At 35.7% G+C, this 144179-nt stretch overlaps 3 protein-coding genes across 7 annotated transcripts; 2 read left to right on the forward strand and 1 right to left on the reverse strand.

Moving 5' to 3' along the window:
• Positions 1-3243: 3243 nt before the first annotated feature.
• On the reverse strand, positions 3244-9921 carry CGGBP1 (CGG triplet repeat binding protein 1). Of its 2 annotated transcripts, none has more exons than XM_035015170.1 (3): positions 9741-9921; positions 8930-9133; positions 3244-6875 (listed from the first exon to the last, which is right to left on the reverse strand). In XM_035015170.1, the coding sequence occupies exon 3, from the start codon at positions 6854-6856 to the stop codon at positions 6353-6355; it is 504 nt and encodes a 167-aa protein (XP_034871061.1). In that variant the 5' UTR covers positions 6857-6875; positions 8930-9133; positions 9741-9921; the 3' UTR covers positions 3244-6352. The 2 variants fall into 2 exon arrangements, with proteins under 2 accessions (XP_034871061.1, XP_034871062.1); XM_035015171.1 differs by lacking the exon at positions 9741-9921 and adding an exon at positions 9300-9733.
• A 210-nt stretch (positions 9922-10131) lies between these two features.
• On the forward strand, positions 10132-95049 carry ZNF654 (zinc finger protein 654). Of its 3 annotated transcripts, XM_035015165.1 has the most exons (9): positions 10135-10433; positions 35718-35863; positions 58344-58425; positions 72393-72528; positions 75139-75341; positions 76194-76333; positions 85749-85890; positions 89305-91651; positions 92249-95049. In XM_035015165.1, the coding sequence occupies exons 1-9, from the start codon at positions 10245-10247 to the stop codon at positions 92254-92256; spliced, it is 3393 nt and encodes a 1130-aa protein (XP_034871056.1). In that variant the 5' UTR covers positions 10135-10244; the 3' UTR covers positions 92257-95049. The 3 variants fall into 3 exon arrangements, with proteins under 3 accessions (XP_034871055.1, XP_034871056.1, XP_034871057.1); XM_035015164.1 differs by having other exon boundaries at positions 10132-10433; positions 89305-95049; XM_035015166.1 differs by lacking the exon at positions 72393-72528 and having other exon boundaries at positions 10180-10433.
• A 4822-nt stretch (positions 95050-99871) lies between these two features.
• Positions 99872-107656, forward strand: CUNH3orf38 (chromosome unknown C3orf38 homolog). 2 transcript variants are annotated; one of them, XM_035015168.1, is made up of 3 exons: positions 99872-100197; positions 103067-103305; positions 104795-107656. In XM_035015168.1, the coding sequence occupies exons 1-3, from the start codon at positions 100071-100073 to the stop codon at positions 105398-105400; spliced, it is 972 nt and encodes a 323-aa protein (XP_034871059.1). In that variant the 5' UTR covers positions 99872-100070; the 3' UTR covers positions 105401-107656. The 2 variants fall into 2 exon arrangements, with proteins under 2 accessions (XP_034871059.1, XP_034871060.1); XM_035015169.1 differs by having other exon boundaries at positions 104798-107656.
• Positions 107657-144179: the final 36523 nt, after the last annotated feature.

Consider the following 144179-nt stretch of genomic DNA (forward strand, 5'->3'; position numbering starts at 1 on the left):
TGTGAACAACAGAAAGTTTAGGCTATTTATAGAAGAAGAATACAGGGGTTTAAAGTTGTAGCTTTGAAATTAACTCCCCAGTACGTACTTAGTAATGAATAACTTGGGAAAAAGAAAGATGGCTTAACTTTGTAAATGTGCAACTAAATGTTATGAAAGTAAATTTTAAAGAATTAAACAAAAAAGATGTTTTAAAATATTTATTCAATATTCTCCTTAATAGTGTAAATGAATCATGTGATATTGCTATTCTCTACAGTTGGATGTAACTACTGTGTTTGCAGGTTTCAATAAAAGTCTACTTCATATTTCTACACACATATATGTGGGTGACAAAGATAACTTTGCTTGTTGTAAATAAGTCAATACACAGGGATGTACAAAAAGCAAGTATTCTCTCTCACTGCATTCAGTATCACCACGTCAGTAATCTCGGCATATGGTGCATGCCGATCAACTCATACATAGTGCACTTCTACAGCAGTGGTTTTTTTTTTCTCAGAAGTGAGAAAACACACTTTATAATTTTTAGTTAATATTGTGGATATCTCTTCTGATCCATACTTTTAGGTCACTTGAATAGCTCTGTAATATGGATGTGTCATGATTTTTGGACCATTCCCCTATTGCTGGACATTCGTAGTATTTGCAGTTGTTTACTATTATAATGTTAAAATTAACTTCCTTTTCATATACCTTTACATATGGATTATTTTGTTCCATAGGATATATTCATAAAAGTAGAATTTGCTTGATTAAAAAGGATACCTAAAATTATTATTATTGAATAGGTACTATATGAGCAACATAAGAAAAAATTCAGAGAGGAAAAATGAATATAAAAACAATGTCCTCCATTACACATTGATTCATTTGATGCTTAAAAAGAAAAGTTTGGAGAATCTGTCATCTAATATATATACCAGCCCAGGCAGGGCATTGGATTAACTAATTCCACTGATTATCGATATCCAATATTCAACGGACCTCTTAATTTACCATGCACATTGCATTACAATGTGTGGCAGGTTTGTATTTTACTGGTCTTTAAATTGGTCAATTCCATTGCTTAATAGATTTTAATCTGAAAATATGTATTTTGTGGATTACAAAAATTGCCAGATTTTCAAAGGATATGCAGACCATTTAGTACACAAATTTTCAGTTTTTACTGCTCTTCTTGTACAAAATAAGACTTTGAGAATCAAAACAAAACCAGTGATGACAGTTTGGCTAACTAGTCTTATGACAAATGCTTAAAGGAGCTGCTTAGAAAAGACAACAATATGTCCCCTCCGCCCCATCACAGTGTTATGACAATGAATTATGATACTGTATTATCACTAGAATGTATGCTGCTTGAAGGCATAAATTTATTTTCTCTGATGTGTCCCCAGTAGCTAGGGTAGTATTAGGTATAGGATAGGGACTCAATAAATACTAGTTGATTGCGTATTATTCAAATTTAACCAAGAACTTGAGGACATAGGCTTTTAAATGATCTGATTCCAACATTTAAACGAGAGAGGGGGCGCCTGGGTGGCTCAGTTGGTTAAGCGACTGCCTTCGGCTCAGGTCATGGTCCTGGAGTCCCGGGATCGAGTCCCGCATCGGGCTCCCTGCTCGGCGGGGAGTCTGCTTCTCCCTCTGACCCTCCTCCCTCTCATGCTCTCTGTCTCTCATTCTCTCTGTCTCAAATAAATAAATAAAATCTTAAAAAAAAAAATAAAAAAAATAAAAAAATAAACGAGAGAGGTAAGAGACATTGACTGTATGCATATAGTATGCATATAAAACAATTGAAATCAAGTAACATACTGAGAGGTAGTCAGATGGAAATCATGCCCTACATTATCAAATGCATCAGATCACAAGTAGTCCTATTCTACCACCTAGTTTTAGCTTTCACAGGGCTAGGTTAGTTACTCTGATCCCAGGAGCATCTTTGCGTGATGACATACTTTATTACAGGTACATAATACAACTCGACTTATACATAGACAGAAAAAAATATAGGAACTGTCATGAGACCCAGAGGCACATATATTCAATTGGTTTACATTTGATAAAAGTTTTGATAAGATTCTTTAGGAAAAGTGAAGACAGATCTTTCATGGTTTGTTGATATTAAACTGGAAGCAGAAGTATTGACTGATTTTTTAAGGTCCCTTCTACCATTTTGATCCCAGGAAATATACTTTATAAATTATTTTTTGTCAGACAGAAGTGAATAAGAGAAACATATGCCCTCAAAACTATGTGAAACTACTAAAAGGCAAGACAATTTTCAACTTTTTTGCATTTTTTTTTTACCCCCAGTGGTAAGAATATAGCAAATCTTTGAAAAACCCAATAAAACATATGAAGTGCAAATTAGGCCCTTGTCTTTCATAAATATTTCTAGAAGTAGAAAATTAAAATGTTTCCAATTAAAAGTGCTTGTTAGGTTATTTTAACTATTACCTATGTAATTTTTAAGGAAAAGAGCTATTTGTAGCCATGATGTGTATCTGATTTGACAAAAAATATATGCTTTTTACATTGGCCATAAGGGCTAATAATCCTATAGAGATATAAGTAGGAGAAAAATAAAACTCTAATTAGTAAAATTCTGTTGCTATTTTGGAACTACAAAATATGTTACTTAAAAAAATAAAATACAGGGTGCTTGGCTGGCTCAGTTGGTAGAGCATGTGACTCTTGATCTTGGGATCATGAGTTTGAGCCTCACGTTGGGTGCAGAGATTACTTAAAATAAATAAATAATTAAAAAATATATAGATGTTACTGACTCACAAAATGCTTTCAAAACTTCTGAAACAATTTCTTTTTGAAATTTATTTCTAAAAGTCACAGAGACAAAACTTTAAACGTGACACATTTTTACTAAGGATACATGCGTGAGCAAAAAAAAAGTAAGCACGGGAATACAAAAATAAACATAGTAAAATTTTAATGAATACAGTATTGTGGATACAAGTAGAATACCACTAGGTAAGAATTGTATTTACCTTAGAAGTCTAGGGTAGTATGGATTGAGATAAATGGTTTAGGACAGCCACTTCACTATTCACAAGTTAATCAGTGCTGACCAGAAACTAAAGCAATTTATATTTTAGGTTAAGATTTTCAGTGAAATTATAGGATGAATCTTCTATTTAATGAATATGTTTTAAGGTGATCTGGCAGCTGGGGCAAGTCAAACCACAGAGAGCCCTGACAAAGACTAAGCACCAAATGACAAAATGTTTGTGGCTTTCGTTTTGGGCCACTTTAAATTTTATTTTGTTTAAATGTGTTTTCCATTAACATTCACATACAAATTCTTTCAGGCAAAAGTTTTAACATGGAACTTTCTGCTTGGAGATCTTGCCAACTGTTACTTACAATAGTTTTTAAGCAATGAATACTTCAGAACAATCCCAAGCGGATACTTAATTGGTTACAATTGTAAGATGCAGAGCTTTTTCTTCAAAGTTTTCTGGTCCCCCAAAATTCAGTAGGGCCAAATGCATTAACTGGAAGTAGCATTTGTTTAAAAAAAAAAAAACGATGATAATGAGTAAAATAACTATTTAGGCTCTCATACACAATCTTTCTAAATTTTCACCCTGTAAGAAATGATTACAATGTCCTTCAGGTTTGCTATATGCCCCACAGAATAAAACAAAACAAAACAAAACAAGGAATTTAACATTTCAACAAGCTAGTAACTATTTACTGTAAGCATATAGTGAAGTTCTGGAAGACATACCACCATACTTCAAGAAAACACTATTAACAGGTAAGCATGTGTTGAAGAAGGCAGTTTATAAATGAAACATTACAAATCTTATGTTTATGCATACAACTTATAAAATAGAAAAAATTGCTATTTTTCCAATAGTATAGCATCACACTAACACTATATAGTTAAGATCGAAAGCTTCTGTACACACGTCCACTACACCTCCACAGCAGCATACGCCTTAGACATTTTCATTTGTTATCCAACATATGCTAACCATGGTTTCACGGATTTGTACCAGTTTGAGCAGGCTAAAACAATCATTCTGCCTTATCAATTGACTATGAGACAAAGTTAACCAGTTTCAGGGAACAAAAAGTTTCATAATCAGTAAACAAACATATTAAACCTCCACACAGGATGGAAAATGCTTCTAAGGACATGATATAATCCTAACAGGAGGATGGATTATGCCCCTAGATAAAGTGTATGTGGGAATAGTTAGGAGCCTGGAGAAATACATTAAGACATATGGGACCTAAATGATCATCAAATCAGTAATAAGTACTAGAAACACAAATGTGAATTATTGACTTTTCTTGTGCAACATCATCCAGTTTACTGCTTAGGACTACTCAAAGCTGTTCTGCCACTACATGTTTGCTGTTAGTGCAAATTAATATTGAAATAGGGAGCAGTCTGAATCACATGGAATTTTGAAAAATTAGAATGATTGTATATCTAACCTTATTTTTGTATTCTGAAAATGCTATAAAACTCAATTATTTTCCTAGCTTCTTAGATCTTCTACCATCTTAGGTAATTCAAATTAAACATGGTTGCCTGCAGATTCTTTACTAGGGGAAGTAAAAGCAAAGTACATTTTGGTTTTGCTGCTGTTCTCATGTATGTGCTTTAGCAATGACAGCACTACTCCAGGCATTTATTGTACTAGTTTACATAACTAAACATGAGAAAAACTCATAGTTCAAATTTTAACAAGAAATTTTTTTTTTTTGGTGGCAGGCTTATTTTAAAATGAAAACAAAACAAAAACCCACTTAAAATCTAAAAATCAGATGGGCATTTTAACAACCTGAACTAGGAACTTAAGTCTATGAAAGAAACTTAGACATGGGAAGCTGTTTCTGAAAAATAGAACCTTTTCTTATTCACTTTGGCTTTTTTTTTTTTTTTTTAATGAAGATTTGTGGTAAAATGACCTCAAAGAAAATTCCAAGTCACATAGGGCATTCATGTCAGTGCTTTGTAATAGAAATATATTTTATAAGTATTTTAAACTTGAATGTTTTCAAGGAATTTAAGATTCTTTTTTAAAGCTCTAGTCCAAGTCTTCAGCTGTTCAGTTTTTAAAAAATATAATTTGGGTCTCCAATGGAGAGGACATAACTGGGCTAAGCTACTTCGATGACATTACAGGATAGTGAGGTTCACATAGAGATCATTTCCTGAACATGGTTGACCTTTAACAGAACTGATTATTTCCTCACCCAAACAGTTATGCAGGATACTGCCACATCTCCACTACAAAAATCTTGCCAGTCTTTCTAGACAATTGTTTACCATCCATGTTTAAAAACCTTGTACCACCAGAGGCAAAGCACCTAAAAGTGAAAATAAGTAAACTTGTTTCTAGTCTATTTACCTAAAGTCTTACAAATCATATGGAAAAATTAATGTATATAATTTCCTTATTATCTGATCTGTCAGCCAAAAACTAATTACTAGTTTTCTGTAAAAACAGGAAACTCAATCATAAAACGTGTTTAAATTAAAATGCCAATCTTGAAATCTTTTAACATCAAGACATTAAAAAAAAAAAAAAAAGCTTGCAAATTCAAGGGGATGCTGGAAATGAAAGTTATGGTTCAAAAATTTGTTTATAGTAAGAGACTAAAATCATGTCACTGCAAAATTCCCCATGGCTTTTGGCACTGACACTGAAAGATTTTAGTCTTTTGGTCACTTGAAGCTGCTACTAAATACATTAAGCCTTTTTAAAAAGGGTGAAAAAAGTGAGGAACTGAATGATAGATAAGGTAACTACATCATATACACGCATAGTTTGAAATAAAGACAGTCATTTCTTTGAGGGATCTGAAGATATAAGAACAATTTCCCACCATCCCTTCCTTTTTGAAGAGGATCCTCTAATCAGAAATAATTCCTTTAAGTTACTGTGAGTGGTGTTGCCTGGCAGCAGCTTCAATTTCCTAGGCTAGTGTTCAATCCAAGTAATTAAGTAATCTCACAAGGAATAATCATATATGGCAACAGGGTAAAAAAGCAGGGCAGTTCTTCCATGCACAAACATTTCAGGAGAAAAACCATCAATTTTAAAGATAACCATCAGGTTTCAGGTATCCTAGCATACTCTAAACCCTAAGTTTTGCTTTACACCATTGGTGACTAAAATTAACAAGTTTTGCAGTGAGGTTTTTTTTTTTGTTTGTTTGTTTGTTTTGCCTGCAACTATATACACATTGCAAAACTATTCTGCATCACATGATTTTAAATGAAATAAATATAAAAATGAACCACACAATCAACACATAACTTTAATACTCCACATTTATCTTGATCACAATGGTGGTAACCTCCTTGTCAACAATCTTGTGAGTTGAGGAGTTGATTCTCATTTTCATATCCATCAGGAAGATAAGCTCTCCTCAGCTGGTCTGACTTAGGTATGGAGCCTCCATTCTTCACATGGCGAGACAGGAAAGCACGGACTGCTGGATGATCAGCCTTCTCAAGTGGGATGTTGGCTTCCAGGCACATTTTCACAAAGTCCTGGATAACACTGACTTTCTCTGTTTGCGCAGTACTGTTGCACTGAAGGGATGCAGTTAGGGGCCTCTGCTTCTTTCTCACATTCTGCTCTTCAAATTCTGCCTTCCTCTTGGTATGAGTCTTCGACTTAAGGTGGTCACTAATGGCAGACTTGCGAACATGATTCAGAACCACATTGCAAGAAGTGCAGAAGAGTTTTCCTCCATCTTCGTGCAGCTCACCTCCAAACTCAGTGACTCGATCCAGGGGAGTCACATACAAAGCAGTCTTAGAACGGTTTCGGGCAGGTGGTGCTGTCACTACAAATCTTTCCATTCTGACTCTGAATAAGGTTCTTTCAAGACAAGAGGAACAAAAATAACTGTTACAACAACAGCTCATTCGGGAAGTAATTAACAATAAAAAGCAGGTATAAACATTTCAAGACTTAAAGACTTCAAAAAACTTAATTTAAATTAACAGACTGTGTGTCCATTAAGTCTTACCTGAAACGTGTAAGGAAAGGCAAAACCAGAGCAAGTTACTAGTAACAACTGGGTCCATTCCTTGAATTTGATGAAATTCAAATAAATTAGAACTATGAAAAAAGAACTCCAACTAACCCAGATGTCACTATCTTTTAGGAAAACCTAATCTGATGTCAATATTTAGGGTATTAATTATGTTACTCTCATTCAATTTAGATGTGTACTGAAGTTTAAAAGAGCTTCTTTTACCTTCACAGTTCTGGGACAACTGATTTTAGGAACACAATTGTAGGCAATTGTGTACAAAGTTTGTTCAAACAGGTGGGCCACTAAACTGGCCTAATTCTATATGAATATTTGTTCTGAGAAGAAAAAAAGCAAAAACTGAAAAAGAACAGACCAACTGCAATTAACAGCAGCAACAATGACATTAAATGTTAAAGCCAAGATACAGAGCTCAAAGTTGGTCATTTTTTAATGCATATATTCCTCCACTGAGTTTTCTAGAGCGTGATAATCAAGATATGCAAAGTGCTTTTTTAATGCATACATTCCTCCACTGAGTTTTCTAGAGCGTGATAATCAAGATATGCAAAGTGCTTTTTCTAACACTTTCCCCCTCTTTTTTCCATTAAAGACTAATACGTTTGTTAATTATTTATTTCACTTATTAACTAGTAAGTTAGAACAAATCTAAGAAGTTAACACAGTGCCTAGTAAATATAAGTGCTCAATCACAATTTGTTGATGGAATAAGTAAATGATTATCTTTACTATTTTTCCAAGTATTTAACTCAGAAGCAGCTTAATAATTTCTCAATTTACCCTAGTAACAAATTTTTATGATCTTTGCCAAAATCATGACATTACATTATGGACACTAAAAACTGGAGATACTGAACAAATGTTGTCAGTGACAACCATTTGTTCTCTGGAGCCATGCCTTTGGGCCAAGCTCTGACATTAGCTTATATATAAGAAATTAAAATGAATTTGATACAATTCAAGATGGAATTCTGTTCTCTATAAATACGTTAGAGAAAAATTCCTAAGTACATTCTCAACAACAATGCTTTAGAAGTGTAATCAGCAATAATGGAGTATTCTCTTAACCCATACTAGAGAATTCATAATTGGGTTATAGAAAATCTTTCTCAAAAGAACTCTAAATTGCCAATGTGTTAGACACCTGTGGACATAAACTGAGAAACAGACTTAACGTTTCACAGAAATTGTGCAAAGTATGATAAAGTTTAGATTTTAATACATTTGATTCTATTTTCTTTCCATTAACAAACTGTTCAATGCTTGACTCTCATGTGCCAAATACTGTATTAGGCTATAGGTTTTCAATGGCAGACAAGACAGACAGGATTCCTGCCCCAAAACAGTTAGCAATGAATTCCATTACACATGTTGGTACTTTAAGTCAATGGTACGTATTTTTTACTCCTATAGAAAATCAGTCAAAACTGTGATTTTGTTCTAAGCTAGTTATGAAAAACATTAAATATCTGTGCCCAGGAATACCTAAATCTTTCGCTGTGAAAGTCTTCTGTCTTTAAATATTTGGATTTCAAGCTTTAAAACAATAAACATGTTCATTATTCCCTGAAGCGTAAAATGCTCAATCGTTTGTGCTAATGTGAAAGGCCTAAACATTCCAATGTCTTGTAACTTTCCAAAAAAAAAAAAAAAAAATCTGTTTGTGTTACTGTAGAGGCAAATATCCACCCAGTAGAGGATGCTCGACTTTACAGAGACCCGAATAACAAAAGTGTTTTCAACAGAAGGTAAAGATATTTTAAACGAGGAAGTTAAAAAGTTAAGAGCAGGAATTAGCCAACAAAAGCGAAGCAGCAATTTATCTACTAGATCTTACTGAAATAAAACTCAGAAGTTTTCAAGTTTAAGTGTTTACCCGATCACTTTCCAGTTTTTTTCGTCTTGATACTTAGTAGTGAAGGGTCTCCAGCGCAAAACCAAAGACGCTTGAAATCCTGGCACTTTCGTTTGTTCAAACCCGGAGATGCCTTCAAATCAGTTTTTCAACAAGTGGTGATGGGGAAATAGTTTCTGGGCTTGCACCCTATTTTCCCTGCGGTGCCGGGAAGTCATGCCTTTACTGTAAAACATGAAAAAAAAAAAATGGAAAGAAAAAATGGGGGAGGGGGAGGGAACGAAGGGAAGATAAAAAGACTAACAAGAACGACACAGCCACCACGGAGGTGTCTTTAAAACCGCTCCCTTTAGGTTAACTCCACACTGCAAATCCGGATCCCAACGTTTACCTCCACACTCCTCAACCCAGTCCTTTCTCAGTTGTCCGCCCCGCTTGGCACCTCCTCGCGCGCCCCAGGCCCCAGGGTTCGGGAGGGGGAGGGAAAGGCGGGGCGCGGGACGTTCCCGGCGTCTGGACTCCCTCCTCCCGCGTCAAGCTCAGCACGCTGGCGCCCCACAACCCCTGCCCCGCTAGCTGGGCAGGGCCGAGACCCAGCTGCCGGCCGTGGGCCCGGGAACTCGGCAGCAGAGTTGGCGGCAGTCTCAGGGGAGGAGGCGGCAGGCGCCTGGCGGAGGCGTCTGCTGTCAGGCTTCCCGTCTCCTCCCTCTTCCTCCCGCCGACAACGGCGCCCCGGCCCCGCCCCCGGCTCCCGCTTCAGGACGGAAGGCCCCGGGCCCAAAGCCCGCACCAACGGCCGGGCCCACCCTCGGCCTCCCTAGCTCCTCGGTACCGTAGGATCGGGGCCGCCGTTAGGGGAAGTGGACGAGACCCAGTCGGAAGGGAAAGGAGGAGGAAGAAAAAAAGAAGCAAGGGGATGAGGGAGGAGGAAGACCCGTCGCCGCCGCCGCCGTCGTCGCCGTTGCCCGATCGAGCCCCGCGGCGGCCGCCGTGTCCCCCGCCGCGCCCCGTCCTCTTGCGCCGCCTACGGCAAAGCTCGTAGGCGGTCCCCAGCAACCGCCGAGCAGCATTGACCAACAGACCGCGAGTCTATCAAACAGACGGCTGATTTGGCCAATTGGACTGGAAGGGTGGGCATGTGTCTGATTGGCGGCTAGGCTTCTCCAATGAAAACTGGGGGCGTGGGTGGGCGGAGCCGGAAGTAGAGCCAGCCGAGAGGCCCCTGTCCGGCTGGGGCGGAGGGAAGGGGGAGGGAACTAGAGGAGGAGGAGGTTAGCCGAGGCAGCTACAGCGGCGGCGGCGTAGGGGCTGGTACGCGCTGGGCGGCGAGAGCCTCATGGCGGAGGAGGAGAGCGATCAAGAGGCCGAACGCCTCGGAGAAGAGCTCGTGGCCATTGTGGAGTCCCCGCCAGGCCCTGTTGGGTTTAGAGCTGCGGGCGACGGCAGAGGTGGCGCTGGCGGCGGCAGCTGCGGTGTCGGCGGCTTTGGGATCAGCAGTCGGGATTACTGCCGACGCTTCTGTCAGGTGAGGCGTCCGTCGGCCTCCCGGACTTGTCACCCGGGTCTTGGGCCTCCCTGCGTCTCCTGGCCTTCTCGTTCTCGAATCAGGGCTGTGTCCGGTGTTCGCTCCCCCAGCCCAACAAGGAGAGAGAGTGAAGCTCCCTTCTCCACCTATCCCGCTTGGGGTGGGGGGCAGGGAGCGGGACTGGGATGACCCGCGGGTTTAGGGTTGCTGAGAAAGTGAGAGTTTGTCAGGGGTGGAGGGGCTGCAGGGAAGGAGGGTCAGCTGGCAGGAAGGCTGTGTACTGACATGCCTCCTCTCCTCCAAACAGACCCCTTTCTGCCCGAGGGTCCCGCCTTCTTGGGTTTCCTACCCTGTTTCTTCTCACCTCATTTGGAATCTCTGGCAACATTTCCTGCCTTCCCTTCTCCGCCCCTTGCTCCCCGGTATTCTCCCCCTTTTCGGAGATGGGTGGCATGCCCTCTCTCTACCGCCCCCTCTCCTGTCATCGCCACCCCTCCCCCTCTGCTAGGGTCTCCTGTCATCCCCTCATGAGATCCCAGTGGGCCAGTTCTCCAGTTACTTTTTTGGGAGGTGGGGTTAAGGCAGTGTGATTGTCATCTTTCCTTTTCATACCCTGGTTCCTCGACACACGTACTGTCTTTTCTAATGGACTGCTGATGGAGAAAGTAGTTTTCCTTAAACTATTGCTCTGTTACCTCACCACCCCCTTCCATGTTTTAAATTACAGTGTTTTATGTAGACTGTGAAATACAGTGTCCGAACGGTGACGGTAAATTATTTACTTGGTCGTCTGCCACTACGATTTGATGTAGTTTAAAGTGTTTGACCATAATCAATTAGGGCAACAAAGTACTTGTCTAGGGGTAAAATTTGTGTATTTACATTCACATCTACATGTATTTATAGTTTAAACATTTCGTTCTCATTCACAACACTCTTGTTTTGAGAACTGTTTTGGATTTTTTTTTTTTTTAACACTCCGTTTCTTTATTTGTTTGTTATCTTGGATGTATAGGGTTCAAATCATGGCTCCACCACTTGCTAGCTGTGTTACCTTGTAACCTAAGTAACCTACAAGTTACTTAATCTCTTTGTGCCTTTGTTTCCTCTTCTGCCAAATAGGGAGAGTAATTAAATGAGAGAATATGTAAAGGATTTGAATCTTTTACATATTAATTGAACTTAGCTATTAATTTCATTGTGGTAACAAGTAGGAATAAAGTTAACAAGAAGTGAGCATTGTGTTTCCTCAAATTTGATTTTATGCCTTTGCAAGCATTGAAAGAAAAAGGATGGAGTTGACATTTTCAGGTAAGTTTTTAACACTTTAGGTTAAATAAATTGTTTTTTAGCTCCCTCCTCCCACTTCCATAGATAAGTTGGTTTGAAGGTGGAAATTGTCCTGGTATAAAGTGTGTCAGTTTTCTTTGGCATTGCTCTCTGTTAAGTGACTTTCATGAAAAAAAAAATTTTTTTTTTTTTTGGTATTGGCATTCACTGGATTTAGTGATTCAGTGTCTTTATAGTACTTATCTTCTAACTATGTTTTATATGTAGAAACCATGTTATAGGTAGACTTTGTATCTACGGTAATTTTAAATTTCTGAAAATAAGGTTACAGTTGATTTCTTTAATATAGTCAATGGCAGAAAATGTTTTCATTTTTTCTATGTTTTGCTTTTTATATCATTAATGAGCAACTTGGTTTTGGTTACATTTAGCTTTGTTAATTTATTTGATCAGTAATCAAGTAATCAGTATAATTTCAGTTAACTGCTGTAGAATTTGAAATTTTGAGGGCCAGAACATTTTTGTAGAACTTTTAACTACTCTTCTATATCTTGAAATCAGTTTTAAGAACAAATGAGTAAATTTAGCTTGTGAAATACAGCATCTGAACAGTGACAGTAAATTATTTTAAGAACAAATGAAGTTGATGATTCTGTAAAACTCCACTACCTCCTAAATATCCAAGAAAATAAACTAAACAGGAAATACTTAACGAACTTTTATTTTATATTGCTAAGTTATGAGTTAAGTTATACTGACATACTTTCATGTTACCAACTTTTACCTGAAACCTCATTACATATTTTATAGTACTCTAGATTACCAGTAGATCTGTTCTTAGGGTTCCTGTCCTAGTTCTACCTTGCAGGTGAGCTTTGTGAAGTTCTTTTTTGTATTAAAACTTTAAGATGGAATAAAGGATTATCTTTATTAAGTTGAATTTTATCCATTGTTTAATATAATTCTAGTATAGTAGTTCTGTTTTATTTGCCAGTAAGGGAAGCATTGGCTCATAAACTAATTCCCAAAGATTGTTTCTTTTTAAGCATTTGGTTTCCTGATATTTACTAAGAATAATATTAAGTAATGTATATTCATTAGTAAATTACTTAATCATGGGTTATCTATAAAATGGATAATATACACTTGGGTGTGTGACAGTTAACCAAATATATGAATTATACACAGAGCCTTGTGGTGTTGAAAGACTCCTATTTATCTTCGTTTTAGAAAGAAATATGAATCAAAATTTCTTGGCAGTTAGTTGTGTGGGTGAAGGGAAAGAGGAAGGAACACTTGAAGAGAGCTTCTTGTGTCTTTTACCACAAGGAAAAGTAAAACAGAAGACAGTAGGTAATGTACGTAATAAATTATGCCTACACTCAATACTTTGATGATATACTTTTCTATTTGAGAAGCAATACCAGTAATTATAAAAATCTTAAACTAAGGGAATAGCCCCTGAGGTTTCAGCTAATTTTTGAGATGATGAATTTGAGAGATTGAAAGTGTTGGTTACATGGTCTAATGTTGGACTAACTGCTTCTGTTACATCCTCCCTTGGCTCTTATTAGTAGACTCTGAACAAATGCTTAAATAGAATTGGCCCTTAACTGACATTTCATTTGCTTCAAGGAGGAAAGGAGGGGGAAAAATAATTTTTATTGAGGGCCTACTTACTAACTATTAAGGCCTTCAAATTGGTCTTATTATGCAAGTTACATAATTGAAGTTGAGGCCTGAAAAAGTTAACTTGTCTTCAGTTTCAGTAGGTGGGCAAGCTGGGATTTGAACCCAGCCTTCAATTTCTACTGAAAGGCAGATTGAAATTACAAATAAATCCTCAAATAATTAGGGGAGCCTTGGTGGCTCAGTCGCTTAAGCGTCTGCTTTTGGCTCAGGTCATGACCGAGCCCCACATCAGGCTCCCTGCTCGGCTTCTCCCTCTGCCACTGCTGCTCCCCCTGCTTGTGCTCTCTCTCTGTCAAATAAGTAAATAAAATCTTAAAAAAAAAAATCCTCAAATAATTATAAAATGAACTTTTTCTGGCAAGTTGTGTAAAAGGGAAAAGTAGTTACTGGAAGTACTCAGGGAATCATGGATGAAAAATTTTAAAAGTACTCTTTCATTATGCCACAGTATAAAAAATATTTCAAGGAATAGATAATTATTATTTCTCTGACTTCTTTGGTACTGTGAACTATTTGTCCAATACTTCAAGGTTGTAATAATTCAACTTACCTTGCTGCTAGGTATATTGAAATGTTTTCATAATAAATTGTATGCTAGCAAGTTAAGGTACTTTGTCTTAGTTTAGTGTCAGAAAGAATATAGTGAGTGATAAGTATTTCTGGAAATATTTTGATATGTTGATTAAAATAGATTTTAAATTGTTTTTTACTACAATATAGTTAATAGCCATCCCATAAGGATGTCATGAGTAGAAAAGGAGAGAATGAACCTGAAGTGCTTAGTACTATACCTAGCACATAGGTAAGATTAAATAGATAGAAGCTATTAATATTTCTGTTGTGTGAAATCCTCTGAAGGTTTAAGACGCACACTAGAGATAATCTAATCTGTAGGTCACTTATAGTTTTTATCCCATAATAAAATTTAGAGAAAATTTAGGTATGTTACATTTCTAAAATTCTGTTATTTAGGGATGCCTGGGTGGCTCAGTTGGTTAAGCGTCTGCCTTTGGCTCAGGTCATGATCCCAGGGTCCTGGGATCGAGTCCTGCATTGGGCTCCCTGCTCCACAGGGAGCCTGCTTCTCCCTCTTCCTCTGCATCTCTCTCTCTGTCTCTCATGAATGGATAAATAAAATCTTTAAAAAAAAAATTTAAAAAAATAATAAAATTAATAAAATAAAAAAATAAAAAATAAATAAAATTCTGTTATTTAATAGAAGACCCTGATGAAGTACTAAATGATGTGCAAAAACAACTACATTTCTCAGAGATTTTGTTTCTTTCAGGGGACCTTCAGTAAGTCTGGAGATTTTTTTTTTTTTTTAAAGATTTTATTTATTTATTTGAGAGAATGAGATAGAGAGAGCATGAGAGGGGGGAGGGTCAGAGGGAGAAGCAGACTCCCCGCTGAGCAGGGAGCCCGATGCGGGACTCGATCCCGGAACTCCAGGATCATGACCTGAGCCGAAGGCAGTCGCTTAACCAACTGAGCCACCCAGGCGCCCCAGTCTGGAGATATTTTTGATTGTCTTCATTGGGGGGTTGCTATTGGCATATTGTGGGTAGAGGCCAGGAAGGCTGTTGAACATGCACAGGGCAGTCCCAACAACAAAGAATTATCTGGCCCAAAATACCAATAGTGCCAAAGTTGAGAAACCCCACTATACCCTTACTTTGGAACTCAGTGGATACTTTATGTCTGTAATACTGATACAAATGGCAAACATGTATTTTTTAAAATACATGCTAATGTCTCTTACTTGAGAGAAATTAAAATTTAAGCTTTTTTTTTTTTTTTGAGTTTTATTTATTTAAGTAATCTCTACACCCAACATGGGGCTTGAACTCATGACGCTGAGATCAAGGATTACATGCTCTTCCAACTGAGCCAGCCAGGTGCCCCTAGAGAAATTAAAATTTAATTGTTTTTGGAAAATATAGTCTTTATTTTATAGTCTTAATATAGAATTTACATAGTGTTTATAGTTCTTTGAGTAGTTTCTTAGGGTATAAGAGTACATTATTAACAATTCTTGCTATTAATTGGAATTATTTTTTAATTTATTTGAATTTTTATAAATGTTTCATATGTATTTCTTTTAAAATATCCTACAGGACTTAAATATCAGGAATTGCATTTTGCTTCTAATAGAGACCTGACTTAAAGAGCTTAAACAGTTGCATACATTTATTTTTATTGTGAAAAGTCTTGAATGAGTAGTATTGGAATGATATGGTGGCTTTATCATCATAGTACCATCATTTGCTTTTTCTTATCAGTCATCCTTGTCTTATCTCAAGTTTGCCTCATGACTCAAGATAGTTTCTGGAGTTCCAGCCATCACATCGGGAGTTGTAAGTAGCAGGAACAGGGTGTGTCTGGGGTAAGCCAAACATATATTGCCCAAATCCTACTCAGTGACTTCCATTTCCATCTTGTTAGCTATCCCCATCTGAAAAACAATGTTAGGACTTTTTTGTATTGGTTTTGTTTTTGTATTATTTTTCCTGATAAACACATGTCTGTGATTCTGCTAGTAAGGGAGAAGAAAGCAAGAAGAGATGTTAGAGAGGCAACCAGTTTTTTTCTTTTTATCCCCCCAACAGCTTATCATAAAAAGCAGCAGTCATGCTCTGTCCCATTCTTAACCGACATATTCCCTGGAGGCAATCACTTGCAACTCTTATAGCGCTTATGATTTTTACCTCTATGTTTATAATTTTTTTTTTCTCGTTATAGATATGATCAGTTAGCCTAGTTGATGGAGGAAGTAGGGAGTACCTTACTACTCACTGTTCAGTATGTACACTTTGATTTTACCACCCCTCCTTGCTTTCCTCTATATTGCTTCCCTTCCTTCTAACCCCTTCCTTCACTGCCCTGTCATTTCTGAGTCTCTTACAGTTCAGCCTCTTCAGAGAATCCAGAGTTTCCATTGATCTAGGAGTTGAAGGGATCTAGGGGAGACTTTGAACAGATCTGTTTCTCACTCTCACCTCCACTTTTGGAGATATGTGGTGTTTCAGATTCCTGAGATTTTCTGGTGTTCTTCAGTACAAATTAACTTGTTCCCAAATTCTCCCCCCTTTCTAACTAATAGCTATCTGAATGTTGTCATCTCTCTCTTTTCACTGTTTTCCTCCTTGTGGGTTTAGGTCTTTTAAAACAAAAATATTTTTACTGTTATTTCAGTGGCGTTTTCAAGTGGGAGCAGAAATAAATGTGTGTTCAGTCTGCCACATTTAACTAGAAGTCTTAGATTAGTTTTTCAGCTCAATAAAGAATAATAGACATGAAAGATGATGAAAAGGAAAAGAACTGAAACTAATTCAGAGTGATTTATTTACTTTTGATAAAGAATATCCTACTTCTTGATGTACTCTGTAGTGAATATTCAGAGCTAGAAATAATTTCATCACACAGATTTACTTTGTTCCTTCTGGCAAAATAATTTTTATTACTAAATTGCAAATTAAAATTTTAGCTTTTTAAAAATCGTTTTCAAAATTTGACACATTTGGCACATTTCCACTGTTCATAAAAGGTGATTTCCATGGAAAGACATTAATTTATTATAATTAGGAAAAACAAAATAAAATGAACCCTAGATCTTGATGGCTATATTTGGGGAGCTAAATGCTTTGTTGGTGTTGTTTAATGCATTTTAGGTTGACTTTCAGAATTAAATGGTACTGATTGTTCCTTATGACATTATTTGTGATAGCAAATCCTTGAAAACAACCTTAATGACCAAAGTTAGGGGAGTTGTTACATATAGTAGAATACTATGTTCTCCTAACAGTCATATTTTTAAATATTTGTTCATATGGAAAACTGTTCATGGTATAATATCTACTGAAAAGAAACAGGAAGCAGGTAATTTTTGTAAATAAAAAAGACTGAAAAGAAATATACCAAACTGTTAATAGTGGATAACTTCTTAGTGATAAGTTTATAGCTGAATTTGATTATTTTCTTTACACTTATTAATTTTTTTATATTTTCTGGATTAAACCAACTACCTTTCTAATCAGAGGAAAAATAAAGTATAAAAAACATTTTATTTTTTACTCTTCCTACCTTCCTATCTTATTTTCTGTGAATAAATGCAGTAAATGCCAGATTACTTGAGTATGATAAAATGTTAACTCCTTGTTTCCTAAGAATATGTAAATTTTTAAAAAATGAATTGGTTAAGTGAACTTATAAAGGTCATTTCAGTTTAACCAATGAAACCCTAAATTTAAATAACTTCTTTATACACAATCTTGCATTAAAAATATGTCCATATTGCTTTCTAATAACCACCCATCGTACTAGCTTAAAAAAAAATCAATCTCAATTTTAATTTTGTAGATAAAATTGTAGCAGAAAATATTTTTAAGTGAAGTTCATTGCTTTTAAGTATTTTAATGATACCATCATTTTGCAGTTCTGCCAAACAGAAGTGAGGCACCAGTTGTACTATTATTGTTGGCACTGAATCTTGATTTTTCTGCCAAAAAGTACTAAACTATACCTTAGCAATTACAAACAAAAGCAGAAAAAAGAACTTTAAATGAAATTTAAGAAAGCTATGGTAAAATCGGTGTCTGGTAAGTTATTTGAAAACTTAAATAAGATCAGTTAAATATGGTTAATTGGTATACCATTTTAAATGTATATTAATATCTAATGGTAAGGATAGTGGAACATTTAAAATCTAAGGTAATTTACTTAGCTAAATATTAATTCTCATTACATTGTAAATCATTTATAGTAGTACCTAGTCTAAATTAGAGATTATTTTTAAGTTTCATAATTTCCAATAAATCTAATTCTAGATAGGTAACCTTTAGCTTACATATAGTATATCTCACATTGATTTCTTAGCTCCCTATTTCTCTGACAGGTCAGCTCATTATTTCAGCAGTATACTGTATTCACTATGGGTCTGTTCCTAGTATGAGGCCCAATCAGTGTCACCTGGTTAGAGTCATGGTGGAATACTGGTGGCGAACTCAACATGAGAGGAGTTCTGTCTGTATAATTTGTTACATAAGATCCTAAAGTCTAGTACACTGACACTCTGTACCAAGCACTGGGTACACTCAACTCTTCAAAGCAGAAGTGAATATGAAAATAGCTGAAAGGCTTTCCATCTAGGCAGTAGGAAAAAAAGACATTGATATTATAGTTGAAGCTTGTCAGTTATATAAGGCACTGGGTATTTAGTAGTAAGCAAACATTGTCCTTGTTTTTGTGTACAGTTATAACTTTGATAAGTTCTATGAAGAATAGGTATACAATACTGTAAAAATAGGGCCTAATAAGAGGCTTGCCTATTTTTGGATTCTTGGGCAAGTTGAAGTCTGCTGAGATTTTTTGGTTTAGTTTGAACATGTTAAATTTAAGATGCCTTTCCTCGGCCAAGGAGAGATCTTGAAGATAGCTGGATTTACAGAATCCAGAGTGTAGAAGTGAGGTCTGGTCATCCTAGCCGTGTGGATGGATGGTATTTGAAGCCGTGTGTATGAATAAGCTAACATAGGGAGATAATATGGAATGGGAAAAGAAGCAGGACTTAGAAATGAAACTTTAGCAACTCCATAGTTAAATTTCCTGGTAGAAAAGATTGAGTCTTCAAATGAAATCTGAGAAGGATTAGTTAAAGAGGTTGGAGAATACCAAGTAACTATGGTGTCATAGAAGTCAATGGAAGAGAATGTTTCAGGATGGAGTGAATGATACTTGACATTGAAAACTATTGAGATCCAACCATTGAATTAACATGGAGAGGTCTTTGGTGACTTTAAGCAGAGCTGTTTTGATGTAGTGATGGGAGCAGGAGTCAGACTGGAGTAGTTTGAGGAGTGAGAGGCAAAGAAAGAGAGACAGTAAGTATAGATAACTTATAAAGGAGAGGAAATGATATGGGTAGAAGCTGGAGAGCTTGTGGATTAAAGGTGAGTATTTAAAAAAATAGAGCGGTGAGAATTTGGCATGTTTAAAATCTGATGAAAATGATTCATTTGAACGGATGACGTAAATCTACAAAAGAAAGAAGGGATAATCTATAATATAGGATGCCAAAAAAGGAAGGAAGGTTAAGATTCAAAGCGCAAATGTAGGGGTTGCTTTATATAGGAGCTTTGGGGTAACAGGAAAGTTCATCTGTTGAGAGTACATGACGCTGGTTGGAGATTGAAGGTAAATGGAGATCTAAAATGGTAGCTTCTTAGAGAGGTTGATTGAATTGACCTACAGAACCATTTGAATTTGCTGATAATGAATGTAGAGTGACCGCTAGTCTGTACTTTTGTTCAGGAGTGTTTATCTGCATAGGTAAAGACATGATTAGTTATATGATTAGATAATTAATTATGTTATGTTGTAATTGATCAGTTAATTAACTTTGAGAAAGAAGGGCACAAGCTTATTTTTTGGCTCCATTTGTGGTAAAACATGGTACAGAGAAGTGAAAGGAGGAAAGAGAGAAGGTAAGAGAAGCGGTTATGTCAGTACAGTAGCCCCTTTGTCCACGGTTTCGTTTTCTGCGATTTCAGTTACCTGAGGTCATCTGTGGTCCAGAAGCAGATGATCCTCCTTTTGACATACTGTCAAAAGGTCAGTAGTGGCCTAACACTATGTCACATTGCCTATGTCATTCATCTCACTTCATTTCATGATGTAGGCATTTTATCGTCTCACATCATCATTAGAAGAAGGGTGAGCACAGTACAATAAGGTATTTTTGAGAGAGAGAGATACCACATTCTCATAACTTTTGTTTTAGGAAATTGTTATAATTGTTCTGTGTTATAATTAGCTATTATTGTTAACCCCTTTTTGTGCCTGGCTTATAAAATAAACTTCATTATAGATATGTATAGGAAGAAACATAGTATATATAGGGTTTGGTACTATCTGTGGTTTCAGGTATCCACTGGAGGACTTGGATGTATCCCCTGAAGATAAGGGGGGACTACTATAGATATTAATAGGTGCACAACATTGCTCTATATACAATGAGAATATGTATATGTATATAAGTGGGTATATATAATGTTTCAATAAAATGTATACCCAGTTTATTAATATATATTTCTGTAACTGGAGTTTACTAAAACTAACCATTGTCTATTTTGAAATTGAAATGTTCTAAATACTCACTAATCACTATTGTAACTGATTAGATGTGTGTATTTTATATTTTTAATATCTGAAAGGTTTATTTTTTTGGAATGTTCTATATATGTATATATAAGTCATATTTTGAGTGTTTTCCAAGTATCAGGTGCTGCAATAAGTTCTTTCATGTGTTTTATCACTTAATCCATTACCCTACAGGTTATGTGCCACTGTTTCTGTTTTATAGATCAGGAAACTAAGACCAAGAGAGTAAATGGCTTGACTGAGGCTCTGTAGCTAGTATGTGATTGTTGGATTGGAATCTGGCCAGCCTGACTGTCAAGAGCCTTTGTGTGTACTTAGCCATTTCAGTATACACATACATTATACTGTACCTAGGAATATAAATTTGGTATCTATTGTAGCATTTGTGAATATGTATTTGATAAAGCAGTTGTGGACGGAGTAGAAATAGTGATTAAAAAAGACTCAAGGCAGCAGAAACTAAAGATGTTCATGAATGTAAAAGAGAGAAAAAAAATCAAACTTAAGCTATCAGAAATTCCCTCTTATTTTTTTTTCTATCAACCCACCTAAATGGGATATACTTCTCTCAGAAGCAGTGGCTCATTGTAGTGTTTATTTTTAAAATGCAAGAGTTGTGATGATTGCAAACTAGTAGAAGTTATTTTATGTTACTGTGTTTTGAAGGCAGGAGAGTATGGGATATGTTTTAGATATTTATCTTAAATGATTAATTTTTAAAGTTTCTTTCCATATTACTTAGATAGAACCTTGCATAGATGTGGAATTCTTACTAATCCAGGGTATAGTGGATATGCGTTTTTCGACTTAATTATCCTTTTACCATGCTTTGAAAAACTCTTGCCTAAAGATCTCTCAGGTAAAAGAAAAGTCTAAATTTATATTCCATGCTCAGGAGGGTGTAGTGAAATGGATAGCTCATTTTCAGCTGGTGAGAGTAAAAATCACCACAACCTTTCTGGACCACTATTCATCAAAATATATGACAAACATTAAAAATAGTTTTTACTTTTTGGTTTAGTAATTTTCCTTAAAGCATTAACTTTTGAGGAAGTGTAAATTTGGATAGAAAGCTATTCATCATAACATTAATTTTAATTAATGAAAGGAATAAGTTGAAAATGGAAAAGCAACCAGAACATCTAAAATAGTTGAAAACTTCTCAACCCTCATAAACTATTACTTAGCCTTAAGAAATGATGTGTTCAATGACTATGTAATGACTTAGGAAAATCTAATAATACAAAAAAATTGAGGTGGAAAATTGGTAGCAGGATTATATAGTTTGAATGTAGGCTGGTGTAGTCTAACTGTGCTCACATGTGGATTTTAGAGAAGGAAAGTGTGAAGATAAGTCACATGAGCCACTTTATTAGAAATCGGATTTTTTGATGGTATAATATAGGAGCCATTCGTATGCTTCAGAGTCTGTGAACTCTCTGAAATTATTTGCAAAAAGTTGTATTTGCCATTTCCTTGTTGAGTAGGTCTGAGGTTTTTTTGGTCTGTTTTTGTTTTTGTCAGATTCTCTTTAAGAATTTCAAAACTTAGGCACCTGGGTGGCTCAGATGGTTAAGCATCTCTGCCTTCGGCTCAAGTCATGATCCCGGAGTCCTGAGATCGAGTTCCACATCGGGCTCCCTGCTCAGTGGGGCGCCTGCTTCTCCCTCTGCCTCTGCCTCTGCCTCTCTCTCTGGCTCTCATGAATAAATAAATAAAATCTTAAAAAAAAAGAGGAAGAATTTCAAAACTTGCTAAAAAAACACAACCCAACAACATTCCAAACACACCAAAAGTTATGAACCTTTACTGTAAGCCATTGTGACATAAGCAGTATTGCCTGTTTTTATAAATAAAACTTTATTGGAGTATGCACATTCATTTTTACATTTTCTGTGGCTGCTTTCATGATACAAAGTCAGGGTTGAGTAGTTGGGATAAAGGATGTAATGGTCCATAAGCTGCTTTTTGGCTCTTTAAGAAAAAGTATGTCAGCCCCTGTCCTAGATTCTCATTTATTCTTTGCAACAACCCTGTGAGATAGATACTATTTTTATCTTCATTTTATGAATAGTGCAGCTGAGACTCAGAGAGGTTAAGCAACTAACCCCAAGTCACACAGCTTGAAAAAGGAAATATAGCAAGATGTTAACAGTGGTTATATTTGGGCAAGTACAATGATGGATGATTTTGTTTTCATATATAATCCAAATTTACTACAGTGAGCATATATAACTTCTGATCTAGAGAGGAGAAAGTTGTAAAAAAAATAGGTAGAAATAAGTTGTGAGAATCTTAAAATTCATTTATCCTTTTATTATTTTGATTTCCTATGTGTCATCCTGTGTTTATATACTTAGAGTGGATATGGACTTCCCTTGGCACTTAACTCTTAATACGCAACTCCTTAACTTCTTGATTTTATGAAAAAAATTATTGTATTTATAGTTTCTTTTTTTTTTTTTTAAGATTTTATTTATTTATTTATTAGAGAGCAAGCGAGAGAGAAACAGCATGAGAGAGGAGAGGGTCAGAGGGAGAAGCTCCCCACTGAGCCAGGAGCCCGATGTGGGACTCAATCCCAGGACCCTGGGATCATGACCTGAGCCGAAGGCAGTCGCTTAACCAACTGAGCCACCCAGGCGCCCATATTTATAGTTTCTTAATTTGCTATATTAACTGAAGTCATTTTGTTCTTAAGCTCTTGAGATTCTTTGTTCTCTCTTTTATACTTTGAAGTTACCTTCAAGTATTAAATGCTCATAACTTAATAGGTGCTCTTAAAATGCTACATATGTCTGTCCAACAGTATATAACTTAACTTTTTCTTAATATCACTTGAATTATCCTTAATTATTTTAGGCATAGCTCTAGATACATAAAGTACCATAAAAGTGTTGTAGAAAGTATTCCTAAAAGAAAAAAAATTGGCTGTAAACTATGTGAAAAGCTTCATTTTAATGATTATAGAGGATTTAAGGAGGAAAAAGTCACAATTTCTGTCTTCAAGGAACTGAATCATCTGGTAAGAGAGAAAAGACGTAACTGACTACTGCATGCACTGTTATGACCTTGATCCAAACCACAGTTATCTTTTCCCTGGATTATTTTATCTCTCTGCTTTCAGTTTTTCTGTTTATTCTCCATACAGCCAAAGTGATCCTTTTAAAGACATGTGAGATCTCTTCTAAACCTTCCATGCTTTTCTTTCTCAGAATCAAAGCCAGAATTCTTACAGTGGACTATAGTGCTTCATGATAAGGCTCTTGTCTATCTCTTTGATTAGTCTTATAATACTCTTTGCCTCCACTAATTACCTTCAGCTGCACTAGCATTTTTGCCCTTCCTTCAACTTCTGTGCCCCTGCCCTTAGCCTTTGCACTTGGCTTTTGTTTTGTCTGCCAGAAACACTTTTCATTTGGATTTCTATATGGTTTGCTCTAGGACCCGGCTCAAATATCCTTTTATAAGAGAGATGGAAGCCTTCCTTGAACATCCCACATAAAGTATAAAGTAGCATCACATCTCTAGCATTCTCTTTTCTGTTTACCTTGTGTTTTGTTTTTCAAGGTACTTAACACTATCTAACATATATTTGTGTACCAATTTTCCTTCCACTAAAAATGAAAGCATTAGGGTACTTTGGTACACAGTAAGCACTCAATAAGCTTAGAATAAATGAATGAGTAAATATAAACGTAAAACAGTGAAATAGTGGCTAGTCCCACTAACACAATGTATACTGGAGAGACTATTTCTAATAGTCGTAATTTGAGAAAGTTTTAGTGGACGAGATAACATTTAAATTGAGTCTTAAAAAATTGTTAGTATTAAAATGTAGACATGAGAAAGGAAGTGGTATGAGTAGGAGGAAATTATAAATAGAGCAGATAATTTGTGAAAGGTAAATGATATGATGTATTTATGAATGGGGGTAGTTAATTGTGTAGGGCTGTGGTTCTTAAAAGTGTGATTCCCCAGACCTGCAATAGAATGTGAACACTATTAGCAATGCAAATTCTCGGCCGCACCCCAGACCTATGGAATCTTGAAACTTGGGCTGGGGCCCAGCAGTCTGTGTTTTTCACAAGCCTCCAGATGATTCTGATGCATACTAAAGTTTGAGAACCACTGGACTAGAACATATATTCAGAAAAGTATTGGTACATATTAAGATTGGAAAACATGGGTTGGTCTAGATCTTTGCTTAGGAATTTGAATTTTAGGTTTAAAGGCACAACAGTACCATTATCAATCTTAAAATATTGTTTTAAAACAGACTTGATAAGTAATGAATGAAAGCCTAGTCAAAAGGAAGCTATTGGAGTATTTTGGAAAAGGAGTGATTGAAGGACTGACTGGATAGTGGCAATGAAAATGGAGAGACAGGAACAATTTCAGGAAATATGGAAATAAAGTATTTAGCATCTGGTTAAATGTGGAGACAGGAACAAAGAATTTTATGAATTTGCATTGGGTTTCTAGTTGAAATGTCTAGGAATATGGTGGTAGCATTAATGGTAAATGGTAGAAGGAAAAATTAAGGGATCTGAATGAACAGTACAGTTTGACTACTGGGTTTGAAGAGAGTGCATTCTAAAAAAAAAAGGAAAAGAAATTGTTAATCGCTAGGCAGAATGGACTTTTTTTAATGTTGAGGATATGCATTTCCATTTAAGAACAAGGCATTTTCAGGTAACCGATGATAAAGTTTATTGAAATACAGAACTCATAATTTCTTTTCTCTTTTTAGTAATACTTTAGTATTTGGAGTAAAGGCTTTTTAAAAGAAGAGCCTTCTGTGTTTGAGAGTTAACTTACCTGTGATTGTTTTCAAGTTTAACATTTCCTTTCAGGTTTTAATTTGGGGACAGGGGACCAAATGTCAACACATCTAATAAATTAGATGAAATGATTTGTCTCCCATCATCAGGTTCACAAAGAATCCAAAGAGGGTAAGATCCCAAATTCTTCCTTCCAGAATTTTGCTTAATTGGAGCCAGTGGGTCTTTCAGGTGCCCCTATGGTTAGAGGTGGGGATTTTTTAAGAGCTGTAGCTTGGGTTGTCTTTCTCTGATTGGGGGTAGCTCTTTTCACTTCTCCAAAAGAGAATTATTTAACTCCCAATTTCTTTTGTGTCTTAACTTTTTAAAGAATCCAGAAGGTCAGTAGGGCAAAAATTTATTACTTTACCCAGTCCAATACCCATTAAAATTAGAACAGTAATTCCTTCAACTTAGTACATAGTCCAGTTGATTCGCATTACTTTTGCCAGTAGACTTTAGTGATATCACAGGGAAGATGGGTGCACATAAAACAGGATATCAAGTCATTTTTGGTTTCAACCTCACTAGGGTGCCAGTCAGTTGTGCCAACTGCCAGAGTCTAGAACGTGTACCTAAGTTTTACTGGGAAAATTCATCAAGTGATTGATTGTGCCACTGTATGTTTACCATATCTTAGGGGGCAGTGGGAGCACTTAATCTGAACATTTCTACTTCCTTGAAAGTGTATCTGAATTTCTGACTTGCAGATTTCTGTGGAAGGCAGCCCAGGGCACTAGAATGTGTTTGATGTTTTCTCCTTTAGATTTTTTTCATATTAAAAACTTTTAATTTCCATTTCTTCTGTGTAGTCCTGGTATTCCTGTGCTGTAATAAGTGTGCATTCTGTTTAGTGGCACAGCTTCTATACCATCTCTTGAAAATAGTGTATCACTTACTTATAGTGTGTAAAGTTCAAGGCACGATCTCCACAAGACTCCAGCCCTGCAGTTTCCAAAGCCCCAGTGTCCTATCCTTATCTCTGGATTTCTTTGTCCCCAACCTTGTGCCAGGACATTTTTAGTCCTGTGCTACCTTGGCTATTGCCATCTTTCCTGAAATTCTTAGGCCTGTTGAGCTAAAACCATAAAAGAACTCCTGTTGTGCCCCTATTTGTATTATTTGGATAATAACCATAAACAGGTACCAGAAATGAAGCTGCTTTGATGTTTCTGATGTCTGTGCTTGAAGGAGCCCAGTGAAGACAATATCTCTTTTGCCACTTGTTCCTCTAGACCTTTTCTTTACTCTGCTTTAACTGTTCTGGGCCATGCATCATTTGTTCTACTTCATTGGTAGTGTAAACATTCCTTTTTGTCACATTCCTTTCAGCAATAGTAGGTTATGCTACTTCAGATAAACATAGCTGGTTTTTGTTTTTGTTTACATTTTAGCCTGTTTTTAAGTTGGCTTCTCTTGTCTTTCTTTTCCTTTCTCTTTGCCTTTGGGCCCAGGTTTGAATGTTCTACAATTTACCTCTTGTAAGATTTCCCATAATGTCATAGATGAAAGTCAAGGAATTCTGAGCTCATTAAAAAGCATTCATTATTAAACAGATTTTGCCCACTCTCATCTCCCTGACTTAAAGAAAATTTTATCAGCTTAACCTCAGACTTTCTCTGATTGGGGGTAGCTCTTTTCACTTCTCCGAAAGAGAATTATTTAACTCCCAATTTCTTTTGTGTCTTAACTTTTTAAAGAATTCAGAAGATCAGTAGGGCAAAAATTTATTACTCTACCCAGTCCAATAAGACTGACCTCTTATTTTTTCTTCAGTGTTGTTTTACTTATTCACTCTCTGGTGCCTAACTTTGAGTTCCTCGTGCACTTTCCATTGTGGCACCATGCCATACCATACATTACCCTCCATAATAATGAGTAATTTGAAATGTCCATGAAATGCTTCTGGTATTTTAAGGTAATCTCTCAGCTTTTTTTTTTTTTTTTTTTTTAAGCTTCAAATCTGTACAGATTTTATGTTACCTTATATAATGGTCTTCAAGATGTGGTTTTTCACTTGCTCTTATTATGGACTTTCTATTTCTTTAAAAGAACATCTTACCATAGTTGGATTTCTAGTCTGGTTCATTCTGAGATTTCCATCCAGGGTTACCTACCATTCCTCTGTTACGTACCTTTGGAACTAGTCACCCTTCCTTTCTAATGAGGAACAACTAAAATACCTTTTCCCCTTAATTCCACTTTTAAGAGCACGTAGTTCTGATATATATGTATTTCCTTTTTCCTTTTTCCAATCTGTCTAGTCTTCTTTTTTTTTTTTTAAAGTTTTATTTATTTGAGAAAGAGAGGGGGGGAGCAGGGGGAGGGGCAGAGGGACAAGGGGAGGGAGAGAATCTCAAACAGACTCTCCACTGACCACAGAGCCTAACGCGGGGCTCAGTCTCATAACTCTGAGATCATGACCTGAGCAGAAATCAAGAGTCAGACTGCTTACCCAACTGAGCCACCCAGGTGCCCCTATCTGTCCTTAATTCTAAGGGTAAACTTATTCTTAAGGTAGTACCTCTCTTCCATCTTTATCAACATGACCTCCTTTTATTTTTTAACTCTCCCACTGTTATTTTAATTATAAGTGTATCATTTTTAAACAAATTTAGTTCTTGAGACTGAGCAAACCTGGTACCTAAAGTTAGTGTTTAATGCATGGACCTTTTAAGTTTCTCTTTTGGCCTCTGAATTTGTAATAATTCCATTGAATTTTTTTTTCTGTCCCAGCCTAAAAAAGTGATTTATGTCCTATATAATAAGGAATCTTACTCTTCTTCATCTGTTCACTTGATAAAATCTACTGGCCATCTTTGTTGAACTCAGATAAAATCTTCACATCTACAGCCTTGATGAGATTTATGAGCTTATAAATTCCAGAAGCTACTCGAGACCATGTTGTAACACTGAGTTTAGAAGCCTTTGGACAAGTCACATGAATCTAAGAGCCGTTCTTTGAGAACAAAATTAAGAGGGAGAGGGACAGAGTTTAGTTCAGCTGATCTAGGACTAACTATTTATTTTTCAGTTTTTATCAAATTAAGAATTTTCCATTTTTTTAACATACAGTGTTACATTAGTTATTTTAGTTTCAGATGTACAATATATGTGATTTGACAGTTCCATACCTCACCTGGTGCTCATCACAGCAAGTGCATGCTTTAATCCCCATCGCCTATTTAACCCATCCTTCCAGCCCTTTGGTAACCATCAGTTTGTTCTTTATAATAGTCTGTTCCTTGATTTTTTTTCTCTCTCTCTTTTTTCCCTTTGTGCATTTTTTTTGTTTCTTAAATTCTACATATGAATGAAATCATATGGTATTTATCTTTCTCTGACTGATTTTGCTTGGCATTATACTCTCTAGCTCCATCCATGTCATTGCAGATAGTAAGATTTCATTCTTTTTCATTTTCACCTATTAATGTCTAAAACCCCTATATGACTAAAGGACATTTAAAAAAAAGCAATAATAAAATCAGGGCCTTAGCCATACCTGCAATACTGTCTCTGGCTAGGTCATGCTGAATTGAAGTCAGATGCAGAGCTCTGCTTAGCCCAAGCTAGTTAAGTCATTATGTGCACACACATCTGTGTATACCACTGGCATCCTACATTCTGTTTGATATTCATATACATTTGTGTGTGCGTATATTTTGGGGTTCACTTGTTTATTTGACAGTTTTAATGTTTATGAGGGAGCATTCAGTATATTATTCTTCCTAGTGAGTTTGGAATCAAATGAAAAATTGACAGGGATCAAAATTTGTCTAGAATATTTAAAATGAGCCTATTTCTTCTTTGGGTCAACATAAAAGTTGGGTCTTATTTTTTTTTTTTTTGGAAAGTTGGGTCTTTAAGCAGATATTCAGGCAACCACATGGAGGACTCTGGCTTGTCTCATATGATATGGAAGCGGAAAACTCAAGAAGGAGATGAGAGCCTTCTGGGAGTGATATTGTAATGGAATATTCTTGCTTTGGTTTGTAGCTTTGACTAGCTAATCATGAAGATTCCTTTTAATAGTAAGATTGTGTGGAATATTAAGGGGTGCTCAGTTGGTTGAGCATCTGACTCTTGATTTCAGTTCAGGTCATGATCTCTGGGTTCTGAGATTGGGCCCCACATTGGGCTCAGTGCTCAGCGTGGAGTCTGCTTGAGATTCTCTCTCCCCCTTTCCCTCTGCCCCTATCTCCCATATGCACGTACACACACACACACACACACACACTCTCTCTCTCTCTCTCTCTCTCTCTCAAATAAATCTTAAAAAAAAGATTGTATGGGACATTAAGATTTAGAGGTGCTTACTCCATTTTCCGTTTTGTAAACAGTTGATTCTTAATCACATTTCACTATTTAAGATCTTAATGTTGCAGAAATACCTATTTAAGGAGTGGTGAGCTGAATAAACAGTGTGCTTAATTGAGCACCCAAAAGAACTGGGTTTTAGGTTGTCTGTTACTGAAGATTATGTCCTTTGTAGATTCCAAACAACTTTTAACTTATTAGGATCTATTTCTAAACCATTTTGGTGGGTTTTTAAAATATGACGTTAATTTTAGATTTTCTTTACGGGATTATCCTGATAGAAAAAGTCAAATGACAGTTTTGTTTAGAATAGAACTTTTTGAATAGAACTTTTCTTTATCTTTTTTATTCTCAATGGAAAACTGGTAAAAAATAAAAAAGAATCCTCAGGTATCTGTTCAGGAATGAAGCATTTTATTTGTATTGCTATATCTAGGATATGCATCTCTTTGTCAATGAGTATTGAACTAAATAGTTGAAACTCAGCAGTAGCTTTTGACTAGATTTTATTTGGGAGTGGCCTGTCTGCTTGCTTAAAGTGCATAAAATTTGTTGTAATTCATCATACTTGGAAACCTATAATTAATCAGTTAACATTGATGCAATGAAATAGTCGAAAAGTTAGCTTAGCTTTGCTATTTTCTTAGAGTGTACTGGTATGTGCCAGGAATTATCCTAAATTTTAATACATTATCTGACTTCTCTCATCACCCTGTGATTAAGGTGATACTAAATTCATTTTATAGGAAACTTAGACTGAGAAGTATAATAATTTTACTAAGTTTACACAGCTAATAAATGACAAAGCCAGGTCTATGTGATTCTAAAACCTATACTCTTTCTACAGTGCTGCCAATCTACCTATTTTTCCATCTGACCCTAAAAAAATACCCATAGGCAAGGGTAAATCTTGATGTGTAGTTAGGTAACAAAGTAGGGAAAGTAAATGTATAATTGTACTTATGTTATAAAATAGCCTCTAGAAAATAAATTAGAATATTGAAATTTGAGGGAAAAGGTGAAAACAGAAAAAACTTTTTAAAGTTTTAAAAGCTGAACTTATTTTATACTTATTGAAAATATAGTGTAATTATCAGGAACAGAAAAGTAATATTGGTGTAATAATCACTAAGTTACAGACCTTATTAGAAATTTAACCATTTTTCCACTGATAATTTTTCTATTCCAGGATGTTATTTCTGGATCTCACATTGTGTTTAGTTGTTATTTACCCTTAGTCTCTTCCAGTGTGTAACAGTTCTTCAGTTTTTTCTTATCTTTCATGACCTTGACACATTTGAAGAATACTGATTAGTTTTTTTGTAAAACATCCCTCAGTTTGTGTTTGTCTGATGATTTTTCATGATTGGAATGAGGTTAGACATTTTTGGCAAAAGTACCACAAAAATGCCATTGTTTCTTTCTTGGTATGCTAATATGAAGAGATTTATGATAATGATATGTTGTATTACTGGTGATATTTACTTTGATGATTTGGTTAAGTTTGTGTCTGTGGGGTTTCTACACTCTCTTAAGTTACTATCTTTTTATTTTTAGTTGATAAATGTCTTGGGGGAGATAATTTGAGACTGCAAATCCTGCATTGCCTCAAACTTTTTTTTAAGATTTTATTTATTATAGAGAGTGAGCGAGAACGAGAGAGCACATGAGCCTGGGGGAGGAGCAGAGGGAGAGGGAGAAGCAGGGAGCCCCATGTGGGGCTCCATCCCAAGACTCTGGGATCATGACCTGAGCCAAAGGCAGCTGCTTAACCGACTGAGCCGCCCAATGCCCTTGCCTCAAACTTTTACCCACAAATACTAGCATTGATCTATGGATCTTGTCTGCAGCATTCATTACTGTGTATTTGCCTAATGCTGATTCTCTATTATCTCTCTTTTCTTCTGTGTTTAATTGGGATTTTACTGTGAGGAAGTGCTATCTCATCTCTAACATTTATTTATTTATTTATTTTTAGAGAATCTTTTTTTTTTTTTTTTTTTAAGATTTTATTTATTTATTTGAGACAGAGAGAATGAGAGAGACAGAGAGCACATGAGAGGGGGGAGGGTCAGAGGGAGAAGCAGGCTCCCCGCCGAGCAGGGAGCCCGATGCGGGACTCGATCCGGGGACTCCAGGATCATGACCTGAGCCGAAGGCAGTCGCTTAACCAACTGAGCCACCCAGGCGCCCTCATCTCTAACATTTATTTATCTGATTATTTGTATCACTGTGGACTCCTGGATATGTATCTTGTTCTATGGATTAAAGTCTAATACTATCGTTTATTTTGTTGCTTAAATTGTTCCAACTTTAGCACTTAGGCGCTCCTTCAGGTTGGCTCCTGTGTTTTTATACCCCATCATTTTTTCAGCATTTCATTACTTTCTGGCACCACAAAATGTTCTAGTCTCATCTTGTGTTTTCCCTGCTTTAGGCCTGCTGGAGGAGGCCTTGAGGAGTCCACGTTTCTTTTTTGGAGAACAGTGTTTAGAAACCAAGATTTGGTCCCTAAGTGTATATATTGCTACTGGGGTGTTACTGCTCTTACGCCCTCTCAGTAGACAGAGCTAGGGGATTATTTATATATATATAGTAGCTATGTTACAAATGAATAACATAATCATACTGAAGGCAGTGGGGAAAATTTAGGTATTTAGAAAGTTAGCAAATTCATTCAGAGCATCGATTGCATATGAATTATAGGGGGACACTTTTTCGTCCATAGTGATTGGATGATGTATCTTAATGTTCTTAAATAATGAATGTAATTTTAACTGAATGGGTTTACAATAAGTCTGTCTTTTGACAATTTTGCCAGAGAATGAATCTGTGCTCATTCTCAAAATAATTTGCCTTGGTAAATTAAGATATGGCAGTATATGGCATATACTAAATCCCTTTTAGATCAGGATATATGCTCCTGTAAATGGGAGTGCTGAGAAAGTGCTGCAGGATCATTGCACAATTCCAGCATCTTTCTTTGGCAGTAGCTCTGCCCTTCTTTTGAACTCCCCTTATATCACGGCATGCTTTGGCTTTAGCTTTAACTTCTTTCAGCAGTATTCATATAGTTTCTATAAATTACAGTAAATTGCACTGCAGTATTTTTGTTATGCTCTTCAAAATGAAAAAAAAAGTTTTTACCAGTCTCTAATGGACTATTGATCTTGATCCTGTTTCTTAGACCACTTTCTTGAAGAATTTAGAAGTGTAGCAATGGTTGATTTTAAAGATTCAGGTAAATACTTTTCCTTTGTTTGCAGCAGCTTCAACATTATTCTGGCCATTATGTTGAGACTGTGACTTATTAGAATGCAAAAGAAAAAGAAAAATGGAAGAGGTGTTGCTTGCTGTACTTTGGTCTGGTAGAGCACTTTCAGATTATGATGTTATGTTGTCCACTTTCATTAGCTGAGTGCTTATGATAGCACAGGAGAAAAATTTCCAATAAAAGGGAAATGTAATGTACAATTTCACATGTTTTAAGGAAAATATTTAAAAGAGAAATAGTGTGATAGTAAGTCTTAAAGTGTTAGGTTAATGTTACATTGCATTAGCAGTGTCTCACATGATATTGAACAGTATAAGAATGATAGTAAATTTCAGTAATTTTGTTTCTGTCCCTTCATAAGTATTCTAACAAACCTATTGGAGGTGTTGCCCACAAGGACTTTTATTGTGTTAGGTTTGGGCTCATCTAGATCAGGCAGTATATTAGTAGCAGAATCTTGCTGAATGAGGGAAGCTATAATAAGAATAGAAGCCGAGAAAATAGAAAGTTTCTCTTTTAAGGAGATAAACTCATCCCATAAATAGGAAGTGAATAAGGTTATAAGTAGATAAGGATTAGGGCAAACTGTTTGGGATGGAGGACAGGAAAATATGAGACGCTCAGGTACCTATATTTAATGTGGCATCGGAATGGGTTATGGTGGCCAAAAAGAGGTTAATAAAACTGGTCAAACACTCTTGTGAAGAGAAAATTTAAAGGCGGGTAACCACAGTTTATCCAACTTTTTTTTTTTTTTTTTTTTTTTTTGCCTTTGGTAGTTTAGAAAAGTGTGTCCTATTTGGGGTCATCATAGTAGTAATTTTTACTTCCCAGTTAACTTTCTGGTAGTGCAATTTGGAATTGTCAGAGAACCATGAAGGGTGTAAGATTTTATCTAAGTTAGCCTGCCACAGTTTCATGGATACTGGCAGAAAACATGAAACTCCTGGGTCAGAGATAATGGACTTTATTACTCATGGCACAGCAAGCAGCATGAGCTTCATGCTCATGGTGGTTCCCCTTGCCCCTCAATGCTCATAAAGGTGATGTAAGTGGCATAGGTGGATCCTGCACTCGCAGTGAGTTTTCATCATAGCTGAGGAGCCCCAAGCTTAGGAAACCCTAATCTTTTATAATGGTCTACAAGTGTGTCTGCCTGGCTCTTGCTCCAGAGAGAGATGACATTGTAATTATGCTAAATAGTAAACAGGCTCACTGCTGTGGAGGGAGACATCATCTCTATTTTTCAAGGCTGTTGCCTATGAATATCTTTGAAAAGATGAAGGCAGTTGGGCCCTTTTTTGAAAAACTGTAGAAATACAAGAGACCCATGGAAAATTGTCTCCTAAGAGGAAGTGATGAGTGTGAAAAGTCCTTGAGCTCTGAGTGTTCTTGGCTTTTGTACTCTGTTCTGTTTTTTCCAGCTTTTAAAACAGAGTTGGCAAACTTTCTCTGTAGTGGGGCAGATATTAAATATTCTAGGCTTTGTGGGGCGCCTGGGTGGCTCAGTCGTTAAGCGTCTGCCTTCGGCTCAGGTCATGATTCCAGGTCCTGGGATCGAGCCCCGCATCAGGCTCCCTGCTCCGCGGGAAGCCTGCTTCTCCCTCTCCCACTCCCCCTGCTTGTGTTCCCTCTCTCTCTGTGTCTCTCTCTGTCAAATAAATAAATAAAATCTTAAAAAAAAAATATTTTAGGCTTTGTGAGCCATATGATTTCTGTCGTAACTGTATAACTGGTTGTTTTAGCAGGAAAGTAGCCATAGAGAGTATGTAAATGGATGAATCTGGTTATGTTCCAGTAAAGCTCTATGGACATTGAAATTTGAATTTCATATGATTTTTAGACATCACAAAGTATTTTTTTCAACCATTTAAAAATGTAACATCCATTCTTAGCTTGTGGGTCATACAAAAACAGGTGGCAGGCCACATTTGGCCTGCAGGCCATAGTTTGCCAACCTGTATTATCTGATGTATTTTAAAAATATAATACATTGTTTTAGTATAGCAGTCTTATATATGAGAAATCATAATTAACATTATATAGCAATTGATAGTTCTTAAAATGCTTTCTCATAAATTATCCTAATTTAGCTTCACAGTAAACCTGCAAGATAAGTGTTATTATCTCTACTTTATAATGAGCAAACTAATGCATAGAGAAGGAAGATGACCTATCCAAATTCATAAAGCTAGTAAAGTGACAGAGCCAAGACTAAATATATTCTGGACTCTTCTCCATCTTATTGTACAGCTTAAACTTTTATAATCGGAGCATCATGCCACTATATCTTTTTAATACCCATTGGTGCCAGAATGCTTAGAATTTAGTCTTTAATAAATAGTAATAGTAATGATCATGTTCATTTCTAATTTTCTTTATTACTACATTCTACTGTCTAGCTATTTTAATCTTTGATAATTGATGTTTTGACAAAGGCTGGATATGGGAGGTGAAGGACATTTGTTAGAGTTTATTAAAGATTTGGCAGTTGGACAGTATAATTATTCGTATACTATATTTCTTTTCCACATTTTCAAAGATAATTAGTTAATTTTATTTTCAGATGTACACTATGAAAATAAACAATAATCTTTTTCCCCCTAAATCATTTGTATTCATGCTGAACTAATGCTTTAATTTATCTAGTAGTTTCATCATAATTTTTAAACTCAAGATGTTGAGAATATTTTCTATAATAATGTACTTTCTGGATTATTTCTCTATCAGGTGGTTGAAGATTATGCTGGAAGATGGCAGGTCCCTTTGCCACAGCTTCAGGTTCTTCAGACTGCACTTTGCTGTTTTACATCAGCCAGTGCATCATTCCCAGATGAATGTGAGCACGTACAGTATGTTTTGAGTAGCCTTGCTTTGTAAGTACGCTTTACTTCTTATAAAAGTATTATTTTTCTTGACATATCTGAGAATTGGGTTTTGATTATTTTCTCTGTGGAAGTAGCCTTTCCTAAAGTCTTCCCTCAAAAAGAAATTTCCAAAACCCTGCACTGTAAAAAAAAAAAAGAAAGAAAGAAAAGAAAAGAAATTTCCATTTCTTCAATAAGTATTTAGGTTTAACTTTGAACATATAGCCATAATTTTACTCTTAGTTTTAGAGTTAATTGGAATTTTTGCATAGATTCTTATGGTCACTGCCATCACTTTGCTTTTTTAATTCCCTAGCACTAATGGTAAGTCCCCAAATACAGCAATTGAGGCCATCATAGTTAGCAGAGGGACCTTAAATCAGGCCAGAAAGAGCTTAGGAAACTCCTGGTTTTTAAAAATACTTGTAGAGGAATTCAAGTTAAAGATCACAAACCTGAGCACTTGTGTTTATTCTTTTTGCTCCGGTAGATCCTACTAAAGTGATAGTAAAGATGTAAAAGAGAGAAATACAGTGAAAAGAAAGTAGAGATGAGCCATCAGTGAATGAAAGATTTCAAAAATTTTCTAGGGGAGAGAACAGAGAAGAGTGTTCATGACAGAAACAAGTCACAACTTCATTTTCTGTTTTGCGCATGTGTGCACCTCAGATCACACATCACAGTAACACGTTGTAAAATCATTTATCAACATTAGAAAATACAAGAGAAAATACCAGAGAATGTCTTGTAGGATCAGTACTATTTAGTGACATTCTTGTTTCATATATTTATTTTTATGTATGTGTGTATACTTGATTATTGGTAAAACATTTTAAAAAACTGTAGCAGTTAAAACAGAATTACCTTCTGCCTTATAGAAGGTCTAGCTTGTCTTGCCCCCCTCCCCCAGAATCCTAGAGAGGTGTAGAATTTGAATATGCAAGGTGTGAAATAGAGAGTAGGGAATGAGATACTTTGGGAGAATGCAGATAAAGGAGTTAATTGCAGTTTTTCCATTCCGGCCAGTCACCAAACCTTAGGGCCAAGTTGGGGTAGGGAAACAGAGTTGCTACTTTTTTTCCCCTCCTCTAAAGAATTAAATGACTTTGGAGTAATGACCTTTGCATTCTGGAAGTTAAAGTTTCCTCTTTGAGACAACTAGGTAATCACTTAATTACCCTAAAGAAAAACTTGTCAGTCACCAAAGTCTAGACATGCTCATAGAGCTCCCAATTAATCTGTTTATGGCCTTATTCTTAAATATTAATGAGGATTCAGGAATCCTCAGACAGTTGAGGAATGCCTTCAACATGAAAAGAATACAGTGAAAAACAAAAACTTCGAAAGAAAATAAAAAATAAAGAAAAATATAAAATCTATAATGTATATTTTCAGAGAGAGTTAAGATGATATGTGTAACATCAAAACATCAACATATCATGCTGTGTGAATGGAATAATGAGATACCAAAAATGAGTCTGTTTAAATTAAGGAAATCTAATGATGGTTAAAATTTAAAGTTCTGTAGGAGGAAATTTGGAGGGTAAAGTTGGAGAAATAATCCAGGATGTAAAACAGTACCAAAGAGAAGGAATGTGTCAGAGGAAAAAAAAAATGATATGGTGCCTTTATGCAGGAGGTTCATTATCTAAGTAGTTGGAGTTCCAGAAAAAGAACTTAAAGAAAATATATTGGAGGAAAATTTTAAAGAAAAAATAAAAGAATTTTCCAGAACTGAAAGTCATGAACTTCCAGACTGAAAGAACTCAAGAAGTGCTTAGGACAGTAAATATAAGAGATACTCTGTTAATTACACCATTTGTGATTTCAAAATACCAAGAATGAAAAAACAGATTTGAACATCTTGTAGAGAGGAAAAACTAGGTTACCTACAAAGGAACAAACATCAAGTTGGTATCAGTCTTCATACAACTCATACAACTAACAATGGGTGGTAGACTATAATGAATCATTGTCTTGAAAAATTTGAGGAGAAATTATTTTCAATGTAGGATTTTATACTCATCCAAACTGTAAGTGAAGTGTGAGAGTTAGAAAGAACATTTCCATGTATATAAGGATGTAGAAGATTGACTTGTCGACATACCCTTTCTTTTAGGAAGTTATTAGAGAATGTATTCCAGAAAATGACAGTGGATCTAGAAAATAGTGGTTTTTTTACTTGAGATAGAGGAAAGAGAAGTCCTAGGATCACTGTTGAGTAGTAGGTCTCATAGATCACCTTGAATAGGTAATATTCAGTAAAACTGGAGATTTGAGAGTAATCTTGAGAATTTAGAACCATTTAAGGTAGTGATAAAAAAAAAAAAGGCAAGAAAATAAAAAGGGAATTAGATACTCCAGGAAAATTAAAAATAATCTGAACAGGAAAAAACACAGAATTATAGCAGACTACTTCAATATGTACTGAGTGTTATTTACATAGTTTTCTTTTTTTTTTTTTTTTTAAAGATTTTATTTGTTTAACAGAGAAAGACACAGCAAGAGAGGGAACACAAGCAGAGGGAGTGGGAGAGGGAGAAGCAGGCTTCCCGCTGAGCAGGGAGCCCGATGCGGGGCTCGATCCTAGGATCCTGGGATCATGACCTGAGCTAAAGGCAGACGCTTAATGACTTAGTTTTCTTAATGTAAATGATGTTTACTGACTTTAAACTTTATAGAGTACAAAAATAATTACAGTTACAGAACAGAAGGAAATTATTAACCATTCAATATAAGATTATTTGATGGAAGTTACAAGTTGAAAGTGAAGAATAAGGGCACTAAAAAATATCCTTCGATTCTTACTTTACAAAATGGAGTATCAGTAGTACATGAAACCATAAATAAATGTGTAAGTAAAGTTATAAAGATCAATAATAGAAGAACTAATAACTAATGGGAATGTGGAATTGGTTGTGTGAGGAATTAAATTCTCTTCTCCCACAGCAGAAAATCAAGAGGTAATATTTAAAATTGGTAAATAAAGAAATACTGACAAAGCTTATTATCAACAGCTATTAAAAATTTTGAAAGTTGTTAATTCTAGAGCATTGGACTAGTGAGAGAGAAGACTGAATTCTTTCTGTACAGTTAGCATTTTTAAATCTTGAAGGTGTATTAATTTCATATATATGAAGTATATGGTTTTTTTGCTTTATGTATGTATATAAAATTTAAAAGAGTACATGTACATTGTGTTTCTTTAAAAGTTTATTTGTAGATATTTAAAATTATATGAGAACTGTGTGAGGTGATGGATATGTTAACTAGCTTGATTATGGTGATAATTTCACTGTGTATATGTATTTCAAAACATCAAGTTGTATACCTTAAATATATATAATTTCTGTTTGTCAATTATACCCCAGTGAAGCTGAAAAAAAAATTGTAGGAGGAAAGAGTTTAGAATATAACCTTATAGATTTGTAAGAGCAATGCAGTGTAAAGAAAATTATATTATTTAAAAATGTATATTTCTTTTATTTATTTTTTTTTATGATGCCCAAATGAATATGGAAGATGTATTAGGACTTTCTGATTATAATTGACAAACATACTCAAGCTAGCTTAAGCAAAAAAAGAAGGGTGTAGGGGGATTTATTAGATGACTACACCATGGAAAAGCAAGGACTAGAACTAGTTTCAGGATTTTCTGAATCCAGAGAATAAAATATCATCTAGAACTGTTCTCCCCCTTTCTGTCTTCCCTTTTTTGTCTTCATTCACTCAGGGCTCCTGACAGTTCTGCAATTAAGCTTAGTTTATTAACCAAGGGAGAAGAACCTCCCCCCACCCATTTGTAATCCTCAAAATATTTTTGGGAACTTGAGCCCAGCCAACTTATGTGCCTCCTGCTTTGACTAATAGCTGTGTTTAGGAGAGTATAGTAAGAATTTTGGCTCAGTCTGATGATCAGCTCACCCCATGGCTGGGGGAACGAGGATACTACATTTACAGGCCAATCAGAACCATAGAAATGTTGGAGGGGTAAGCAAGTTCCCTCAAGAAGCAAATGAGGGAGTGTGAAAGAGAGCTGCTAGGTAAACAAACATAACAGATGTCCACTACAAAGAATAATTTTATGTGTCATTTTGAAAACTACTGAAACAGTTTTAGTTATTTTCTACTGATTTCTGAGGAAAAGAAAATAAGTATCAAAAGAAATAACATTATTTGTAAGCAAAAAGTATTATTCTTGTTTCAGTGCCTGTTTGGATTTTTCCCCCACCTTTCACCTATATAATCTTTGTTAACATTCGTGTTATAATGGGAAATACTTTTAAGGTTTTCAGAAGTACTTTTTTTTTTTTTAATTTAACTCATTTGTTAGTTTCCGTTTCATTGCTTGCTATCTTTTTTACTACTGCTAATGAAAAAAATAATGTATTAAGCAGAAGCAAATTTTTGCACAGTGTTAGGCAAAAGAAAGTAAACTATCTTAGTGGTTTGTCAAAGAGTAATGTTTCTTATAAGGAAAACTTCCTGCATTATTTGAGTTTACTTTAACAGAAAAGTTAATTGTATTTTTAATACCAGAAGAAAAATGAGGAAATAGCAACATGGTGATACTATTAAAAGACTAAAGAGTCTTTAACAGTGTTCAGTTTATTTTAATAAAAATATAAACCAGAAAATTCTTCTAATTCCATAATCATTCATTCATTCATTCATTCAGTGAATCTCTTGTGCTTGGTTCTAGGCTAAAATAGAAAATAAGAGAGATAAGTCCTTGTTCTCAAAGATCTTACAAAGCTAAAACATATTAAATAAGCAGTCACAGTATTATGTAATTATAATTATGAAAGAATTACAGGGTACCATGAGAGAGTATAACAGGGGACTTGGTCTGGGAGGTCAGGGAAAATTTGCTGGTGAGCTAACACTTGAGCTGAGCTCTGAATGAATGATAACAGTTATTTAGATGAAGGAGCAGAAGAGCCTCCCAGGGATGGCAAATAGAATGTGCAAGGTGACTGGATAGGATGTCAGGATATTAATGGATTTCATTATAATTCATATCTGTTTGTTGAATTCTTGTTTGTGGTCCATATCATGTACTTAACGTTTCTTACTCACTTGACATACTAAAAAATTATAGGTGAGCTAAAGAGTTAAGTAATATCTATGAGATTTTGTTTTATATAAATATATATATAAGTATGTATATATATATATATATAAAATATATGTTAAACATATAAGTTACTTTATTCTGTGGCAGTATTATCTGGTCCATATGTCCACCTTCATAAAAGCCTGTTCCATCTTGTAAATTATACATATGTGAAGATGTGCCTTCTATAGACTGGGAGACTACAAAAACTACAGTTTTGTGAAAGTCTTCTTTACAGGGAAGGAAGGTGGATTCTGTTTTTATTCATACTTGAGTTTGTTTGTTTTTTTTTTAATTTTGTGGCAGTGAATATAGTCATGTAGAGAATTGTCTTAAATTGACTAATTATGATTTTACCTAGGTTGACTCGTTTAGTAAGTGTATTTTCTAAAGAAATGAAGATTTAGCTGTGTGTATATGTATGTATGTATTTTCACTAAAAAGGACTTCAGGTTAAATCTCTTCTATAGATAAGAAAACTTAGGCCTAAGAAGTGTAGGGGACTTTTGCAAGTCTGAGTTAAGTGTTTTTTGTTTTGTTTTGTTTTGTTTCCTATTGTTTTCTTGTTTTAGATTGGTTAAACACTGATTTCTGTTTTACAGAGCCAAACACCCTGAAATTAAGTGGATCTTTAGGCAGAGAACTTAGACTTCACCAGTTTTATATAAAATAAAAGCAAACTTTAATGTTGCCTTTCCAGCCACCTTTAGCCCAACAGAAAGTAAATGTTCATAGATTTTAGCATTCCACACAGGGTTCCATGATGGACAGTACCTATTTGCCTGGCAGCCGTTTAAGGTCCACAAAGATCTATATGATCCACTGGGGAGGGAACTAGTTCAGCTAGTAGTATTTATTATGTGTAGTGGCAAATACTAAAAATGTATACCCTAATATGCCAAATTGCCTAGAAGAAAAGACCAAAAGGCCGTCTCTTTCATGGAATTAAATGGGTATAATCAGTGTCTTATTTAGATTGGTTAGACATTCATGTGTTAGGCCACACATGTAATGATAGATCAGTAACCCTTTCTGACTATGTTGCTAAATGGAATTACATTTTAAACATATTTTGTACCTAACTTCTATTCAACCAAGTTTTATTTGGTTGTATTTATAACTTAGGTCTAGGCTTCAACTAACTTAGGAAATAGCTTACAAATTAAAGGAAGAAAGGATAATTATAAAGGGCTGTTTTGGGGGTGGGGCCAGGCCCCACTAAAGGTGTATGTCTTATGGCCCCAATCTGTATGTCCTTTCTCTGCAACATGTAGCACTTACTGCTTCTTGATTTTTTAATTTTTTGACCAACACTTATTCAAAACCTTCTCCAATTTTATATCTATTATCTTTACTAATCATTTGTGGCAGGTGATCTCATTTATTTTACAGAGAAATCTAGGCTGTCTAGCCTGCTATTTCTTTGTTTTCTCTCTTTAAAGAAATGATTTCTGGAGCGCCTGGCTGGCTCAGTTGGTAGAGGATGTGACTCAGTCTCAGGGTCATGAGTTCAAGCCCCACATTGGGCATGGAGCCTACTTAAACCTTAATTAATTAATTTAAAAAAAGAAATGATTTCCTTTTTGAGGCAATTGGTGATCTTAATTTAATTCCCATATTAAATTCTCTCCGCATTGCTTTGTTTTTCTTTACCATTAAATTAGAATATTTTGTTTTCAGGATTTGTTGTAGCTAAAGTCAACATTAGACAAACCTGCATGCATTTGTTTATACTGGCTATGTTTAGAAACTCAGCATTTCATTTGGTGCTAGTAATGCTTAGAATTTTTTTCCTTATAATTTTGGCCTTTATTGTTCCATTTGTTAATTTTGGGGTGAAGCAATTGAGACTTCATTTTATTGGCATTTAATAGTCATTTTATTGGCAAAGAGATAGAGAGGGATTATTAAGTGGTATATTTGTGTTGACAGAGATGAAAAGTGATCAGGTGATGACATACTCTATTCCCATCCATGTTGATATATATCAGAACCTAGAGGTATATACATGCATAGTTTTATAAAATGGTATTTACTGCTTTTCTAATATAATTGAAGGAAGGCTTGATAATTCTTGGTCAGTGGAGATACACAAAAACTAGAGTGAAAAAGCAGTAGACTAAAAGCTATTACTATTTTCACTGCTTTTAGGAAGATTATTCTTTAGAAGATGTATAGAGTCATTATGAATTGTGTAAATACATGTTTGAATTTTTCTGAATTTGAATGTCTTTATTTTGGGCTAAGCCAGATTCCTGAAAAACTACAGATTTGAACCTTTTAACTTTTCCTCCCTTCCTCCTAATAGCTTTGGTTTGTAGAACTGGACCACAACATCATACTGTCAGCTTTCACTGTGGAATAAAACAAGAAGAAGAAAGAAAAAGAAATGCTTCTGAATTGTTGAAAAGATGACAGAGTTTTGCCCATTGCTCCTTATACAGAAATCTTAAAAACATTCTCTTAGATGCACCTAAATTACATAAAAGCAAATATTAAGAGATCTAAAGGGACAAATAGACAGTAATATAATAATGGTAGGAAACTTTAATATCCCACTTTCATCAATGGTTAGATCATGCAGATAAAAAATAAGGAAACATTGGCTTTAAACAACACATTAGACCTGACGGACTAAACAGACATATACAGAATATTCTATCCAAAAGAAACAGAATATACCTTCTTTTCATGTGCACAGGATAGATCATTTATTAGGCCACAAAAAGGTCTTAATATGTTTAAGAAGAATGAAATTGTATTAAGCATCTTTTCTGACCACAGAGGTATAAAAACAAATCAATTACAAGAAGAAAACTGGAAAAACTACCAATATGTGAAGATTAAACAGCAATCTATTGAACAAATGGGTCAAAAAAGAAGTCAAAGAGAAACCAAAAAATACCTTGAGACAAATGAAAATAGATATATGTACAACATACCAAACTTACAGGATGCAGCAAAAGCAGTGCTAAAAGGGAAGTTCATAAAGATAAATGCCTACTTTAGGAAGCAAGAAAGAGCTCAAATAAATAACCTAACTGTACATTGCAAGGAACTAGGAAAAAAAGAACAAATGAAGCCCAAAGTTGATAGAAGGAAATAAATAACAAAGATCAGAATGGAAATGAGAGACTAACCAAAAGAAAAGATCGATGAAACTAAGAGCTGATTCTTTGAAAAGAGAAGCAAAATTGAGAAGCCTTTATCTAGATTCATCAACAAAAAAAGAAGACTCAAAATCAGAAATGAAAGAGAAGATAGACAAGTAATACCAGAAATACAAAGGATAAGAGACTACTGTGAACAGTTACACACCAACAAATTTGACAACCTAGAAGAAACGGATAAATTCCTAGAAGCGCATGATCTACCAGACTGCATCATGAAGAAATAGAAATCTGAACAGACTAATTACTAGAAAGGAGATTGAATCAGTAATCAGAAACCTCCCAACAAACAAAAGTCCAGGACCAGACGACTTCACTGGTGAATTCCATCCAATATTCAAAAAAGAATTAATATCAAACTCCTTCAAAAAACTGAAGAGGTGGGAACACTTCCAAACTCATTTTACAAGGCCAGCATTACCTGGATACCAAAACCAGAAAGGGATACCACAATAAAAGAAAAATTACAGGTCAGTATCCCTGAGGAGCATAGTTACAAAAATAGTCAACAAAATATCAGCAAACTGAATACAGCAGCCTATTAAAAGGATCACACACCATGATTAAGTGGGGTTTTTTCCCCCAGGGGATGCAAGGATGGTTCAAGCATTCACAAATCAATGTGATATAGTGCATTAATAAAATAAAGGGTAAAAATCATTATGATTCTCTCAATAGATGCAGAAAATCATTTAAGAAAATTGAATATCCATTTATGATAAAAACTCTCAACGAAGTGGGTATAAGGGAACATACATCAACATCATAAAGGCCACATATATCACAAGCCCATAGCTAACTCATACTCAGTGGTGAAAAGCTGAACGTTTTCCCTTTAATAAGACAAGGATGCCCATTCTTGCCACTTTCATTCACATAGTAGTGGAAGTCTTTGCCAAAGCAATCATGCAAAAAAAAAAAAAAAGTCATCCAAATCAGAAAAGAAGTAAAACTGTCTCTGTTGGCAGATGATGTGATATTATGCATAGGAAACTATGAAGAAAACTGTTAGAACTAATAAAAAAAAGTTAATAAATTTGCAAGATGCAAAATCAGTGTACAAAAATGTTGCATTTCTGTGTACTAATAGTGAACTGACAGAGAAATGAAGAAAACAGTCCTATTTACAACTGTATCAAAAAATAAAATATCTAGAAATAAATTTCATCAAGGAAATGAAAGACCTGTACACTGAAAACTATGTGGCACTAATGAAAAGAAATTGAAGAAGACACAAATAAATGGAAAGATATTCCATACTCATGGATTGGAAGAATTAATGTTGTTAAAATGTTCGTACCACCCAAAGCAATCTACAGATTCAGTGGAGTCTCTATCAAAAATCCATTGGCATTTTTCACAGAAATAGAACAAATAATTCCTACGATTTGAATGTAACAAAGGAAGAACAAAGCTGGAGGCATCATATGACCTGAATTCAAACTATGTTACAAGGTTGTAGGAATCAAAACAGTATGGTATTAGCATAGAAACAGACACATAGATTAACATAACAGAACAGAGAGCCCAAAAATAAATTCACGCATATGTGGTCAGTTAATTTATATCAAAGGAGTCAAGAATATATATTGGGGAATGGACCGTCTCTTTAGTAAATGGTGCTGGGAAAACTGGATAGCCACATGCAAAGGAATGGAACTAGACCATGTCTTACACCATACACAAAAATCAACTCAAAATGGGTTGAAGACTTGAACTTAAGACTTGAAACCATAAAACTCCCAGAAGAAAACATAGGTGATAAGGTCCTTGACGTTAGTCTTGGCAGTGAAATTTTTGGATTTGACACCCAAAGCAAAGGCATCAAAAGCACAATAAACAAGGGGGCTTACATCAAACTAAAAAGCTTGTGCACAGCAAAGGAAACCATCAACAAAATGAAAAGCAGCCTACTAGATGGGAGAAAATGTTTGCAAATCATACATCTGATGAGGTGGTTAATATCCCAAAGATACAAAGAACTCCTGTAACTCAATAGTAAAAACCCAATCTAATTAAAAAATGGTCAGAAGATCTGAATGGACATTTTCCCAAATAAGATATGCATTTGGCCAACAGGTATATGAAGAGGTGCTCATCACTAATAATCAGGGAAATGCAAATCAAATCACAGTGAGTTACCACCTCACACCTGTTAGAATGGCTAGTATCAAAAATACAGGAAAAAATGTGTTGGCAAGGATGTGAGAAAATGGAAACCTTGTGCCCTGTTGGTGGGAATGTAAATTGTTGCAGCCACTATGAAAAAAGGTGTGGAGTACCCTCAAAGAATTGAAAGTAGAACTATTATACAATCCAATAATTCTTCTGGGTATTTATCCAAAGAAAACAAAACCATTATCTTGCAAAGATACTGTTACTCCTATGTTTATTATAGTATTATTTACAATAGCTAAGACATGGAAAGAACCTCAGCACCCATCGATGGATAAATGGGTAAAGAAAATATGATACATCCCTCTCACATAAAATGTGTATATATCTCATATATATATATCACAAAAAAGAAGGTATCACGTTATTTGTGACAACATGGTGGACCTTGAAGGCATTTTCCTAAGTGAAAGAAGTTAGAGAAAGGGTGTTGAGTTTAATAAGTTCTTTCTAGATTTTGGATACTAGCCCTCTATCTGATAAGACATTTGTAAATATCTTCTCCCATTCTGTAGGCTGTCTTTTGGTTTTGTCAACTGTTTCATTTGCTGCCAGCAGTGTAAGAGTACCTGTTTCCCTATACCTTTGTCAATACTTGTGTTTAAAAATTTTTTTAATTATGACAGTTGTCAAACCTATTCAAAAGTAGAAGGAATATTATAATGAACTGCCCTATCCATCACCAGCTTCAACATTTATCAGCATATCAATTTTGTTTTCTCTGTACATCCCCACTCCTTACCCACTTCTAGGTTTGTTTTTTTTTTAATTTACAGCTTTATTGAGGTAAAAATTTTGTATTATTTGTGCTTTGCAGGTGTATACTTTGATAATTTTTAGTAAGTGTGTAGAGTTGTGCAGCTATCATCACAATCCAGTTTACATTTTCATCACACTGAAAAGCTCCCTCATGCTCATTTACAGCCAATCCCCAGTCCCTCCTCAGCCCAAGGCAACCCCTGATCTATTTTCTGTCTCAATAGAGTTGTTATTTCTGGACATTCCATACAAACAATATATAACACAATATATAGGCTTTTAGATATGATTTCTTTTAATTAAAATAATGTTTTTGAGGTTCATCCATGTTGTAACACTTACCAGGAGCTCATTCCTTTTTGTTCTGAATAGTATTCCATTATATGGATATAGTACATTTTGTTTATGCATTCAGCAATTAATGGATATTTGGATTGTTTCCAATTTTTGGCTTTGAACGTTTGTGTATTATTTTTTTTTTTTAAGATTTTATTTATTTATTTGACAGAGAGAGACACAGTGAGAGCAGGATCACAAGCAGGGGGAGAGGGAGAAACAGGCTTCCCGCGGAGCAGGGAGCCCGATGTGGGGCTCGATCCCAGGACCCCGGGATCATGACCTGAGCCGAAGGCAGACGCTTAACGACTGAGCCACCCAGGCGCCCCGAACGTTTGTGTATTATTAAGTCTTGTATGGACAAATGTTTTTATTTCTCTTGAGTAGCTACCTAGGAATGGATGTTATATGTTATGTTTAACATTTGTTCAACACAGAACTGCCAAACTGTGTCCAAAGTAACTATACCATTTGAAGTTCTAACCAGCTGTCGGGGGGGGGTGTTAGTTTCTCCACATCACTAACATTTTTTATATTATTTGTCTTTTTTATAATAGCCATTCTAGTAGTTATGTGGTGGTATCTCATTTTGGCTTTAATATGCATTTCCTCAGTGCTGTTGATGGCAACCATCTTTTTGTATACTTGCTATAGCATGTCTTCTTTTTTTTTTTTTTTTTTGCATGTCTTCTTTTGGTAATGTATCTATTCAAATCTTCTGCTCATTGTTGGATTGTTTGCGTTATTGAATTGTAGGACTTTTTTTTATATATTCTGTTTATACATTCAGTATCAGATAAGTGATTAGTAAATACTTCCACTCTAGCCTCTCTTCATTTTCTTATTGGTATCTTTTGAAGTTTATTCCTGGTTTTAAGAAATTTGATTGTAATTTGCCTTGTGTAGTTTCCTTTATGTTTCTTGATCTTAAGCTTCTTGGGTCTTTGGACTTACAATTTTAACCAAATTTGGGAAATTTTATAAAAATAAAAAGATTTTTATTTTTGAGTAATCTTTATATCCAATGTGGGGCTCAAACCACAATCCTAAGATCAAGAATTGCATGCTCTATTGACTGAGCCAGCCAAGCACCCTCAAAAATTATTTTAGAAAGCATCATTATGTTTTCTTAAGGGATGACACTTGAAGAGAATCCACAAATGACCCACAGTTTACTGATGGTTCTGTTCATTTTTATCAGTTCCTTTCTTTTCTTTTGGTGTGTTTTATTTTAATAATGCTCTCTCTTGTTTTCATTGATGTTATCTTCTGCAGTATCTGATTTGACATTAATCCCATGTAATGTATTTTTCATCTCAGATATTGTATTTTTTGATGTATAAAAGTTTTATTTGGGTCGTTTATATCTTTCTTAACGTGGTTATTCTTAGGAGTTGGCAAACTATGGCCCATGGGTCAAATGCTGCCCATGCCCCCCCCCTCCTTTAATATGGTTTCCAAGCTAAGAATAGTCTTTGTATTTTTAAAGATTTATTTATTTTATTATTTATTTAATTTATTTTTAAAGATTTTATTTATTTATTTGGCAAAGAGAGAACAGGGAGCACAAGCAGTGGGAGAGGGAGAAACAGGCCCCCTGTCGAGCAGGGAGCCCGATGTGGGACTCCATCCCAGGGCCCTGGGATCATGACCTGAGCTGAAGGCAGTCGCTTAACCAACTGAGCCACCCAGGTGCCCTAAGATTTATTTGAGAGAGAGAGAGAGAGCAAGCACGCAGAGGGAGGGGCAGAAGGAGAGGGAGAAAAAGAATCTAAAGCAGACTCTCTGTCAACCATGGAGCCAGACTCGGGGCTTGATCTCATGACCTCCCAAACCTAAAATATCTGGCAACCCAGCCTCCACCCTAAATATAACAGTAGAGGAGGGGCACCTTGGTGGCTCAGTCAGTTAAGCGTCTGCCTTCAGCTCAGGTCATGATCCCAGGGTCCTGGGATCAAGCCCTGTGTCAGGCTCCCTGCTCAGTGGAGAGCCAGCTTCTCCCTCTCTGCTGCTCCCTCCCTGCTTGTGCTCTCTCTCTCTCTCTGTCAAATAAATAAAATCTTTAAAAAAACAGTAAAGGAATTTGAAACTGGTGGTACACTGAAGGTCATGATAGCAACAACATAACTCAAACCCACTTAATTCATGACTAGATTTACTTAAATTTCCATAATAAAGGTCTAATGGAAGAAAAGGCATGTCTATCCCCTGGTATAAATACTATTAACATCAGTCTATGCTGTTGTATATCATGAAATCCAGCTTTCAGCTAAAAATTATTGACACTATCAAGAGAAAATCAATTAGAAGAACTAAATTCAGGTATAAATGCTTTAGTGGAAAAGGTTGATAACATGGTTAAACATTGGGGATTTTAGCAGAGAGATGGGACACTTTAAGAAAGAATTCAAATGGAAATGCTGGAAATGGAAAACACAGTAATAGATGATGAATGCCTTTGGTGGGCATATCAGTAGAGTTGACACAGTTGAAGAAAGAATGAACGAACTTGAATATAAGTCAATAGAAATTACCCAGACTAAAAGTAAAAAGAGAAAAAGAGAAGAAAAAACAGAGCACTTAAAAAAGAGCTTTAGGGAAATATGAAACTGTATAATATACGTCTACTAGAATCCTAGAAGGAGAAGAAAAATGAGGCTGAAGAAATACTGCTAAAGTGATGGCCATGAGTTTTCCAACTATAAAGAAAGACATCCAACCACAGATCCAGGAAACTCAGGAGCAGGATAATTTCAAACATATACACCCTGACCTACCACCTAGATCACCTAGATCCATCACATTCAAACTCTGAAAATCAGAGAGGAAATCTTAAAGGCCACCAGAGTAAGGCATTACCTAATTTAGAAGATTACAGAAATACAGCAGACATCTCAGAAACTATGCCAGTCAGAACACAGTGAAGTGACATCTTTAAAGTGCTGAAAGAAAAAAAAATAATAATAACTCTCCAACCGGAAGGAAATTAAAGATGTTTTCAGGGAATCAGAAGCTGAAATTACTCATTCCCAGAAGATGTGGACTACAAAAGATACCATTCTAATATGATGCCAGACAGAAAATCTACTCAAAGAAATGAAGAGAGCTGGTAATGATAAAAACTGAAGATAAATATAAAATAGAATTTTCTTGTTTTTAATCACTGTGAAACATAACTGCCTAAAGCAGAAGTTGGCAAATACTGTTTTAAAGGGCCAGGTTTTTTTAGACCTGCAGACTGTAGGGTGTTGTAACTACTCAACTCTGCTCTTGTAGCACCAAGGCAGCCATAGACAATACACAAATGAATGCATGTAGCTGTGTCTCAATAAAACTTTTACAAAAACTGGCAAGCCAGCCTATGGGTCATATTTTCTAAATGCCGAGATTACAACAAGAATTGTAGTGAAGCACTGTTGGTTTATACCATATTTAAAATGAAAATGAATGACAAGAATAGCACAAAGATTCTTATACCTAAAGCAGCATAGTATTTGAAGGCATGCTGGGATTTGTTAAAGATATATATTGTAAATTCTAGGGTAATCACTAAAAACATTGAATACAGAGGTGGATATATTAAGCCCAAGTGGAGATAAAATGGAATTATAAAGTTACTTAATCCAAAAATAGGTGGAAGAAGAGGTCAAATGCAATAGTGAACAAGATAGAACAAATAGAAAACAGCTATTAAGAGAATAGGTTTTAATCTAAGCACATCAAAAATTATATTACATGTAAATGGTCTAAACCTATTAAAAAAGACAAAAGTTGGTTAGTTGGATAGAAAAACAAGATCCACTAACATATATAACCATACCCCTATGCCCTTTTTATGTAAACAGATACACACTTTTTTTTTTCTTAATATTATATCTTAGAGAGTACTCTTTGGAGATAAAGATTTAGTCCAAGTCCCTGTTTATACCTCATAGTATTCTATTGTGTAGATGTGCCAATTTATTCCGTCATATCTGCTAATGATATATATTTGGATTGTTTCTATTATTTTCCTATTATAAATAGTGCTATGATTAATATCCTTTTGCATGCATTTTTTTGTTTTTGCCAGTAGATTTTTAGGGTGGGTTCCTAGAATCAAAGAATGAATAGATATGTAATTTTGCTAAGTAGGCCAAAGTTTTCTTTATAACAGCTCATACCATCTTGCATTCTCACCCACAAAATTAGTCCTTGTTTACATTCAACTTTACCAATTTTGTGTTATCAGACTTTTGATTTTTTTGCTAATCTAACAGAGGAGTAATGGCATTTTAGTGTATTTTTTAAAAAAAGATTTATTTATTTATTTTAGAGAGAAAGAGAGAGAGCACAAGCAGGAGGGGCAGAGAGGGAGGGAGAGAGAATTCTTAGCAAACTCCATGCTGAGCGCAGAGCCCGATGCAGGGCCCCATCTTATGACCCTGAGATCAGGACCTGAGCCAAAATCAAGAGTTGGATGCTCAACCAACTGTACCACCCAGACACCCTTCAATGTAGTTTTAATTTGTATTTTTAATATGTATTTTCCTTTCTTTTTTTTTTTTTTAAGATTTTTTATTTATTTGAGAGAGCAAGAGAGCAAGAATGGAGGGAGGAACAGAGGGAGAGGGACAAGCAGACTCCACGCTGAGCAGAGCCTGACATGGGGCTCCATCTCACAACCCTGAGATCATGAGCTGAGCCAAAACCAAGAGTCGGATGCTTAACCAACTGAGCCATCCGGGCGCCCCTTAATTTATATTTTTCTTATTGTGAGTGAAGTTGAACATCTTTTTGCATATCCTTACAAACCATTATTTTTTCATTCATCTTTTGATTTTGCTTATTTTGTTCGTATTTTTAGACATTTTAAAATGTAATTAAAATTTGTCAGTATTCCTCTATTGCTCTTGCATCTTGAATCATAGTTAAGAATGATTTAAAGAAAAATGATTTGTCTATAACCAGGTTATATGGGATTTTTTTCTGATATTTGTAATGTCTAATTTTTTATATTTAAGTTTTTGATACACTTTGAATTTTTTCTTGTTTGGAACCTAGAGTGAATCAGTTTTGTCTTATAACATTTGACTATCCAATACAAAGAAGTCAACTTTTTCCCTACTGATTTGAGATGCTGCTTTTGTCATATATGCACTTTTCACATCAGTTGGTCTATTTTTGGATTTTTCATTTCATTAGGCTATTTTTTCATCTGCCAATACAATGGTGGTTCAATTATAGAGGCTTTACAAAATGTTTTAATATTGGCTTGCTCCTTTTCATTACTCTGTTTCATGGTTTTTCTAGATATTCAGCTTTCTAGATAATCAACTCTCCTACCTCCACAAAAACTTGCAAGTACTTTTATTTGTATGTAAATTTTAAATTACCTTCCTCCAGTCTAAGGACACTGGAATAATAATCCTAAAATTTCTCCTTCCAACTTAAATGCTATTTATGTCATGTGTTTTTGCTGTATTTTAAAGCCCAGATGAGATTATTTCTTCATGAAGGGTGTCAAAATTTGTAGCCTATATATTCACTAATTTGCATCTTAGATCCTTCTTGCTAATTTAATTTCCTATCTATTTGAAAACAGTTTCTATTTTTCTGTGGTTGTTTATACATTGTTTTTTTTTTTTTTGTATTTGATGTTTTATAGTTTACTGTGATTAGCTAGGTTTAGACTTATTTTTATTAATCCTTAATGGGGTTTCCTGGGCTTCCTAGATCTGAGGGTTGGTATTTTTCATCAATTATGAAAAAGTCTTACCTTGTTTTTGTCTTTACCTCATCTCTCTCTCTCTCTCTCTTTTTTTTTTTGTGCAAGTATAATTAGACATCTTAGACATGTACACTCCATTCCCTGTATCTCCAGTTCTTGCTTGTGTTTTCTGTTTGTCTTTCTCTGTTGTATTCTATATTAGTAAGTGGATTTCTTGCATTTGGATAGTTAATAAGCATCATACTTCAGTGGAATTTTCCTATGGTGGATAAATACACAAATTCACATTCTTGTATTTCAGGGTGAAAATTACCTATATGCTACAGAGACCCCAAAAAAGAATAGTAATTCTCGTTGTAACTACCAAACAATCTACTATGTGTGTCTTATTTTAAGGAAGTCTGATACTTTATTACCATTTGTAATAGATGAGAAAATATAGTCTGACTTCCAAGAATCCTGATGGTGGTGTGTAGTTTGTTTCATAAATAGGGACTGTACCAGTACTCTACTTATTTAAACTTGCATAACTCATAGCAATATACTGATTGATGCAAGTCAAGTAAGTATGATTATATAATGTATAATTTTTTAAATTCAAAGGCATGCTATTTATCATGTATATGTCCCACTATAAATAATTTGTTTTTATAGAAGTCATTTTAAGTAATTCTATTTTGAATAAATATTTCAATTTATGTAAATGAACTTTAGTTAACTCATAACTTGGACTAAGGTTAATTATAAATTGATTAGTATATCGACTGGTAATATTAAATATTGTATTAAATATACATTATACAAACATTAAACATTATATTAAACATATTCAAAATTAAAAACTGATATAAACATACACTAATAAATTTTTAGAAACCCTTTGATGAATTTAGTCAGATATCTTAAAAAGCTTCATAATGTAAGTGAAGAAAAATTGATGTCTTATGTTTCAACAAAATTGACAGTACACAGCAGAGAAAAACAAATCTATGAAGATCTGTGTTTCCTCTTAGATTATTGAAGGAGGAACTTTGATGGCAATGTTAATAATAAAAATTAACAGTACTTTTATTATTAGCAAGCATCAGTAGCACAACCAGGGATTGATTGTTCTAAGTGCTTTACAAAAGGTAGTTATTATTTCTGTTTTATAAACAAATAAACTGAGGCATAGAGCTATTAAGTGACTTGCCCAGGGTTACATATCAAGAAAGTGGTGGAGCTGAGATTGAAACCCAAACACTGTGGCTGTAGACCATGGGTGAGTAAAGGGCCAGACAGTAAATATTTCAGGCTTAGCTCTTAAGGTTTCTGTTACCACTACTCAGTTCTGTCATTGTAGTGTGCAAGCAGCCATAGCCAATATGTAAATGGATGGGTATGGTTGTTTTCTTATAATACCTCATTTATTGACAGGATATTTGAATTTCAGATCATTTTTACCTGTCACGAAAAGTTATTCCAGGTTTTTCTTCTCTTCTTCTTCTTCTTTTAACAATTTAAATATGGCTAACTATTCTTATCATGCATTATTCAACAGGCTATCATTGGGTCAGATTTAGCCTGTGGATAGTAGTCTGCCAGCCCTGCTCTAGATTGCTACATATATTTTGGGGGTCCTACTTTGTTCTAGTCTGGACTCACCCTCCATCATAGAGTTTTCTTCCATGAGGGCTAGGTAACTTGATCTCTAAACATTTAGTTGATCCTTTATACCAGTCAATAGGAAATACAACAGGTTTGGAGCCTGAAGTTTCTACTTCTATAAATAATCTAGATTTTTCCCCTAGTGATTTCACTACCACATAAATACTTGTTTACTTCCCTGAAACCCTAAGACAGAGCTAGCTAGATTTGTTTTTATTTACTCTTTTGTTTTTATTTACTCTTACTTTGCATGTAGTTTTAACATTTTAATGTCATTATCATGGAGTTGGGCCTTGTTATTGAGGTAGCCGATAGTGGGGTCTGCACAGATCTCTATCTTTTGTTATGTTGGCTCCCCTTTCATTTTCACATAATTCAGACATTATATAATTCTGCATATTTTGTTGGATTTTTTTGTACAGGGTCACATGCGTCTGCATACTCAGATCTAAATATACTCCATAGAACATTTTATTTCCACTAAAAACCTTTGCTATCTCTCTCCCTCTTTTAATACAGTTAATTGCCCTACCAGTCAATACTATCTACTCAACATAATGATGCAATCCCTTTCCCTTCTACTTAGTGCAAACTTAATGCCGCTGTTTCAATAGGTTATAATATATACGTAAAGTACAATATTATGATAGTACAGAATCAGCTATATATTTGGAGAGAAGGAAGGGAATTTTAGACCAGATTCCTATGTAAAATTGTGTAAATAGGTCTTGAGGAAGCAAAATAGATCCAAAGACCATAAGAGCATATGAGTTAAGGAAATGGGGAGAAGCTGTGATTGGAGAGCATAAAATTTCTGATAAAAGTTATGTGTGTAAATATAGTTTTGAATCAGACATAAAAGTTTTTATATCAAGATAAGGAATTTGTATTTCCTGCTATAGATTAATGATCTCAAATATCTACATAGAATGGGAAGGGAATGTTAGTAAAAAAATCAGTTAAGCAGCTAGTATGTTGGAGAGGTGGACAGAGACTGGCAAATTGGAAAGGAGGTTCATGTTCTGTCTAAAGGTAGTAGCTGCTCAGCTTATTTTGTCATAGAGAGATGCAAACCCTGTGTTATAGGGGTTCCTGTTTCATAGGAGCTCAGGGAAATCTAGATTTAGTCTGAAGTAGCAAAGTTTTTAAGTATTAGCAACTAAAATATTTTTAAAAAATATTTTATCCATACAAAATAAGTGTGTCCTCTGAATGTCTTTGCTTTTAGATGGTACAATCCAAACAGCAGTTTGTAAAGTCTGTTAAGTCAAATCATTCTGTGTTTTAGGATGATAACAATGGCGGCAGCTATATCAAACATGTACTTATGAGTGAGTGAGTGTGGAATAGCATAGGAAAGGTCTATTAGAAATTTAAAGATGATGTAGATGTGAATTAATGGTATAGGGATAGAGAAGATTCCAGGGGTACATTGATGGGGCTTTTTTCATATTCATCAATAGTAAAATAAATAATTGCAAAAGGGTTAATAATGACAATTCTTTACATTTCTGGCCCCCAAATTCTGTTTTACTTACGTGGAGTCGACTGCTTTTACCAGTTTGTTGCATATCCCTCTAGATACTTTGACAATATGCATTGGTATTCATGTGCCCTCTATCCCCTCCCTCCCTTCACACAAATGATAATGTAGTTAATATATTTCTGCATCTTTTCTTAACAGTATATCTTGGAATTTTCCCCTCTTCTATTCATATAGATTTAAGTGTATTCTAATATTCTCATTAACATTTGTATTATATTTCATTGTATAGGTGTATTGTAATTCATTTTCCCAGCCCCCTGTGGTAGACATTTAGTATGTTTCTGTTCTTTTGCTGTTACAAATCATTTGTGGATGCATATCCCTATATAGTCTTTGAGCTAATGTGTGTATATTTGGCTGATTTAGTTCTATAAGTGGAATTGCTAAGTCAAATGATTATGTGCATATTGTAAATTTTCTGATGACTATTACTGTGTTGCCCTTTAAAAGAGGTAGTACCTCTTACCATACCTCCAACAAGATACCAGAGCTTATTTCTCTACATCAGAGCCGTCAGCATTTTCATTCCTATCATAAATATGATAGGAAAGGTATTTCATCTTCATAAATTTTTACTTCTTTGAGTAAAGTAGAACATCTTTTCATATTTGAAAAAAAATTCACTTGTGTTTCTTTTCTGTGGGATAGTCCTCTTCCAGTGTTTTACCAGGTTGTTAACTTTTTCTTCAGGGGTGTCTGGGTGGCTCATTGGGTTGTGTATGACTCTTGATCTTAGCTCAGGTCTTGATCTCAGGGTCATGAGTTCAAGCCCTGCATTGGGCTCCACGCCCAGGGTGGATCCTACTTTAAAAAAAAAAAAAATTGTTTAAGCTTTTTAATTAAGGAAATCAACAAAGATTCTTTATGTATCATTTTCTTTGATTACTTTTATATATTTTGGTCTGTTGACATTTAAAAATTGTTTTTAACTACTTTAAGTAATTAAAGTTTTATAAAATACGTTATGGGGCATGGTTATTTAGAAGTATTTAATTATTGTGTAATACTTGGGTCTTTTATATAATTTTTTTTAAACTACATAGTCTCATAGTTATGTTTGCATTCTAAAAACTTCATTCTTAGAGATTAATTTGGATTAAAGGCAAAAAATGATTAAAAAATACAACTTTGGGTATTCCTAGTTGAGGATCTTGTAGGTGAATTAAAATCTAAAGATTCTGTGGTATTTGTCATTTGCTCTACTTTAGGACTGCTAAGTAATATTAAATAATTTTCATAGTTTTTCATGCTCATGATTAGGAAATAAGTCCTATTTCTTCCTATATGAAATTATGAATTTATAAAGACACATAAAGTATTTAGTTACAATATTTTCCAAAAACAATTATTTAAAAAGGAACCACAGACTTTTGGGCTGTCTGTCATGAGTGGGAAAATCAAGGTAAGCCCAGAGTTTGAGAACCCATGTATCGTTTATTAGATACCTAATTGGTGATACTACTATAACATAAATGTTGGCTGAGAGTTTCACAGTGACTCTCTAATTTTCTTATACTTTTATGTTAATTTTATCCATCCTTTATATCCATCTGAAGAAAATTAGTTATTGAATTTTCTAAGGGGCCCATTTTACAAGGGTGAAGCTGGACCCATTTTAAATCATCTTGACACATGTAACAAAATTTTTGCCACCTGGTATACCACTGCATTTTTTTTTTTTGTTTGCTTGTTTGTTTGGGTTTTTTTTGCATTGTGAACACTGGTAGGCATGAGTAATGTAATTGTTCATTCTATAGTTCTAGAACTTCAGATGAGATCGGGCGCTTCAGGGTGGTATGGCCGTAGACTAGAACTTCAGTATATTTCTTTGTATTTTCTTTGAAGACACTTCTATTAAAATTTTACTGAAAACGTAACATGAATCTTAAATGATCAATGTAATGATTAAAATCTGGCCATTTTAAAACTAAATATCTGATATTACATAGTTTTTATCTCTTGAGAATATTTTAAATTGGGGCAAAAAAAAATTAAAGAAGCAATGAAAGTTATTCACTTATTCTTTCTAGGAGCTTCTTTGAGTTGCTGCTGTTCTTTGGAAGAGATGAGTTTTATGAAGAGCCCTTAAAGGATATTCTTGGATCATTCCAGGTAAACAGTTTACTCCTTCACATTTTGTCTACATTTAACACATGCCTTATTCTCCCCCTAAAAATGATATATTGATTGTTTATTGCTTTTAGGTTTTTATATTTACTAAGATGGCAATGGTTAGGATCCTATATATTTTACTAGCAGAAAAATAAGGTTCTTAAAATTAACTTTTAGCTATATTACTAAAAGCAGTTCAAATTAACATTCCAGTTCCACATTTGCTAGACCAGAGCTTGCTGCTACCACCCTTGTAGATTCCTAAGCACATCTTGCACATATACTCACACTTTTTATTGCGATAGGCTTTGGTTTCAAAGCCCCATGTAGAACTCAAGAAGGACTCTTCTTGCCTAGCCCAAAAGCAGGCTGTCTGTCCCATGTCACTTTTTCCCCTTGGCTATATCCTGATTTTCTCATTTATTTTCTCAATAGCCTTCCCAAGATAGGAAGCAATTTTTTTTTTTTTTTTTTTGGCACGTGCTATATATGAGAGGAGAAAGTAAATCCAGAAGGGAATGACAAAGATCCAAAGATCTGTAGACGCAAGAACATTTGATCATTTGATCTTTTTACCATTTGCTTGGGAAGCAGTACCTAGTACTATGGCTCACTAATATGTCCTTGTCATCTCATCATTATTCTCTAGGGTGGAATAAAGGAAGATGTACTTTGAGCTCCCTCTAGGGGTAAAGTGTTCAGACATCTTACATTTATTCCTATTATGTGTTATTAAGAGAGGCTTATGGTCAACCAGGAGTGTTGCTGTCCATCTTAAGGAAGGAGATCAGCATAGTAACAGAAACGTCATGCATTGCTCTCTCTCATCTGGAATTTTTATTTTGTATTTATTGAAAGAGATCTTTTAGACTGAATTAAAATACATTTTTATGATTTCTCACTCTGGTGCATACATAGACATAGGAAAATTAGAAGCAGACTTAATTGGCTAAGATATATCTAGAACTTGTTCACATTTAGAATCTGACTCTAGATTTGTTTTTCCACTCAGTCACTGTCTGTTTTTCTATACCATTTTGTCTTCAGTGGCATCAAAAGGTAGCATTTCCTAAAATAGTTGATAAAAGAACTAAAAGCCATTGGCACTGGGCTTTTAAAAGCTTAAGCTTTTTTTTTTTTTCTTTAAAGATTTATTTATTTGACAGAGACAGAGATAGCGAGAGCAGGAACACAAGCAGGGGGAGTGGGAGAGGGAGAAACAGGCTTCCTGCTTCCTCCCAGGAAACAGGGAGCCTAATGTGGGACTCGATCCCAGGACCCTGGGATCATGACCTGAGCCGAAGGCAGACGTTTAACGACTGAGCCACCCAGGCGCCCAAAGCTTAAACTGGTTTTATGGTTCTGTTTAACCCACCAGCTTTTGACTCCTGCTTCAGAGTATTGTTAAATTACATTAATTGCCCTGTGCCCTCCCCATACCATTTGCCTCCCACAAGTTAAAAGAGTGCTCTGCTAGTCTCTTGGATTTTATTCGGAGTCACCAATATACCTTTGTGCAAGTTTTCATGCTGTCTCTTCGAATGTCCATGGATACAGAATGACAACTACATTGTGATCATTACCAGGCTGGCTTGGATTCTAAGATAGCGTTGACTATAAAACATACTCTGATTTTAGAGTTGTAAAAATAGGAAAAAAATGCCTTAGAATCAGTAAAACTAGGTATATTATATTAAACATTCTACTTGCTTACATTTTTTTTTAAGTTTATTTATTTATTTATTTATTAGTAATCTCTACACCCTTTGTGGGGCTTGAACTCATGACCCCGAGATCAAGAGTCCTATGCTTTTCCAACTGAACCAGCCAGGTGCCCCATTATGGAGCTTACACTCTAATTAAAATCTATATTCAGAAAACTTTGTAATTTTCCATTACATTTTTCTTTGACACTTGTGTTCCTGGCATTCCATTTTTGAATTTTTACTAGGCAAATATTTATTAAGTCTCCAGTATATGCTAGGCACTAAGCTCTGGCAAAAACAGTAGTAAGCAAAACCAAAAGAACCCTCCTATTGTGGAGTTTAATTCTAGTAAAAAGACAGAAAGACAATAAATCAAATCTTTGTAAATTTAAGAGTATTTTAGAAAGTGACAAATGACTCACAGGAAAATGAAGCAGGCCAAGGAGCTAGGGAGTGCTGGCCTGGTGGTATTGGGGAAAGAAATTTCAGTTTTAAATGAGATAGTCAGGAAATGCCTCATGAAGATGTTAACTGAGCACTGATAATGGGAACCGCTGAAGTGTTTGTAGAGTAGATGAGAGACGATATTTGAATTATGTTTTAAATGTGTGAAATCATAACATCTGTGAAGGGATAAAAATTTCTTTTTTCTTTTTTTTTTTTTTTTTTGAGCAGGGTTTCCATTCAGTTTTCAAAATAATTCCTCAGGGAAGAGTTCTTGGTTTTGTACCCTTTACTATCTTCTGCTCAATTTCTAAAGCCCAACCCTCCTTTTGTTCTCTTTTGTTTTTAAAATCTCTCTGCCACTTCTGCCACTTTTGTTGCTATGGCTTCTTCCTACTTCCAACTTCTTTCTTCCTACTCTGAATTTTCTCAAGCCTCTAACTCCTGCCTCCTAGGAGAGATTTCACCACCTTTCATCCTCCATTTTCTGAACTGAGCTGCTGCTATTTGGTGCTTTCAGGCCTGTGCCCTTAGGGACCCACAAAGGGCCAACATGTAGTCCATCATGTACACTTCCCTAAACTCTTGCATTTGCTAAGCTTTGTAAATTCCCCAGGCTTTTGACTTATCTTTGATAGTCCAGTGATAATCCCAATGTCACTTTTTGGAATGTTTTTATATTTTCTAATGCAAACCCTGTTTCCCCAAGTGGTTCATTACTATTCATCTTTCATAAAGATTTGTACCAGCTTAAGATCTTGCCCTTTCTCCTCTACCATAAGTAGGATGAAATTAATGTTGCTCATACTTTAATGTACCTGGAAATCTTGTTAAAATGCAGATATTGATTCAGTAGTTCTGGGGTGGGGGCCTGAGAGTCTACATTTCTATCAAGCTCAGAAGTGATGGCTATGGTGCTTGTCCCTGGACCACAATTTGAGTTAACAAGGGATTAACTTTCTTTGCTGGATTTGAGTTAATTATCCCTCCTTTCGGCGTGTGGGCTCTGAAGTTCTCCTACCTGGATTTCTGTTTTCACAGTAAGACCAAAACCTGGCCCTTAAGTTTATTCTTAAGTTACTCTTTTCTTCAATGAATTTCTGATCTCCTAAAATCTGAACTGCTCAAGTAGAAATTTTAAATCTTGTTATTGACTGTAATTTTTCCTCTACCTTATTCTGAGAGGAAATTTCATTCTTCGAGCCAGATGTTCTGTTTGCTGGCTTCTAAAAGCTTGCTTTCTTAATTTTTGTCTTTCGATAATTTTTCTTTACCTCAAAAAAGATGACGACACATTTCTTATATGATGGGCCTACCTCATTATTATTTTTAATCTGTTCATTGGTAAGCTTTCCATAGCCTTGTGATTGAATTCATACACTGGGTCTCCAAAACCCATTAATGTAATTAAATTTAGATTCCCAATGAAATGATAAAAATAACAAGAGAACAAAATTCCTTATGAATGTTGGAAACTAGGATCAGGATCTATATCACGCCCTCAGGGATGAATCCATCTCAAGTGATAGGCCAAACAATACTTGATTAACGGAATGTGATTAAATAGGGGAAAGAGAGGGAAGGCCTTCCAAATGCTATCCAGTAATGCCCCCTACCCCTATCAGCTTGTAACGGTGGGGACTGGAAAAAATTCCAGATGGTGGGGCATTAGGTGTATGGCCAATCTCATTCTTGTTGGTGTTTCTTGAAAATGCACCAGGTGTGCCTCCAAGCCCACAGAACAGGAATACTGATATGACTAAGCTATCAGTATTAAAAATGGGATGTATGGCTCTTCATGAAAGCATTCCTTCCATTGAGAAAATGAGAGTATGACCCAAACTAAATGCAGCCTGCCCCAATACCCAGAGGTTAGAAAGTTTTGCAAAGAGGTGTGGCTGTCTCCCACTGTAGCTTCCTCTTTACTGCCTCATGGGCCATTGATCTAACAAAGTACACTTAGAACCTTTTCCCTTCTGTCTTGGTTGAGCTTAAAGGAGTCAGAGAGACTTATTTATCCATTAGTAAAACAGCTTTCTTTCTAGATATTCTAGGTAAAGATGAATAAAGAGATTAATGCCAGTTACCATCAGTTACATGGTTAAGGTAAGACAGTTAAAAAAAAAAAAAAAAGGATCAGTTTTGTTCTTTCTGTGGTTGAGTTCAGGGTATCCTCCATGAAATTGGAAGTGAAATTGTAAAGAAGGGACCATCCCAGAGAATGTATGGAGTTAAAATATTGTATAGAGATGAAACTACTAAATTAAAAGTAGGTGATCAATAGCAGATTAGCTCCAGAAAAAAATCAGTGAAGGAAACAGATCTCTAAAAATGTATTTTCAATAGTTACATGCAGCCATATCTTATTGTTACATAGTATTTTCATAGTTAATATGCCGCCATATCTTATTGTAGTCTTCAATTTTCAGGATAAAGGAAAGTTCCTACCAATGCAGGACTCATGTAAAACAGGATTCTCACAAAGGTAAAAATAAAATCAGGCTGGAAGTGAACTTCTCCACTGTAACAAATACCAGAATAAATAAATAATGTCTGTGGGGTTTTTTAAGGGAAAAAAATGTTATTTCATAATATAGCTGCCAAGCCCTATAGTTTATGAGAGAGGGCAACAGAAAGAAATAGTCCAAATACTAGAAAAACAAAGCAACTATAAGTCTTTTATCAGAAAAAAAAACCAGAAGTATGCCAGCTGATTTAGAAATGGTCAAAACAAAGAATTTGCAAATAGAGTTGTTATAGAATTAAAAAATAGGACTGATATGAGGAAACAAGTAAAAATTAGACTGTTATTAATATGGCTGTAATGAAAATTCTTTAATGTTAGAAATGATTCTGGGAAAAGAAAATACAAGCCCACACATAATAATATGGAACTAAAATCTCAGATTATGGTATTGATTGGATGGAGGTAAGGAAGATAGGGAAGAATCAGGTATATTTGGGGGGCATTTAAGCTGATGTAACCATATACAGTAGTGCCATTCACTAAGTGAGCAGTGATTATAGGGTGAAGAGCAGTGATTATAGGGGGAAGAACAGGATATAGAAAGAAGATAACTTCCATTCTAGACAGAGTTTTAAATATCTTTGGAACATCCAAGTACTAATGCCCAGGGATGGTTAGATTGATGGGTCTATATTTGTATCTTTCTTGCCTTTTTTTTTTTTTTTAAACCAAGAACATGTATTACTTTTATAAATCAAGAGAAAAATAGATGTTATAAAGCCTCCCCAGCCCCAATTTAGGGGGGGAAAAAAAGACCCTGGAGTAGTCAGCAAAATGCTAATCAATAATCTAAAAGCCTTACTGCTAGAGCTCTGCAGTTGTTTTAGTAAGCCTGCCCTGACCTCAGTGAAAATTCTGTCTTCATCCCTTGGGGTCAATGTATAAGTCACAAAGATCTTTTTTGTTCAGAATAGAAGTAGGTCTTAGTTAAACTACTTTCTTTCCTGAGACTCTACCCTATTTTTCAATCTGCTTGTCCTTCTTTAGATAATTGGGAGAAGCAGATGGGAGAAGATAGGGGATACAACCTCCCAAACAGGAGGAGGCCCAACACTATTTTATTGCGATAGCATCGTAAAAGAAGAGCAAAAAGAATCAAAAGTAAAAGAACCAGCCACAAGAGAGGAATTTAAATTGTTATGCCCATCCTATTTCACTGGGGCAAATGTTGATTTTCCCTAATGGAAGTTAGTGGCATTATAACCCAGCATACCTCCCAGATTTTATTTTTAGCTAATATGATTTAAAAGATTTATTTATTTTATTTGAGAGAGAGAGTGCGTGTGTGAGAGAGAGTGCACATGGGGGAGAGGAACAGAGGGAGAGGGAGAGAGAGAATCTCAAGCAGACTCCCCGCTGAACACTGAGCGTGGAGCCCAGTGGCGGGGCTCGATCTCACTACTCTGAGATCATGACCTGAGCTAAAATAAAGAGTTGGACACTTAACCGACTGAGCCACCCAGGCACCCCTAATATGAAGAACCTACTTTCTACTAAAACCTTCTGGACTGTGTTCCCTTCCTAGACTACTTGCAGTAAGCTGCCTAAAGACTTAATTTGGTAAAATCCTAATCTTGGTATTCAAACCACCTTTGTAGTACTGGTTAAAATGCTTTTAGAGAATATGATAATACCAACTTAATAATAATAAGAAATTTTGAGGAGCAGTTTCAAAATTTGTGTTCACATATTCTTTTTTTCTCTAATAGAAGTTCGCTCTTGTCTCTGCTTAATTCCATTTTGACTGCATATGATGCCACCCCACTCGCCCCACCACAAGCTTTTCTACTGTTACTGAAACACTAATCCCTCTGTGTTCTGTCTGTGGCTTGATAAGCCTCTCCAGCTATGCTGTTAGAGCTCATGGGCAGAAGCTACTTTCATCCCTGTGTCTCCAGCACTTAGTAGTCTTAGCCCCTAGTATTGGTATGTTTGCCAACACAAATGAAGGATAAATAAGTACATAGGCATTTCTTTCTTTAAAAAAAAAAATCTCTCTTAGAGATGTATAATCATTGCTGAACTCTAAAAAACAAGAAACAGTGAGGTACATTTTCTGAAATTTACTTCATGGACCACTCGTTACTACTGTACAGTGAGATGGGGGACAGATCAACAAATGCATTCAGGGGATAAAACCACTGAATATTTATTTGTGGATTCTACTTTGGCAGCGTGTAGAAAAAAGAGAAATTGAAGTCTGCTTAATTGTGAAAAAGGTATAAGGGAAGAGATTTCACTTTCTATGAAAGAAACATGCTCAACAAGTATGCCACATATTTAGCATTGGGAATGAAAAAGACTGATGTTAAAATTAAAATTTCAGATTCTGAAATCATTTTATAAAAATTGTATTCCTTAGATAAATCTTAGGTTGAAATGGGTAAAGCTTTGATATTTTTTCACTGTCATTTATATGTCTGAACTTGTTACTCCTATTAATAATTCTTGTATATTACCACCTCAGGAATGTTTTCACTTTCTCTATTACTTTTTTTAAAAATCTGAGAAGGAAATATTTTACCTCAACTGTTGAAGTTCTGTAATCACTTTGAAGAGATTTAAGAGCCAGAGTTATTTCAAGCATAATATAATTAATAAACTTGAGACAGTTAAGCTCAAGGGACCAAGACGAGCCTCCAAAAGATAAGGCTGTCAGCATCAATAAGTTGTGTATCTCAGGAAAGGCCAGTATACCCTGACACATGGAATGGCAGTCATCTCAAAAGCAGGTACTAAACATTGTGCATTGATAGTTATTCATACCACAGTATCCAATATAAACAAAGATCTTATATTCTGAGCATCTTACAATTTTGTGTTGTCAGGAGCAGGCATGGAAGTGCCTTCAGAATCAATGGTAAGATTAATACTTTGCAAATAGCTCTGAAAGCGCATCAGGGTCATTGAGGCATTCGTTGATCACTGAAAGATGATTCTATAGTGTCCTAATAACTAGAATTATGAGCATATTAGTGCTTGAAGTAGTTTATGTTTTCCCAGATAATATACTAGATCATAGAAAATTTAGCTGTAAAGCACTGTAAAGGTCATTAAATCCAGTCTAACTTTAATACATGATGAAACCGAGGACATGGAAATTCATTCATTCGTCCATTCAATAATATTTATTGGAGATTAACTTGCCCAATTTGTAGCATTGCCAGTACTGTGACCTGTTGTCTTGACTAACTCTATTGCTCCTTGCGCTGAATCAGATTTTATATTTATTTCTTTGTATGGGAACCTGTATTCAAGTAAATCTAGCACACACCTTAATTCTGCGTCAGGGTCTGTCTTATAGGTTAGAATCATAACAATAGCACTTCTCTGTTGGCCATGTTATTTCCTTACCAATTTAAAAATGTTACTGGTAGGGTTGTGCTTTCATTAGCATGGTGGTCACCGATTCTGAAATTTGGTTATGCTCTCAGTTGAAGGTTTTGCTGTACTTATGATTGACTTCCCCTTCAGATAAAACTCCAATTGCTAATTTAAGTAACATTTACATTTACTACTTAAGATTTTTAAAATGTATAAAAATATAGTCATGTTTATTAAACAGGGAACAATTGCTTACATTTAAATAGCCATTTTTTTCTAAAGTCCCCAAATGAGGCATCTTAAATAGCTCAATAAGTACATGATACTAGTTATTTTTAAAAATCAAATTTATGTAATTAATAGGCATTCATGGATTTTTATAATTTTGAGATAATTGTTTAATCCAATAATCCCTTATTTTACAGATCAGAAAATTAAGCTCCGATGGAGTTGAGGTTTATAGAAGTAGGACAAGGGCCTAAGTCTTACCTTCAACCAGTATTACACTTAATCTGTTCTATGAATTGATATAATCACGTGTTTGCAGTAATGTAGATGTCAAAACAATAGGTTTAAAGAAATTTTTTTTTAAGTTTTATTTAAGTAATCTCTAGACCCAAGAAGGGCTTGAACTCATGACCCTGAGATCAAGGGTTACATGCTCTTCCAGCTGAGCCAGCCATGGGCCCCTAAAGAAATGTTTTATTTATACTGCTATTAATAAAATGCTTTGTGATCTAACATTTTGAGGCCTTCCAAAGACTTACTGGGAGAGAGAGGAAGAAGAAATTAATGTGGTTATCTAAATGATAGCAGATGAAGGCCTACACTAGAGTGTAAACAGTAGAAATAACAGGAAGAAGCACGTCAAATAATAAAGTTGACGTAATATTGGGATCAATAGAAGACGGTGAGTTTTATATTTGATTCCAAACCCAGTGTAAAAACAAATAATACCTAAAAACAGGAATCTCTACTTCTGATAGGACAACCATTCATGTTTTAAAAAAATACATACATATCAATACACATATATTTGTTATTTATGTGCATGTACTAATATATACATTATAAAACATAAAAAAATTTTAAAAAGATAAAAGTAAAATGTTTTAACAGTGTAAGGACTAATGACAGCAGTGTGACTGAGTATGTTTTATTTTGAAAAATTTTAACACTTGGTCATATAGTAATTCATAGTCTGATTTTAGGTTCAGGTTACTTTGATACTTGGTTTTAATAGCTGTCATAGGTGAAAAAGACACCTTTGGTAGATCCAAATGAAAAATCTTCTAAACTGTGATACTCAGTTTTAAATTCCTTCCACCAAATTTAGAGTTGCTGAAATTTGACCACTAAATTTCTATTGTTACTGAAAGCAGTGTTTTCTTGATACTAACCATTTTTAACATATGAATTGAAAACCTATTAAAATGCTGCAGTTGAAAGGTTTTTCAATAAAAAAGTTCTAATTTAATTTTTTTAAGGGCACAGATACAAACATTATAGGTGACATGCTGATTTTTGGCAACAGCAAACATGTAAAAATGCAAACACTTCCAAACATTCATTTTAAATCATTTTCTCCATAAGAACTTTCTTTTGAAAAGCAGTAACCTTTTCACTGTTATACTGTTTTCTTTATATGGACAAACTCAGAATGCTTATTTTTTAAAAAACATTAGGTAAATATTCTTTAGGAACTTACCATAGAAAAGAACAGCAAATGTGTGATGTTGTCTTTTTTTAAAAGAAAACTATGTAACATCTTTATATTTTACAACTTTTTGAAATGCTTTGCCATAAGATAACCAATGAGAAAGTGTGATAAATAAAAGATATGATCATATCTTCTTTCAAAGTATTGTTAAGAAGATTTTACTGTATTTTAAAAGCTCTGTTTCTAGACATTGACCACATTGAAGACCTTTTTAAAATATTTTTAATTTGATTTGCTATAATAGCTTGTTTTATGAATGAATTTGACATGGTATTCTATAATTTTACTGTGGAACCTGCATTTCATTCAAAATAAGACAGACACTGCATAGTGCTTCTGATTACATGGATTTCCATAAAACCCTATTTTAATTAAAAAGTTAATTATTGAGAATTTATCTTCTCTGGTATACCTTTCCTTTCTTGGCTCTGTTTGAAGAAGCTTTTAATTACCTAAGAAGTAAGATGTCAACCCTTAATACAAGGCCTCCTCTTATATGATAAATACCAGAAGAGTAGACTGGTACTCATTTTCAGTACTGCAGGAGAAGGAATTAAGTTTATTATGGATTGAGGTAGCTAGTAGAGGTTTCTCAGGGAAAAGTAGGACTATGAAAAGATAGGAAAGGATTTAGAATGGTTTATGGGAAGGTTTAGATAGGTTTATAGGAAGTTGAAGGAGAAAGAGAGTAATAATGAGAAAAGCGTAAGCAAGACAGTACATGATGAATCTAAGAGACATGGAAGAGATGAGGTTGGAGGAAAGGATTCCTGTACAATAGGTGAATGAGTTAGGAAGGTACATCCAGAGGTCCTTAAATATGAAGTTGGGGCATTAAGAATTTTATGCTATTAAAAATAAAAAAATATGGGGCGCCTGGGTGGCTCAGTTGTTAAGTGTCTGTCTTTGGCTCAGGTCATGGTCCCAGGGTCCTGGGATTGAGCCCCACATTGGGCTCCCTGCTCGGTGGGAAGCCTGCTTCTTCTCCTTCTCCCACTGCCCCTGCTTGTGTTCCCTCTCTCGCTGTGTCTCTCTCTGTCAAATAAATAAATAAAATCTTAAAAAAAAAAAATTTCATTCTATAAGCTGCCAAAGAAGTATATAGAATGGCCAGAAAACTGGTCTGCAGTTTTGCAGACATGTTATAGGTGCCAGTTCTAAAGAGGCAACAGGTTCAGGGAAGAAAATTCTTCTGAACAAAACATTAAGCCCATACCACAATAGATTCTGAAAGAAGAGTGAGGGAAGGAGTTGTGTTTTCTCTCTACCTTTGCCAAAAACACAAGGTTGAATGGAAATTTCTGAGGGAATTATGTTTAGCACAGTGTGGTGGGTATCAACTATAGTAGACAGATGACTTAATAAAAGATTAAGTTAATATATAGGTCCAAGTTTTTAATTAAGTAAACATTCTAAAAAATATATAATATGTATATATAGGAAAGATAAGTTGTGAATTCTACAGTGGTTTAAGTGCTTCCTTTTTCACTTTCAAGGCTTTTAAATTGCATATCATCCATAGGAGTGGGGAGCCAAAAGATATTTACAGACAGATTTGTTCTCTTTCATCCCTTGTGTTTTTAAATAGACCAAAATGAAATCTTCATTTCATCTCTATTTCCTGTCCAGAGCTATTTCCCATAAAAGTGGTCTCCAAAATATGGTGCACTTGATTCAAGAAGTGCACATACACAAAAAAACAAAACTCTACCTTATAATCTTTATCTTAGAAAAATGAACTTAAGCTAATTGACTAATTTTTAATAGAAGGGTTGATAGGAGTACAGGTATATAATTTCTAGTATTAGCATTTATGAAAGTACACTCTAAATGTAGAAGGTACAATTAAAAAGTATGCCAAAGTTGACTGTGGGGTGGGGGTTATTAAATACACAGTTTATCAGGGCTTTCCTCTAGAAATTTTGATTTAGTATGTTTGAATTGGTGCCTGCGAATCTGTTTTTTAACAAGACCTCCAAGTATTTTTTACTTTTCAGCCATATTTAGGAAATTAGCAATAGACCTATTGCACCATATCTTGACTTAGGCCTAAGTCCAGTTATAGGTCCCACAATGCTAATGGCTGTATGATTGGTACCTTACCTACTGTAAGACAGCTAGAAAGATGGGTTGTCCAAGAGCTCAGAAGCAAAGCTAAAGCTCACCAGTGATTCAGGGGCTAGCAACCAGCTCACCTTATCTTTTGTGCTTTTATTGGACCAAAAGCCAGCTTACAGTAGTTGAATTTTAGGGGTAGCGGTATGTGTGTCTAGAGTAATTTAGAAGTTTGTTTACCTTTAGGTTTGAAATTGATGATTGTTTTAAATCATAATTTGTTACCACAGATTGTTACTATGTTCCATGTGTTTAAAACATATCATGGCTGATCAAAAACTTTATACCTTATTTTTATGAATGCTATAACATGCTGACACATGGAAATGTAGAAATTAATTTTATGCTAAGGCATTTGGGTATGCTAAGATAAACTTATTTATCCAAATTGTTAAAAAATACTAGAAGAAATATTAAGTGCTTACTATGTGCCAGGCACTGTACTAAGCACTTTTCAATACTGTATATTTAAACCTCACAACAATCCTGTGAAGTAGGTGTTTTTAGTATCTATTCTGCAGATGAGTTAACTGAAGGAGCACAGAGAGGTTAAGTAACTTGCCCATTACTTATATAGTTTTTGTTTGTTTGCTTGCTTGCTCATTTTAATTTGGGAATACTCTAACTTTTAGAAGATATTATTTTCATGTTATGACTTAATGATCCTTTGACTTCTTTGACTAAATGATTCTTTATCTTAAAACTTGATACTTCTACTGCCTTGTTCTCTTACAAAACAAATAAAACCGCTTTTTATGTAGTTTAAACAAGGAATAAAAAGTGGCATACCGATAACCACTTTTAACATTCAGATGATGAAAGAACATGACATATAAAAGCAAAGTTTTTATTGCCACTTTGAATATGTAGCCTGATGATTTATGTCATAAGTAAGGTTTGTAATAATGTATTGTTTTATACTGACGCTTTGCTTTGCAACTGTTACTATGTTTTTAATGTCTGAGGGATTTTTTGAGCACAAAAATTTTGGCAGTTGTTTTTAATTGATGTGCAATTTATTCAAATTTTTAAGATTGACAATTTCAATATCTTATTTTTTTCTTAAGGCTGTAAGCTCAGTGTATGCATTTAAAAAAATATATCTAGTCATACTCTTCACTAGGCCTTCAGTTAATCTTTTAAAATTATTGAATTAAATTCATGGAATCATTTTCAAAACAACAACCAAGGTGTATAATGAATTAAAAAAGCATAATCAAACAATTAAATTTTATAAATCTAAATCGAATAAATAATATTTTTAAATTCAGCCGGCCAAGTTCTCCTGAATATTAAGATTTGTTTACAAACAACTTGTTACATAATTCATATTACTATCACGAGTCTAATATAACAGATTCTCTAAAAAACATTTCAAACATTTAAAAAAAAAAATCCCAGAAAATGCATAGACAAATTATCAGTTAATGCCCAACTTATCAGTACATCTTTATCTTAAAACGAATGCAAAGTTTTCGTATTATAGGTTGGATTCATTCCTTCAGTCTGCCATTTCTTCATCCCAAGACTACAAATCTGCTAACACAATAAAATGTAATAGAATTTCCATCTTCCAGCCTTCCAGCATAACCCAAGAGTATACATTTGGGATCAGAGCAAGGGACCTGTGTCTATCTGCCAACCACTGTCTGTATTGCACAGGGACCCCCTCTACCTCCTTTTTATAGTCAGGCTCTTGCTTGCCATTGTTAACAGAAGTTTTATGAGCCCTCAAATAAATTTAACTCAACATTTAAGTTTTACATTTTTGCAACCTGGTTCTTTTCCTAGAAATGATGCATCCTGTAAGTTTTTCCTTTAGGTTTTGCAACCTGGTTCTTTTCCTAGAAATGATGCATCCCTTAAGTTTTTCCCTTGGGTTACACTTCATCCCTATTATAATTGGATTTTCTAAGTCCAATTATGTAAAAACTCTGTAACCTTTGGCATTAAAGCCTATTTGTGTACTGATGGGGTTTTGACACCCTACTTAGGTTACTGTAGCAACCCTTTCTCTTTTATAATTTAATAGCTGCCTCATTGACCACCAGTCATTTTATTGACAAGGATGATCAAGTTTAGTTTTTAACCCCTTTAAATTCACAAAGCCAAAATGATTTTTCTCTCCTAGGAATGCCAGAATCACCTCCGCAGATATGGAAATGTGAATCTGGAACTGGTGACTCGAATCATTAGAGATGGTGGCCCATGGGAAGATCCAGTGTTGCAAGCTGTCCTTAAAGCCCAGCCAGCATCTCAGGAGATAGGTACTTCAGGAGACTCAAAATCAAAACCAACATTTGTGAGAAGCAAGCGCAATTTCATTTCTAATTAGAGCAGTAATAGTGATTTTTCTTTATCTTCTAATACTGAATAAGAGTAATGTATTTTCACATGAAGTGTGTTTAAATTGTTATACTAACCTGGCCCAAGAATGACTTTTGACATCAGACTAGGTACATTTATTTCCAGTAATTTCCCATTTATTCTAATGGGAATTCAGAGTGTTAACACTTTTACTATCCAGACGTTACTTACAGAGAGTTTGTTTTCGCCACTTGTTATGTTTTAAAAATCTATTTAAGTAGGAACAAACACCCTTAAAAAAAATGCCCTGCTTAAGCACATGGAATCTCCCTTATACAGGAAACTCTGTGAGGGCTGGAACTCTGCCAGTTTTTATCACCACTACTGCATATCCTATACCCAGCCCAGTGCCTAGGACAGAGTAGGTGCTCAATATAAGTATTTGTTAACTGAATGAATGACCACATGATGAATGTGTTAAATGAATGAGTGACTAGTCGAATGAATAAGTAAATTTCAATTCCAAATACTCTGGAGCAGTATTTCCCAAACTTCATCCATTAATAGACGTTCCCCTTAATGCCCTGTGTACTTCTTTGACATTACTTCCTCTTCAACCTAGATCCACAGTGTTTCCTGTGGGCCAAAATTTCCTTTTGAGGCAAAAGGCTCTGTCAATTACTTCTAGTTAATTCTTTTTAAAAATATTTGCCCTATTATTCCTGAGCCCCAGAACATTTTGGATCATTAAACTTAGAATGTAAATTCAGCAGTAGTATAAGCAAAAAAGTATGAAAAACATTTGAAAGCATGGAGAGCCCATGAAGTGCAATTATAAGATGGCCAGAGGGAAAAGACAAGACTTCTAGCCTTGGAACCATTCAGACCTTGGTCTGGTGAGGATACTTCATACCACGTATTATGCTGAGCAGATTAGGATCTTTCCATTTGTCTCAGGTTAAGGGTTGCGGGTGGGCTTTGGTTAGAGCTGAGTGGAGAAGGGGCTGTGCTTCTCCACCTTAAGAGTAAGCCAACCCCAGATACAAATGTGGAGGACTGTGACAGAGATGTGAGAGAAGATGAAGAAATAGAGAAGACCAGGAGAAGTAGTGCAAAGTGATAGGATGAGAAGGCTACGGTATATATCACAGTGGTTTAGTGGTAAACACCCAGGGGATACAAAGGAGACTGGAAATTGATGTGAGGGTTTCAGAAAGGAATAAAAACTGAAGAGGGAGGAAGTTGGAACTGAAGAGAAAGAGTTGGATCATTGAGGAAAAGTATTAAGAGTCCATATAGGGAAGGCAAGGGTGACAAACTGAAGAAAACTATGAGGAGACTGGGGAGTGTGGCCAGAGCAGACAGGAGTGAGACAAAGAGTTTCAAAAGGAGTGAGAACAGAGGAGAAGAAAGTTTGGACTTTTTTAGGGGAGCTTTGAAGCTTCTCTGACTAGGAGCTAGAACAAATCTGTTGTTGGTTGGTATGAGGGCTGATGGCATCTCTCTCTCTCTCTCTCTTTCTAGTCCTTATGTACATACTCCTTTCGTATTCCACTAGCATACCTCACTTTGGGAAAAGCTGCTCTAGAGTCTGATTAATATGGATGACTCTCCTCTAGTTGGTGACTTTTAGGGTAAAGACCAGTCTGAAGTTTATCTTTGTATTAACTATACAAATCACTGTCTGCTTATCGTATACAGTAAACAGAACTGCAAGGCAAATGTTGAAGCCCAAATAAAACATCACTCGTAGGCATTTTAGGAGCTACTGATTAAACATACACAACTAATAAAAACAATTTGGATTTGAAATATGGGTCCCTGTTCGTGTTCTACCACTTACTCCTCTTTGTCCTTGGGCAAGTCATTTGACCTCTCTGAGACTCAGTTTTGTGATCTGTGAAAGAAGTACTATGATACCTGTCATAGGTTGTTGTTAGGTCTAAATAAACTTATGTAGATAAAAGGTATTTATATATTTTTAAATTGTGTAAAAACATGTATTAATTAGTAATTATTCTTAGTGACACATGAGCATATATTAATAAGCAATCCTATTTGGCACTACTTTCAACTTAATTTTTTGTTAAAAAGTAATAAAATATATTATGTTTTCATTAATTCATATTACTTTTCTCTATAATTTAAATCAGTGTGGTTTTAATGACAAATTAGGAGTCAGCTTTTTTAATCCTATAGTAATGAAAAGATTGGGCAGTAAAGAAATAAAGTACATAGAAATTCCAGACCCCATGTTATCTGAAACATTTTACCATATTAGTGAACTGAAAAGAGAATATTTCATTTTATTTTCTTTTTAAATTATTTTTCACTTTTTAGACTGAAAAGAAATCAATAATTCTTGAGCACTGTCTTGGTGTTGCTCTTATTTCCATTTTTCCAATCATATAACTGAGTATTCTTTGCACAAATAAACTCCTACTAAAGAAAATGCTATTTAATAACTACTTAATCTCTTTAGGTGTACCACATGTTTAGTGGTAAAGTTTCAAACAACTTTGAGAATCTTTTCTTAAGAGTAATAAGAGTCTGTTTTCTTTTTAATATAGTGAACAAATATTTAAGTTCTGAAAATCCACTGTTCTTTGAACTGCGTGCCAGATACCTAATTGCTTGTGAACGCATACCTGAAGCAATGGCTCTTATTAAATCTTGTATAAATCACCCAGAAATCAGCAAGGACTTGTACTTCCATCAAGCGCTCTTCACATGTCTGTTTATGTCACCTGTAGAAGATCAGCTATTCCGGGAGGTATTGTTTAAGATTATGTTTGCCTATTACTATTTTAACCTTACCAAAAATAAAAAAAAGTTGCCCATTCTTGTAAAATTCCTTTTACTGTAACACCAAAAGTTTTAAGATTACATTATCTAGATGTGTTCTCATTGGCATCATTCTTTAAGCTCCTGTTCAATTAGACAATCTGATACTAACAAATGATGAAATTAACAAAACAGTCATCAATAGCATTATTCATCTTGAGCTTCTTGTGACAGATAAGAGGTTAAATAAAAACTGAGAAGCATTTTAAATAAAAATTTCAATTAATTATTCAGCACTTTTTAAAATACATTTGTATAAAGTATTTTGCCTTTTAAATAAAATACTAAGAAATTAAATGCTCATGTTTGTTATTTTGCTTTTTTTTTAAGATGAAAGAATTAATCTTTTCCTAATAGAACCTATTTATCTACAAGGTGTGGACATTAATGAGATTAAAAGTAGTCATAAAACTGTAGGTTTTATATAGTGAAACTATGGAAATATTTCTGTATAATTCATCATTGTCTTTGTAGAAGAAAACCAGAAATCTAATTTTTTTCCTGAATGTTAACTCTACACATTTAATGGAATTAGCTTTTTTTTTTTTTTTTTTTAAAGATTTTATTTATTTATTCATGAGAGACAGAGAGAGAGAGGCAGAGGGAGAAGCAGGCTCCCAAGGAGCAGAGAGCCCGATGCGGGACTCGATCCCAGGACCCTGGGATCATGACCTGAGCTGAAGGCAGACGCTTAACCATCTGAGCCACCCAGGTGCCCTAATGGAATTAGCTTTTTAGGTATTTTTAATGATATGGACTGATTTTTCTTTTCCTTTTATAGCATTTATTGAAAACTGATTGTAAGAGTGGAATTGATATCATCTGTAACACTGAAAAAGAAGGCAAGACTATGTTAGCCCTGCAACTCTGTGAATCCTTTCTTATTCCACAGCTCCAGAATGGAGATATGTACTGTATCTGGTAAGTGTTCCCAATACAGAAACTGAAATGATAAGATGGGGAACAGAAGGAGAATTGGTCAGCAGAGTCTGGACTTTGTTTTTCAAAAAGTTATGTGAAAATGTTAAATCGCTTTTTAAAAATTTATTGTGCAAGAAACAACAGTAAGTTGTAAGATGTAAGAAAGTCAATGACCATGTACCAGTAATTGACAGTGTAAATGTTTAAAGTATGTATTATAATGAAACAATTGTATTTTAAATTAAATGTGGAGTGTTAGTTTTTTAAGACTTTATTTTTTAGAGCCGTTTTAGGTTTACAGCAAGATTGAGAGGGAAGTACAGACATTTCCCATTATATCCCCATCCCCATACATGCATAGCTTCCCCCATTATCAGCAGTACTCAAAAACAAAACAAAAAACATTACTCAACAGAATGGTAATTTTTTTTTTTTTTTTTAAACCAAGGATGAACCTAAGTGGTATATCATAACCACCCAAAGTCCATAGTTTATCCTAGGGTTCACCATTGGTGTTATATAATCTATGGGTTTGGATAAATGTATAATGAAATACATCCTTGTAATTATACAGAGTATTTTCACTACCCCAAAAGTCCTCTGTGCTCCACCTATTCATTTCTTATCTCCCTCTCCTCTCCCTCACCTCTGGAAACTACTGACCTTTTTACTATTGTCATTGTTTTGCCTTTTCCACAATATTATATAGTTGGAATTATACAATATTGTATATTGTATATATACAGTATGTTGTATATATACAATATTGTATATTGTATATACAGTGTATAGCCTTTTCAAATTGGCTTTTTTTCACTTAGTAATATACATTTAAGGTTCCACCATGTCTTTTTGTAGCTTGATAGCTCATTTCTTTTTAGTGTTGAATAATATTCCATTGTCTGGATGTACCAGTTTATACATTCAACTACTGAAGGACATCTTGGTTGCTTCCAAGTTTTGGCAACTACGAATAACGCTGCTATGAACATCCTTGTGCAGGTTTTTGGGTGGACATAAGTTTTCAGATCCTTTGGGTAAATACCAAGGAGCACGATTACTGAAATGTATGGTAAGAGTAGGTTTAGTTTTGTAAGAAACTGCCAAACTTGTCTTCCAAAGTGGCTGTACCGTTTTTTATTCCCACCAGCAATGTATGAGAGTTCTTGTTGTTCATCCTCACCAGCATTTGCTGTTGTCAGTGTTCATAATTTGGCCATTCTAATAGGTGTGTAGTGGTATCCTGTTCTAATTTGCATTTCCCTGACAACGTATGATGTGGAGCATCTTTTCATATGCTTGTTTTTATATCTTCTTTGGTGAGGTGTTGGTTAAGTTTTTTGGCCCATTTTAAATCAGATTATTAGTTTTCTTTTTGAGTTTTGAAAGGTCTTTGTATATTATGTATAGTAGCCCTTTATCAGATGTGTCTTTTACAAATATTTTCTCCCAATCTGTGGTTTGTCTTTTAATTCTCTTGATACTGTCTTTCACAGAGCAGAGTTTTTAATTTTTAAACAAAGTCTAGCTTATCAATTATTTCTTTCATGGATCATGATTATGGTGTTCTAAAAAGACATCACCATATCCAGGATCATCTAGGTGTTCTCCTATGTTATCTTCTAGGAGTTTTATAGTTTTGCATTTTATGATTAGGTCTGTGATCCATTTTGAGTTAATCTTTGTGAAAGGTATAAAGTGTGTATCTAGATTCAATTTTTTTTTTTTGCATGCGGATGTCCAGTTGTTCCAGCACCATTTGTTGATGAGACTGTCTTTACTCCATTGTATTGCCTTGGCTCCTTTATCAAAGATCAGTTGACTATATTTATGTGGGTCTATTTCTGGGCTCTCTGTTCTGTCCTCTTGATATATTTGTCTTTTCACCAATACAACATTGTCTTTATTACTTTAGCTTTATAAATATGTTTCAAAGTGGGGTCTCATCAGTCTTCCAACTTTGTTCTTCAATATTCTGTTGGCTATTCTGGGTCTTTTGCCTCAATATAAACCTTAGAATCAGTTTGTTGATATCCATAAAATAACCTCGTGGGGTTTTGATTGGGATTGCATTGAATTTGTAGATCAAGTTGGGAAGAACTGACGTCATGACACCATTGTTTTCCTATCCATGGAAACATGGAATATTTCTCCATTTATTTCTCCATCAATAGTTCTTTGATTTCATTCATTAGTTTTGTAGTTTTCTTCCCACAACCCCTGAGATCATGACCTGAGCCAAAATCAAGAGTCAGACCCTTACTGAGCCACCCAGGCACCCCAGGTATAGGCATTTTTTAATCAATACTTTTGAATTTTAAATTCTGAAATATGTATTTTTCACAAACTTTCTCTTTAATAGATAAACTTAACATCAGTGGGAAGTTTTAATAGAGTAGAAAGCCTTCACTATATATTGTCTATATTTAAAGTTTATTTTTCTGAAGAGAGAAATTCCACGACTAATGTCCCTGAAGATAAGAAATATAAGAAATAAAATAAACTGCTAGTTTTTTAAAATTGTTTAACCTGGTGGTTACAGCTTAAGTTAAAGTTATATGTTGGTTTGAGTGATTGGTAGTGATAAAAATTATCCAGAATAGTGAGTCAAGATATATTTGGGCTTTAAAAGGATACCACACTACTAAAAACAGCAATTTTTATCCTTTAGGAATCAGTCAAATTTAAACACGTTTTACATTATATGCTTCAGTCTAGTTTATTTCTGGTAATAGTTTTTGAAAACTATCACCATAACAGGGTTTATTTCCCAGGGGGACTTAAGTAGTGAACCACAGCCACCAAGCACCATAAAAAAGACATTTCAGTCACCAGTGCTTGTTCATATATCTTCTCTGTACTGTCCTGATAGCCACACTCTCTACCTCAAGAAAACTGTCATTTTCATAACTAGTTCCCAGACTGTTAGGTCTGTCATACTTTAGCACTCTTCTAACCCCATCCATCGCTCCTCAACCCCGCCATTTACACACACAATTATAAATTGTTACATGCATTAAGCAACCTTAAGGAATTTTAAATCTGTCATTCTAGTATCAAGTAGCTCTTTAAAAACTTTAGTAAGCATTAATTCAGTCACACACAGGGCTTGTTAATGCAGGTTTTCATGCCTACTCTCAGAGCTTTTAATTGCATAGTTCTGGGTAAGGAACTGTACTTTTTTATCTTTCCTCTTCGACATTTTAATTATTATGTGTAGTGGTGTGGACCTCTGTGGGTTCATCTTGTTTCAAACTCTCTGTGCCTCCTAAACCTGGATGTTGTCAGCTATTATTTCTTCATGTAAGTTCTCTGCCCCTTTCTCTCTCTCTCTCCACCTTCTAGGACCCCTATAATGTAAATGTTTGTTTGCTTGGTGTTATCTAAGAAATCCCTTAACCCATCCTCATTTTTTACAATTCTTTTTTCTTTTTGCTGTTCAGCTTGGGTGCTTTCCATTACCCTTTCAGACCGCTGATCAGTTCTGCATTCACTCATCTGTTGGTTCCCTTTAATGTATTTTTCACTTCAGTTTTTGCACTTGTCAACTCTGGTGGTTCTTTTTTATATTTTCTATATCTTTAATGAAATTCTCACTGAGTTCATCCACTTTGAACTTTTTATCAGGTGGATCACTTACCTGTTTCATTTAGTTCTTTTTCTGAGGTTTTTTCCTTGTTCTTTCATTTGGAGCATATTCCTCTGTCTCCTCATTTGCTTGACTTTCTGTTTTTGTTTCTATGAATTAGGTGGAACAGCTGCTTCCGCACCTGAAGGAATGATCTTGTGTATGGTCATCTCCTGTGTAAACTGTGTGTGCCTGGTGACTTTGGCTAGCTGGCTCAAGCTGTGGCTGGCCCACTGTGTACTGGGGCCACGCTGGTGGGAAGGCCGGAGCTGAAGTGGATGTAGGCTAGGGTGGTGCTGGGGTTCTCTGCACAGAAGGTACACTGGCACAGAACAGCTGAAGCTGAAGTGGGTGCAGGGTGGTCCCAGGGCTCTCCTGTGTTGAGGGTGACAGCAGATGGTAAAGTGGGTACAGGCTGGGGTGTCCTGGGATACGCTGTGTAGGGGGTTGCCCTCATGGGGCAGGCGGAGCAGAAGCAGGTATGGACTATGGTGCCCTGGGATGCTCTGCTCCAGGGGTACTCTGGCAAGTTGTCTGGAGCTGAAGCGGTGTGGGCCTGGAGTATTTCAGGGTGCTTTGTGCCTGTGTTACCTTGTCAGGTAGTCTGGAGCTATAGTGAACACTGACTACAGGTGTCCTGGTGGGCACTACACAGGGGCTGCCAGTGGGACAGTTGGGGCTGGTATGGGTAGAGGACCAGGGATCACTGAGGCAGTACAGTGCCCGGACCATGCTCCTGTCCATGCTGTCAAGGTGGATGGGGAATGTAAACTGTGGTGCTTGACAGCCCCACTGACTTAGAATGAGAGTTCCAGCAGTGTCCCTGACATTTGGCAGAGTTCTAGGGCCAGATTCCTTATATTCTAGTTGCCCTTTTAAACTGCAGCTTTGTGTGTGTGTGTGTGTGTGTGTGTATGTCCGCGCGTGGGTGTGTGTGTGGGTGTGTGTGCATGCCTCAGGACAGATGAATCTGCTTGCAGACCCTCAGTACTACCCCTCCCACTGCAGTGCACAGTGTTGGGAGTGGGGGTTCCCTTCATTACCGTGTCTCCATCTTTCTTGCTGTTCTCTATGTGGTCTTCCTATCTTTTGTTGTGTAGAAGTTGTTCAGTCAGTCCTTAGTTCTTCAGGAGGAACTACTCTATAAATGGTTATAGATTTGGTGTATCCCTGGAGAAGCTGAGTTCAGGGCCTCCCTATGTTGCCATCTTGGACCTAAATTCTTAAATATTTAAAACAGCAGCTTGAAGATGGATTTAATGATTTTTAAGAGATTAAAATCTTCAGATTTTAGAGATTAAAATCTTCAGACTCAGAGATATAGTCAAATAGCTAAATTAGTAGCAGAGCTGGGTCTAGAAACTAGTGGGCTTCTAAGGGAGTATACTTTTAGTTAGATTATGCAAATCTGTATTAAAAAGTTTACCGTGTAAATTGGAATTTCAAATAGAGGGGATCAGGAAACAGTGGTAAGACATACAAGTTTAAATAGTTTTTAAAATATTATCATTTCTTTCTTTCTTTTTTTTTTTTTTTTTTTAAGAGTGGGGGGACGTGGGAGGGGCAGAAGGAGAGGGAGAGAGAGAATCTCAAGCAGGCTCCACACCAACCCATGCCTCAATCTCACAACCCTGAAATCATGACCTGGGCCAAAATCAAGAGTTGGGTGCTTAACCGACTGAGCCACCCAGGTGCCCCTAAAGTATTACCATTTCTTGATATGTAGTTAGGATATAGTCATGACTATTATAGTAGATCTTTTCCTATGGGGAAAGGAGGAAAGGAATGTTCTGACTTCAGCTATATTAAGCTATTTAAACAGGATATCTTAGCCTTTTCATTTTAATATACTCATAAGTAAATTGGAATCTCAAGTATAAACAAACAAACAAAAAGACCAAGAAGACATTCTATTTTCTTCTTTTGGCTAACCATTTAACTCTTTAGGGAGGGACCTTAAAAATAGAAGAGTGCCTATCTTTCCTGCCCCCAGCTACTGGCACCCTCTAAGAATAGAAGCTGGGTATGCAACTCCCAGCTGCCTAACTGTTCTTTGTCCTTCCTTCTGGGTAGGCGGAGTTCTGATTGCCTGCTCTTTTATTTCTTCTAACTCTCTATATTTCTGAATTGCTGGGATCCTTTTTTCTTGCTTCTCAATATTGATTTTCACCGTAACTGAAGAGCAGGATTCTTTCCAGCCTATATGGTCTGTGTTGTCTATTTCATTTTGGCCTTCCTTATGAACCAGCTTAACCTCGTCTCCCCTCTCTGTGGACAGAACCTGATCCACAGTTCAGTTTTGCTCTATCTGAAGCCAGTGGAGCAAGTTACCAACCCCATTTCTCTCAACCATTGCTAACAACAACTACTAGTAATAATAATAGCAGCTACTCATATCTACTGAGTGCTTTCTACAGTCTATACTTTGTATATGCATTCTCTTATTTATTCCAATAATCTTATGGGATAGATACTATTATGCCTAAACCATGCAACTAGTAAATAATGAAGCCAGGATTCATACCCAGGCAGCCTGACTCAGAGCCTCTGCTGTTAAATACTACTTATTATACATAGACCTGCACTCTCTGCAACTTGATGATTTTATTAGTCGTTAGCTACCTGGGAAATGTGTTTGTACACCATATAGGTGCTGTGTTTTCTGAAGGACCCTCTGTTTGAAAAGAAAATGTAAGCTTCATAAACAGTGCTTGCACATAAGCAAAGACGACTATCACTGGTTTTCAGGGTGTTTATACAATCAAAATCCATTGTGTAAGTAAAACCTTAGAACCCTTTGTAAATTCAGTCAAAATGGAGCTTCATAACCATATCCTGAGATTTCTGCTTTGCTTGCTAGAAAGCTAAAATCCATATTGGTAGCCCTTTTCTGGTAAATTTATCAGGATCTTGAGATTACATTTTGTTCACCAAGTTTCATCCTGAATTAAGAGAAACAAAGGGAAATAAGATCTTGCTCTTCAAAAAAGAATAATAATAATAATATTGTATTCTAAGGAGTCTTAAGAGTCTCAACTTTTTTTTGGAGCAAGTTGGAGAATAAATATATACATTTCTAATATGTTAAACGTTCATCTGTGTAAAATTAAATGCAATGAAATACTCTCCCATAACTTCCAACTATCATTTTTTACTTTTTTCTCTTTAAATCTGTTGCAGAGATATGGCATGTCTTCTTAAGCAGTTAATCTGCTTGCCTTCTACCTCATCCCTTTGTTCATAAAATAACCCTTATTTAGAATGTCCACCATCATCTTTATATCATTCTGTCTACAATTTCCCTTAATATATTTCCTCAAGAGACTCCTCCTAAATGTCTTTGCATTTAGGAATACATTTTTTTTTTCTTTTACCAATTTATTAACTACCAAATATTTATTGAATAAATCTCACTGCTTGGTACTATTAAGACTGTAAAGATAAGGAAAGAATATAGGAAATTAGTGATTTATTAAACATTGGTATATACTGGACATTTCACCTAGGTGTTTTCACTTACCTCTCTCAATTCTTTTTATGTATAAGAAAACTGGATAAGAGAAAAGCCACATAGGTAGTAACAAAATGGAGTTGGGATTTATACTAGTCAGTTTGCAAGTGGTAGCACCCTATGTCTAATTAGTTTAGGGAAAAGGTATTGGGCATGGAAAAAATACTGGGGTATGACAAAAAAAAGGGGGGCAGGGATATAGTAGGTACCCAAATACAACTGCTACCAGGGACACTGATTTGTCTTTTCTGCCAGTTGACTTCATTCTCTCCTGTTGCAGATCAGAAGGATGTGAACAGTCTCCAGCCTTCATAGTTTAGAGTTGAGAACATTCCAGGGACTCTGGCCTAACTGGGGTCAGTTTTATACCCCTGACTTAATATTTTAAGGATGGTGAGGAGGTTCATATAGGAAACATGGCCATTGGTGTTCCAACCTTGTGTAGTAGGGCTACTTCCAGAGAAAGGTGGCTCAGTGTGAACTGGGTAATATCACACCTATTGAGAAATCTCTTATTCCCAATCTCATGTTCTTCTTGCCACTACTTTGCCTATATAATGTGCCACTGAGATTTACAATGTAGTAATAGTTGGGGGGACAGAACCTACAAAATTAGAAAATATCAACAAGGAAATACATGAAAGGCATGAAATCAACAAGAGGGATAAGATCTGTTCTAAAGTAGTTATCACTTTAGTTTGGGGTATTCATGAAGGCATTCATGAAGAAGGTACTTGATAATAAGCTCATCTTAGAAATGAGGTACTTTCCCAGTACAGTAAATTAGCATAAACAAAATGAGAATAAACAAAGCACATTAACTGATTAGCCTTGAAGAGTGCACAGGATTAAAATCCTATCCTTCTGACCCCAAAACCCATGTTTTTGTTGCTATTAATACTATGTGACATATGAAATACACTGAATGAAATGATTTGAAAGTCTGGAAACAGATCAGCTTAGCAACCCCTGTAGAAGTACATATGTAAGATTAGAAGACTTAACGTAGTAGTACTGAGAAAGCATGGTATGGTTGTGGGCAAAAATATAATTGAAATACATAGGCTGTGGGAAATAAACGGATTAGAACCAAACAGGTTTGAGGTATGTTTAGTGTCACTGACTGACCTAGGAAAAGATAGTCAGTTTTGCAAGAGTATTATTTATTCTAAGTGGATTCTGGTGGTAGACAGCAATCTAAATTGAAATATCCAGGCATAGAAATTGGAAAGAAGTCAGAGCTAGAGATTTGGGAGCAAGGTGTGAAACCTGGTGAGCTTTTATGTATGCAAAAAAAGTGGGGTTGTGGATTGAAACTTATGAACACCCACACACAGCTAGAAGGAGATGGAAGTAGAATTTTGGTTTTATTTCTTCTATGTTGCTTGCTATCATTTTCTCTTTTGTGTTTTCTGTATTGTCTCTCTAAGTAGACTATGTGCACCTTCATGATAGTAGTCAAGCTGTCCTTAGACTTAATAGCTGTATGTGTTGGGCTCAAAGTACATACTCAGTCACTTAAAAAAAAAATGCATCAATTATTTTAATACTTTTTAGATTATGGTGCTTTATGTCACTTGACACATTTTAAAGAGTTATAATTTACTAGCATATGATATCTAAATATATCATTTATATCTTATGATTTCCTTTGTCTCAAAAGCCCCTGCTCCTCCCTTGTCTAATAACGTTAGCCATATTTTAGAAGAGAATCTACCTGTGAAATACTTTAAATGGTCTATAGCTTGTCTGTTTAAAAGTACTCCATCCTAATGAATGAGCAGATGATCTTAAATATAAAATTTTAGAATCCATACTATATCTTACACTTTTAATCTATAGTACTTTGGGTATCTTAATAGATTGAAAATGAAAAAATAATAAATGTTTCTTTGCAGAAAGTATACAAAACTGATTTCTAAATTTACAAGTAGGTATTAAAGACCACAGTTTATTTTTTTTAAAGTAATATCATTAATATTGGTACATAGGGATTAGAATTTGTTATCATGTACTAGAGGTGCCTAGGTTTGTCAGCATATGATTGGAATTCATTCCTTACCACTGTAAGATTAGTTTCTGATCTCTCTTTTCTCTCCAGCTTCTGTCAGTCCCACACAGGTAGCAGAAGTAGCTTGGAGGTTAACATAATATCCATTTACGCCCACTTTGTATACACCCCAGCCAGGGTACTTAAAGAATCAGCAAAAGACAGCTAATACCTGTATTTGAATAAACTGTATTTTTGATATTTCTCTTTTTTTTCTCATTTACAGGGAGTTGATTTTCATATGGAGTAAACTTCAGCTTAAGTCTAATCCTTCAAAACAAGTTTTTGTAGATCAATGCTACCAGCTCTTAAGAACAGCAACTAATGTGAGAGTCATATTTCCTTTCATGAAAATCATTAAAGATGAGGTAAATAGGATATCTTTATCCCTTAATTTTAAATGAAGTTTAAATGACAGTTCACCAAAACTTGAACCTTTTATGATAAAATTTATTTGAAGGGAAGGAGGATTTTAAGGCCACATTCTCCATATATTATCTTTCCCTCCCCACCAACCTCAAACTCCCAACATGGTACTAAGGGTATACGTAAGTGAAAATTACTGAAAAAAGACAGAAAAACTGCCAGTTTGGTGTTACTTAAAATTTAATAAGCTTGTCACATTTAACACTATCCTAACTCCTGTTTGTAGAATCTTATTTGCAAATGAATTTTGTATATCCATAGGTAATACTGCTCACTTTCACAGAAAAATATAGTTCATAGTTTTAAGTCTGGTGTTCAGGTAAAAAGGAACAATGAATTTTGAGGCATTTTTGAAACTGGACAAATTTTTAGAGTATTTATTTAAAGTAATAGTGAAATCCATTACCTGTTTTTAAAAATAGTTCTGAAGTAAGTTTTTCATGGGTCACTTAAAAGTGGGTACAGTTCTACATAAGTGTCTTACATAGACATGAGATGGGATCCTGCAGATCCTTTAACGTTTTCCCCTCAAATATTAACAGAACTTTGAATACAAAGATAAGAAAGATAAAGCTACCCTACACTTTAGGTAGCTCCATTTAGCTGAATCTTTATGTGGGTTACTTTTAAATATACAGGAGGCATCCATTAAATAATATATTTTAATTTTTCTTATATATTTATGCATTTATCACATCATGTCACTCATCAGATATATGACCATGTAGTGATTATATCCCTATAATATAAAGTTAGCAGCATTGTATTCAGAGAGTTTTATAAATTTCTTATTTATTTTACTAACTGCATTCATACCTTCATTATTAAATAGTGAAATGTATTCAAATGCATTGTCAAAGTTAACCTCTACCCCCCTCAAAAAGGGAAAAAAAAACAAACTATGCTGTAGAATCCTTTTCAACATTTGAAGTGCATCAGAATCACCTGTAAAACTTAAAAAGAAAAAAAAAAGTATCCATATGTACTTTTTACATAGGATTCTTATTTGCACCACAAGTTGAAGGATTTTTGTTATAAAAAGTTTACAGTATAGGTGAAGTTCACACAGTTAACATAAAGCTTTCTTATTTTCACATCTAGTCAACCTGAGAGTATATGAGGAAAATTCAAAGATGAAATAAATATTAAAAATGTACTTAACTAAGAAAAAAAAAATGTGCTTAACTATTTATACTCTACTAAAAACATCTTTACTGATGGAGTAGATCATTTATGTGCCCCAGTACTGTGAAAAGCTGCACAAACAATGCTGTTCAGAAGAATGAGACATTACAGATGGCATATCTGAAAAAGTTTCACAGAGGAAGATGCTTTAAGCTAGGTTTGAATGATAGAGGAGGATAATACTAACCTAGAGGGTTTTGTAGTTTACAGAGCATTTTTGCCTCACAATATATATTACTTGTTTTTCTCACAACTGTCCGTTGGCATTAATAGGGTAGGAGAAATATGGGGAGGTATGTGGGAGATGAAGCTAACTGAAGAGACTGCAGGAAGTTACAGAGTGGGGGGTGGTTGTTGGAAATCCTTAAGGGGCTTGCATGCTGCACTGAAAATTAGAACTTCACTATAAATATACTGGAATTATTGAAGGATTTCAGTTAAGAAAGTAGCTTTTGTGATGATCTTAAAATTTTTAGACTTGGACAACTGGGTACATGATAATTTCATGAGTTAACACAGAGGATGTAGATAGAACTTAGGAGAAAGAGAAGGAATTCTGTTTTGAAGCAGTGGATTTTGAATTCACTATATCTGGAAAATCTAGGTGGAAATACTAATTGTAACAGATAATCAGAAATAAGAAATAGGAATTCAGAAAAGGATTCCAAGCTGAAATGATGGATTTACAGGAGGAAGTTAAAGTCAGTAGAATAGATCTGATCCCATTCACATTTGCAAAGGCCACTATATGCCAACTTCTCTGCTTATGATAGGAGGATACAAAAAATGAGATACTGTCCCTGTGATTTAAGAATTCAAAGTCAGGGGGTAGGGGCATACACAGTTACAAAACAATTATGTATGTGCTTTTTATAATAAGTATAAACTATTCTCAGTGGAAAGAATAGGGAGTGTTTATCTCTGCCCCAGGGCTAGGGCCAGAATGAATGGGGAGAAAAACTTTCAGAGTAAAACTGATTCTCAAAGAATGAATAGGAAATAGATAGGAGTTTACTAGCTAGATAAAGTGGGATTATGATGTGCAAAATTAAGGTCTGCTTGTAGAACTGTAAGTAATTAAGTAGGGTTAGACAGCATGTAAGGGACGATGAAGCCATGAGGCTGGCAAGGTAGTGATCCTTCCTGTCATCTACAGTATACGAGATGCAGGCAGTACACACACACACACACACACATACACACGCACGCACGCACACTTTTAAAGACATATTATTATTGTGTCTTTTTCTATTCAAACAAGCATTTATATCATTCCAAATCTATTTATCATTTGAGTTTAGGTGGGTGGACAATAAATTCCCAACTGCAGTTATCTTTGAGTCATCAGTACAAGTTTCAAAGCTTGAATAATTTTCAAGTAGTTTCATTATTCTGATTTTTATTAGATTTGGAAAGATTGTAATCACCTTCTTCATGTGGGCCACACTTTTCCTCTTACTTGGATAAATAATATTACTTAATAAGTAATATTTTTAGTGCAGATTTATGAGTTTCTGTAAGCAGTTTTTTAAAAAATATATAGTTCTTTTTTAACATTGATAAATGTTAAAATTGATAAATGCTTTAAATACATTTACTCTAACCTTCTGCCTCAGAATGTGAGATTGGTACCTAAAATAAATGGGGCTGGATTTGTAAGAAACCTTAATCACCATAAGGTTATGAGGCATTTTGTATTATGGTTACTAGGAATTGTCAAGTTTGAAAATTAAATAAATTGGAAGCTAAAATGCTATCTCTTCCAGATTATTCTCAAGTTAAAAAAGAAAGATTTACTTATTATTAAAAAAGAGTTAAGGCTACCTGTTGAAGAAAACTGCACATTTGGAATACTGTGTTTATTCAGCTTTCATTTCAGAGTTTATTTTATTTTATTTATGTTTTAAAGATTTTATGTATGTATTTGTCAGAGAGAAAGAGAGAGAGCACAAGCAGGGGGAGCGGCAGGCAGAGGGAGAAGCAGGCTCCCCTCTGAGCAAGGAGCCTGATGTGGGACTCAATCCCAAGACCCTGAGAACATGACCTGAGCCAAAGGCAGACGCTTAACTGACTGAGCCACCCAGACGTCCCAGAGTTGTATTTTAAAACGATAAAAGTATAATAGTATTTTTTTTAAAAGGTATTTAGTAATAATATTTTTCCTTTTCCAGGTTGAAGAAGACGGCCTACAAATTTGTGTTGAAATATGTGGTTGTGCTCTACAACTCGATCTTCATGATGATCCCAAAACTAAATGTTTAATTTATAAAACAATTGCACATTTTTTGCCAAATGATTTGGAGATCCTCAGGATTTGTGCACTCTCAATATTTTTTCTTGAGCGCTCCTTGGAAGCTTATCATACTGTTGAAGAGCTTTACAAACGTCCAGATGAGGAATATAACGAAGGCACAAGTAGTGTTCAAAATCGTGTTCGTTTTGAATTACTTCCAATTCTGAAAAAGGGATTGTTTTTTGATCCCGAATTCTGGAACTTTGTAATGATTAAGAAAAACTGTGTAGCATTATTGAGTGATAAATCAGCAGTCAGATTTCTAAATGAAAGTACACTGGAAAATTCTACAGGTAATCTAAAAAAGGCAGTGGAACAGCAAGGTTTAGATGAAGGGCTGGACTCTCTTACAGATCAGAGCACTGGAGAGCTTGATCCTGATGATATATCTAGAGTGCAGCCTAAGGGTCACATTAATACAAAGAAAAATCTTATGGCTCTTAATGTTTCCAGAGTAGATCACAATGTCCCAAGGCATCGGTGTATGTTATGTAACAAGGAATTTCTAGGTGGTCACATTGTAAGGCACGCCCAGGCTCATCAGAAAAAGGGTAGTTTTTCATGTGTAATATGTGGTAGGAAATTTAGAAACAGAGGACTTATGCAGAAGCATTTAAAGAATCATGTTAAGAAAATACAAAGACAGCAAATTGCTGCAGCTCAACAAGAGGATCAGGAAATCCCTGCTTTGGAAGAAATAAATTGTTCTGATACTTTCATTTCATTTGAAAATGGGAATTCTGGTAATAAAGATTTGGAAATAGAGACAATTACTGCTTCCAGTGATGGAAACAAAGAAGTCATCCCTGCACATGTGGCTGAATTCATTGAAATTCCCGTAAGTGTATCGGAAGATGTTATTGAAAACATGATTGAAAATGGAAGTCCTGATACTTCTTTAAATAATGTCTCAGAGCCTTTGCCTGTATGTGAGGATGACTACGAGGAGGAAGAGGATGAAGAAGGTGATTACGAAGACGACGATTATGACCTGAATCAAGAAACTTCAGTACTTCATAAAATCAATGGAACTGTGTGCCATCCAAAAGACATATATGCTACAGATCAAGAAGGAAACTTTAAGTGCCCTGCTCTTGGTTGTGTCAGGATATTTAAAAGAATTGGATTTCTAAATAAACACGCAAGGACTGTACATCCAACTGACTTAAACGTGCGGCAAACAGTAATGAAGTGGAGCAAAGGAAAATGCAAATTCTGTCAGAGGCAATTTGAAGATTCTCAACATTTTATAGATCACCTTAATAGACACAGCTATCCAAATGTGTACTTTTGTTTGCATTTTAATTGCAATGAGTCGTTTAAGTTGCCATTCCAGCTTGCTCAGCACACAAAAAGTCACAGGATATTTCAAGCTCAGTGTAGTTTTCCAGAATGCCATGAGCTTTTTGAAGATCTTCCTCTGCTATATGAACATGAGGCTCAGCACTATTTAAGTAAAACACCAGAATCATCTGCCCAACCAAGTGAAACAATTCTTTGGGATGTTCTTACAGACTCAAATCCTAATCATCAGGAGAAAGACTCATCTAGTAATGAGAAACAAACTATTAGTCTGCCAGTTTCTACTAGCAAATCAAGGAAAGATTCCACAGAACCAAAGACATGTACAGAAAGTATGGAAAAGAAAACAGATGGTTTAGTTCAGAATGGAAATGAACATTCTGATGACACTGTTTCTGATATAAGCTTGACAGACCAAAAGATGCCTGACATAGAGCCAAATTCTGAAAATAATTGTAGTATTAGTGATTTAGTCAATGGACACAGTGGAATAGAGCAGACACCTTTAGTTTCGTCAGATCCTGCTTTGAAAACTGATGCAAATAGAATCAGGACAGAAAACGGTTCCATTTTACCTAGTGTTGTACCACAAGAACATAATACCCTGCCAGTATCTCAGGCACCTTCCAAACCAAATCTGACGAGTGAACATACTTCATATGGCTTAATTTTAACAAAGCCATATGTCAGACCACTGCCTCCCAGTTACCTTGATGAACGGTACCTTAGTATGCCAAAACGTAGAAAATTTCTGACTGATAGAGTAGATGCCTGTTCTGATCAAGATAACGTTTGTAAAAAATCCGTGAAAAGATTAAGATGTGGCAAATGCCTGACCACCTACTGTAATGCAGAAGCACTTGAGGCTCACCTTGCACAAAAGAAATGTCAGACACTCTTTGGATTTGATTCAGATGATGAAAGTAAGTCTTCTATCTTCTCAATAGGTCTGTCTGTAGAAACAGAAAATGCCACAGATCTTTATGAGGTTAAGAAAGTTAACATTTGTATAGCACAGATAATAAAGCACCACCCCATACATTATTTCTTTTAATCCATATAGACACTATTTAAGGTGATGTTACTACTCCTGTTTTATAGGTCAAGCAGCTGAAATTTCACAAAGTTAAGTAATTTGTATAGGTATAGCCTATGAACTTGTGGAAGTCAGAACTTGGACACAGTTTTTCATACTCTTTGATCATACTCATTCACTGTGTCTGAGGCATTTCTTCATTACAAGTTTTATGTAATAAAAGTTTCAGAAACAAAGTAATTGTGATGGACATGTTTTTCATTTGCATGCCAGAATATAAATCAAGTGAAGTTGAGCTGCTTTTACAGAAACAGAAGTGAAAAAGAACCAGAAAATAATTGAAAGACAAAATTGAGCAAAAGAAGATCTTGCCTTTCTACTAATATCAATATTTTTTGAATGAGTAAGAGTATAAACAGGAATCTGACTTAGAATTTCAGTTGAACTATAAAATTTGAATTAACAGACATGTTCTGTTTTACAGGTGCCTGATAAAAATGTTTCAGAAAGATCTGTCGATCAAGCAGTAGTGCGAAAAAAGCACTGCAAGAAATTACATCATCAGTTTGCTATTTTCCTGATGGCCTTAATTTTCAAGCGGTCTTGGATTACTAAAGATAAAGACAAAGCACATTTTCTAGAATGAACTCAGAGAGGAGATGTGCTGGTTTAGACTCCAAAAGGGTTATTACAAAACTCCCAAAGTACCAGTTATCCAGAAAACCACATTTCTTTAAAAAGTTGATGACTTAATGCAGCATGTTCAGTTTCACTTATGTGAGAAACATGTTCAGGCAACCAGTCAGAAAGAAAAACCAGCTATGGCCTTACAGAAAGGGAAAAGTTAATCCATTATTAAAAAAAGGGGAGGGGTTTATTGTTTACAATAAACAACTTGAAGTATTCTACAAATGAGATTTGTTTTCTTGTCATGCATAATCAGATTATGTCCTCCCTTCTCTTCAAACATGGTTTAAAGAACTATTGCTATTTGGTTTATTATAATTTAGAAACTGATACGTGAAAATAAAACTTGATTTATCACCATGCTATCCATAAAAGATTGTAACTTGTTTCCAAGATGATGGATTAGACAGGACAGAGTTCAATGAATGTTATGCCAGCATTGGAAATTAAAAAACAAAACAAAACAATACTTTGCTAATAAGCTCTTAATAGAACTTTACACTTTCCATTTTTGTAATATGAGTGAATTGTATTTAAAGGCAGCAGTGTCCATTGAATAGAAGAAGTACCATCAGTAACTTTGGAGAGAGATGGGAGGAATCTAAGACCATAAAGGCTATCTAATGGAAGGAAAACACTGAATTGCAAATAACTCAATGTGAATAATGGTATAAGCACACTGGGATATTTCTATTTGTATATAGAGTAGTGTTAGGACATTGCTTGATGATTCATGGTAAGGTCCTTTTAGACATTAATGTGAGTTATCTAAGTACAGTCCTATAAAAATAACTGGCTGTAAAAAAAAAAAAATGTCAGCTAAAATCAGGTCAAGAATTCATTGGTTTTATTCAGTTAGGAGAGTTAATTCTAAAATAAGCCATACTACTACTCATGCTTTCTTATTTATTAGTTATGAATTTGGTCTGAATAGTAATTTTTATATATAAAAGGAAATATTTACACAAAAATTTGCACAGCAGGAACACAAGATATATTGATGCTTTTATTTTCCTTGTTAACCAGTAATTTTCCTAAGGAAGATTTTAACTTATTAGGCAATGGATTGTTAAAACACAAAATGCATTTTAAAATAACCCCTCAGATATGTTCCACTTGTACATTCTCCAAAAGAGGAAGCTTAAAGACCTTCTTTTACCTGTTAGTGTGTTAATCTATAGCAGGGATAAAATGAACAAAAATGCAAAGGCAAATTCTTAAAAGGTGGAGCTACTAATGTACCATGGTCAACCAAATATTCCAGTTATTCCAACTGATACATTTTTGTTCAAAGCAGATAATCTTACTGGATTCTACTATTAGAAATTTTTGGATATTAAGCTTCTTGAAAAGTCACTAAGGAAGGGGACATTCCTTCCAAGGTAGCATCCAGACTTTACTAAATCGGGATTTCTAGGTCATGAAAGATCTCAAAAAAAAAAAAGCCCAATTTTATTAGTTTATTTATTCATTCACTACTATGCAATTGATAGTCACAAGCCCGTTTCAATCAAATTAAGGTTTTTGTTTTGTTTGTGTAGCCTACATTAGGCTGTGGAATTTACATTTAAATAACAAGTAAACAATCAGATTTTTAAATCCCTTAGGGTCAACTAAAAAAAAACAAACAGAAAAAAACACCTTCTGTACTTCCTGATACTGAAAATATAATACCTGAGTTCTATTTCAGTTCAGTATAAAATACATCATGTAATAAAGAGTCTGTTTGGAAACTAGTTCATTTGGACAATGAAGTTTTTTTGAAATATAATTTCTGCTTTGTACATTTTCCAGAAGTTTAAAATTACAACTTAACATTTTATCACATTTTTTAACTTTTTATTTTTTTATAAGTTGTATCTATTGACAAATCCATCTCTGCAAATTATTTTCATTCATTCTGCGGTTCGTACCAAGATGTTTTAAGCATATTCCACTTGTTAATTTTGTCTTTGAGGTTTTATTTCTACTTTTGTGTTGCTAAGGGAAAACTTTCTGAAACACTTAGATCAAATCGGTTTATACATAATTAAATCAAGGAATGTTTTATAAAAATCTACTTGGCCATGCTGTTCTAAACCTCTTTATATACTTCTCAAATAATTGCTATTGAAAGTATGTATACATTTCATTATTTATGTCTTATAAAGCATAACCTTCTATCATTTTGCTTCAGTGGGGTGCATAAACTTCCAACAGTTCTAATTTAGGATTCAGAAGAAAAGGAAGCTTTCTTATTCTTCAGATTCTTCTCTTTTACTTTCTATTCCTTCTGTTTTGAGGATATGCTTATCTTACATGGACCAAGTTTCAGTTCTTACTTTTTAATAAAAATTTCCTTCAAAACATTAACTATAAACTTTCTGCTATTTCAGTAAGGTCAAGAAAATAGCAAATCTGAATTTTTGCTGCTCAGATATTACAGAAAAGAGGGATCTCCGTGGACAAGGACACTGGTACTTTGGGCTTTAGCCATATTCGTTTTTTTAAACCACCGATTATATAATGAGTAGATAACTTATAACACTGAACTTGTGATTCTTTTCAAATCACACTTGAAGGTTCAGCCGTACTCCTTTCATGTTTGGTTTAAACTGTTGTATGGATGAAAAACCTAAAAGGGATGATAGTGTTTATCTTTTAATTTATTTGGTACTGTAAAACACCTTTTCAGAATGCCTAAATGCTGCATATGCATTTTGGAATTGTTAATATGTGAAAGATATTACAGATTCAGCAAGAAAGGAAATTTGTGCTTCCTTGTTGAACATTAAATTATTTTACTTTGCATTTTATAAGAGTACAAATTAAAACTGAGCCATTGAACTGCAATAATTCAACAATAGCGTCTCATTTCAAGAAATTTTTTGTACTGTACATAGACTTGTTCAATAAAACATTGTCCTTGTTGGTAATGAAGTGTTCAGTTTTATGTAGCACACTGCTTCAAAAGGAATTAGGCTTAAGGTATGTAGTAAATAAGAAAGTTTCCGTTATGTCTCATAAGAGAATGAATTGTTTCAGTTAATATTACCATATTCAAATGATTAATTTTTAAAAACATTTTAAAATAGAAAAACCTAGAAGTTTACATAAAACATTTTAGACATTATTTTAACTAACGTCTACATGCAGGAATTACAAGTTGACAGAATGCTGGTTATTGAAGTTATTTTGGGTACCCTCTGCAAACTTAGTAGGTAGACAAATATCACAACTCTCTAAGTGAAAGTGTGTTGGTAAAGCTTCAAAAGATGAACAGCATCTGGTGGAACTCAAAAAAAAAAAAAAAAAACACTGGGAAGTCACTTTGAAATAAGGTGTAAATATTGATGAAAATGACTTCCTAAAAAGCATTTCAGGGGGAAAACATGTAAACCAATTAATCTGTAGCTAAAAGTGAGTCCTTGGGCATGAGGGCTCCTACTTTTTTGGTTGACTAACAAAGGAAAACACCCTATATCCTTTGCTATAACTTGCAACTAGAAAAAAATGAGGGCTGAAGTAGAAAAAGACCCTGTTGGATGCGATGATAGCAATGCAAATAAAAGGACGGTGCTATGTCCAGTGATTTGCACATACTGCAAACATGCTTTGAAAAACACTGGGAAAGTTATTCAAGCATTCTAGAGCTGAGATCTGGAATTCTCAGTCTATGCTTTTGGTCATATGATTTTAGACTATTAAATGTACTGAGGTATTTAGATAAAGGTATTGGAGTTACCTAGACTTTTTTTTTCCTGAGACTTGAGGAATTCTGGAAAGCAATATTACTAAGTATGCTTCCAAGATAAACAAAAGAGGTTGCTTTTCAGAGCTTAATATAAATTTCATACCAGCTTCAAGAATCAACTAATAAAAGGGTCAGGAGTTTTGGCTGTATATGAAGATGTCAAATGGAGCAGCAATCCAGTATTATGTGGAATTAAAACTAAAAGTAGGGGAGAGGTTCATGCCTTATTTATGAGTGCTACACACTGGAGAAGAAATGTCTCCTGTTTTACTAAATTACTATATACTAGCTAATTTATATACGTTACCCCTAATTGTTAAAACTCAAAGATAGGAACACTGCGTTTTAGAAACCAAGGCTCAAAAACATTAAATAACTTGACTGAAGTCACGCAGGAGAGGTGGGATTGAAAAATCCGATGTGTCCTCCTAAAACCATAATGCCAAACAGTTTTCATTCTACCATGCAGTTTTCCCTGCAAATACAGAGCATGAGTGGCTATAATATATCCAAATAGAGACAGACCTGCCTGAGGATCAATGATTTCAGAGACAAAGGATGAAGTCTGGTAGGAGTAGGTGGCTGATATTTCACTTTCTTCTATTAGCAGTGATTCTTACAGTGTGGTCCCTGGAGCAGCAAAATTAGCATCACCTAAGAACTACTTTTTTTTTTTTTTAAAGATTTTTATTTATTTGACAGAGAAACAGCAAGAGAGGGAACACAAGCAGGGGGAGTGGGAGAGGGAGAAGCAGGCCTCCCGCGGAGCATGGAGCCTGATGCGGGGCTTGATCCCAGGACCCTGGGATCATGACCTGAGCTGAAGGCAGACACTTAAGGACTGAGCCACCCAGGTGCCCTCTAAGAACCTCTTAGAAATTCTAAATTTTGGGGGGGTGCCTGGGTGGCTCAGTCAGTTAAGTGTCTGCCTTTGGCACAGGTCATGATCCTAGAGTCCTGGGATGGAGCCCCTGTTCTTGGGCTCCCTGCTCAGAGGGGAATCTGCCTCTCTCCCTCTCCCCTCCCCCCACCCCCACTCGTGCTCTCTCTCTTGCTTGCTCCTCTCTCAACTAAATAAAAGCAAGAGGCAAGTTTAAGGAACAAATAGCAAGGGGTCCCCTGTGACTAGTCTTCATCGCTCTCGGTCGAGCCCAGCATGACTTTTCCATTGGTGAATACGAGTTGCTGCCACACTAACAGCAGCAGCTAACTGCACTGAGTTCCTTCTAGGTGCCAGGCACTGTCCTTCACCCCGCCTCGCACCCCCGCCTCTGCAACCCTATGATGTAGCTAACTCTACTAGGTCCATTTCGAGAGAGAATAACAGAATAAAAGAGCCAAAGTCTTCACAATGGCCTGCAAGGCTCTAGATCTGCAATATCCAATACAGTAGCCACTAGCCACATATGGCTATTAAAATTTAACTAAAATTCAAATAAAACTTAAAAGTCGGTTCCTTGATTGTACTAGCCACATTACAACTGCTCAACAGATACATGTGGCTCATGGTTACTATACTGAACAACACAGATACAGAACACTTTCATTATCTCAAAGTACTTTTGGACAGGTGGTTCTGTATCAGTGGTTCTCAACTGGGGATGATTCTGCCTCCCGGGGACACTTGGTAAATTGGGAGATATTTTTGGTAGCCACAACTTGGGGGAGGAGGTGCTACTGGCATCTAGTGGGTAGAGGCAAGGGATGCTGTTAAACATCCTACAATGCATAGAACAGCCCCCAAACAAGGAATTATCCTGCCCAAAATGTTAATAGTGCCTCGACTGAGAAACCCTGCTCTAGATCAATCTTGACTGCAACTCTAACCTCACTGCCTCCTGCTTGAACACGCTGCTCTGGCCTCCTTCCTACATTGCCAAGCACTCTGCTTCTTCCTTGGAACCTCTACTATTGTTTCTTCCTACAACACTCTTCTGTGCTTCACTCACTTTCCTCAGGTCTTCCTTTCAATATTACTTAGAGAAGTCTCTCTTGACAGTCTGTATAAAAACGCAACATCTGCTCCATCCCCCTCCTTTTGATTTATTTTTCTCCATAGCATTTCCTGGCATAGTATATAGTTTCTTATATGTTTACTGTCTATTTCTTCCCACTAGACTGAAAGCTCCAAAGAAACTGTATTTGTTCCAACACAAAGAACAATGTCTGGCAAATAGGTGCTCAATAAATACTTTTTCCCCCCTTTTTAAATGAAGAAATGAATGAAAGAAAAGGTTGGGTATGCCTTGTATATGGTCCCACACCAGCATGATGAGCACTTGCCAGCCCTTGCAGCACTCTCAAAAGATCCTTGAAAGGAGGGTCTGTGTCATTTCTCTGAATCTTCAATACCTAGCATAGTACATACTCATTAATACTTAATGAAAAATGAAGGATTTTTTAAAAAAAGATTTTATTTATTGGACACAGAGAGAAACAGCGAGAGAAGGAATACAAGCAGGAGGAGTGGGAGAGGGAGAAGCAGGCTTCCCTCTGAGCAGGGAGCCCGATGCGATGCGGGGCTGGAGCCCCATGCGGGGCTCGATCCCAGGACCCTGGGATCATGACCTGAGCCACCTAGACGCCCCGAAAAATGAAGGATTTTTATCTGTTGAGTAAATGATACCCCAAATAATATCCACTGGCAAATTAGTGTAACCATGCTTTGAATGCCTACGCTACATTTACAATTTATTTTAAAACTGACATTTAGCTGTTATATTTTTTAAAACGTTAAATTTGCTCACCTGAATCTGCAGAAATGTACATTTCGGCTACAAAATGGCAATACCCTAATTAAATGTTAACAAATCAAAAATATGCCTAAAATGTGGAAGAGGCCAGAGGCAAGTAACGATGTTTAAGCCTGATTCTTCATCGCTCTCGGTCGAGCCCAGCATGACTTTTCCATTGGTGAATACGAGTTGCTGCCACACTAACAGCAGCAGCTAACATGCACGGAGTTCCTTCTAGGTGCCAGGCACTGTCCTTCACCCCGCCTCGCACCCCCGCCTCTGCAACCCTATGATGTAGCTAACTCTACTAGGTCCATTTCGAGATAGGAAACTGAGGGACAAAAAGGCTAAGAAGCATGTCCACGGTCACAGTTAGTGAATGGTGGCGGAGTAAAACCCTGGTAATCTGGCTTCCAGAGTCCCCAGCCCTAAATTGCTCGCGATACAGCATCGTCTAAAACCAAGCCGGCGAGGACCGGAATCAAGCAACAGCCGATCCGGTACAGATGAAAGCAAGAAGGCATGGCATGTGATAGGTGACTTTTTTTTTTTTAACCTTTCATAGTCTATTGCTAAACAGAACCAAATTATTTTAACACCGTACTACGTAATTTAAGAACATCAAACTACAGGTGCACCCAACTCAGAACTGGCCGCAGAGGACGTTCAAGCGCTCCCGGGGGTCAGGCCCACGGGCGGGGAGCAGGCGCCTCCATTGGCCGGCCCCGCGGCATCACGGGAGCTCGCCGTGCGCAGGAACCGCCACCCGCTTTCCACGCACCTGCACCTGCGCAGCCCTTCCAGGCGCATTTTTGGAGGTTGGACTCCTCAGAGTAAAGGGCATCGCTTTCCGGAACCAGGTTCCTTGTGGAAGATCGCTGTTCTCGGTGCAAACGCGGTAGTTCCTAAAATGTGATCCGTTGGATTCCCCTCCGTCCTGTCCAGCCCGGAACGACAAGTCGGAGCACCGCATTTCCTGATTGACCTTGTTGGCAATCACTTCCGCCCAGGGGTTTGGAATACCCGAGGCCCTTTGGCGGCGAACAACAAGAAAGGCACTTCCGGTGTATGTTGCCTAGGCGCCGGCCTGGTGGGCCTGCAGGGACGGCATTACTAGGTCGTCCTCTTCCCCCCGCCTTTTGGGGGTCGAGATGTCGGGGCTCAGCTACCCAGAGATGGAGGGCTGCCGTAACCTCCTCGGCCTACTAGACAACGATGATATCATGGCCCTGTGCGACACCATCACCAACCGCCTGGTGCAGCCTAAGGACCGGCAAGGTAAGTGCTGACTTTTCTCCCCAGGGGCGGACGCCCCTCCCAAGACCTCACTAGGGCCCCAGGTTGCCAGAACGTGGGAGCAGAGGAGGTGCGAGACCTCGGCCCGCAACGGGGTCCGACGGTGCTGGGGCGGAACTCTCGAGAGTCCCGGCCGCCGCCGCTGCCTCCCGGCCTGGGAACCGCCGTGCGCCTTCAGGCCCCTGAAGCGCCACATCCCCGGGAGAGGTGGTGGCCCTGGAAACCGCGCTGCCTCCAGGCTTTACCTGCTGGATGTATGGGCAAATGCTTATTTTTTTCGAGAATTTAGAGTACGTGAATAGTGATTTCAGAATTTCCAGGTGTTTTTCATTTTCATTTTCGGCTGATCTGGGGAGTCAGCTGCTGACTCAAGTTTTCTTCTTCAGGCCTCTGGGAGGATATCATAAACACTTGAGCCTTGTAGTTAAAACTACTGTAATAAAAGAGCAGATAGTTTGAATCCATGTCTCTTTTGGGATCTAATTTTTTTCTGAGATGGTTTTGCGTAGTAGGAATACGTTGCTTTCAGAGCCAAATGAACATTTCTGTAGAGTAGATTTAAAGGGTTATTAATATTCAGTCAATATTGATTGTAGCTACTCCATATAAAAATGTAATCAAGAAGCCTGTGTGTGTATTTCACTTGGCATATCATCGGGACAGTCTTACTTTAAAATGTGAAAACTCCAGACTTCTATGTTAGTATGACTTAAATAACTACGAAAGCATAATCTGTATTTCTCTGGTTTTAAATTGGATTTACGTTTTGCCATTTAAGAAAATCATTCATTTGAAAATTCAAACTTAAATGTTTCCTCAAACATTGAAAGAAGAAATTCCTAAGAATTAAGAATGCAAATAGTTTTAGACTTAATATAGTTCTTTTTTTTTTTGACTTAATATAGTTCTTAAGCATTTATCTATTTCACATGCTAATCACCACCTAACAGTCCTTGTGAGTGTGAGTTTAAAATTGTAATAGATAAAAATGTTGGATTTAATTGATGGTGGGTCTAAAAGCAAATAAAAAGAAACTTCCCAGTACAGAAATGTTAAATGATTTGGAGAGAGAGTTTCTCAGAGAGGAAGAAAATAATAAGCATATGCAAAGGTCATCTCTGTTTGTTTATTATGAAAAGATAATCTCTTTAAAAAGCAATGAAATGAAAACCAAAACACAGTGTTTTCCTGTCTGCCATATTGGCAAAAAACTAAACGTGGTGATCACGCAAAGCAGCTCTTTGACAATTGGAGGAGTGTAAATTAGAACCTTGGAAAACAAGTTTGACATCATCTCTAAGTGGAATTATTTGCTTATTTCCGGGCTCATATTCTGGGCCTGAGCTTCTCAAGCTTGAATGTGCTTGTGAATCAATCCCTCAGGACTCTTGTGAAAAATGCAGATTCTGATTCAGTAGTTTTGGAGTGAGCCCAGAAATTCAGCATTTCTTCAGCTCCCGGGTGATCCTCATGCTGCTTGCCCCTCTGTGCACTGGGAGACATTTATGAAAATGTTCAAAGTGATGGTGTTAGTAATTGGACACACCCAGTAAAAATCTATGAACAGAAGGATAGATAACCTTGTGATGTAGTCATATAATTTACTGTGGTACAGTTAAATGAATTAACAGTCAAAAAATTAGCTAGAGCTACATATATCCACAGATTAATGTCAGAAATGACATTAAGTGAAAAGCTGAATATGAAAGACTGTATGTGTGTGTGTGTACGTATGTATATATATGGATTGGATTTATAGTGTGTTCCAAAAATTCCAAACTGTATTGTTTAGGAGTTCATAGTTATGCTGTACAATTTTAAAGAAAAGCAAGGTATTGATAAACAACATTTAGGATAGCAGCTACCTCTAAGGTGGGTGAGTAGAGAGAGAGAATAGTATTAAGTAGGGAGGGTTAAAATGAGGGCCTCAAAGATATTAGTATTCAATACAAATATTGTATTGATTTGTATTCAATACAAATTTGTATTCAATACAAATATTGAATTTGTGAGGTTTTACAGTAAGAGGAATTTGCTTTCACATTAGGAAAGGATCTTCTAAGAGCTTTCTTAATATGCTAAAGAGAATGTTGACTCTGAAATCATACAGATGTGACTTCAAATAGGTCCTGCCCTGTGTTAGGTGTGAACTTGAGCAAGTAACTTGACTTTCCTGAGCCCTGTTTACTTTATCTATAAAGCAGGCATAATAATGATAGTATCTGGTACTGTGCCCTTTCAGTCTTAAGTTATGTTTTGTATACATGGGAGTTCATTTTTTTGCTATTCTGTATTCTTTATACATGTAAAATCTTTGATCTGTTTAATATAACATTTTTTTAAATTAGAAAAAGAATACAGGTCTCAGTTCTGCCACTTCTTAGAAGCATGATTGTTGATACCTCATATATCCTCAACTTTCATTGTCTATAGAGTAAGGAGTTTAAAAGTCCTTGCACATCTAAAATAACTGAAATTTTACCTATGTTAGGCATTATAAATGAATTTAGGTCCATTGGCCTTCTTAGAAAAAAATTTTTTTCTCTGGCTCAGATTTTTTTCTTAAAACATGTCATTCTTTAAAAAAAAATGCAAAACTTTTACTATCTTATGAGAAGTGAAAGGAAGAGGTAAGTAAGTTTAGATAGGGAAGTTTAAAGCATAAAGAAAAAATTTTTTAAACCCAAAATGTGACAACCCACTTTCTGGTTTTTAAAAATTACCATCTCGTGAAAAAGGAGTAATGTCATGACAGGAATTTATAAATATCATTTGATAGGGTTTCTGCTGACCCTGGACAGATTTATAAGTGACTTGTGATTTTCTACTAATCTTTATAATTTCCTTCTAGATGCCGTTCGTGCAATATTATTGTACAGTCAAAGTGTAGAAGAACTTTTGAAGCGTAAGAAAGTCCACCGAGAAGTCATATTTAAGTACTTGGCAACACAGGGGGTTATTATACCTCCAGCTACTGAAAAGCACAGTCTTATTCAGCATGCAAAGGATTACTGGAAAAAGCAGTTACATCTGAAATTGAAGGAAACACCTGAGCCAGTTAAGACAGAGGACATTAGACTATTTCAACAGGTAAAATAGATCTTATATTTATACCCTAAATCATAGTTCTGTCTAAACTCTTTAGATAATCCTAGATCTGTGGGAACATGGCTAATATTTTGGCTTTTATAATTTAGCTTCACATCATATCCTTTGCATTCTAAAGGAAGACCAGTAAAGCAGACCAGTAAAGGTATTAAATTGTAAAAATTCTATGAGAGAAACTTAAGTAATTTTTACATTTGATTTTTTTTTTTTAAGCTAGGAAAAATCCTCTTGTAATAATTTCTTCCAGCTGACATTGTCTGTTCCTATTTCTTTGTATCCACTGGACATTTTAGATACTGTGTGAATATTTAAATATTGACTGTATGAACTCTAGGTAATTTGCAAATTTTATTTTTTTTAATTTTATTTACTTTATTTTTTTTAAACACAGCACAGAAAGACAACCCCTTTTTCAGATCAAATATATAGCTTAATAAACGTCCATAAAGCAAAAACATTTGTAATGACCACTCTGGTCAGGAAATAGAAATTTGCCACCCACTCCAGAAGCCCCTTCCATGAATTTGCAAATTTTAAACTACATACTTTGAATTTGTGAGGTTTTACAGTAAGTGGAATTTGCTTTCACATTAGGAAAGGATCTTCTAAGAGCTTTCTTAATATGCTAAAGAGAATGTTGACTCTGAAATCATACAGATGTGACTTCAAATAGGTCCTGCCCTGTGTTAGGTGTGAACTTGAGCAAGTAACTTGACTTTCCTGAGCCCTGTTTACTTTATCTATAAAGCAGGCATAATAATGATAGTATCTGTGTAATTAGGCTTGTGAAGATAGAAGGAAATAGTCCATAAGTCCCAAGCACAGAGCCAGACATACTCAATCATGGGTGCTCTGTCAATAAAAGATTCTTACCATCAAAATGAGGTACTGTGCTCTGGAATATTCTCATCTATTCACATAGATGAATAAAATCAAGCTTGTCAGGTATATTTTTGCAATAACATTACCCTTTGTAAAAAAGAGAAATCACAGTATAAAAATAATCCCAATCATAAAAAGTAATGTATTTCAGTCATATTAGAACTCTGTTTAAAGGTAGTAAAAAATTCTTATTTGTTACCAACTTTATTTTAGTGTAGATTATATGCAACGAAGTATATCCATTTAAAGCATCAGTTTGAAGGTTTTGACAGACATTGTGAAACCACTGACACAAGAGAAAATACTTATGTAAATCATTGTTGACTGTTCATGCTGATATTTTGAGAGGCCTTGTTAAACCTTAATTTCTTAGCTGAATTTTCAGATGTTTAAGGTGGGAAATTCTAAAATGATTTTCCCCTTTTTGGAAAAACAGTTTGTGCATGATGGGTTCAGTGAGTTCACTTGTAGTTTATTTAGCTTCTGCTATACTCAGCATATGAAAACTTAGCTCTAAAACAGACTAGGTAGAAAAAAAGATAAGAGAACTGACCTTTGTTATATTTTATATTTTATTTATCTTAATCAGCAGGAAAAAGAAGATAAAGCTGAAAAGGTTGATTTTCGTCGATTAGGAGAAGAATTTTGTCACTGGTTCTTTGAACTTCTTAATTCTCAGAATCCTTTTCTGGGACCACCTCAAGATGAATGGGGGCCACAGCACTTCTGGCACGATGTCAAGCTTAGGTTTTATTACAACACCTCTGAACAAAATGTGATAGATTACTGTGGAGCAGAAATTGTGAGCCTTCGTCTGCTATCCCTAGTGAAAGAAGAGTATCTTTTTCTCAGTCCCAACCTAGATTCCCATGGACTGAAATGTGCTTCTTCTCCGCATGGTCTGGTTATGGTTGGAGTTGCTGGGACTGTCCACCGAGGGAATACTTGTTTGGGCATTTTTGAACAAATTTTTGGACTCATACGCTGCCCTTTTGTGGAAAATACGTGGAAAATCAAGTTTATCAACCTAAGAATTATTGGAGAGGGTTCTCTTGCTCCTGGAACATTAATGAAACCAGCTATTACATTTGAACCTTGTGATCTAGATGCCTTTTATAACACTGTTACTTTATGCAGTACCAACGAAGTACAGCTTAATGTAAGGCAGGCATTGCATAGTGGAACTGGAGACTAAGCTTTATGCAGTGGAGATGAGGCATTGTTGAACAAAAGAGAACTGAGTTTACCGAGCCCTCTAAAGCACTGAACATGTTTGTCAGCCTAAAAAACCTTCTATACAGAAACTCTTCCAGATACCACATTAGTAATGTCTAAGTGATTTCAGATGCGAGGATTGACATATTTTAGTTGAAATATCTTTCTTGATAACAGACGAACATATTTTGTGAATACTTGCCTCTTTCTACCTGAGTTGCAGCAAATGTTCTGAGAGCTAATGCAGTTCATCAAATAAATCCCACTTTAGATGGTATAACTAATGGTGTGCCTTAGAAAACCAGGTAATATTTTCATTTTACTTAGTGAATATTCTGCTAATATCTGTACTTTTCCTGTTGGAAAGGTTTAATGTAAACTCAGAGTTACCATTTTAGAAAACTTAAGTGACATTCTCACGCAAAAAGTCCAATAATTTAGCAGGTGGGGAAAATTTACTTTGCCTTTTTAAAATGAGGAACATTTTTCAAAGTTATCTATAGTAGTCCAAGCTAAGTATCTTAAAATCTGCAACATTTTCTGAACTCGTGGGCAATGATAAGTGCTATTCTCAAAACAGACCTTATTCTTATCTAAGGCTTCAGCTAAGTTTTATAGAACATTTATTGTAATACCATATAAAGGAAACATACTGTTGAAATTTTTTAAAAGGTGTGCCCAGTTCTAACTTAAATGAATTACTATTTTCCTCTTGATCTTGGAAGAGGTGACCAAAAAAAACCCCCAAAAAACACACACAAATTTATAATGTGGTCATATCTATATACAAATATAGATATACTCCCACATCATAAATTAAAATTATTAGGATTTCTCACCTCTAAATTGTTTTACTAGGTTTGAATTACAAAGTTAAGGTTCCAGATTAATTACATAGTTGCTTTAGGGTTTAAATTCTTCATCACTTGGCAACTGCTTGCTGATCTTTGATTTAGTTAGTAATTTTAATTTACAAAAATGCCATATGGAAAAAATTCAGCTGGGAATTGTTGTGATGATGTGTTGTACATGTTAATTTTTTACCTTTAACTCTTCTCGTGATCATCTAGGGTAACAAGAATTTTGGAAGCAGGAGGAAAAAACTCATCTTTTTTGTATTTTAATGCCATGCCTTTTATGAGGAGTACAAATTGATACATCCTAAAATAAGAACTTAATAAAGGAGGGAAATTCCTACTGTCTGCTATAAGAATAGTATATTGTTTAGATTTAAAGCAAGTTATCATTTTCTCCTTTAAGTATAGAGTATCATTATAACATGTACTCAATAAATATCCTGAGTAAAGGATAAAATTAGAAACTATTCCCATCTGTTTCCTTTGTGCTATTGATGATGAGTACTGCAGAAATATTACTACAGATGCTCAGGGTGGGCAGAAATTGCCTCTGGCTACCTTCAGTATTGGCTTTTTGAATTTGTGTAATGCTCAAGTAAGGCTGCAATCTTTGCATGTTCTTTTAATCAGCGTTAGAAATTTGAAACCTTCCTGATAGACTCTCTCGAGAATTGAAACTATGTTTTATTTACTGTGAATCCCTACAGCTGGGCCACACAGTAAGACCTAATGTTTAACTAAATGGGTTCAGGTATGAGCAAAAGAAGTTTACATACTGTATAAAAGACTTTTCTGCATCTAGATTTTGTCTTTGGTTCTTACTAGTGATGGGTTTTTTTTGATCATTTGTTTGAATTTCATACAGATACACAGAAATTTTTAGGCTCCATGCTAACAAATTTAACCTTCTTTTAAAATTTACTAAATTTAAAAAGCCCAAGGGTCGGAATGGGATAAACTGGAAGGCTCTAATCACTTTAGGGGAAGTGTGTATGTTTCTGTTCAGAGAAAGAAGACCTGGAGGAATTGAAATTTATTCACGAAGTTTAGAGCTTGGTCAGGTCTTTGAGAAGGTCCAGAAGCACACTGCAGATTAACTCTTCTTTTGCTACCATCCCTTTGTTTTGTATATGTTAGGGAATGGCAGAGACCCCAGCTTTAGGTCTCTTTTTCTTCATTTCACCCTCAACTGGTATTTTAAAGTTCTTGGAGTCAAGTAGTAAAGAATACAGCACTACACATAATTCATAGTGATTGAATGAATGGTCAAACCAGGGGGGCAACTGGGCTTTATTTACTGTAGACTGATGTGCGATAGCCTAATAAAAGGGCATACATGAAGTATCTGTTCTCATTAAAATAAAAATACCTTAAAGTAATAGTTACATTGGGATGTTTTATTAGTATCTAGAATGCCAAAAACAAATTTCATGAGTCTTACTAAAATACCAAATAACAGAAAAAAAGCCAGCTCTGTTTTATAAAATCAGCTTGCAAATGGCCAACACAGGAAAACTTTGTTCCTGTGTTTTCTTAAGCTAAAGGAAGCTAGTTACCCAGTGCCTGTAAGAAATTGTAATAGCACCAAAAAAAAGGGTTTAAAGAATAGTGGCTTAATTTAAAAAATCAGCGATTTTGTGTTTTAACAAAATGGCTATTATGGCTAAGTAGATGATAAACATGAACAAAAACCATACTCTAATGTTTTTATTAGTATCCATATTCACAAATTTAGATGCTTTTTCTTCATGATTCTTAATTTGGGCTGTGGGGAGTGGTCATGGATTCTTTGAAAAATGAGAGCTGTGTTCTCTTCCCAGAAAAGAATGTGTTTGCATATAGTATTACAATTTTTGCATTATTTCAGTGAGCTTATGGACTTCCCTAAAGCACGTCTGTGACTCCTATAAGGATCCTTATACTTCATGTTAAAATCCTGCCATAATAGTTATATTTCCTCCAAACTACTTTTCGATACTAAAATTATTTTTAGAAAATTTTGTGCCCTTGCTGGAGTCCCTAAGCTAGAGGACTAAATCTTCCTTATGAATGAAAGGATAGGAAATCTATTCGTTTATGACAGTTGTTAATTTGTGGATTTTGTTTTTCAAAAGACATCAGATACTAAGACAAAACCTACTGAAATACTGTTAAGTGAAACAAAAATATTCCAAATTCATTTTATTTTGGCAAGATAAATTTAATGAACAATAACATGCATTAGAGAAAATGTGAGGGAAAAGTCTGAAAAGAAAAAGTATTCAAAAAAATTCTCAGGGTGCCTGGGTGGCTCAGTCGGTTACGCATCTGCCTTCTCCTCAGGTCATGATCCCAGGACCCTGGAAATGAGCCCATTGGTCTGCCTGCTCAGCAGGGAGCCTGTTTTCTCCCTCCCCCTCTGCCCCTGCGGCACCCCCCTTGCTCTCTCAAGTAAAATCTTAAAAAAAAAAAACTCTAGATCTTTACAAAAACTTTATCCTGAGATGTTTATTTAGTAATGATTGTATACTGCTAATTTTTTTGAAGGATTTTAAACGTAGGATCATTTCCTCTGAAGGGCTTGTATATGTGATCTCACACCATTCCCTCTCACTCCCCTCACTCCCACCCTATTTATAACGTTTGTATATACTCAAGTTTGAATGCAGATAGCACACCTGCAAGTGCTGGGAAATAAGACTTTCTGCATCTGGGTTCTCTTCAAGTTTAGTTGGCATATTTATGCAGCATCTACAATTTAAATCACTGAATCAAGCACAAGGTAAAATAATACATCAATAGGTTATTTACCTAAATTTCCTATGTTAAGTTTCAGTTTCCTAGTTTAGATGTCTTATGGTGAGAACTGCTTTAGGCCCTTTTTTTTTTAGGTATGGTTATATCTTTTTGTATGGGTCAGGAAAAAAGAACACTTAATTGAAATTTTAAGTAGCTGTGTGGCCCTGGCTGTGCCATATTGATCGTATCAATGCAGAATATAAGATATTTTGACAGACCACTTCATTTAGAGTTAGAAGGAAAATATTTCAGAACTGTATTAGAGTGCACTAACTCTTTTTAGCTTTATTTTTTTCTAGTTTGAACCTTTTCCAGTAGTCCTTCAGTAAAACATTAATATTAAAATGGAGTATTATTTACTGTGAGATAGAATGTACTTCAATGTATTAAACCATAAACTCCAGAAATGTGTTAGACATGAAGTGTTAATAGAATCACTGGCCTAGAATTTGGTACCTCCTAATTTCTATTCCTAGTACTGCCCAGTATTGCCCTTCATAGTGAGTCATTTACTGAGGGTTCTTTGGCTAGCAGTTTTCATCTTCAGTTTTTAGACACCCTAAATTTCAAGTATGAAATTAGTTACATTTGAATTAATGAATTTAAGAATTGAAAGAATCCCCTGCTGCACAGTGCCAACTGTGTTACTTATCTGATGTTTTCTGAACAAAAATTAAAATCAGTTAACTACTTAGGAAAGCCTTTTTTTCTTGAAGTACTTAGTTTCACAAGTTTGTGTGAATCTTTTCCATCTCTTAAAATACTGATGGTTAGTATTCTATTTAATTCTCAAATTGTTACATGTAAGTTACTACTGCCTCCCTAAGTAGATGGTAAATTACTTGATCTGGTGATTCTTTTCTAAAAGAATTTTTTTTTTTAATTGTAGTATAATTAACATACAGTGTTACATTAGTTTCAGATATATAATATAGTGATTGGACAGTTCTTTTTTTTTTTTTTTTAAAGATTTTATTTATTTATTTGACAGAGACATAGCGAGAGAGGGAACACAAGCAGGGGGAATAGGAGAGGAAGAAGCAGGCTTCCCCGTGGAGCAGGGACCCCGATGCGGGGCTCGATGCGGGGCTCAATCCCAGGACCCTGGGATCATGACCCGAGCCGAAGGCAGCCACTTAACTGACTGAGCCACCCAGGCGCCCCTAAAGTCCAGGTTTTATAATCTGGTTTTCATCACCATCTAGGTTTGATTTCACTCGTTTTCATGCATTGTTTGGTCCAGCCAGCATCTGCTATTAAGTAGTCTTAGTATTTGTCCTGTGCTTACTTAGCCCTCTGCTTTTATTGGCAAGTATAGACAGTCGCTGACTTAACAGTGGTTCGATTTAGGATTTTTCAACTTTACAAAGGCATGAAATTGAAATGCATTCAGTAGAAACCATACTTGTTGTTGTTTTAAGTAATCCCTACACCCCACGTAGGGCTTGAACTCATGACCCCAAGATCAGGAGTCATATACTCTGACTGTGCCAGCCAGGCGTCCCAGTAGAAACGGTACTTTGAATTTTGGTCTTCTCGGTGCTGGTCAGCAGCAGGTTGCCCCATGTCCCAGTCAGCCATGTAGTCACAAGGGTAAACAACCTGTATACTTAAAATCATTTGGTATCCATATGTTCATTCTGTTTTTCACTTTCATTACAGTATTCAGTAAGTTACATGAAATATTTGACACCTTATTTATTATAAAATAGGTTTTGTATTAGATGATTTTGCCCTACTGTAGGCTAATATAAGTGTTCTGAACACATTTAAGGTAGGCTAGGCAAAGATAAGGTATTCAATAGGTCCTAACCTATTAAATGCATTTTCAACCTAATGATATTTTCAACTTCTGTTGGGTTTATTGGGATGTAGCCCCATGTAAGTCAATGTGGGTCTATATACAAAATAGTGAAATTTAATTTTTTGTTGTTGCAGTCTGATAATATAGAATCAAAAGGGCTATGATTGAAATGGTTTAAAAACTGGAAATTTCTTTAAGTCAAGCATTTTTTCTCTTGAGGTGTTTTGTGTATATTATCTGTCTAAAATTTTCCTAGCTTTTTGCATGGCTGCTTAATTTTTATCTTTTAGGATTTGTCTTAAGTGTTTTCCCTCTGTAAGTGGATCCCATTTTTAATATTTATCAGAGCTGTTTATTTCAGCCCTAGCACTTTAAATATTAATTTACTAATTTGTTAATCTCCCCCACTAGATTTTAAACTGAGAGCAGAGACTATAGCTGTTTGGCTTTCATTTTTTTCCATTGCTTTGCACAGAGACTAGGTATTCAAGTTGATATTTATTAAAGATATAAATAAGGGAATACATGATACTTTTTCAGAGCCTTTTATATTCCTAGCCCTTTGCCTGTCTGCTAAAGACAATGCTTAGTGTATGTATTAGGTGCTCATAAATATTTGTTTAATGAATAAAGCCAAAGTTATCTTCCTGAATATTAATATATGAGCTCTAATACAATCAACAATAATCTGCTAGATAGAATTATTGAAGTTTTATTATGCTTTTATAAAAGATGAAGAAACTGAGGCCCCCAAAGTTAAGTAATGTGCTGAAGTTCACAAAATTTTGTTATGGGGATTTTTTTCCTGTTTTTATTTTGCATGCGGGGGGAGGGGGGCGGTGCGTGGGTGGAGGGATGATTTAATTTTTCAACTACAAAGCCTGTTTTTTTCTTGTACTTCATTTCTAATGTGACTACTGCTACTACCTTATAGTGAAAGAATTTAAACTCTAATTCTCATTTTCTTCACATGTAAAAATAAACAATTTGATGATTTCTAAACTGCTATTTTGAAGTTACATGGTTTTGTGAATGTACACTTTCTTAGCATCTCAAGAATATTTTAAAGGAATTTGTAGTTCATTGAAGTTGAAGAAATTATTTTGCTTCCTTATAAATTATGCTCATTGAAAAACACTTTTTATTCTTTGTTTTTTTTAACAAATACACATTTATAAATATGTGTGTAGTGTATGTATTTCTATTTACAGAGGGAAAAACAAGAGGATGAAATATTACACATTTCTAGAAAAAAGTATGAAGCCTTTAAAATAGTTTCCTATTTTCTATTTTTTTTTTTAAGCTTTTATTTATTTATTTGACAGAGAGAGATGCAGTGAGAGAGGGAACACAAGCAGGGGGAGAGGGAGAAGCAGGCTTCCCACTGAGCAGGGAGCCCGAGGCGGGGCTCGATCCCAGGACCCTGGGATCATGACCTAAGCCTAAGGCAGACGCTTAACGACTAAGCCACCCAGGCGCCCCTGTTTCCCATTTTCTAATCACTAGAAATTCTGACGTTGTTTGAACTACTGTTGTGTAAAACTTTTTTGCTTTGTTACATTTGTTCAAAATATATTTTCATGTTTTAGTTGAAAAGTGCAATTGGTTGACAGAAGGCCAAATTATAGACTGCCAAAAACCTGTAGTAAAAATTTAGATGTTAATAAAATAATCAAGTACTAGATAGATGATTCCTTCAAAGAGACTGAGTAATAGGAGTTGACATACATTTAATAGTGACATTGGAGATGAGTGGCAGATTTGGGATAGGATTTTTCTGTAGGAAGCATGGCCCTGGGTGGGTGTACTCATAAGGTTATTAAAAGTTATTCTAGGAAGTTTAATGGAAAATACTTGTTTAGCAAAGACAGGAGGTTTTGCTGTACTGACTGTACTGATTGGAGTAGATTAGCTTTGCAATAGAACGAGCTTAGAGTACAGAAACAAGATAGCAATAGAAAAGTTAAGCATGTCAGGGGCTTTAATGCTGGGACTAGTAGTAGAACAATCATAAAATTGAACTCATAGGAACTAAGATAATTATAGAATAAGCCATAATTTTAATTCTAAATCAACCTTAAGCTAGAGCAACAGTTTAGGACTGAGAAAAAAGTTGATTTTAAATAATGTATTAGTGTTTTCCCTTAAACAGTCTTCTCTTAATTTGGTAAACCACCTACAAAGCACTTACTATGTACCAGGTACCCTAATGGAAGACACTTGGTACTTAAAATATTTGTTCTAGTTTCTTAATGCTTTTCTCACTTTAACTTGCATCAAATAACATTTACTGTGTAATAAAAGTTTATTAGAAAGTGCTTCCCTCTGCTCTCTCATTGATGCCCTACTTGCTGCTTTAACCATTGTCTTCTTTTGGTCCTTATTCTGAATTGTAGGTAAAGCCCTAACCTTTGGATTAGAACAATGCCCCAAAAGGATGGTGATCCTTGGTAATTAGTTTAGCAGTTTCACAGGGGAAAAAAAATGCACTGAAACTTTTTTTTCCATATCACATATATTTTGGAAATCTTATGCACATAGTTCACATATTTAGCAAGTTTTATAGGTAAATTAAAATCTCATTTAGTTTTTTTTTTAATATTTTATTTATTTATTTGATAGAAACACAGCGAGAGAGGGAACACGAGCAGGGGGAGTGGGAGAGGGAGAAGCAGGCTTCCCTCTGAGCAGGGAGCCAGATGTGGGGCTCGATCCCAGGACCTTGGGATCATAACCTGACCCGAAGGCAGATGCTTAACGACTGAGCCACCCAGGCACCCCAAATCTCATTTAGTTTTTAATAGTGTTATGTTCTTAGTGTACAATCATTAGATGCATATGTAATAACAGACTATGTTGGTCAGTTTATCACAGGCAACATGAAGTCAACAGTGTATTTTTACTAATGTACTTACCTGTGAATTTTAATGCTTGTTAAATTTGCATTTTATGGTTGGTACTCTTTTATCTCCGATTCACAAAATGACTCATTGAAAAGTGATGAAAATAGTAACAAATACTGTAATGTCATAATGTGAATGCAGAATCAGAATCTATGTGTTATGCAAGAGATTCTGTGAGTATGATGTTTTTAAAATTTCAGCTGAACTATACAAGGAAGGACAATTATGAATATGAAATGTGGCCTGCAGTCCATTCACCACTGGTTAATAGTACATGGCCAGTGAAATATTTGCATCACCATCAAAAGTCTCACGTCATTTATTTTGAGGCGCATTGGTTTCTCTGGTAAATGAATTTGGGTAATTTTATTTTTCCTGAACAGGTATAAAATAACATCCCAGTTTAAAATTTGTCATTCAAGATGAAGAGTTCAGAATTACAGAAGTATCATTCGGAGTTGCATTTCTTAAAATGAAAGCAAGTTTTTGTCCCAGACACCTGGCACACACAGCCCACTCAGTGCTTGTGGCAGAAAGCCAGCTCACTTTAGATTGTCACCAGAGTCCTTCCGTTAGTAGAGTCCTGCCTTAGATCTGTTACTTGGACACTAAGCCATATTTTAACATCTCTTGTCTTAATGATTATATCCATTTTCCACTTATTTTCTGCATTGTGTCATTGGACATAATCCTTGGAAATAATGCTCGCTAGCCTCTGACAACCGTAGAACTGTCGTTACCTGTGGGTCTGAACTTGGAGTCTTGGTTCAAATATCAAACAAATATAACAGGAAGTAATAATTTTAAAAAAGGCGTTGCTGAGTGGTAAAAACAGTCTCATATTAATAAATATAATCAGAGATTATAAAACGAGCAATTGGAAAAATTCTGTCAAAAAGAAAATCTCATAATTCAGGGACAACATGGAAGAGCAACTTCCCATCATGTGTTTAGAGGATATCGTATTTTGCAGACAGAACCACTAATGTGCAGTGTCTGAATCATTTGGCATATATGTGTGTTACATATAAGAGTGAGAAGTCCTTAGCAACTTCTTGTTCTATTCATCCCTGAAAATTCATCAATATGGAAAACAAGATTACACTGGGCAATAAGCTTTGGTGAGAACTAGACAGAATGTATTACAATCTTTAATGATGGTATGTACACTAGCTATTTGGGCAGCAATGAAGGTGTTAGGTGAATAAAAGGGTTGTAAAAAAGCCAATCAACTTTCTTAAGAGAGCAGTTAGTTATCAACAGTAAACCATCAATATGCTGATTACAAATTTTAATGCTTCAGTCTATACTGTTTTTATAATACTGTATGAAAAACTGAGCAGGAAGTTGCAAAACTTTTTTCTTCTGATACTTCCTGTGTGGAGGAAAGGTGTTCACATGAGGTTTTGAGATAAGAACAGAAATTAAAAACATTTCTTTGAGATACTGTTAATGTCAGGAAAGCGCATTTCTTTGATTTTAGGTGCCTTCCTTAAGTGACATTTCAACCAGTCTACCCACTGTCTTGAAAAGACATCCCTCCAGATTCATAATGTGAATTATAATGGCAAGGAGTTCACATTATGTTAAGATTACACAACTTGTGTGAATGGCTCAGTTCTGAAGAGCTTCATCCCCACCCCCACCACAATCTTATATTCCTGGCTTACTGCAGAAACATGTTTGGGTACATATTTAAAACCATGTCCAAATACTGCAACATAACATGAAAGAACACTTTCCTGAGCTGAATGCAAAGGACAGATGAGAAACCCCTTTAACACCATCTACAGGCAGATTGTTCTTTTGGCGGCTCTAGGTGAGAAGATTATTGTGATAGTATATGACTAAAAAAGAATTTTATACGTGGATCAGTAAGAAAAACAAGTTTTTTAAATCACATACCTATTCTTAGAATACTAGAATAGTGATAAGCTTCCTCTCTATATGACCATAGGAATGTAGAACAGAATTGTGGGAAAAAATAAAACTGCTAGAATATATATCATTATTACGGAGTGTACAAATGTAGAGTACACATTGTACACAAAGTTTGCGCTGATCTGACTTTACTGTTTTTTTGTTTTTAAGCAATAATCACCTTTTCACCCAAACAATTTAACTGATATCATCACCTTGATTTTAATTTTTAGCAGCCATTCAATGCCCTTATTTTCTGTCCTTTCCTAATCCTGGTATTCTGGCAATTTGTTAGAGAGCATTCCACTATCTCCTTTTACTCTCCACCCAAATAAGTCTTAGTTGGAAACATTTTCAGTACTGGAGTGAAAAAACTTGAAACTATTTTCTTTTGTTCACGTTCTATAAATTACATTTTCAAGAAGACATGTCATTTATCAGTAGACAGTCTGTCAGAAGCATGTAGAGCACGAACATGTTTTTGCACAATATATTGGAGGGAGGCAAGATTTTCATCAAATGATTTTTATATTCTTTGTTATTTCTGGCCAAAATAAAGCTTTTGTTCATTATCATAATTATTAAATGGGTAAATATGTCTTATTTCTATACTTAAATTCAGTGGGCTTGCTGTGATGTCTTAATTTTATAGGTTAGTCTTTGTAAAGCTGGAACTTCTGAAGTTCTTGGATTTGCGCATAAGGGAAAGTCCCAAGAGTTGTACACAAGTGCCTTTAAAATACTTCTGGTCCCAATTGCTTAACTTTACATAGTGATGTTTTTAACTTTTACCTATAATAAATGTAGCATGCCAATAAACAAGTTCTCAAGATACATAAAATATAGTACTATAAATATATACCACTCTTTTTTTAATTATCACTTTTGAATAAGAAATAGCTAATTTCTTCAAGACTAAGTGAACTTGAATTATAAAAATTTTAGAGGCTGCCTAGAACTACGTGGATGAATGAACAGGTACCTTTTTTTGGGTACATTTCATTTTCTAAGGTAAATTTGTTTTAATAGATAAAGTTTTTTTATTCACAAAATGTATTCTCCAAGGATTTTAACAAAATGTTTTTTACAAGTTGTTCCATTTTCGAATACCTACTTTAAATTATTGAATGTTAATTCCATTTAAACATGTTCATTGGGTTGCATTTTGCTAGAAACAAATTTGTGAAGGCCCAGATAGCATGAGATAATATTGGCCAAACTACCTTGCCTTTCATCATCCTTTCTTTCCCCATCACATTTTTTCTTTTAAAATTAAGGAATCAAAGAGACTTTATCCTTCTTTTATTTAGATTTCAAATGCTGCTGCTAATTTTTTAGATGGAAAGAAGCTTGCAATAGCATCTTAAGGTGTAACATGGAATTTTAGTGACATCTTGTGGCTAAGGCTTTTCTTCGAGTCTATGTCATAGACTCGGCTTTGTACTAGCGGACTTCCAGCTGGAAAACATGTACTTCTGAACATACCTGAAGACTCAGAAAAACTTAAGCTGGCTTGAAGACTTTTAAGGCAATCTATTTCCTTATCCTCAATCTCCTGCCCTCTCTCCACTAACTTGAGTGTGGCTCTGGGTCTGAGCAGTAGACCACTTCCCTTTTTTCAACTTTTTTTTTTTTTTTTTACAGTTACCATTCTTTCACTTCACAAGAGTAAAATCTATTTCTCAGCCCTCCTGAACCCTCATTATGTTGCACTGCCCTATGGTATCAAAACCTCTGGGTACTAAACACAGAGAATTTTGAATTATTCACATAAGGAGTAGGTGTAGGAAAAGGGAATCACCACAATGATTTTTCAACAAAAGTTTTGTAAGTCAGATGGTGCAAAAGTTGAAAGAAAAGACCCAGCTGGAGGCACTGTGGAATTCAGGATCTGCTGGACAGTTTTCAGTTTGCTCGGAGGTAGCTGAGTAATCAAAAATGTCAAATCTCAGATTCATTGTGGACCGTAAGATCTTTATAACCAAGAATCTGAAAAACTTTGTTAATGCTCTCTAGCATTTGTTTGATATCATTACTTGTCACCTTTGAGCCTGAAAAAGAGTTCTGGATTGATTCAATGGCAACAACAAACTTGCTATTTAAATTTGATCAACAGCCCTACATCACCAAGGTCTTTGTTTCAAACCTGTGGCCACTCTATATGCATGTTGTTTACACTTTGTACAAGTAAATATGCTAGAGACTTCAAAAAGTTTTGCAAGTCAGGTGGCTGTTAAACTTTCTCTAAAATTATTTGGTTTCAACAAAATTAAAAGGAAAACCAAATTAAGTTTTTATGTGGTCATTTAGTAAGAATAAGTGTTGGCAATAAATCACTATCTGATTTTTTTCCTTTTGATATAAAATTTACATACACTAAAATGTGCAAATCATACTTAGGAATATGTTCAAAATATTGGCTGATACTATAATTTCATTCCTCTCTGTTAATATATTCATGATTTCTCATGCTTATATGCTAAAAAAAAAAAATAGAATTGAGGATGAACTCTGACTTATACAAGCAGTAAACCCATCTCATTAAATTGTGGGTCTCCAGTAAAATGTGTGAGTTAGTTGTGTTGTTTTGATCAATTTTATAATACTAAAACTCATGGTAATTCAACCCAGAAGAAATGTTAGCACTTAAAACATTGTAGGGAAATTTAAAAACAATTATGATCATATTTTTGTCGCATAGAAGTGTTTACAGTGATCAATCAGTCTTTTAAGCACAAAATGTATCACATTGGGGTAAAATTCTGTGAGGCAACTGGAATAAAGTACAAATCAGAGAAGTACAAGTAAAATTTCTAACTATAAACAGGAGCTTGTTTGTAAATATTTAATTAGATATCTGTGGGTATAGAATTCAGTGAAGTTGCTCACATTTTAAAGTTATTTAATGCTTTTATTTTAAAAAATGGAGATTACTTCTGTGTGTTTTTATTTAAATTCTATTAGCCAACATAATACATCATTAATTTCAGATGTGGAGTTCAGTAATTCATCAGTTATATATAACATCCAGTGCTCATTACATCATGTGCCCTCCTAGTGCCCATCACCCAGTTACCCCATGCCCCCACCCGAGATTACTTCTTTTCAACTATTTAATAACATAATGAAATATTTCAGATGTGTTGACTCAACATTTGTGAAGGCATATAGTTTGTAAACATTCTTTTACGGAATATGTAAGCAAAACTAGTTTGAAAAGCAGGACTTTATATCATTTAACTTGGCCTTCAGTTCCATGAACCACATAAATGGGAGGAAAATCACTTTTATTTGTGCTTTAGATAAGTGATAATATTTTCTAAAATTATTCCATTGGTTATCGGCTGCACCACTGATTCAATTACTTTTTGGTGCTAAAAATTCGCATCATATTCAATGGATATATAAAGGTAAAGAAAACAAAGCCAATGTCAGAAATGTTAAAATAAAGAATATGTGGGGTGGGGGAAATGAGGAAGTATTTTAAGATTGAAGAAATAAGCTACATACATACAGCAGGTTGTTCTAAATTGTTCTTATGTGGCAAGGTTTAATGTGATGTGCCTAACATTCATCAATATTATTATTGTTAGTGACCACAGGCAACAAAGCTGAGTGTCTGTTACTGCATGACATTGTGCTGGGCACTGACATTACACAGAAGTATGGACTATGACCAATTTTTTTTTTTTTTAAGGTAAGCAAGAAAATTTAATAATGAGAAGACAGCACAGTTGGTACCATCAGTGTGGAAGCATTCACAGATCCCAGAACAGCCTGAGCTATAAACGAAGAGCAGGACTTAGGTCCGTGCAAAACAGAGAGCTGATCTTGCTCTCCAGGGCTGAGTTGAGTAGTTATGACAGAAACCATATGGGCTGTGAAGGGGTTCAGAACAAGCCACCCCAAAATGTCCCACTTTAGCATGTATACATTGAGCTGAAGTGCACCAAGGCTCAAAAGACTCAGGAAGAGATTTTTACCTCCCCCTTCAGTGCCTGAAAGAACTTGGAAGTGATGTAGGCATGCCAGGTCAGAGGACCAACAGGGGGTCCTTGGCTCTGTGCAGGATAGAAATCAAATGCAAGCTAGCAGGAATGAGAGCAGAGTTTATTTAAGATATAGAGAGAGTGCAGGTACAGAGCGTCTGGGAGCCTCAGAAAGGAAAGGAGAGTCTTGTCCTTGCCTGTGGTCTGGGGTTTTTATTGGGGATGGTGGGCTGGTGTATGTGTCCTCTCGGGTATCCAGGAACCAGTCAGAACGAGGACACATGTCCAGGTGTCTTCCATAAGTCACTTATTCCTTGGATCCAGGGGTCTTGGCGTCAAGATGTCTAACACCACTAGTTTGGAATACCCACAGGAAGGCCTCGACAGGTCATTCTCACCCAGTCCTTCCTTCGATGTTATCTAGTGTGCTGTGCTGGAAGACTCTAAAGAAATCATTAACTCCTTGACTTATACCAGTAAGACATACTACAAGGCATGTGTAAGGTGGGGATGCAGGTCCTAGCAAGAACAGAAGCAGGAAAAGGAGAAAAAGCAGGTTTGTATGGAGTCCTTCAGTTTCCCTACCTCAGAAGCCCTGGTCCAGGAAGAGAACTGTCACCAGAGATAACTATAAAGAATTTGGGCTATGTGTGGTAAGCTGGGGGAAAACTCTGCAGGGCCTAGAGATCAACTTCTTCTCCTGTGTCCCACTGTCTCTGCACAGCAGGGCACACAGTTGTTTACCAAACATTTGCTCTTCCCCTTTGAAGTCTCAGACCTCTACCCCCTGCTCCTGAGCCCAGGATGGCGCATAAACCTCAATTGCTTTAGTGCCTGTGGGACTCCTTCTCTCTTTTTTTTTTTTTTTTTAAGATTTTATTTATTTATTTGAGAGAGAGAGAATGAGAGACAGAGAGCAGGAGAGGGATGAGGGTCAGAGGGAGAAGCAGACTCCCTGCCGAGCAGGGAGCCCGATGCGGGACTCGATCCCGGGACTCCAGGACCATGACCTGAGCCGAAGGCAGTCACCTAACCAACTGAGCCACCCAGGCACCCATGTGGGTCTCCTTCTCTTATGGAGCTCTCATACATACACAATTAAATTTGTTTTTCTCCTGTTTATCTACCAAAAGTACCTAGAAAGAAAAGTACCTAGAAAGAAAGGTTTTCTTCCCCTACGCTTGCAAAGCCTAAAATATTTGTTACCTGATCTTTTTTTTTCTTTTAAAGAATTTATTTATTTATTTGAGAGAGAAAAAGAGAAAGCAACAGAGATAGGAAGAGAGAGCATAAGTCGGGAGGAGAGGGAGAAGCAGGCTCCCTGCCTGGGAGGGCCCTGGGTTCATGACCTGAGCCGAAGGCAGACGCTTAACTAACTGAGCCTCCCAGCTGCCCCTTGTTACCTGATCTTTAACCCAAAAAGTTTGCCTGTCTCTGATAAAGAGCAACTTTACAGGCAGGACTGGTGATGCCCACAAAGGCTCAGTGGTGGGAGTGCAGGGTGATGAAGTAGAAGTAAGTAGAAGAGTCCGTAGAAGTGAGTTAGGGCCAGCTTGAGAAATTTTACATCAGACATTGAGATGCCACAGCAATTTTCTGAGCCAGGGAATGATCGTTATGTTGCTCTTTAGATAAAGATTAATTTGGCAGCCATATGTAAAGTAGATTAGAATGCAGTATTAATAACTCAGGGAGAGAAGCAAGTTAGAAGATTATAGCAACGGTAAATATATAAGGCAGCATGTATCTCCTGCTCAGCAGTGACTTAGGAATGAAAAGAAAGGAACAAAAAACATTAACTCTAATTTTTATTAATAATACCAATATGACTTTAAAAGATCTTTTAATCTGAACTTTATTCCAGGGTCCGTAAACATGATTTGATGCCAGAATGTTATACAGAATTATGTGCATAATAAGATGCTACTCCAGGGGCGCCTGGATGGCTCAGTTGGTGAAGCGTCCGACTCTTGGTTTTGGCTTGGGTCGTGATCTCAGGGTCATGAGATTGAGCCCTGAGTCAGACTCCACGGGGAGTCTGCTTGAGACTCTCTCCCTCTCTATGGGCTCCTCCTGCTCGTGCTCCCCCCTCAAAAAATAAATAAATAACCCCCCCCAAAAGATGCTACTCCAAATGTGAAATTAATCAACCAACCACAAAATCACCTCTGGAATGCAATGTTGTTAACTTACTCATCTATTAAATCATTTTATTCACTAAAAATTTATTCTGTGCCTACTTTTTTCTAAGCGCTATTCTTGGTGAATGAAAGAGCAGTGAACAAAAGAGACAAAAACATTTCTGTCCTCATGAAGCTTACATTCTAGTAGGGAAAGTAAAGGAAGAAACATGTAAACTATAAGAAGATTAGATGGTAGTAAGTGCTATTGGAAAAAAAAGAAAAAGAAAACAGGCAAGAAAGGTAAGCTGTAAAAGGGAGAGCTTATTAAAAAATAAATTATTTTTTTGTCTAGAATGGTGGGGGAAAACTTCCCCAAGAAGGCAACATTTAAGCAGAGTAGGAAGCGGTGCAGGAGTGACCCATGGGGCTATCTGGGTAGAGAGAACACCAAGTATAAAAGTCTTGAGTGGAAATGTGATTAGCAGGTTTGAGGAACATCAGGGAGACCAACAGAGCCAGAATGAATCAGTGAGCGAGAGGCAGAGCAGTGGAAAATAGAGTAGCAGGGGGCACAAAGCCAGGGCCTTCTAGTTCATTATAAGAACCACGGTTTATACACTAATTACAATATGAAGCCATTGGAGGATCCTGAACAGAGTAGTATGATCTGATTTTTGAAAGGATCCTGGCCATGAGAAAGAGCGGGGATACAAGGGTGGGTAGAGGCAGTGAGACCAGTTAGGAAGCTCTTTGCAGGAAACCAGGTGAGAGAAGATGGAAGCTTAAACCAGGGCGGTAGCAGTGGGGCTTGTAAGAACCAGTCAGATTCAAGATCTTGTGGGAAGGGAGAGCTGACAGAATTTCCTGATGGCAAGGCAAAGAGAAGAGAGAACGGTGGCTCCTGAGTTTCTGGCCTGAGCACCTGGAAGGATGCAGTTACAATGAATTAAGATGCAAGAAATTGCAAAAGGAGCACAACTGGGGTAGGAGTGATGTGGAGAAAGACTATGAGTTTGTGTTTGGATGTGCTAATTTGAGCTGTTTATTACAGATCTACGTGGAGATACCAAGTTTGCAGTTGACAATGAAATAATGATATCCCTTGAGTTTCTCAAGTAGCATCTGAAATCTGTCAAGAAGGCCTAAGGTCTGTGTTTGGGGAACAGACTCCAACCAAAGGTATACATTTGGAAATCATTGGCATAAAGATGTTATCTAGTACCATGATAATGGCTGAGACCATCAGGGCATGAACTTAGGTCCTGAGGAAGTCTGAGGGCTGGCTTCTGGGTCCCTCCAATGTTAAGAGGTTAGAGAAATGAGGAGTCAGTAAGAGAAATAGAGAAACAGTGGCCAGTTAAATGCTAGGAAAACCAAAGGAGGGTGATGTTCTAAAGCCCCTTAAAGAAATGTTTCAAGGAGGAAGGAGTGAGCGAATGTTTAAATGTTAAGTCATCGACTAGGGCCACTTTTAGTCTTAGTGACGGGGTAGGAGCCGGGATTGTATGAGTTCAACAGAGAATGCAAGATCTTGGAGCAATGAACAGTCTTTTACAAGAATTATGGTCTAAAAGGGAGCACAGACATGAGGTAGTAGTTTGAGAGTGATGTGGGGTCATGGGAGGGTTTTTAAAGATGAGAGAAAATTTCTCTCCTTCTGGTAATGATCTAGGGGCCATCAGGAGATTGGGGTTAACTCCTGGTGTGATGTCCCCGAATAGGCAAGTGGGGATGGGATCTGTAGCACAGGAGTAGGCTCGGTCTTAGATGGGAGCACAAACCACTCATTCGTACAAATGCAGCAGCGCGGGAAGCAACACAGTGAAGGCCACGAGAGAACAAGCTTGCCCAGTCACTGGCTTTGTGACCAGGGGCCGAGTTGCTTTACCTCTCTCTGCCTTGGCTCTCTCATTTGTGAAATGAGGGTAACGATGGTCCCTGGCTTATAGGGTTGTCATGGAGATTACATGGGTTGGTTTATGTAAAGTGCTTACGATAATTTCTAGCGACCAGTCAGGGCTACGTAGATGGCGGTTATTGGCGTCCTAGCAAGAGGAAGGAAGGTACGAGTGTGTAGGTGTGGAAGGATGGGCAGGGTGTGATGGTAGTGGGAGAATGAAGATATTCTTTTCTGATTGCTTTTATTCATTTATTTATCTTTTATTAAAATAGGAAGCAAGGTCGTCAGTTGGGAGTGAGGAGGGAAGTCAGTGTTAGGTCTTTGAAAAGAGGGAAGAAGAGATGTGGGATAGTTGCCTGGAAGAGCAGAAATGTACCCGGGTTAGGGAAATGCAGTAGAATTTCTTGGTAACATTTTATGCCCACTTGAGGTTCATGAAGAGAAATTCAAAGTGAGAGATGGTGGTACTTTACTCCTTCCATGTTCCTCTTCTTGAGTGCAGGTGAAGAGTATGCTCATAGAGTTGAATTTAATTGGGGTTGTGGTTTTGCTAGAACTGTACAGTGAAGGGAAAGGTAAGAGACTTGATTTACACAAGAGAGTGATTATATCGTGACAGACAATGGACATTCGATTAGTTTCAAGGAAGGAAATAAGGGACTAAAAACCAAACTTTGTGTGACAGTGAAAAGGCTGTAGGATTTATGGACTATAGGCCTAAGGATTTGGGGAATCACAGCATTGAAGGGAGTGAGTTAGAAATATAAGAGGCAGTAGTTGGAAAATGGGATACCCGAAATTGTTATTAAGCAGTGGATGTAGTCCTAGGTAATAAAGTATGCTGATGGGAGCGGATGATGTCTTAGCTCCGGCCACCATAACAAAATACTGCAGCTCAGGGGGCTTCAACAGCAGAAATTTGTTTTTTTTGTTTTTTTTTTAAGATTTTATTTGAGAGAGAGAATGAGAGAGAGAGAGAGAGCACATGAGAGGGGGGAGGGTCAGAGGCAGAAGCAGGCTCCCCGCCGAGCAGGGAGCCCGATGCGGGACTCGATCCCGGGACTCCAGGATCATGACCTGAGCCGAAGGCAGTCGCTTAACCGACTGAGCCACCCAGGCACCCTACAGCAGAAATTTGTTTCTCATAGTTCTGGAAACTGGAAGTCCAAGACCAAAGTACCAGCAGGGTCAGGGCAGATGGCCACCTTCTTGCTGTGTCCTCACACAGCCTTTCCTTGATGCATGTGGGTGGAGAAAGAGAAGAAGCAAGCTTTCTGGTGTCTTCTTATAAAGGCACCCATCCCATCATGGGGCGGCACCTTCATGACCTCATCTAAACCTTATAACCTCCTAAATGACTCATCTCCAAATACCACCATCACCTTAGGGATAGTGCTTCAGCATATGAATTTGTGGGGGACACACCTCAGCCCATAGCAGATGAGGAGGGAGGGTGGGATCCAGTCCCCAGAGTAGAGAACAAGGCTCTTGGTTATCAAAGTGATCATCTATGAAATCACAGGAGCGATGTTAGTGAAATAACTGTGAACTAGGATTTAAAATCCCTAAAGAAACCAAGTGACCTAGGACCTATCGATACTTGCAGCAAGGATGGTGTTGGTTGGCATCATCCGATGACAGGAGATTCAGAGCCGAGTATTTTCAGGAAGGAGTGAGGAAGAATGGTCACCTTCATGCCGACTGGTAAGAGAAGTGTGAGAGAGGAAATGGTTTCTATTTGAGGAGGCTGCAGAGAAAGCAAAATCCTCAGATTAGACTCCAAACAAGAAAGTGAAGAGAGAACATTCATAGCACAGGCCCAATGGGACAATTACAAAAGAGGATGTTCTATTTACCTAAATACAAAGAGCTTCACGAGCCTTGAGGGATCAGTCAACCTTAATTTGGAAAGCCTTGGCCTTGCTTTTACAATTATCTAAGAATTGCCTTATTGCCTGATTTCTCATTTATCAATGTGAGTTCCTGGGAATTTTGTATGATTAGTAAATAAAAGAAGATTTTTTAAAAAAGATTTTATTAATTTATTTGACAGAGAGAGAGAGCACAAGCAGAAGGAGCGGCAGCCAGAGGGAAAGGGAGAAGCAGGCTTCCCGGTGGGCAAGGAGCCCGATGCGGGGCTCGATCCCAGGACCCTGGGATCATGACCTGAGCTGAAGGCAGATGCTTAACCGACTGAACCACCCAGGCGCCCCTAAAATAAGATGTTGAGTGCACTAGAGGAATCTATTTATTTAAAGAAGCACAGTGGTAAATCTTTTCATAAAGTGCCATGTCTTTCTGAACCAGATTTCCCATGTTCTCTTTTGACTGATAGATCCACCATGAAGAATGACTATGATTGTGATGGGGGGATCATCACTGCCAGCAGGGGGTAGTGTTCAAGGACTAGGGGGGTAGAGGGGTGGATGCCAGCACCTGGAGTTAACAGCTGTGCTGATGACTGCAGCAAGGAGAGTTTTAGCCACCACTCAGGAGGGCAGCATTAGATCCAGACGGGGAAGGGACACTGAATCAGCATTTCTTTTTTCTTTCTTTCTTTTTCTTTCTGTCTTTTTTTTTTCCTTTTTGGCACTGTTGTTATTCACATTATTCTGGTTTCTCTTTTCCAAATAAATATTTTCTGGGTTGACCTTGCATTACCTCTTCATTAATATTCTACTGATGATGGATTATGGCTCTCTGTGGAAGGAAGTTCTGGAATGCCACACTGTCTTACGCAAATCTGAACAGAAGTGATTTTGCCCACCAAAAATAAGCATTCCTTGGCTGGAAGAGGATGTATTCTGGAAGAATGGCTAGCAATTTAAATAAGAACTAGTAGCGATTTTCTAGCTAGTCAAGATGGTGGAGGTGGGGGGAAAAGGTTTGCAGAATGTAAATGTTTAAAGGTCTAAAAAGCAATGGCAAATACTTGATTCCCAGCTCCTCCTCTGTCCTTCACCACCAAACCATCACAGACACTAGCAATCAATCTTCTCATTCTTTCCCACTGAGCTCAAAGGAGGTCACACATTCTTGAATACATTTTTCCAGGCACCATTCCTAATCAATTGGCATTAGAAAAACAGGTAAAATCCAACCATCATCTCGGGTCTAGATGTTTTCTGTGCTTCATGGGAAATGCAATATCCTTGTTATGTTCTTTAAAGAGAGTCACGTCCTTGAACCACAAAGTGGGCATTTGTAAATATCGTCGATTTATTCAATAACATTTATTTTATGTTTTCACTATGAATTTTATTGTGTTCCGTGAATGTGGGATATATTTTTCAACAGTATGTAATGCAGGTATATAGTACTTCTGATATTGAAAGATGATTATTTCTGCAGTAAATCCTCTGTGGTGACTATAGTGATTATAAGATTTGGTTTAATAATTTGAAACCTGTATTTCTAATATAATAATTGTAGTATATAAATAGACTTTAGTTAATGACATTATTTATGTCTAGCATTTACATATGAATAGATATTTGTTTATGTTTTTCTACTACTTGTGACTTCAGTGAGAAATTTATCTTGGTAATTTAAACATTTTTAATTAAAATTCCATTGAATATAAATAATGCATTTCATCATATAATTATATGGTTTAGAGTTTGGAGAGATCTTAAAGATTATGTATTCCACCCTAAAAAGTAATGCAGAAATTACTTCTACAGCATTTCATACAGGTTGTCATTCACATTTCTCAGAATATATTTGGTAAGAGGGAGGTCACTGTCCTCCTAGCTAGGTTCCCTCATCAAATACATAATAGAACATTATCAGTGTTAGATATATGGAGTCTGCAAAGATGAAAAGACATGACTTTCATGGTAACAGCAAGTAAGCCAGATATAATATTCATATAAGTAACTTCAAATTATCTTCTCTGCTCAGAGAATTCCATAAAAGATGCTGATTACTAAACTCGATGTGTTCAATATCCAAAAATAAAGCTATTAGATATTGTCAATTCCACCTTCTTATTTCTTTCCTGTCACACCCAAACTTCTAGAAACCATTCTGTATCTGTTTCCTTTTCTCCCTTATCTTCTATTTACTTCTCAATCTACAAGTTGTCTTCTGTTCAAACTATTCCACCAAAAATTCCTCTCACAAGGTCATCAGTGGCCATTTTAACTGTAATTTTTAAAAAAAGTTGAGTTTTTTTTCCTCTTATTATATCTTTTCACAAATTTCCATGAACCTTTAATTCCCTTGAAGTCTATGGCATCCTACTCTCCTACTTCTTTTACTCTAGGTAACTAGAATAAATAATATCTTAATGACAGCAACCTAATCTGTTTAATCCCTTTTATTTTCATATCACCCAAAGCTTGATACCTTACAGATTTGTCGTCCTCCTGGAAAAAATAGGACAGCCAGCCATAAGTCTTCAACAGCCATGTGTTATGGACATTTTCTTTATGCAAGCATTCTTCAAAGGCACTATGGGGGAGAAAAAATGAGGGAGATATATATATATTCTAAAAGAATTTACAATCTATTGGATACTATGTAATCAAATAACCATACTATTAGGAAGTTTAAGGTAGAAACTACAAAAGAAGTAGCAAATACTATTTAGAGTTTCTTTTCTGGAAATATGGCCAACAAGACATTTAAAATTCTTTAATTGCTTAGGAGCAGGGTAGAGATATTAACTTTAGAATTTATGCAGTCATGTATGTTACAATTTTAAAGGTGACCACTAAAATCAATTAATTTTACAATTTTTAGACAGTAAAATGAAGGGGAAACATGAAGTTAAGAGAAAAATGAAATTAAAGACAAAATTGAGCAAAGATATTTGAAAGTATAAGAGTGATTAAATCTAGCATACAGAATTTAAAAATGTATATTAAAATGTATGTAAGGAAGAGACAATTTAATTAAAAAATTGGTAAAATAGATGAATAGGCAATTTTTAGGAGAAGAAAGACAAGTGACTAGTAAACTTAAGTTCATATATAATCTGGAGAGTACAAATTAAAGCTACAATAAGAAACAAGTCATATCTCTCAGCTTAACAAAAATTAAAAAGCCCTGAAAATACCAAGTTTCAGTGAGAATGTGGAGCAATGGGTACAATGCTGGGAGTAAATATTGGAACAAATTCTACTACTCTGTAATTTAACTTCTAGATACATAAATTCAGAAAAGATTCAAATATAGGTATAAGGAAGTGGTTTTAGTGACATCACTTGTAATAGTATAAAGAAGTGGAAGCAATTTAAATGTCTATCACCATGTAGAATAGATTAAAAATTGTATATTATCATGGAATATTCGAATCAGTAAAAATAAATTAATTAGGATTATATGTATCAGCAAGGCTAAATATTGAGCACCCTCATCCAAATACTTTTTTAAAAAAATTTTTAAAAAGTTTTTATTTTAATTCCAATTAGTTCACATACCATATAATATTAATTTCAGGTGTACAGTATAGTGATTCAACAATTCTGTAACTCACCCGGTGTTCATCACAAGCGCACTCCTTAATCCCCATCATCTATTTACATATCCCACCCCCCTCCTTTCTGGTAACCATCAGTTTGTTCTCTATAATTAAGAGCCTGTTTCTTGATTTCTCTCTTTCTCTTTTCCCTTTACTCGTTTGTTTTGTTTCTTAAATTCCATTATGAGTGAAATCATATGGTATTTGTCTTTTTCTGACTGACTTATTTCACTTAGTGTCATACTCTCTAACTCCAACCATGTTATTGCAAATGTTCCACCCAAATACTCTTAAGTCAAAGGATAAGATATTCAGCATGACATCATTTCAGTACATTTTGAAAAATAAAATCTATATTATATATTGTTTAGAATTACAAACATATATAGAAAAATTATAAAGAATGCACACGAATAGGGTACCTGGGTGGCTCAGTCACTTAAGGGTCTGCCTTTGGCTCACGTCATGATCCCTGGTCCTGGGATCGAGCCCCACATTGGGATCCGTGCTCAGCGGGGGGGTCTGCTTCTCCCTCTGCCTGCCCCTGCTCGTGCTCTCTCTCTCTTGCTCTCTCACTCTGCTCTCTCGCTCTCAAATAAATAAATAAAATCTCGAAAAAAATGCACATGAATGAAAAGTAACAAAATTATGGTCATGATTACCTCTATTACCTCTGTGAAAGAGGGAGAATTCCATTGGGAAGGGTACATTGAGGTCTTCAAGAATGTTTTTAGTTTTTTATTTGTTACATTCCTCTCTATACCTTCTTATATTTTGAAATATTTTAAAAATATGTGTTTTTTGAAGGACTAAAAATTTTGATGGGAGGCAATCAAGGAAGGTAACAAGCTAGCCAAAGAAGCAAAGGGATGAAAGTCAGAGATGGAAGTGAAGAGGGCACCACAGAGGAGGATAACACTGAGAGCTTCTGTCCTAAAAGTGGGAGCAAACTCAGATAACTGAGGATGGCTTGATTCCACTTGAACATGGAAACAGACACCAGAAGGAAATGTAACTTAGGATGCTTCAGGAAAAATCTTTGACCATTAGAGTTTCTATTTTGTTCATATACAATGGGAAGATATTTATAGCTTTTAAGCAGGGAACTGTAAATTTGGTGTGTGCTTTAGAAATACTAAAATGGCCCATAATAAATCAAGACTGAGAATGTAAAAATGATGAATCTGATAGGTGAGGCATATTTAAGAGACCACTGCAATATTCCAGGCAAGACATGATGGAGATGTACCTGTAGCTATGACAGTGGCACTTGAAGTGGAAAAGAAAAGATGGGTATGAAAAAGAATATTGAGACGAGAATTAAGAGATTCAGAGTCAGATGGAGCATGGGGTGTGGAGATGCCATGGAAGATTCACAGATAACTGCAATCTTTTGATGCTAGATGGAAGTATTGTTATGGCATGAATAGAAATAGAAATATCAGAAGAATGTACTGGTTTTGAAAATAAAGTTCAGTTTTAAATACATTGAATTTTATATATTTCCTATAGAGATACTGAGAAGGCAGCTAAGCACCCTAAGCATGTATCTGCTCCATGATGACATTAGAAGACATGCAGTTATGATTCTATCCAAAGGAAACAAAGAAAGTATTGGTGGAAACAATCTTCTGGAATGACTATGTTTAGGAGCTAGAAGAGAACTAGGAAGAGTTGTGTAATGAGTGCTAATAAAAGAAGTAGATGGTCACAGTATCATGTTGAAGTGTGGTGAGGGAACTAGAACTGAATTAGATGATTCAAAGGTCACTTGTGTCTATTGAGAAGATGCATTTAAAAAATGACTACAAATGTAATGTGTTGTTTAAAAACAATTTGCTTAAAAATCGTTTAAAAATAAATGGTGAAAAACTGAAAGTTATTCCTCTAAGATCAGGAACAAAACAAGGATGTCCACTCTCATCACCTTTATTCAATATACTGCTGAAGTCCTACTCATAGCAATCAGATGAGACAAAGAAATAAAAAGCATACAAATCAGTAAGGAAGAGATAAACTGTCACTATTTGCAGATGACGTGATAACATATATAGAAAACCCTACGGACTCCACCAAAAAACTTAGAACTAATAAATGAATTTGGCAAAGTTGTAGGATACAAAATTAATATACAGTAATCTGTTCTGTTTTTATACACTAATAAAAAAGTAGCAGAAGGAGAAATTAAGAAAACAATATCTACAATTTCATTAAAAAAAAGTACCAAAAAAAAAAAAAAGAATAAAGTATCTGGAGTAAGTTTAAGCAAGGTGAAAGACCTGTACATTGAAGAAGGAAATTGAAGACAACAAAAACAAATGGAAAGATACACCAAGTTCATGGATTGGAAGAATTAATGTTGTTAAAATGTTCATATATCACCCAAAGCATCTATAGATTCAATGCAATCTCTATCAAGATAAATACCAATAGTATATTTTACAGAACTAGAACAAATAATCCCAAATTTGTATAGAACCACATAAGATACCAAATGGTCAAAGCAATCTTGAGAAAAGAAGAACAAAGCTGGAGGTCTCACAATCCCAGATTTCAAGCTATACTACAAAGCTATAATAATCAATACAGTATGGTACTGACACAAAAATAGTCACATAGATCAATAGAACATAATAGAAAGTTCAGATAAACCCAAAATTATACGGTCAATTAATCTGTGACAAAGGAGGCAGAATATACAATGGGGAAAAGATAGTCTCTTCCATGAATGGTGTTGGAAAAACTGGACAGCTATGTACAAGTGAAATGAAACTGGACCATTTTCTCACTCCATATACAAAATTATGATGAAGTAAAGACCTAAATATAAGACCTGAAACCGTAAAGCTCCTAAAACGTAGGCAGTAATCTCTTGGACATCTGCCTTTTTACTAGATATGCTCCTGCAAAGGAAACACAAAAGCAAAAATAAACTATTGGGACCACATCAAACTATAAAACTCTTTTTAAAAAAGATTTTATTTGAGAGAGAGAGAGCATGAGAGAGAGAGAGCATAAGTGGGGGGAGGGGCAGAGGGAGAGGGAGAAGCAGACTCCCCGCTGAGCAAGGAACCCAATGTGGGGCTTGATCCCAGGACCCCCAGGATCATGACCTGAGCTGAAGGCAGATGCTTAACCGACTGAGCCACCCAGGCACCCCCAAACTATAAAGCTTTTGCATGGTGAAGGAAACCATCAACAAAATGAAAAGGCGACCTACTGAATGGGAGATGATATTTGTGAATATCTGATAAGCAGTTAATATCCAAAATATATAAAGAACTCCTACAACTCCACACCAGAAAAGCCCCAAATACTCTGATTTAAAAATGGGCAGAGGAACTGAATAGACATTTGTCTGAAGAAGACATAGAGTTGGCCAACAGACACATGAAAATGTGTTCAACTTCACTAATCATCAATGCAAATCAAAACCTCAATGAGATATCACCTCACACCTGTCAGAATGGCTTGTATCAAAAAGATAAGAAATAACAAGTGTTGGTGAGAATGTGGAGAAAAGGGAACCCTATGCACTGTTGGTGGGAACGTAAATTGGTACAGCCAAAAAAGCATGGAAGTTCCTCAAAAGATTAAAAATAGAAATATTGGGCGCCTGGGTGGCTCAGTTGGTTAAGCGACTGCCTTCAGCTCAGGTCATGATCCCAGGGTCCTGGGATCGAGTCCCGCATCGGGCTCCCTGCTCTGCGGGGAGCCTGCTTCTCCCTCTCCCACTCCCCCTGCTTGTGTTCCCTCTCTCGCTGTGTCTCTCTCTGTCAAATAAATAAATAAAATCTTTTAAAAAAATAAAAAATAAAAAAAATAAAAATAGAAATATTATATGATCCAGTAATTCCACTGCTGGGTATTTACCTAAAGAAAATGAAAACATCAATTCAAAAAGATAACAGGCACCCCTATGTTTATCACAGCATTATTTACAATAGCCAGGACACTAAATCGACCTAAGTGTCTATCGATAGATGAATGAATAAAGATGTGGTATATATATACAATGGAATATTACTCAGCCATAAAAAAAAATGAAATCTTGCCATTCACAACATGAATAGACCTACTGCATATTATGCTAAGTGAAATAAATCAGAGAAATACTATATGATTTCACTTACATGTAGAATCTAAAAAACAAAACAAACAAACAAAAACAGGAACATAAATGCACAGGACAAATTGGTCGTTTCCAGAGAGGAGGAGAGTAAGGGTATGGGCAGAATAGGTGAAGAGGCTAAGAGGCACAAATTTCCAGTTATAAAATGAACAAGTCACAGGGATGAAAAGTACAGCATAGAGAATGTAGTCAATAGTATTGTAATAACTTTGTATGGTGACAGATGGTAACTATACTTACCATGGTGAACATTGTGTAATGTATAGAATCGTCAAATCACCATGTCATACATCTGAAACTAATATAACCTTGTATGTCAACTGTACTTCAATAAAAAAGGAAATTTATGTATAGGAAAAAAACTCTAATGAAGTTCTGATTATAACTTAATTTTAAACACATAAAATTTCTAATGCTATTTTAATTGATTTTGACATTTGGTTCCAATTCTTTGATTATTTCTTACTTTCCTTCCTATTTAATCACTCTTCTAGGGATTTTCTCATCTTCAGGGCATTTACCAACAATAGTTTTCAGAAATAGTTACAGGACAAATGAAGTGTAGTGAAACAGTCTAGGTTCATTTTTCCCAATGACAGAGGCATCTTCCAAAGCCCTAAAGTTTTAAAAATGGCTTGTCTTAGTGATTTCAGTGATAATGCTTATTATGTTCACTTATTTTAGTTACATCCATTGAATTAAGGGAATTAGTTTGTTTTTCTTTTTAACAAATCAATCTGTCAACACATGACATATCCCATCCCTCAGATACAAAAATATAATTTTGAAACTCCATGTTCTCAAGCCTTTTATCTAGAATATTTGTATGGCCTAATTCATATCTTTACAGACTCAACAATTGCTTTCTCCTTAAAGTATTTCTCTAAAAAAATCATAGTAAATCCTAAATATTTGGCATCTGGTTTAAAAATTTATATTTGTTCAATTACTATTTTCAAATGCAGAGTCATCATAGAATTTTAAACGTGGAAAAGGCCTTAGATAAAATTAACCTCCATCATTTGACACATGAGTAATGAAAAGCCCAGAAAAATTAGGAGACTAGTTAAGAGTCACATGGCATGTTAACAGATCACACACGATTCAGAATTATGCAGTTACAAGGACCAAGACATAATAAAATGATAAAAAATTACTTGCATATTTTAGTCATTCTAAATATTACTAGATGTCCACTATGGACATCAAGCTATATTAGGAGCTAATGAAAAAAACAAAAGGAGGTGATAAGACTGTTCCTTTCTTCTAGGAAGTACCTACTTGGGGAAAATCTTTGCTGTGCCTTCTACAGAATCTAAAATAGAAAGTTGTCGGTGTTGGATGAAGAAAAAATGAATGATATCAGTTGACAAAATGCCTTTTCTCGATTCCATGGTAAAATTACTAACAGATAAGCCAATCGAGGCATTTTATAGATTAATATATTTTTTTTAACAGAGCAGTCAAACACATTATCAAGGGCCAGTTGCTTTGAGGGTTTACTCAACCAAAAAAAAAAAAAATTTTTTTTGTTGTCAAAAAGGCTTGACCAAAGAGGATTGGGAAATTTAGCTAGATTTTTCTCCCTTTTTCCTTCCTTTGGGAAATATTTTTTACTGTCATTCAATACTAGAAAGAGAGGGTGGTACACAAAGGCACTTTGAAATGAGTAGATATGAAAACAGTATATCTTAAATAATGTAATGGCACAGAATTTAAAAAAAAACATAAAATTTAAGCTTAACTCAGGTTAGCAGCTCAGGTTGTTGTATATTAGATAAATTTTGGGGAAAAGGGTAATGATTAATAAAGGAACTTCTACTAACATAGAGAAAGGTATAGCGTAATTTCTAGTTTTCCTCCTAAATCATATATTTGAGGTTTTGTTTTGTTTTGTTTTTTAATTGCTTTGGGACATGTGTAGCATGAAAGAGAGGAGTGAACCATTAGAAAGCAATCACAGTTAACTGTGTCAATGTGACATTAAACCATGCTGATTAAGGGATACTTATAAAATTCTGGACTAAGATTAACTTTCCGGAAACTATTCAAGTTAGTTCCATTTAGTGTTGAATGCACACTTGGGTACATCACCCTTCCTTAAGACCTGAAAGGCGGGCACTCCCACATAGTAGTAAGCTATTCTTGATCTGGCCACAGTGTGGAGGTGTTGCAACACAGAATCACCTTGCCATACCAGAGAAATGCTGAGTTCTCATATAGGAACATGGCTTTCCACTGCCTGAATGAATTTTCCTTTTCATTTTAGAGCATCTTATCATAAACAAGTGCTTCCATTTTCCAGTCTAAGTTTGTAAGCGTGGTGGCCCACCTTTTTGGTGGGAACATTAGAATTTCTGTGCATCTGGTACCCTTAAAGATTCACACGTAATAAGATGCTTTTAACTGATCCTCCTTACTACAACTAGGAATCCATGTAATGCTAAACGAACCAATTTCAATATAGGTAGTGCTCTTGAAAGACCCATTAGAGCATGTAAAATAATAGCAAATACCACCACAGTTTGCGGGTTCCATGTAAGAATGAAATCTGTTGTAAAAACCATTCATGGGGCACCTGGGTGGCTCAGATGGTTAAGCATCTGCCTTCGGCTCAGGTCATGATCCTAGGGTCCTAGGATCGAGTCCCACATCAGGCTCCCTGATCCTTGGGAGCCTGCTTCTCCCTCTGCCTCTCTCTCTCTCTCTCTGTCTCTCATGAATAAATAAATAAAATCTTTAAAAAAAAAACATTCATGAATTCATGAGCCAATGTAGCTGTTCCTTCAGGCCACCAACACCAAGTGCCTGCTCTATGCTCCATGCCAGGCACTCCTCCTGGACAAGCAGAGAGAGGCAAAATGACCTGACACCTACTTACTGGGATACAGTGACATTTAAAAGATATATGAATACATATTATCTTGCAAGATAAATGTACTGAAGGGAAAATAAAAAATATGATGAAGTAAGCTAATGCAGATGGAAGAAAGGAAGGAGGGAGGTGATAAGTTAGCCAGGTGGGAAGTGTTCCCAGGTAGAGGGAACAGCATTTGGGGAGGTCAAGGTGGAGAATAGTTTGGCAAGGTCAACAAACTAAAGCAACGTTACTAGGTTAATAGGGCTTGAGCTTGTTGAGGAGGATGGAATGAGAATGGAAGGAGGTGATCTGCCAAGTCAGGGGCCAGAACATTCAGGTGAGTGAAATGACAAGGACTGTGCATTATATTCTGTGTTCTGTGGGAAGCCTTTGGAGGATTTGCAAGAGAGCAAGAAGATTTGCTTTTTGCTTTCTGCTATACTGTGTAAATTCCAACACTAAAAATTAAGATTTTTTAAGGATTTTTTTTTACTAGCTTTCATTTTTTCTTCTGTTCTTTTACATTTCTTTTGCCAGAAAATACTTTTGACAGGAGATAATTGAAGTTTAAGGTTTAAGCTTTTTGGGTAAGAAAAAATATCCCTTTGAAATTATCTTGATTTTGCTGACAATATTATACTTTTACATTGCAACTTAATTCTCCAGGCAGCAATGGGTTTGTGTAATTTGATAGCTGAAAGGAATTTATCTTTATTTGAAAAAAATTGGATCATTAAACTACTAAACTATATTTTAGCAATGCTAATTGAATTTATTATTCAGGGAGAAAAAAGCCAAAAAGAAAAGAAAAGAAAAGAAAAGAAAGAAAGAAAGAAAGAAAGAAAGAAAGAAAGAAAGAAAGAAAGAAAGAAAGAAAGAAAGAAAGAAAGAAAGAAAAAGAGAAGAAAAGAAAGAAAAGAAAAGAAAAAGAGAAGAAAAGAAAGGGAAAGGGAAACGAATCTCAAAGATTGTGTACAATACATCATTTGAAGGCAAGTAGATCCTTTAAGTTGACCTGAGTATATTTTGGCAGGCAGTTAAGGAAGCCTACTTCTTCCCTATTAAATGAATTTGCTCCGTTACTCTATTGCAAACTATTTACCATTCTTTTGCACTCTCTGAGAATTCCAGCACCTAAATTTCTACACAGTACGTGTTGGAGAGTGATTGGTACATGCTGAAGTGGTTGAAGGTGTATCAGAATTGGTTATAAGTTATTTTAATAAGTTAGATATTGTCCACACAGACCAGCTGAAAAGCTGCACAATAAAGGAAAAAGAAACAGAATGATGAGGAGTGGATAATAATTATAGGGATGAAATTAAGATACGGAGTTTTCTCAGGTTGACTCCACTTGTAACCCACCCTCAGGACAGAAGGAATACTTACAGAAATAGATGCATGGGAAATGTATGTCAAGAGTATACAAGTTTGGGGGTGCCTGGGTGGCTCAGTCAATTAAACATCTGCCTTCAGCATCTGCCATGATCTCAGGGTCCTGGGATTGAGGCCCGCATCAGGCTCCCTGTTTAGTGGGGAGTCTGCTTCTGCTTTGGCCCCTCCCCACCCCCCTTCCCCTCCCATGCCCTCAACATGTACTCTCTCTCTGGCCTCTCTCTCTCTCAAATAAATAAAATCTTAAAAAAAAAAAAGAATATACAAGTTTGGTGGGATTCATCTGATTAATGTTTTTAAAGTGACATTTTTTTTAGGGGGGATGGGGCAGAAGGAGAGGGAGAAAGAAAATCTTAAGCAGGCCCCATGCCCAGCATGGAGCCTGACTTGGGTCTTAATCTCCCAACCCTGAGATCATGACCTGAGCCGAAATCAAGAGTCAGATGCTTAACTGACTGAGCCACCCAGGTGCCCCTAAAGTGACATTTCAAACAAAGAACTTAAATTGGAAATGAAGTTCTTTTGTATTTGTCCACATACCATTTTTGATGCTCTTTCCCTTATGTAGATTCAAGTTTTCATCTGATATCATTTTTCTTCTGCCTGTAGAACTTCCTTTATCTTTTTTTTTCTAGTCTAGGTCTGTTAGCTATGAATTTTCTCAGCTTTTTTTGAGAAGTTCTTCAATTCACTTTCATTTGCAGCTTTAAAACCTATTTACTCTGGGTACACAATTCTAGGTTGACTTTTTGCTTTGTGTCTGCATTTTATTTATTTATTTATTTATTTAAATTAGGTTAATTAACATATAGTATATTATTAGTTTCAGAGAGAGAGTTTAGTGATGCATCAGTTGCATATAACACCCAGTGCTCATTACATCAAGTACCCTCCTTAATGCCCATCACCCAGTTACCCCATCCCCCCACCCACCTCCCTTCCACTCAACTTCATGTGTCTGCATTTTAAAGATATGGTCCTTTCCCTTATTTCTGACAATGGAAAGTTTGAAGTCATTCTTATCTTTGCCCTCCATACATAATCTATCTTCACTCCCCCTCCCCTCTCTGGCTAATTTTAAGATTTTCTTTTTATCACTTCTTTGCAGTAATTTAATTATGACATTCTCAGTGTAGTTTTTTTTTTTTTATCTTGCTTGGGATTGGTTAAGCTTTCTGAGTTTATGAGTTTACAGTTTTTATTGAGTCTAGAAATATTTCTTCTGTCATTTCTTCAAAGATTTTTTCTATTCTGCCCTATACTCCCACCTTTTTTTTCAAGACTCCACAAGACATATTTGTTAGGCTTTTGATATTGTCCCACAGGACAATGGGGCTATGTTAATTTATTTTATTTTTTTCTGTGCTTTATTTTGGACAATTTATAATTTCTGTTTATGTGTCTTCCAGCTTACTTCTTTTCTTCCCTCTGAAGTATTTAGTTTGCTCTCAACCCCACCCAGTGAAATTTTCATGACAGATAATGAATTGTTCATTTCTGGAAGTTTCATTGGATTATTTTTTATGCCTTCCTCATTGTATTTATCATTAAATTTAAAATCTGAGCATATTTTCAATATTTATCTTGACTATTTTATAGTCTTTGTTCACTAATTCCATTATCTCTGTCATTCCTTGGTCACTTTATATTGATTAATTTTTGCCACATTTAAGGTTTATATTTTCCTGTTCTTGGCACATCTAGTAAGTTTGGATTGGATGCTAGACATTGTAAATTTCTCATTGTTGAGTGGATTTTGTTGAATTCCTTTAATAAGTTCTATACTTTGTTCTGGAAAGCATTTACATTACTTACAAATGAGAGTGATCCATTCAAGGCTTGCTTTTAAATTATGTTTGGGTAGGTAAATTTAGCTATTCTCTAGGACTAGTTCATTTGCAGTATAAAGGGTAGTCTTTCCTGGGAACTCTACAGACTGTCTTAACAGAATACCATAAACTAGGTGGCTCTTAAATAACAGATATATATTTTCTCACAGTTTTGGAGCCTAGAAGTTCAAGATCAACATGCTGGCAGAGTTGGTTTCTGGTAAACCTCTCTTTGCTTGCATATGAACACCTTTGCACTGTGTCCTCATATGGCCTTTTCTCTATGCATGAGCTGAGAGAGATTAAACTCTTTGGTGTATCTTCCTCTTCTTTTTTTTTTTTTTTTTTTTTTTAAGATTTTATTTATTTATTTGACAGAGAGAGAGAGCACAAGCAGGGGGAGCACAGGGAGCCCAACACAGGACTCGATCCCAGGACCCTGGGATCATGACCTGAGCTGAAGGCAGACACTTAACCGACTGAGCCACCTAGGCGACCTGGGGTGTCTTCCTCTTCTTACGTGGAAGGATACCAGGCCTATTGGATTAGATCTTATGATCTAATTTAACATTATGATTTTATTTAACCTTAACTGCCCTTATGATCTTATTTAACCTTAATCATTTCCTTAAAGGTCCTATCTCCACATATAGTCACACTGGGGTTTAGGGCTTCAACATATGAATACTAGGAGGACACAATTCAGTCCATAACACCTAGCATATACAATAAGGTTTCTTCACTCTGGCTAGTGGGAACCTCAGTGAATAATACTCACCTATATGAGCTGTCAAAACTGCTTTGTCTTATGGTATCCAGTAATTATTCTTTTCCTTCAGGTCTTTTTTTGTGGGGGTAGCTTTGTGGGGTTTCACTTTACAAGGCTCATATTGTTCTTTATTCAAAGACTTTAGGAAACCCTTATGGAGGTTTATGGAGCTCTTTCTTCTGTTTCATCCTCTTCTTTATATAAATCCTAGGTTTCTTAGCATCCTTGAACACTAGTCTTTATTTTCTCACCTCAATGAGACTAACACATTTTGTGTTCCCCTCTCTGTGCTGCACTTGGAGATTGCCTGCAGGCAGAAAGCTGGCATTGATCTTGGCATAGATCTAGGACTCACATTGGTTCCTCTCCTCTCAGGGTTTACAATTCTCTTCTGCCAATTGTCCAATGTCTGAAAAGAGTTATATATTTTTATAGTGTTTTCTTTGTTTCTGGCAAGAATTCACATCTCATAGCAGTTACTCCTTCATGGGCTGAATAAGAAGTTCTTTTATTTTGCATTTATAAAATTAAAGACTTGTGACTACTTAATTTTTTTCACAAATAAATGATAATATTAACAGACTTATTTTCTAGATTTATCTAAAAGATAGATAGATAGATAGATAGATAGATAGATAGATAGATAGATAATAGATAGATAGATAGCCTCGATGTATCTAGAAGGTAGGATATTATCTATCTTGTCAATCTAGATATATTAGATCATACCATGGTTCCAATCACAGCCTCCCAAAACCTAAAAATTACATTCAGTTAGAATGCTACATGAAATCCTTATCAAATAAAATTCAATTTCACATAGTGAAAATATTGTGGAATATATTGTGGAAATTTTGCCCCCAGTTGAGAACCATTGCTACAATATATCCTTAGATTGACCAAATGTGAAAATAATGAAGCTTCTAAACAATTGAATATCACTGATCTTGTGAACATTTTATAGCAATGTCACTCAACTTTCTGCACAAGTGAGAATTACATGAATGCAAGTGTAGGGAGTGCACCTGAGTTTACAAAGTTATACAGGTGATAATGATGCACATAACATGCTGAGAATTACTATTCTAGAGCTCAAATGTGAGCATGCATCAGAATTGGCTGGTGGTCTTGTTAAAGCAGATTGCCAAGGCTCACTCCCTGAGACTTTGATTCATTAGGCCTGCCAGAGCCTAAGAATGTGCATTTCTAACACTTTCCCAGGTGACACAGTTGCTGCTAGTCTTTGAATCATGCCTTGAGAATCACGGTTCAATAGCACAGTTGTGTTGTTTAACTATGGCAATAGTAATTTTTAAAGCAAATGATTTTATTTATATATAATATGATAAATTTGAGATGACCATGTGGTGTAGTCAAAGAAGTACAGGAACTGGAATTAAACTGAAAACAAAACAAAAATATTGGTTCAGCTCTTGCTCAACCCTTACTAGCAAATCATTTTGTGTCTCTGAATCTCTGATTCATCATCTGTAGAGAGGGAATTATAATATATGATTAGCTACCTTACATAAGTAACACACTTTAGTTAATTAATTTTCAATGATAAATACCACTTTTACTCCACTTCTTTCCTCTTATGGACAATAGTGTATGGACTCTTTTTTACTAAAATGGCTCTAAACAATTAAGGCAAAAGTCCCTGGAGGACCTTTTATCAGGGAAACTGAAGCATAATAATCCTTCTAATCTTCTTGGTCAATTTTGGAATAGTTTCTAAAAAGTACAGTGGGCCCTGACTTCTGGTTGGATAGATTACATCTCAGGTCTCTTTAACCCCTTCTTAGAATATGCAAAATCTGGATTTACTTTAGAATTAACCAAAATTTTGAGATTCTAATAACTTGAGGCAGAATTATGAATATATCCATCATATTATTTCAGACTAAACTGAAAACATTTATATCTACCTTATTGGACTTTCTGGTTTTCTTTTGTTCATTTATGAGAAATGAACATGACTTCACTTGAGACTTTGAAAGCTTTTTCCAGTAAGATGCGTCAGTCATTAGGAGGTTGTTTCTCAAGATAGACATGTTACACAATGTTCTTTACTGCATTTTCCTGCTGGAAGGATGTGTAATGTATGTTACCACTTCTGTCATTAAGGGCATGGATCTTGCTTAGCATGACATTTTGTGGGATCCTAGTTGTGTGGTATATTTATAGGCATCTAACTGGGTGAATAACATCTGATGAGTTCAAAGCACACACATTAATGGTAGTGTGTACATCTTTCTGAATAAACTACAAAAACAAATCTAAATTCTGTGGTAATGTTTCCATCTGTCCTATGATAGTCATTATTGTAGGATATCATACAGTGGTGGTGTCACAAATGTTATGTCTCTGGAGCATCATGTAACCTTGGGAGCAGAAATATCTGAAGAACCAAAGGAGAGTAAAGGTTATAATTAAAAATAAGCCCCAAGAAATAGTTTCCATGTGGTTGCAAGAAGCCCTTGAGCACAGCTGGAAAATTTCAGGCTGAAGTATGTTGGAACAATAGTTTACAGAGGAAAGTAGCTGGTTTTGTGGTTACACTTGGAAGTGAAATTTCCTTGCTTGGTCATAATAGCAAACTAGCTATAAAGTTTGGAAGAATGTCTTCTAAAGAAGATTGTTACTCCCTGAATTACAAAGAGAAACATAATAGAAGATTTTTAGAAATGAGAGTAGGGGCTTATATTCACATTAAAAAGTTTAAGAATAGTTTATTATGTACAAATGAAAATAAGTTTCAAGACATAAAGAAAAAAATACAGATTTATTTAATAATGAAGGATTGAAGAATCCAAAATTCAGTAGAAGAGATTAGGATTTAGTATAAAGTTGTAAAATAAGGTTATATTTTGAATGTTGTGGTACAAATTTCTCTTTTTAGCATTTGAATAAACATCTCAGTGTGTCTAAAATCAGTTCATCATTTCTGTCCAGATTCCCTTCTTCTTCTGTATTTCTTTTTTTGTTGTTGTCACTGGCTTGATTTTCCTTCAAATCATCTAATCTGGTGTAATTTTTTATTTTTCCCTCTATTCATCTTCCATATTAAATCAGTTGTTAATTTCTTTCAATTCTACTGCTAATAGGTCATTCACATTCATATCCATTTTAAAAATTGTTTTAAGATGTTGGGATTTTTTTGAAAATAGTCCTTAAAAAATGCCAGGCAAACGGAGGAGTGCTGTGAAGTTGTAAATTCTTCTGGTGTGTATAATCATTTGGAAATGAGAGGTGGGGGTGGTAGAGTAGTTAATTTGTGGTTGATGAAATTTTAAGAAATCAATGCATTGAAAAGCTAGAGTAGAATCCAGGAGTAGGGATAGAAAAGCTAAAAACAGATGTGTGGCAGGCATATGTGGGTAATCATGAATAGTATTTTGGATGATCGGGCTGCATTTTAGAACAAGAATGTATACTGTTGCTGACAAGCAGAATTATCAAACTATAAAAAATGATGCCAAAGATGTATCTATCTGGAGTGGAAATGAATTGAGAAAGTAGCTTCAGTCAATGTTTTGTCAATCTTTAGACATATTATTAGCAAATTGTTTAGTTGTTGAAATATAACATTGGAGATTTGTTCATTTTTTTCAAATAATGGTACAGTTTTTATTGTTACCAAAAAGGAAGCTTAAGAGACCAATGCAATCTATGGTTGTATTAATATGCATAGTGGCTCAGTGGTTTGGTTATCAAGATAGGGCAAATTTAAGTACTTTGTTTAAGATCTACATCATAATGTAAGTTCAGTGAATCACTCAGTGGATGCTAGAATTGTCCCCTGTTGTGTTAGTTTTTATTGCTGTATAACAGACTACCACAAACTTAGCAGCTTTAAAAACCCATTTATTACTCATAATTCTGTAAACCAGAAGTCTGGGATGACATGGCTGGGTCCTCTGCTTAGGGTCTCACAAGGCTGAATGCAGGGTATTTGGCTGGCTTTGTTCTCATCTGGATGCCAAGATGAGAACAGGAATCCCCATAATTCCTGTTATGGGCAAAATTCAGT

Source organism: Mirounga leonina, unplaced genomic scaffold (genome assembly GCF_011800145.1).
Source record: "Mirounga leonina isolate KUSES-001 unplaced genomic scaffold, KU_Mleo_1.0 Mir_169, whole genome shotgun sequence".
Classification (NCBI taxonomy): domain Eukaryota; kingdom Metazoa; phylum Chordata; class Mammalia; order Carnivora; family Phocidae; genus Mirounga; species Mirounga leonina.

Coding starts and splice junctions, on each gene's coding strand:
- ZNF654 (XM_035015164.1), top strand. CDS start 10,245: ATGGCGGAGGAGGAGAGCGATCAAGAGGCCGAACGCCTCGGAGAAGAG. Junction 35,864..58,343: donor GTTTTGAGTAGCCTTGCTTT/GTAAGTACGCTT, acceptor TATTCTTTCTAG/GAGCTTCTTTGAGTTGCTGC. Junction 58,426..72,392: donor ATATTCTTGGATCATTCCAG/GTAAACAGTTTA, acceptor TTTCTCTCCTAG/GAATGCCAGAATCACCTCCG.
- CUNH3orf38 (XM_035015168.1), top strand. CDS start 100,071: ATGTCGGGGCTCAGCTACCCAGAGATGGAGGGCTGCCGTAACCTCCTC. Junction 100,198..103,066: donor GCAGCCTAAGGACCGGCAAG/GTAAGTGCTGAC, acceptor ATTTCCTTCTAG/ATGCCGTTCGTGCAATATTA. Junction 103,306..104,794: donor ACATTAGACTATTTCAACAG/GTAAAATAGATC, acceptor TATCTTAATCAG/CAGGAAAAAGAAGATAAAGC.
- CGGBP1 (XM_035015170.1), bottom strand. CDS start 6,856: ATGGAAAGATTTGTAGTGACAGCACCACCTGCCCGAAACCGTTCTAAG.